This window comes from Cupressus sempervirens, chromosome 5 (assembly GCF_028749045.1).
Source record: "Cupressus sempervirens isolate cs-2001-9-10 chromosome 5, ASM2874904v1, whole genome shotgun sequence".
NCBI lineage: Eukaryota > Viridiplantae > Streptophyta > Pinopsida > Cupressales > Cupressaceae > Cupressus > Cupressus sempervirens.
In genome coordinates this window covers 1010018769-1010162947 of record NC_143122.1, presented here as the reverse complement: position 1 = coordinate 1010162947, position 144179 = coordinate 1010018769, and positions in this window count along the sequence as shown.

Sequence of the window (144179 nt, the reverse complement as noted above, 5' to 3'; positions counted from 1 at the left end):
ACATCCAAGCTTAGATTTCTCTTGAGAGGAGATAGCCCTCGGATTCCACGATCATTACTAGAATTGGTTAGACCCAAGGACCATGCAAAAGGGCTTTTGGTTTGCCATAACTAGGGGGATATAATCCCATATAATGTTTCAACAGTGATTAGAGTATATGGCTTTTTGGGGAAGCCTCATGTGCTACCATTCCATGTGTCTCTAAAGATAGGAATAGTAGAGTTGTTATGGTAAATTGGGACCATTGATGAAAGAGATCTTCCCAAGAAAGGTACTTTCTTCCCGGTTGTTATTGTAGTACATGTTTTTTTTTTGTGAGAAAGGGATGAAAACACCTCAATCTATTTTTGGATAAGTACAACATGGTAGAGCCCCATGCAAGATTTATTGATCCAGAAGGGTTGTATGATCATTTAAGAGAAAGGACAAAAGCTGCCCGCATGGTGCAATAGGTATATTTTTCTAAAGACATTATCAAAAACATTTTCTCTTTACAAGAATAGGAATTAAGGAAAGAAAAATGGATAGTTTTTAGTAAAACTTTGGAATTCATCAATGCTTTTGACTCTTCTTATGATCCCTTGAAAGATAAAAAGTAATGGGGAGCCAAAATGCAGGTGTTGATGAATAATTTTTCTATAATCCTGAAAACAATGAATGAGAAAAAAAATACATATGTTAAAACCTATCTAGATAGGGCTGCAAAAGTACAGAGAAGAATAAACAACAGAAACATAGTAGCTCCTAGTCAATATACTTTGTAGAAGAGGGCAGGATATGTGATGATGTAACATGTACAATAAGCTCCTCCTCAGGAAAGATCAATGCTAGATAGCCCATCTACGGCTAGTGCCCCAAAGAGATAGAAGTTAGAGCAAGGATCTTCCTCCCACGTAGAGCAATAATCCCCAAGCCAAACCCTAATTCAAATAGATGATGAAACATCTTTAAGTGAACAATAGAGATAGATTGGTGGAGAACGGGATGTTATTGTTACTACCATAGATTTGGAGAGTGGAGTACCTCAAGAGCCTCATGTACCCTCCTTGAACCTTATAGTTTCTAACTATCAAGGTAGGGAGATAGAACCAATTTTTTCTCAAGCTTCTAAGAAATTTGTTAATGATAAAAATTTTGTCAAATCTAGAGCTTTTGCATAATTTTTGTGGAGATTAAATATAGGAAATTTTGAAAAAAAATGTGTGAGAATAAAAGTGGAGCAACCTGATAAACTAGACTCTATTATCAAGGAGGAAGTAAAATCTAAGTTTTTGAGTGATTTTTCCCAATTTACACCTAAGGCTAGGAGGCAATTAGTTAAGCAATCAGGGGTTCTCATTCTGCCAGAGTGGGACATAGTCAATGCAATGATTTTTGATTCAATAAGAAAAGAAAAGGATGTACAGTATAAAATTGAGGAAGAGGTACTGCAGGTCCATAGGGGAGTCAAATTCAGTGATGACCACTAGGCCCTGGTGATTTGGTCAATTTAAAAAAGAGACAAAACCATAATGCAGGAAATCTCCACTATAGAGCATATTGGTGCACTAATAGTGTTCAGGGTTGGTGAGGTTGGTAGTAAATAGATTCTTTTAATGGCTTCATAAATGATGAAATTTGGCACTGTGGTATTAGGATAGGAAGATGATAGGTTTGTGAAACTCAATGCTAGGTTTGAGGAGGTTTTGAAAGCATACGAGGATAAGGGTAAATAGATACAATCACTGGAAAACCAAGTATCTCAAATGGAGAAGCAACTTGGGAAAAGAAAAGTAGGAAATTCTAGCAGACCTAGGATTGTATACCCCCCTAGGCCACGTATTGAACCATTCAAGTCAACCCCTATTATTGAGATACTAGACACCCTTGAGAGGCCATAATTCTACACAATAGAAGATTTTCAAGAAAAAAAGAATAAATTGTATGCATTACATGTAGAGTTAAATAATCAATATGAAGACAAAATAAGGCGGGGTGTAATGTACTTAGTAGATAGGATCTAATGGCCATCATTCTTTGATTAATTGGAAAGGATTGCAGAAATAAGAGATGAATTGAAAAGAGATGTGGTTAAATTCAGACCTCTTGTATAGAAATGGATAGAAATAAATAATGATATCACTACTATGTGCATATCTATCATGAAATAGAGAATTTTTTTGATTTTTTGACTAAAATAGAAGGTTTTGATGATAAATGGGATTCTTTTCAGAAAAGAGTGACAATTTTTTTTTCCAAGTACATAGTTGAAAATTTTGATTTATTTCCTAGTGCTCTAAAAACTGTTGATAAAGTAAAGGAAAAAGATGAGTGGAAAAAGGAGTTGAATGATATTTTTTGTTAAAGGATGAATAATTCCATAAATGAAATTTGGCACTTATTATGGGCTATGACCAATGAGGAGTTGGTTAAAGTGCAAACATTCTATAGCACCATCAGAAAAGATTTTGTTGATATAGAAGTAGTTGGAAATTCTTTGATAACTGTATAGAGAGAGGTCATAAATTTTGATTGGCCTGATGATACTACCTACAATGAATGGAAGGAAAAATTCATGTCTATAGAACATATGACAGAAGGTAACGGGGTAGAAGATGATGTTGATTTGACTGTTACCTTTATAGTCAGTGATGAAGACAAAGAGAATCCCGAGGTTAAAGTGAATTTGTATGTAACTGAAGATGACTCATCACTTTCAAGCCTAATAGCCACTTACTCCGAGGAATCAAAATGATAGAAGAATCAAATCATTGTGCTTTTTTCATTCCAAGAATTGAAATAGAAAAGGGGCCTCCCAAAGGAATGTTTTATGTATAAGTTTTTCTATTACACACATTTTTGTCTTTTTGTGATAGCTACTTGTAACTATCTTTTGTTTAGGATAGGTATCAATTCTCTATGCCTGAAGCTTGTTGTATCTCACATTATATAAGTGAGATTCTAGGGCTAGAGGGGGGTCTAATTTCTAATGCATTTTTAGTTTTATACTTAGGATTTTTTTGGTCTAGTCTTTGAGCAATCTTTATGATATATCTTCTCTACAAATTTTTTGAGAATACATTAATGTGGAGTGATCTTTGTGTCTCTTTCTAAGGTCATTCTGAGTATACAACAATTGTATACAATTTTCAAGGAAACCTAACATGAATTTTGAGCTATCCCCATACTAGTTCTTATTGAATTTTGTCTTTGTTATTATTACTTGGTTATTGTGAGATTGTATGAGTAAAGCTTGCTCAATTGAATGCAATTCATTTAGGTTGTATGTCAATTCATTACTGCTATTAATTCAATGAATTAAATAAAAGCTTTGATGAATTTGACGGGATTGATATGGTAATAGAAAGGATGTCTATAAGTATGAATTCCAATAAGAATTGCTGATAATATTTGTTGTAATGAAACAAATTAGATCTATAAATTGGTGTAGACTCTGAATCCCAATGAAATAGGAACTCATCAAATTAATTCGGTCTGTAGATAGGTATACCATGAAAAAGAATCAAATCTAAAATCAAAATCAGTTTTATTTTACTTTTCTTGAAGATTTTCAAAAGTGGTCAACACTTGTTTGCATGGAATGTTTTAGCCTTAGTTAGCCACTATTGCTGGGAATACTTGCAAACTTATAGAAGAATTATGACCAAATCTATTATATGGGATATATTTTATCTTAAAATGTCAAAATCATTTATATGCTTGAGGGTAGAAGATGAGAATTAGAATGAAACTAAAATAATTCTCATATAGTAGCATCCAGCCTAAATTATCTCCTGGGTATACCCACCCTAGTTTTGCAGAGCTTAAAGAGTAGAAAACCATCCTTGGTTTTGTTGAAGTTGGGTCCAAATGGTTTTCATATATAATTTTTAATATGAATTGACTAATCCTTAGGTTGTGTGAGTAATATCAATTTGGCATTGAGCATTTTGTTGTTCAGTAGTTTTTTAAACACCAACAAGCCCAAACATTGTCTAGGATAGCTCTAGGTGGTAGTTCACAATTTATTCTTATAGATTATTGTAATGAGGGTGCCCATGTGACTTAGCATATTGTACTTATGAATTCTATAATTCTACATTTGTGATAATAATAAGAATTCCATATTTTGTTCTCACATTTGCTGTTGTTTCTTTATTTTTGCAACAAGTTTATGGTATGAAAGGGAGTACTCTTCATCAGTTTTAACATGTATCCTCCTCCCATCTAAAGCTTGTTGCAATGCTTTATAAGGATTTCCAATATGTGGAATAGAGGGGGAAAGTCTATAGATTTTTTAGTTTTATGTCATTTTACAGTCCACCCAATTTTGTTAATTATATGAGTGTATTTAGTCTTGCATACTCAAAAGTTTAGTGAGTATGAATGATAGAGTTGCCAAGTTTTGAGTCATATTTTTGATTCTATATCAGTATTGTATTCATTTTTAGAAGAAATTAATATAAAAGAAAGTTATTCATATTTGTGTTTCTAAGTTTTGTCTCCTTTCTTGTATATCTATGATCTTGGGATTGAGGTGAACAATGTTCTTTCAGTTTAATGCAATTTGGATGAATTATATGTCTATTATTGATTTCTTTTGGTTCAAAGAATTAAGTAATTGTAGCTTTTAGTAAGTGATAGGGTTTTGGATATATGAGAGGGATATGATAAGAATGAGTTTTAGAGTTCACTATTGACAAATTTAATTGCAAGTCAATTAAATAGGTCTAAAGTTGCTAGTTTTGACTCTATATGAAAATGGATAAGGTATTGATCAATTAATTTTAATTTAAAGTTAATGGTTCTTATGGTTACAAAATACATATATCAGTGAAAAATCAATTTTCCATCTTATGTAATGAAGAACTAAAATTGTTGGTAAGAATTTATTTGTAATAGCTTTTCTTTTGATTATAACTAGCTATTGTAATTAGAAAGTTCATTGCAAATCTAAGAAAAAATTGTGACCATTATCTTCTATAAGGGATATTTTTGAGGGAGGAAATCTTAGTAAGTGCTTAAAGAGAAAATCAAAATAACCAGTCACATTCATATCCTTGAGGTACACCCGCCTTGGCCCTATAGTGTAGAGAGTATAGTGTACTCTATTGAAGTTGGTTCAGAGCTAAGATCAATCTTACTAAATATAGGACTTAGATAGTCATTAGGTTTATTTTCATCTTGTGCATCTTGATATTAAGTGCAAAACAACTTGGTAGTTCAAAAAACACCAAAAGGTACCAATTTAACAAGTGATCATTATATCTCAAAGAGACTCCCACTCATACAATCATATCATCAATCAAGTGGGTAAAATATACACAAAGATCCCAATCTTTGAACATGGGATTTGAAACTAGATTTAATGCCCCACCTCGAGATCCTTGGAACAAGGAAAAATAAAAACCAATACATTTAAAAAAAAGTAACAAGTATGGATTCTAACAACATCAACATGCAACCAATCAAAAGATTTCAAGGAGAGACTTAACCAAACTATGCTTGAGCAACTAACAATCTCCAAGAATCACTACTTACCAATGCATTAATCAACCAACTATGAAATTAAAATAAATAATGACATACTTAATATCTAAACTGTCAAGATCTAAGAAGGTGCATAGTCCAATAGGGTTCCAAGACACCCAAACTCACTTCCTGAAGGTGCACAAAAAGGCTATCTATCTTTCATGTGAGGAAGTACAAAAAGTCAGACTCGCATGAGTGAACACATGCTCATAGGGGAAAGTACCACTCTTTGTGTGAGGAAACTCTCTACCACACAAGTGAACACTTAGACACACAAGAGAACACCTAACTACGCAAGAGAGCACCCGAGCATGTGAGCTAGTATTATCTCACATGAAAAAATTATTAGTTTGTGGTGACTAATCAGGAAAGTACTATACATACTTCATAAATTCTTTGGAGCTCAGGGCATCGCCCCAAAAAAAAATTTAGGCCCTATTTTATTGAGATTTTGGGCCGACATGTAATTATTAGTTATAACCCTAAAGTGGTTTAGTACTTGTATAAAAGGGCTTACGGTTAGGGATTTTTTTATGGTTGTGATGCGAAAATTAGTTTTTGCAGAAATATTGAGTTGTAAGGGATTACAGATTGTAATCAAGTTGTAATTTCTGGATTGTAATAATATCAAACTTGTTGTTTGGTGGACATAGCCCAAGGATTGGGTGAACCATGTTAAATTTTGGTGTCTTGTGTTCTTTTTTGTGTGATCTTTTTTTTTTTTTTTTTCCTAATATTGGTTATGTTTGCATGTAATTGTTATTTTTGTCCATGGTTTAATCCTAACAATTGGTATCAGAGAAAGGTTATTTTTTTTAGTTATCTTCTATAGGAAAGTCTCATAGTTGAGTGGGAGTGATGGAAAATGAGGGTAAGTTGAGGGTTGATAAGTTTAATGGAAAAAACTTCTAGTTATGGAAGATGCAAATAGAAGACTATCTTTATCAGAAGGATTTATGGAAGTTGTTGGAAGGAAAAACAAAGAATCAAGGATCTATGTCAAATGATGAATGGGATATTTTGGATAGAAAGGAACTTGGAAGCATTCAATTATGCCTGGCACCATCAGTGGCATTTAATATTACAAAAGTGAGACAACAAAAGAATTGATGAAAACCCTAGCGATACTGTATGAAAAACCCTCTTCTTCAAAGAAGGTATTTCTCATGAAGCATTTATTTAATATAAAAATGGCAGAAGGTGGATTTGTTGCAAATCATTTAAATGAGTTTAATACTATTACTAGTTAGTTATCTTCTATGGGAATTAATTTTGATGAAGAAATTTGAGCTCTGTTGATTTTGAGTTCTTTTCCTAAAAGCTGGAATGACTTGGTAACGCCTGTGAGTAATTCTGTTCTTGGATCTAGTACCCTAAAATATGATGATGTGATTGATGTTATTTTAAGTGATGAAACTCATAGGAAAACCTTAGGTAGATCTACATTAGGAAGTTCTTTGAATGCAAAAAGTAGGGGTAGAATTACTAAGAGAGGAAGTAATTCTAAAAATTGTGGGAAATCAAGATGAAAGTCAAAGGGGAGGAGGTCTCAATTCAAAGGACCGAACAACTACTAGTACTGTGGGAAAATTGGTCATAAAAAAAAATATTGTTCAAATCATAAGAAAAATGGAGGAGATAAACTAGATGGAGACAAGGAGAAAAATGTGGTAAGTAACAAATTTGAAGAGGATGCTTTTCTTTTGTCTTTAGAAATTGTTGATGATTCATGGGTTTTAGATTTTGGTGCTTCATTTCATGTTGCACTTCATAGAGGTTATTTCATTGATTATGTCCAAGGGGATTTTGGACTTGTTTATTTGAGGGATAATGAACCCTATTAGATTTTTGGAAAAGGAAAAGTTAAGATTAAGTTATAGAATGGGAATCATTGGCTACTACATGAGGTAAGACATGTTCCAAGCCTGAGTAGGAATTTAATTTCAGTAGGGCAACTTGGTGATAAGGGTTGTGTAGTTACTTTTAATGATAAAAATTGAAAGGTTTCAAAAGGTTCCCTTGTAGTAGAAAAAGGTATGAAAGTAGGCACCTTATAACAAGTCATATTGTTCCTTCTACTTTAATTGTTTCAGAGAAAAATGAATGTTCGAGAATTATTATTGCTATTGAGTAGGGAGAACAAATAGTTTCTATAAATTCTGATACAATGTTGTGGCATAATAGACTTGGGCACATGAGTGAGAAAGGTATGAAAGTACTTCATTCAAAGAAAGTTTTACTAGGTCTAAAATGTGTTAATATGCATTTCTATGAAAGTTGTGTGTATGAAAAAAAAAAGAGAGTGAGTTTTGTAAAGATTGGGAAGGAAAACAAAAAGGAGAAATTAGACCTTGTGCATACCGATGTATGGGGACCAGCTTAGGTATCTTCCCTTGGAGGCTCTCATTATTATGTTACATTTATTGATGATGCAACTAGAAAGGTATGGATTTATTTTCTTAGACATAAATGTAATGTATTTCAAACTTTTAAGAAATGGTTTAAAATGAGATTAGAAAGAAATTAAAATGTCTTAGATCTAATAATGGTGGTGATTATTGCTGTCATGAATTTGAATATTATTGCTTCACTAATGGTATTCATAGACTGAAAACTATTCCAAGGACTCTACAAGAAAATGTAGTTAAACGCATGAACAAGACTATAATGGAGTGTGCAAGGAGCATGAGGTTGCATGCTATGTTGGTCTTACACATGTGTGTAGAGGCTATCAATAATTATATAAATTTGATTAATAGAGATCTCTCTACTCCTTTAGGTTGTGGTGTTCCAGAGGAAGCATGGACTGGTAAGAAGGTGAGTTATTCTTTTTTCAAAACCTTCAGTTGTGAAGCTTTTGCTCACATAGATTTTGAAAATAAAACCAAGTTGGAAGTAAGTGAAAGAAATGTGTATTTTTTGGATATGCAATTAATGAATTTGGTTATAGGCTTTGGGATTTTGAAAATCATAAAATTGTAAGAAGTAGGGATGTCATATTCAATGAGAAAGTGTTGTACAAAGATATATTGCAGCAACATGAGAAGAAAGAAGATGATTATGTAGTACTAGATGATAATTGAAAAGATGATGTTCCAACCATTCCTCATGATGTGCAACAACAACAACAACAACAAATACCACACACACTAGTGAACGCTAGATGGTCAACAAGAAAAATTAGACCTCCAAAAAGATTTTCTCCCTCTTTGTATTTTATTTTACTAACAGATGCTGGTGAACCTGAATGTTATGATGAAGCTGTGTAGGTGGATACTAAGATTCAATGGGAATCTACAATGAAAGATGAAATGGACTCTTTTCTAAAGAATAAGATATGGAATTTATGCAAATTACTTGCAAGTAAAAGAGCTTTATAGAATAAGTGTGTTTACAAGTTAAAAGAAGAGGATGGAGGTAAGAAAAGATTTAAAGCCAAGTTAGTTGTAAAAAGATTTGCACAAAAAAAGGGCATTGATTTTGGTGAGATATTTTATCCTGTTGTTAAAATGACTTCTATCCATATTTTTTTAAGTATTGTGGCTACTGAAGATTTGCATTTGGAGCAGCTTGATGTTAAAACAACCTTCATTCATGGTGATTTGGATGAATAGATATATATGGCTTAGCCATAGGGATTTGAGGTGAAAGGTAAGGAGAACTTAGTGTGCAAATTGAAGAAATTTTTATATGGCTTGAAGCAAGCACCTTGGCAATGGTATCTGAAATTTGACAATTTTATGCATGAGCATGGATATCGCAAGTGTCATTTAGATCATTGTGTTTATTTTAAGAGGTTGGATGATGATAGCTAAATTATTTTATGTTTATATGTTCATGATATGCTTGTAGTTGGGTCTAACATGGATCACATTAAGGGGATGAAATGAAAATTAGCACATGCATTTTCTATGAAGGATTTGGGGGCAGTAAAACATATATTTGGTATGAAGATTTGTAGAGATAGGAAGAACAAAAAATTGACGCTATCTCAGGCTGATTATGTTGAGAAGGTGTTGCAACATTTCTCTATGAAGAATGCTAAAGATGTCAGCACACCTTTACTTGGTCATTTGAAGTTGGCTAAGGACATGTATCCCAAAACACAAGAAGAGGAGGATAAGATGTCCAAGGTACCCTATGCTTTAGTTGTAGGAAGCTTGATGTATGCTATGGTATGTACCGAGCTAGATATTGCACATGCAGTGGGAATTATTAGCAGGTATATGAGTCATCAAAGAACTAAGCATTGAAATGCAATCAAATGGATTCTTAGATATCTGAGAGGAACATCCAATATGTGTTTACACTTTGGGGGCTCTACTATTGATTTACAGGGCTATGTTGACTCAGATTTGGCAGGGGATACTGATACCAAGCAGAGTACTATAGGTTATGTCTGTACTATTGGTGGGGCAGCCATGAGTTGGGTTTTTAGGTTACAAAAGGTTAATGGTTTATCCACTACATAGGTAGAGTATGTATCTACTACAGAGGCAACCAAGGAGATGATATGGATTTAGTTCTTCTTGGAAGAATTGGGACATCCACAGAAGGATAATTATTTGATTATAGATAGTCAAAGTGCCATTCATATTGTAAAGAATTCAGCTCTACATTCAAAGACCAAACACATACAGTTGTGGTACCATTTCATTTGGTCAGTTTTGGAGGATGTAAAGTTAAAGCTACACAAGATACATATAGATGAAAATCCAATAGATATGTTGAAAAAGGTAGTAACAAGGGAGAAGTTGAACTCCTCTTCAACTTTGATTGGTCTTCTAGACTGAATATGAATAAAAGAACAACAGAATCTAGGGTGGTTTGATCTGGTGGGAGGCTCATGGAGTAGCAACATAGCTATAGGATTAGTCTCCAAGTGGGAGATTTTTGTTTAGTGTGGAGCCTAATCAGTACCCAAGTGGGAGATTGTTAGTTTGTGGTGACTGATTATCATGTAATTATTAATTATAACCCTAAATTGGTTTAATACTTGTATTAAAGGGCTTAAGGTTAGGGATTGTTTTATAGTTGTGATGTGAAAGTTGGTTCTTGTAGTGGTATTGAGCTATAAACGATTACAGATTGTAATCAGGTTGTAATTACTAGATTGTAATAATATCATACTTGCATTTTCGTGGACGCAACCTAGGGATTGGGTGAACCACGTTAAATCTTTGTGTCTTGTGTTCTTTTCTATGTGATCTATTTTTTTTGATATTGGTTATATTTGTATGTAATTGTTATTTCTATCCATGGTTTAATCATAACAAAAATTCTAGGCCGTGCAAGAGAACACACTCTCATATGAGAATATACTATGGCTCTTGTGAGAATTCTTTCCTTGCATGAGGAAACACATTCTAACATGAAAAAGGATTACAACAAGATAAAACACATAAAAAGAAAGAAAAATAAGAATAAATCTTCCACATTGGGGAGTACCAGAAATATGAATGTTGAGGTGTTAGTACTTGAAAGCATAAAGGAGGTCAAATATCTCTAACATATAATCCACAACATCTAATGTAATCATGTGGAAAGAAGCATTGCAATGAACATACATGTACATAAATCAACTATCTCAAGAAGGAAAGCACAAACAAAGAGCCACCAAAGTAAAAATCACCACACACATTTCCTCCCATCCATAAGGGCATCATGAGATCTCAAAGGCCCTAACCATCCCTTGAGCATGAATCTCAAATTTCCAATGAGATAGTTAGTGTTATTTCATGAGATCATTCTTACCAGTAACCAACAAATAACATTATAAGAGCAAGTACATTCAACATGCCAAATTACTAATAGCATCACTAATCTAAAGTAGTGGTAAGAAAAATCATCTAGCAATATGATACAACATCATGATAAAGAAATTCATCAAGCAACATACTAATCATCATCTAAACATGATATCAGATGCATCCAAAGTAAAACATAAACCACTAGAGAACATAGTCTAGGTACACCAATGTACAAAGTGAATATCCAACATCTTCCTCCAATTGGAAATAGGCCATCTCTATACAAAAGTCCCCAATAGTGGTAGAGGTAGCTACCCCTTCCAACCATGTGGTACCCGTAGGCCCACTCCCACTGTGGTGATGGAGATAATGATCTAACCACAAACTCACACACCAACATCCATGACTAATACTCATGCCGGATAACATAGAGGATTGAAACCAAGATCATGAGATAATGCACTACAATAGGTCCTAGTCAGATGCTCTATGGGTATACTATGTAGGGACTATAGGGGAGAGTAGATCACTTAGCATCATAGAGCCCAAGCTAAACATCATGCAAAAACTCTCCCTCAGAAGGACATCACATCATGTCCTCGAATGAACTATACAAATAATTAAATTCCCTCTGATGAACAATACATTCACATACCATCAGATGAACCATATAGGTATGTCACATTTTATTATCTTAATTGTATTACTCATTAATTCATTTAGTTCTCACTTATTAGAAACTTCTTCACATCAACCTTGCCAGGAACATGACCTAGGGTTATGAGAAAAACCCCTCCACTAGTCTACCCTATATACCCATGCTAATTACACAATGCATGCCAGTGGGCAATGTAGTTTCCCAAGCCAACCCCAATGAAAATAACTCAACTAAAAGAAACTAAGAGTTTAGATCTCACAAGAGCCTAACAAGTGCATGCTCACATGCTTGTGTGTGGGCACACCAACTACACAAAGATCATAAACAACAAGGATTGGATGAGAAACAATAAAAATACCAAATATACCAAGATCACTCAATCGACCTATATCTAGGAGTATGGATTCTACTCTGATGGGGACACAACCCAAGAACAGAATGGAACCAACAAAAAGAGAAAATTATATTAACTGAGAAAATAAGCTAGTACAAATAGTACAGAGAAAATAAAATTCAGAACATGCCCTAAGGGCTTACAATAGCATAAATCTAGAGATAAATTCTCCTTATGGCACCTCCTCTCAAACTCCACTCCAAACTGCCTTTTACAATGCCAAAAATCTCCTTAAATAGACCCCGGAGGGTTAAGGACTAGGAGTACATTCTAGAAAGTGCTAGTAGACATCCACCGATGAAATAGAAGGTTCCGAAAGCTACGTTAGAAGTCGGTGCAAATCTAGAAGAATCTAGAAACGGTAATCGAACTTCCGGGAGGCATAACTTTTGAACTGTAGCTCCAATTGACGAACCGTTTACATTTTTGGAAAGCTCTCAAAGCGCTCTATAGACCTATGGAAAAGCTTCACTCATCCCCCATTTTTTTACCCTTTTTGAGGTCATTTAATGCCCCAAACCTAACTTTGAAGCATTCTTAGGAGGTCTCCAAAACTCGAAAAATTGTAATAACTTTCAAACCGTGGGGCCTATTGACCTGATTCTTTTTTTGGAATGCTCTAAATCATGATTACATTCATCTGGCCAATTCACACCTTCTAGTTTACCAAAATGATGGCCCAAATACATGCTCCTATTTTTTTGGGATTTTCAAACGCACTGATAGTTGAACTATGAGAGTTGGAACCTTTATTTGAGCCAAATGGGTATCCAAAAAAGTAAATACATGAAACAAAAACTAAGTCTAATTACATTTTTTTGGGTGACACAGGATTTCCCTTATACCTCTGGATGCTCCTGCATCAGATACCTAGGTTAGATTGAAAAGTGACCCTGTCACTTTATGGATGGTAGAGGAAATCCCAAATGGGAAACCTCAGCTGCTGAAATCCAAGTTGAGTCCTTGATTGGTCGTCCTTTCCATTTGACCAAATACTCTTCATACTGCCTGTTTTTGGTACTCCTACCCACACGATGATCTAGAATGTCTTCTATCTCCTCCTTCTTAGAAGTAGGAATTGGACATGGCTCTAACACCAGCTCCTCATCTGCACCATCATCATGATACTCTGTTAAATCTGCAATGTTGAAAATGGGAGAAACCTGAATACCATCTGGCAGCTCCACTTCATATGCATTTCCTGAGTCATGTTTCTTCAAAATTTTGCAGGGGCCAAATTTGTTCATTTTCAGCTTGTTGTAAGTATCGGCTAGAAATCTTTCTTTTCGTAAGTGTACCATGACTAAATCTCCTACTTGGAATTCCTTATGTCTTCTCCTTTGATCAGCCCTAGCTTTATACTCTTGATTCATCTTGGTTATGTGTGCCTGAACCTCCTCATGTAGACACTTGATATGTTCAGCAAATTCCTCAGCTTCAGCACTTGTCCTCTCCCCTTGTTCTATTTTCCTCAATTCTGGTGTAGTCCTTGGGCTATTCCCATATACAATTTGGAATGGTGATTTTCCAGTACTCCTATTTATAGATTTATTATAAGCAAACTCTGCCTGTGGTAGAATCAAATCCCATCCCTTGGGCTTATCCCCAACTAAACATCTCAAAAAATTTCCTAGACTTCTGTTTACCACTTCTATTTGGCCATCAGTCTGCGGGTGATGCATGGAACTGAATTTCAAGTCTATCCTCAACTTTTTCCACAATGTCCTCCAGAAATACCCCACAAATTTAGTGTCTCTATCAGAAACTATACTCCTTGGAAGACCATGTAGTCTTACCACCTCTTTGAAAAAAAAGTCTGCAATATGGACAGCATCATGAGTTTTGTGCCATGGAATGAAATGTGCCATTTTGGAGAACCTATCAACCACCACAAATATTGAGTCATTACCCCTTTGTGTCCTTGGCAATCCAAGAACAAAATCCATACTTATGTCCTCCCATGGCCTTGATGGAACAGGCAATGGCTGATATAGGCCAGTATTTTGACTAAACCCCTTGGCAACTTGACAAACCTGGCAACTCTGTACAAACTTCTTCACATCCTATGTAATTTGAGGCCAAAAATAATGCTCTCTAAGAATGGAAATGGTCTTATCTCAACCAAAATGTCTTGCAATCCCTCCACTATGTTTCTCCTTAATCAGATTTTCCCTCATGGAACTCCTTGGAATGCACAATTGACTACCTTCAAACAACATGCCATCCTGAATCAAATAATCTAACCACTTGGTTCTATCTACAGCAACAGGCTCTTTAAAAGCTTTCCATGCTTCAGCAAAATTAGGATCCTCGGGGTACAAATTCTTGAGTTCATCAAACCCAACTACTTCAACCTGCATTGTTGTAAGCAGTGACTGTCTCCTACCTAGTGAATCTGCAACCTTGTTAGATTTTCCACTTCTATGCTTCAACACAAATGTATAACTCTACAACAATTCTACCCACTTCATATGCCTCTGATTCAATTTACCTTGGCTATTTAGGTACTATAATGACTGATGATCAGTATACAAAACAAATTCCTTTGGTAATAAATAGTGCCTCCATTTCTTTAAGGCCTAAACTATTGCTTAGAACTCTTGATCATAAACATAATACTTCTTCTTTGCATCATTCAATTTTTCACTAAAATATGCAATAGGCTTACCTTCTTGGCTTAATACAGCCCCAATAGTGCTGCCACTAGCATCACAATCCACCTGAAACACTTTTCTAAAATCTAGAAGTGCCAACATAGGCTGTTCTATCACCTTCTTCTTCAGCAATTCAAAACTTCTCGCAGTTGCTGCAGTCCATTTGAACTCTTTTCTATCCCCTCTTATTGTATCAGTTAGGGGTGCACATATGCCACTAAAATTCTTAATAAACTTCCTGTAAAAACTAACCAGACCATGAAATGATCTTACCTCAGTAGCATACCTTGGAGTAGGCCATTCCAAGATGGCTTTTACCTTCTTTGGATCCATTTTAAGACCTTCAGGTGATATAAAAAACCCCAAATAGACTAACTCCCTTTTTGCAAAGATACACTTCTTTAGATTAATTAACAGTTTCTCTTCCCTTAGCCTTTCAAGGACACTATGAATATGTAGTAAATGTTCTTCCAAAGTCTTGCTGAAAATTAAAATATCATCCAAATAGACAATAACAAATTTTTCCAAGAACTTCTTAAGTACCTCATTCATGAGTCGCATGAAGGTGCTTGGGGCGTTCGTCAATCCAAAGGACATGACTAACCACTCATAAAGACCCTCCTTGGTCTTGAAGGCTATTTTCCACTCATCTCCTTCTTGAATTCATATCTAATGATAGCCACTCTTCAAATCTATCTTTGTGAAGTACTGAGCTCCACTCAAGCAGTCCATAAGATCATCCATCCTTGGTAAAGGAAATCGGTACTTTATGGTTATCCTATTTATAGCTCAAGAATCTGTACACATCCTCCACTCTCCATCCTTCTTTGGTGCAAGTACTGTAGGTACTGCACATGGACTCGGGCTCTCCTGAATCAAGCCCTTCCTCAATAGCTCCTGAACCTATCTATTTAGCTCCTTTGTTTCAATAGGAGTCATCCTGTGAGCAACCTTGTTAGGAAAACTAGATCCTAGAATTAGATCTATCTGATGACTGATTTGCCTTACTAGTGGCAATCCATCTGGAACATTATCAGAGATAATATCTCCAAATTCCCCTAGTAAATCTGAAACTTCAAATGGTATTTCACTACTACCTTCTTTTTCTTTCCTAGGAATCAAAGCATAGCACATATGCTGATGTTTCATGCCATCTAAAAACTTCCTTCCATCAACAAGACAAATCCTAGCACTGCTACATACCTTTTCACCTTCCTTTTTCATGGGCTTCAATTTGTGGTGAACTCCATCCTTTGTTAGAGAGTATGTGGTTGCATGTCCATCATGCATTGCATGTCTATCAAACTACCGTGGTCTACCCAACAATAGATGGCAAACATCCATCAAAATAACATCACAGAGAACTTCATCATGGTAACTACCAATTTTAAATTTCACTAAACATTGTTCACTTACCAGGACCTTATGATCATCTTTTACCCAAGAGATCTGATAGGGCTAGGGATGTTTCTCCCTCTTGAGCTTCAGCTTAGAGACCATCTCTTCTGATACCAAGTTATCAGTGCTACCACCATCAATGATCACGTCACAACATTTATCCTCACACTTGCATTTGGTACGAAACAAACTCCTTCATTGTCCTAGTTCATTCTCACCACTTAGTAGGACTCTTTCATTTACCAAGGTCTCTCCTCTTTCTGCATCCTCTGAATGTGATGATTGTGCATCCTCATCCACATGAGCAACCCTAGCTTGGCCCTCAGCTCTCCTATCTATCCTTCCTTCTCGTTGAGGGCATTCAAAGGCACGATGACCTTCTTCATTGCAATGGAAATAGGTTCCACGGAAGCCTCCTCTTCCTTGTCCACGTCCTCTACCTCTTCCTCTTTGATTTCTAAAGTCTTGATCATGGGAGCAGTTGAAACCCTCATTCCTCTGGTTTCTGCTAGTACCCACATCTTCATTTTTCTTTTAAGTTTCATTGCAGCCTCTAGATGATCTACCACATCCCCTTCCTCCTTGACCGTGCCCTCTTTTTCTTCCTTCAAACCTTTTATTCAACTTCTCTTCAACTCGTAGGGGAAATTGGTATGCCTCTTCAATGCTGGTCATTCTTACTAGACTTAATTCCTCCTGGATGCTAGGTCGCAACCCATTGATATAACAAGCAACCTTCTCCTTATTTGCTTTTGCATGACCTGCTCTAATCAAGAGTTGGTAAAACTCCTTTTTATATTCTTGGACAAATCTTCCTGCTTGCTTTAACCCATGCATCTTCTTAAATAGATAGAGCTCGTAGTCCATAGGAATGAACTACTTCTTCAATTTGTCCACCATGCGATCACATCTTGTGATCTTCTCCTTTCCTCTTATAAGTCTTTCTAGTTGAACCTCTTGCCACCAAATTTTGGCATGGACTTTCAGTTTGGCCTTTGCAAACTTAACCCTATCTGGGTCCCTTATATCCTCATACTCAAAGTATTCTTCCAGTTCATTGATCCAATCAATCAACTCATCTGGTTTCAGATTTCTTGAAAATATACCCACTTCAATTGTAGGTCTTTTCACAAACTTAGTAATGGCCCTAAAAAGCCTTTCCTCTACAGGATTCAGAACTTCCCTGTCAACTTCTTCTTCTAGTCCCATTACTTCCTCTTCATTGTCATCCTCACTGTTGTCACCTGCGGCAACATTTGTTCCTCTTGCAATGCTTGTACTTGCCTCTGGAGGGCTCTAACCTCCTCAAGATCAATAGCTCTGTCCCTTTCGCCATGCTCTCTTCATGGAGGCATCTTCTAACTCGAACCCACAACCACACAGTCCTGGTGCAAACTGCCTCACAGTCGGTGCTCTGTCTACACACTTAGGAAAACCCGCTCTGATACCACTTGATGGGGACACAAGCCAAGAATAGAATGGAACCAACAAAAAGGGAAAATTATATTAACTAAGAAAATAAGCTAGTACAAATAGTATAGAGAAAATAAACTTTAGAACATGCCCTAAGGGCTTACAATAGCATAAATCTGGAGATAAATTCTCCTTATGGCACCTCCTCTCAAACTCCACTCTGAACTGCCTTTTACAATGCCAGAAATCTCCTTAAATAGACCCCAAAGGGTTAAGGACTAGGATTACATTCTAGAAAGTGCTAGTAGGCATCCACTGATGAAATAGAAGGTTCCGAAAGCTGCATTAGAAGTCGGTGCAAATCTAGAAGAATCCAGAAATGGTAATCGAACTTCCAGGAGGCATAACTTTTGAACCATAGCTCCGATTGACGAACCGTTTACATTTTCAGAAAGATCTCAAAGCGCTCTATAGCCCTACGAAAAATCTTCACTCATCCCTCATTTTTTGACCCTTTTTGAGGTCATTTAATGCCCCAAACCTAACTTTGAAGCATTCTTAGGAGGTCTCCAAAACTCGGAAAACTACAATAACTTTCAAACCGTGGGGCCTATTGACCTGATTCTTTTTCTGAAATGCTCTAAATCATGATTACATTCATCTGGCCAATTCACACCTTCTCGTTTATCGAAATGATGGCCCAAATACATGCTCCTATTTTTTTGGGATTTTCAAATGCACTGATAGTTGAACTATGAGAGTTGGAACCTTTATTTGAGCCAAATGGGTATCCAAAAAAGTAAAGACATGAAACAGAAACTAAGTCTAAGTACATTTTTTTGGGTAACATAGGATTGCCCTTATACCTCTGGATGCTCCTGCATCATACTCCAATCCCAATTATGCAACAAAACCATACATCATGAACTCAGTCAACCAACCAAAATCTGGGAGTATGGATTCTACATGAATCCTAGTGTCCATGAAATAACAACATAACATGAAAGGGAACATGGAATACAATCCATTTCTACCATCCAAGGAGACAATGCCAAAATCCTTGCAAAATATGGGTGGCATACAAACCAAGGCAAGACTAGAAAGCCCAAAACTCAAAGTTCTTGAATAACAATAAAATTGAAACCTCAATTCAAGAATAGTTTCACAAGACCAAGGCTCCAATGAAATTCACCAAATAGGCTCAAAATCTCAATCTGAAAAAATTTGGTAAAAGACACAAGTCCACAATAGCCACTATGGAAACATGAGTTTGGATTGAGAAATAAAAGACTTTAGAATGTCCTATAACTATTTTTATTCCATGATCCTCATCGTTAAGGCACGGGGTACAAGATGAAATCTCTAAATAAGCCAAACAAAGAAATGGGTGAAAACCCATATGACACATAAAATGAGACAATGCCAAAACACCCAAAACTAAAACATCTTGGAATTTGAAAAAATTGAAAACCCTTTAATCAAATAGTCCCAAACTAAGGAATATCAAATAAAATTCACTTCCAAGCAACCATGTAAAAATTGGCAGCATAACAATGCCTAAACTTGCATTTCTAATTTCCTATGAAATAGAAATGCTCACCCCCATCCAACCAGGTGATATGAATGCTTACAAATGAAGGGGAACACTAGTTCTCCACTCCTTAACATTTAGCAACATGAAATAAAAGGTGAAATAGAGTAAAACCAATAAAACCCAAAGGCCCTAACTCATAGGCAAGAGGGAAAAAATAAAATACCACTGTAAAATAATGGATATGCTAAATTAGATGAAACCATCAAAATAGTGGAGAATTCTTGATACGAATCCAATGAGACTAACCTTACAATGATCCACCAAGGAAAACTCTTGCAATGAGAAAAACATTGATTTCTCACAAGAGGGTTTGGAGGAATTTTCTCCAAAACCCTCAAATAGCAAAGTGAGAAGTGAGAATAAACTCACTTTTAGCCAATAAATACAATTTTTCAAAGTGACATATAAATTAGATTATTTCAATTAATTAATCTAATTGGCTTCCTTAATCCAAATTAAATAAGGTGATTCCAATTGAATTGGAACCCAACTATGACAAATAAGCCATCAATAAAATAAAGATTAAATCAAATAATTAAACCCTTCAACCCATTAAACATTATTTAACTTAATCTTTTCCATGACTATTATAGAATCCTAAATGCATAGACAAGCTCATGGGTCTAATCACATAATGCATTATGAATCTAGATTTACCAATTATCAAAGGATTAAAATCATAATATAAATACATCATCCTTACTGGGATGATATCAAATCAACATTAAAGGTCTAATCGATAACTCCATGTGCCATTTTTGAGGATATAAATCCTACACACTAAACAAACACAATCAAGCATATATGTACAACAATAATAGTCGAAGTGACATTTATGTGAAATCGCGTAATTAAAGAATTTAATCAATTTTATTGAAATAGTCCATTTTGCATAAATTATTGAAATGAAAAAAGTAAATATTCATAGCACATAACTAATTAATGCAACATGGACAATTCATTTCTAATAATTTAAGCATTTAATAATGGAATTAATAATAATTGCTCAGCAACTTAAAAAACAATATGCACATTTAAGATGGAGATCAAAATTCGAAGTTCTTTCATCTAACCACTCTAAAGAATAGAGCTAATAACAGAATTGTTGGTATCATGAAAGGGAAAGATCTGCTAACTAAGGAGAATGAAATATTAGTTGAAGCTATTTTCTTCTTCTCCTCTCTCTTGTCTTGGGACCCTCTACTATCTAAGGTGAACTAGGAAGACATGGTTGCTTGCATTCCTCAGATCATGCAACCGAACTATAATTTAATGCTTTGAGCTATTTGTACATATTTTGAAGTTTGTAAAGCTCTCTTTTCTTTGCTCGTGAATAAATCTCCAAGTCCAGATGGGTTTCCTACCTTCTTTTTTTAGATGTATTGGTAGGTGGTGATGGAAGATGTAGTGAAGGCTATTCAGGAATTCTTTGGATCTAGGAGCATTCTTAAGGAGATTAACTCCACTTTTTTGGTTCTCATTCCTAAAGTTCCTAGGGCTAACTCGTTAAACAAGTTTAGACCTATTAGTTTATGCAATTCCTTTTACAAGATTATTTCAAAGGTGCTTACATCTAGGTTTCTCAAGCTCCTCCCTTTGATCATTTCATAGCAACAAATGGGTTTTGTCTTGGGTAGATAGATTTTAGACTCAATCATGATGGTGCATGAAGTGATCTACTCCATGGAAATTGGAAAATGAGAAGGGATCTTGCTTAAATTGGACCTCTCTAAAGCCTATGACTGAGTAGACTAGTCTTTTCTTGATATGGTGCTCAAGGCTTTTGGGTTTGATTTAAAAGTTTGTAAGTTGATATCTCAGCTTGTCTCTACTTCCTCTCTAGCTGTTTTGGTTAATGGAGTTCCTTCAATTTTTTTAAAACCCTCAAGAGTTCTTCATTAGGGGGATCCTCTCTCGCCTATTCTCTTCATTATCTTGGCTAAATGTATAGGAAGGCTTATTGAGAGAGAAGAAGGAAGGTAGAATCAAAGGGATACAACCTTCCTCTAAAAGTGAACCTTTCTCGCATCAGCATTTTGTGGATGATACTATCATGGGGGGGAGGCTTCTATAAAGGAGGCAAAAGCTATGAAGGATGTCCTAGATATCTACTCTAGAGGGTTAGGTTAGTTTATTATTTGGGATAAGAGCTCTTTATACTTTATTAATACCCCAGAGGATAGATAGAGAAAAATTTCTAGGATTCTCAGGTGTGGAGTGGGAAAGTTTCCCTCTACTTACCTTGGGCTTCCTCTAGAACCAATTCCTCTTGACTCCTTCTAGAATGGTATTATGGATAGGTTCAACAAAAAGTTAGTTGGCTGGAAAGGTGCTACTCTTAGCCAAGCAAGAAAATGCCAACTAGTTAAATCCACCCTTGAGAACTTGTTAGTGTATCCTTTGAGCCTTTTTGTGATTCTAGTCAAATTTGTTGAGATGATGGAGAAAATACAAAGGGATTTCTTATGGACTCGAGTTGAAGGGAAAAAAAGATATCCTCTAGTTACCTGGGACAAAGTTTGTCTCCCTATGAAATATGGAGGTCTTTGCATAAGGAAGCTTACACATCTAAATAAGGCTCTTTTGGAAAAGCAATTATGGTGTATCTTCAAAAACATTGGGGAATGGAGAGACATTTTAGTTAACAATTATATTAAGAGGCCTTCAATTTAGTTCACCCTTTTTAGTTAGGGTATTCCTAGAGGATTTTCTATTTGGAATGGTTTTCTAAAAGCCAGGGACCTGGCTAAGGAAAAAGTTTCTTGGAAATTAGGGAATGGGGAGGATATCTAGTTTTGGTCTGATAGTTGGCTTATTCAGGGTCCCCTTATGAACAATCTTGCCTATGAATTTTGGGTAAATCAATGTATTCAACATTTTGGGCTGAAAGTTAGCAACTATAGGAATGACCAGGGTTGGATAGATCAATCTATAATCTCTGATGATCTAAAGCCAATCATGTTAATGTTAAATTCCATGGCTCTCATCAACAAGAGGGATGAAATGATCTGGGGGGACAACTTCAATGGAAACTACTCTGTTGCTTCAAGTTATATGGCTCTTTGGAGCTTAAAAGAGAAGCATCCATGGTTGAGAGCTTGGCACCCTGGCCTCAAACCAAAAATCAATATATTTTATTGGCTAGCCATATAGAATAAAATCCTTACTCAAGATAACCTTATAGAAAGAGGACATATTTTGCCAAGTAGATGTATTTTATGTAAGAACCAGCTGGAAATAGGATACCACTTGTTCATTCACTATTTCTACTCAAGAGAGGTTTCAGATTTCCTTACCCAAGACTTAGGGATTAGCTAGTGTATGATAGATAATCTCCTGGATTTTTTCAGCCAATGGAAAAATTTGTTCAATCTGTCTATCTTGCAAGAATTAAGTACCTGGATCTTACCTCACTACTGCTAGAGCATATGGAAGGAGAGGAACAATAGAATCTTTAGAGACAGAGAGGAGCTAGCCATAGTGCTTGGGAAGAAGATTTATAAAAATATAACGAAAAACTAACTAGGAAGGAATAGGGGAGATATCAAAGTGGGTGGTAGAAAAACTGAGAAGGAAAAAGAAAGAATGTTAAAAAGACAGGAAGCCAAGTGGCTTCTCCCCCCAAAAAGGATGGCATAAAGCCAATTTTGATGGGGCCTCCAAGGGAAACCATGGCTCCTCAGGATGTGGAGGCATAATAAGGAATGAATTTGGGGAGGGGGAGTAGCAACCTTCTCTCTCTCGCTGGGCTTCCAAACTAATCACTTTGTGGAAGCAAGTGCAGCTTTCCATGTGGTGAAATTGGCTTTTGAAGTTGGAGTTACTAATCTTTGGCTTGAAGTGGACTCAAATAAAATTATTAATTGTATAAGTGGAAACTCTCATTATTCATGGATGATTGCAAATCTAATTGAAGAGACATGTGAGACTCTTGCTAAATTTAATAGAGCCCATGTCACTCATATTTTCTAGGAAGCAAACCCGGTGGTAGGTTGGTTCGCAAATAAAGGAGTCAAATCTAACCAAAAGATGACTTGATAATCAAGACAGAGTTTTTTGGTTAATGTTAAGAGCCTGATCAAGTTGGATAAGATCTAAGGGAGTATGGAGGAGATCAATTTGCAATTATGACTAGGAAAGGCTTTTGGGGAAAGGGTATGATTCATAAATGTTGTATTGGAAAGTGCAAGAGGTGGAATTTATTATAGTTTATTTGGCACACTTTATGGGTCATTTTTTGTATATGCAACCTATGCAATAGTAAGGTTAATTTCTTTTTCTTTTTTCTTAAACATAGAGATTTCCATCCGGTGGTGAAGTTACATAGGGCTATGCTTATGAGAATTGTGGGAGTACAAAGTGCTGAAATGGTGGGTGAAAGGTGAAAAAAAGAATTGGTGGGCAAGATGGAAAAATAGAGAAGTAGGGACAAAGTGTGAGAGAAGTTGGAATAGGGCAAGATTACAAGATATATCATGAAGCTACATGGTTTTGATCAAAATGTGATAGACAACATGGTTAGCTCATGGAAGGATGATAGAGTCAAGGTGAATGGGGTTTCATTTATGATAATGGAGGAGGTGATTTTGGCTATTACTGAGATTTTGATGGAGGGTTTTAAGTTTTTTAGGGACAAAAAGCTCTCGGCCAATGTAGTGAAGGACTTCATGAACAACATTAAGGAGCTAACTGTATATGAGCAATGTTAGTATGCTAATAGAAACCAAATTTAAATAAAGCTTCTACAAACTAAACAAAATTCATAAACTTCAAGATAGACTAAGATGAGCTCTCAATTGAAAATATGAGAAATTAATGGGCTCTCTCAATGAGAAGCTCTCTTGTTGAGTGGCTTTATCTAAATGGATAGGATGTATGCTCAATATGCTTCCAAAGGCTTCAATGGATGATTGTGGATTTTTGGTGTGGATAGATGGATTTAGTATGGATTTGACTCTCAAAATAGCATTATAACTTTACTTCATGGATTGTGTTATTTTGCAAAGGGGAAGGATCCAATTTATAGGCAAGAGGCTTGAGGGATTGAGGGCTAAGATGCAAGGATGGGAAAAAGCTTATGGAGGGCTCAGATTGCATGAGAAGAGAGCACATGGATTGTGTTTCCTTATAGCCAATCAAGGAGTGACACATGTCACATGGTGAGAGGATGGAGGAAAGGGGAAGGATGAGTCAACAAGGGAGGCTCAAGGGATAAAATCTTCATAAAGACCCTCATAATGACTTGTAAGAGCAATAAAAGGGCTTGTAAGAGTCATTTATGGCCTAGTAGACTTCATAAAGTTTTATGGTTGAGATATTTTGAGGGTGATGAGAGAAATTTCGACTTGGACTTGATTAGGAGGGTTTTAAGCTTGCTTAGGCTTGTGCAAATGATTAGAGGATGGATTAGGATGGTTTAGGATTAGCTTAGGGATAGGCAAGTGGATGGCATTTAATGAGGGTGGGTGAAGGAGGAGATATTTGTTAACTTTGGCTTGGGTTAGTAAGTCTTAACCCATGTTTAGGGAATGTGAAAAGGTTAGGAGGGGATTAGGATTAGGTTTAAAGACATCTTCTAGAAGAGTCTAGACTTTGGATGAGGATAAAGACTTTCTAGAATAGTCTAGAATTTCCTAGGATGAGGATGAAGACTTTCTAGAAGAGTCTAGAACTTCTTAGGATGAGGATAAATTAGATTTTTAAGAAATAAATAAAGTTTTATTTATTTCAAGGGTTTGGGTTGAGGAGATATTTATTAAAACTTTTTTAATAAACATGAGGATTAATATTTAATCTTAATTAAATATTTTGAGTTGGGATTAGGGGTAGGAAATGATGGGATTAGCCTTTAATAGAAATTAAAGAAGGATTAGAAGATTTTGGAAGAGGTTATTGGTCATAAAGAAATTGGCCAAGTTTTGGGCAAAAAATAAATATTTTATTTATTTTAGGATTTTTGGTCAATTTATTAAATAATTAATAAATAAGGAAATAATGTTTAAATAATATTTAAACATTTTTGGGAGGGATTCCTTAATTAAATATTTTTAATTAAGATAAAGGGATTTAATGGCATAAAAATTAATTAATTAATTAATTAAATAATTAATTAAATAATTAATTAATAAATGATGATATCATCAGTTATTTTTAAAAAAAATAAAAATGCTTTATTTTTTAAAAGATTTTTAGGTGTCTACATTTTTCCCCTCTTTGATGTGATGCCGCAAGTGGCATGGCATCAAAGATAAGAAAATAAGATGCCCAAGGCTAGAGCAGAAGAGGGGAGAATGGACTGTGAGATGCCCCCTCAAGAAGGCAGCGGGGAGAGAAAGCGAGGCTCGGTGGCTTCTTGAAAAATACAAGAATCTGGGATGAGCAAGGAAACTTAGATTGGCAAAGAGAAGGGGCTAAATTAGCTCAAACTCTCACTATGGGAGAATGATAAAGGAGAATCAGATGCACAAGAGGAAGCAAGCTTAAGACTTTAGGGAAGGTGGAGGATGAAGGAGCGGAGCGCTATAAAAAGGAATCTAGGATAGGGAGATGGATGAGGGGATTAAAAAGCTGATGCAACAGGATTTCAAAGAGTAAGATTGGTGGAAGATGGGTTTCGGAGATCCCTAGGACTAGGATTGTGGATCTCAAAAGATGAGGCTTGGTGGATTGATTTGGATTGGTGAATCCCTAAGACTAGGATTGTGGATCCCTAAAGCTAAGAGTGATGAGTGATTCAAAGAGATACTGATGCATAAGCTGGGGTAGGAGAGACAAATGTTGGATATGGATGGGGGATAATGGAGATGAAGGAAAACCATTGAAGCTTTTTGAGCAGGGGGATACTTCAAAGAGAAGCACCATCATGTAGTTGAGCACTAGATTTTCTATAGGACTATTGGTTAATTACCAGGGTTACCAAGAACATCAAGGCCTTTTTACCAACCGTCCAGAGGACTAACAAACTGACTCAAAAAAAACACACAAGGATTGCCCCAATATCACACATGAATCCCAGAGGAAGCAGCGTGGAAACGACACTGGGGAACCCACAAGCAGAGAAGAAAAACAAACGAAAGACCTGATCAAGACCTTACGCTCTAATTGCCCCATTCACAGCATACCATGATATGGAAGATCATGGCAACCTTGAGGAGGGAACAAGGAGATTGCTTGGAAAAGATACTTCAAGACCCAAAAAGGAAGATCCCAAATCAAAAGAAAGCAAAAATCCAAAAGAGAACTGTTTGCCAACAAGATGGGTAGGATGAGGTACTAACGGACCAAGATCAGACATGAGGAAAGCTATATCCTGCAAGGACCTATTAGAGAGCACCTAAGCTGGTGGATTTGGATGAGTGATGCATCTAGCAAGCTGAACTAAGAAAGATAACACTTTGGTGACAGGAAATCTAGCTAAAGGATACGTTGGAATAGCTAACCAAGATGTGCGATGGGTGCAAGATGTTGGATAGATGCAATGGTACTAAGCTAAAGAGGATGTACAAGCTGACAGACCAAGATATTTACAAGTGAGCTAATCAAGATATGGTACAAGCTAACGGACCAAGATAGTTACAAGCAGGCAAAAGCTTAGGATGATAGGATAGCGGGATGGTTCGATGTTGTGCAAGATGCAAAAGCTAAGGGTGGGGTGATAGCGAAAGATATGGATTTGGCAGGATGCATCCAATGATGATGAGAGATTTTGTGACCAAGGATAGCTAGAGGAGCAGGATGAGATGGCTGGATAGGATGGTAGATAGCTAGGATTATGATGGATATAAAGAGATGAAATTGGGTTTGCATGAGGATAGCCTAGAGCTAGATACCAATGACAAGGGATGATGGGGACACAACCCAACAACCAGAATAGACACAATAGAAAGGGGGAATTTCATTAACTAAGAAAATAAGCTGGTACAAACAGTGCAAAGAAAATAAACTCAAAACATGCCCTGCGGGCTTACAATAGCATAAATCTGGAGAATATTTCTCCTTTTAGCACCTCCTCTCAAGCTCCAATCCGAACTCCCTTTTACAATGCCAGAAATCTCCTTAAATAGACCCCGGAGGGTTAAGGACTAGGAGTACATTCTAGAAAGTGCTAGTAGGCATCCACCGACAAAATAGAAGGTTCCGGAAGCTGCGTTAGAAGTCGGTGCAATTCTAGAAGAATCCAGAAACGGTAGCCGAACTTCCGGGAGGCATAACTTTTGAACTGTAACTCCGATTGACGAACCGTTTACATTTTTGGAAAGCTCTCGAAGCGCTCTATAGCCCTATGGACAAGCTTTGCTCGTCCCCCATTTTTCGACCCTTTTCGAGGTCATTTAATGCCCCAAACCTGACTCTGAAGCATTCTTAGGGGCTCTCCAAAACCCGAAAAACTGCAATAACTTTCAAACCGTGGGGCCTTTTGACCTGATTCTTTTTCTAGAATGCTCTAAATCTCGATTACATTCATCTGGCCAAGTCACACCTTCTAGGTGACCAAAATGATGGTCAAATTGCATGCTCCTATTTTTTTGGGATTTTTAAATGAACTGATAGTTGAACTATGAGAGTTGGAACCTTTATTTGAGCAAAATGGGTATCCAAAAATGTAAAGACATAAAATAGAAACTAAGTCTAAGTACATTTTTTTTTGGGTGACACAGGATTGCCCTTATACCTCTGGATGCTCCTGCATCAAGGGAGGATGGACAAGACAAGATCTCCAAGGAATATAGTGCCCCCAATTAGAAGATAACATGCAGAAGGAGGTCTTATGATGGATGTGATAGGATTGAAGCTAGGATGGAAAAAGCTGAAGGGGCTAGGGAAATGGATGATAGCTGAGATGATTGGCTGAAGCTGCATAAGATTAGTGGATGGTGTGAGATGGAAGCTGGAGGATGGAGGATAGGTGGATAGATTGGAAGATGGAGGTGGATGTTAAGAGATGACCAAAAGCATGAGGGTGATAGGCTAAGCTGGGGATGGTAGGATTACGCATGACGCTTGTTTGCCAAGTTTTCATCATGGTACTTGTCCAAGGTGCTTGAATTGCCAAGTTTTCACCAATGGACGCTTTCTTTTTCTTTTCTTTTTTGACTTTTTGACTTTGGACTTAGCTGGAATGATTTTGGATTTCTTCAGCTATTTTGGCTTTTTTGGGATTTTTCACTGGCTGTTGGAATGTTAAATTTTGTTGCTAGCTGTTGGTACACCGGATGTGTAATTTATGCAATAGATCAGATTAGATGGGATTGATGGTAGGATATGGAGGGATGAAAATGCTGGAAAAGAGCATGAGATGGGGATGCTTGCAAGAGCAACATTGGCACATGTTGGAACGGGTGTGAAAAGAGCATATGGGGGAAAATGGTAGATGCGAGCGTGATGGAGGATTTGTGGAAGCGTGCTTGGGGATATAGGCACCCAAGATGGAGTTAGGAGATGGGGGACATGAGTCACTAGATGGGGGATTAGCAATGGTGGATGCCATTATGCATTGGGTTTCAACTTTTTTCTTGGGGATCCATATGGTTTTGGATTTTCTTTTCATAGGCTTTTGCATTGTTTTGCATTCTTTGATTGGATTTTGCCTTTTTGGAGTATGTCTTTTAGAATAGATATATGATTGCCTAGGATGTGGATTTTTAGCTTTGTGCATTTTGAAGTTGGCATTTGCATTGCTATGGTAAGCTTTGGGAAGATGGCTAGGAGAAGCTTTGTGAGATGGAGAGGATATGGAAGAGCGTGTAGGGGGATGATGATGGATGATGTGCCCTGATATGTGCCTTTGCTGATCTTGCATAGGAATGGAGGGAATAGGATTTGAATGATGGCTGATAAGAGGATGGTAGATTTTGGGACATAGGGACCCAAAATGGATTTAGCAGATGAAGGGGGGATATGGTAGGTTGTTTTAGGTTGCAAAGATGGTGGAGGGGGGATGACATAAGATTTCTTGAAGGAGTGACGGGAGGCTCGCATGGTGGGCTTGGAGATAGGCTTGGTTTGGGGGTGTGGTATACCAACACCTTTAGATGGTGAGCCTTTGGATACATATCCAAGACCATGAAATCCTATTTTTTTTCTGCAATAATAGGCTCTCTGATTCCTTGCTCTTGTGGTCCTAAACTTTGACCTTGATAATGCCATCGATTGAGCATTTGAACAAGCTGAGGAAACTTTTTGCTTGCAGAAAATGGTAGAAGTGATTTATTAGGTGTATTGCAATGGGGAGATTTTGTTCGTAATTCTTCTGCTGAAAGAGGGCCACTGTGGATGAATGTAAGTGAACCAAGAGGGTAGATTATAGATGGTGGAATAGCTTGGATAGGTGGTAAGATGGAAGCATGGAGCGGGGGAAATGGAAGGATAGGATCTTGATGTAGCTGGTGGGATGACAAGATATCTTGTAGTGGAGGAGATATGGTTCGAGGTTTTGGAGATGGAGGAGATGGTGACTGCACTATGGATGGAAGACATGGTACGATGATAACTTCATTTATGCTTTGGGGGATTGCAACATGCTTTTGGGTAGGATCTTAATAGGATTGGTTTGGAGTGGATGGTGCGATAGGAGGTGAAGGGATGGATTCTTCAAAGGCAGCGGATGGATAGATGGGAGATTCAGTAGTGGAGATGGGTGAGTAGAAGATGGATGCATAAGGGTCATTACAAGAGATTTGGGAAATGCTTGGAGGCGATGTGGATAGGATTTGGAGGGATTTGATAGGTGGTGGGATTTTGATGCTTGCGGGAAGTGGAAGGATTTTAAGCAATTTGATGGATGGTATGGGGATGATAGATATGGGAGATGGAGGTGATATTATAGATGGGGAAGCTTCATCACTGACTACTTCACATGGTTGGATTAGATGACATGGATTATCGATTGTTGGAGGTGACTTTTCTTGTATTTCCTCTAGGAGATTCCTTGGAGACTCATTTGTCAAAGGTGGAGGTGGATTGACAGGAATAGCTAGTGTGATGGGGGTGGAAGATTGGAAGCTTGGTTGATGAGGTGATGGAGGGGAAGCTGGAATATCGGATGGCATGGCTAGATAGTTTGGAATAACTCTTCGATTTTGGGGGATGCTTGGGGGAATGTTTCTAAGGCTTTCAATATACCCATCATAGTCAACAATATTTTCATCATCATTGGAATAGGAGGTGGCAGGAGCAAGGACAATGCGACCAAACACATCATGATAGGATTGGTACTTCATGCTTTGATGGTGAGTTTGATGGGGATGGGGTCTTGCATATGGATGAACACGGAAGCTCATGGTTGGATTTGGATTAAGCACAGATTTTGGATTGGCTGATGAAAGATTTCCTAGGGAGAGTCAAAGCTGCATGACAGACCTAAGGAGGATTGGCTGGAGATTTTTGGCTTTCCTGTGGATGGAAGACTTCAAGGCAATGCTGTCAAAAGGTGAGAGTTTTGCTTTCCTATGCGCTGGATTGGTGGAGATTGTGTTAACCTAAGAATAGACTAATGATCCTATGGGAATGACACGAGATTGATCACTTGTGGATCCCAACCTTTAGCTCAAGGTGATGAGGGATAACAGGTGACAAAGCTAGATTACCCTAGACAAAGCTCTGTCAAAAGGATAACCGTGGTGAGGCTGGTGGATTGGTCGGATTGATTGGATAACAAATTCTAGCAGAATGACAACAACTCTCTAAAGGCTTGGGTGTGATTTTGGATTGGGTTTCTAGCTAGCTAGGGGGGGATGATTTGGAGAGACTTTGGATTTGGAATTGTTCTAAAGCAAGGAACTAGATAAATTTGGTTGCAGCGGGGGAGCTTGGATGATTTTCTGATGAGGCAGTGACTACACTAAGTATGCCTTGAGCTGGGAGATTTTTGCTTTTTTTGGATTTTGACCAAAGTTGGAAAACATTCATTCAAAAGCTATGAACAAATAAGCAGACAAAATTTTTGAGCAAGCAAGTCAAACATACCAACATCCTAGGAAGCTTTCTACAAGGATGAAATTTGTTATAGCTAGGGAGTCCTCGATATATGTAAGGTACGTGAGGCCCAAATTCATAGATGAAACCAAAAAGATGTCACACAGCCGAGAGGAGCGGTAACTCACTTCTCCTCTTTCACTTCTCAAGGGTATAAAGTTCCTTGAGGCTTAGCCCGAGTGACAAAATTTTGATCCCAAGAGAGGTGTCTTTGGATTCACCTCCCGATCTTTATACTCCGCCGAAATGCTGGAGTTGAGGTCATCCCAAGGGGTGATGAAATCCCCAAGCAGGCCTCCTAAAAAGTGTAAAACAAGACCACATACATGATCTTGGGCTTTAAAAGACACGTGTTCATTCCAATTGATGATTTAAATTTTGTAAGCTATGATTGAAGACACTTGTGATTATGGCATACAATGTTCATTCCAATTTGACAGCATCGTCAGCATAATGAAAGTCGAGAGATCGTCAACATAAGAAATGCGAACATCATTGAAACTGCGTCAAAACCATGCGATGTTCATTGATTTTTAGGCATTCAAGACTGAGCGTGAGTTTATTTTAAGCCCAAAACAAAGATGTGTGAAACTCAATTGCCAAGCGCGCGCCCGGAGGCCCTCCACATCAATAGTTGTTTAATTTTAGTGCCCAAACTTGAAGTGTGATCGATTTAATCTAGAGTTTTGGTCATTTAAAATTTTTGATAAAGTTAAAGCAAACGTTCAAAGACCAAGTGAGTGAGTTAGATTGTGGAACATTTAACACCTTTTTCAAGTAGACCCATCCCCATAAATGGTGCTGAGATTGCAACCAATGGTTGAATTGATGGGTGATTAGAAAAGAAGTGAGTCCAAGGAACTACTCAAATTGATTTTTGCAAATTTGTATTTAACTTAACAAAGTCTCTTAAATATCCAAAAATCAAACTTTACCTAAATTGCATGTGGAAAAGAGATTTGTTTTGTTCAATTTTAGAAGCTCCAAATGAAGTGTTTGATATTGCAATGGTTAATTGATCCTTGGCATTCAAGATTGGATTTGTTGTTTTAATCATGCATTCAAAGAAAATTTGATTTTAATCCATGGCATTCAAGAATGTGTTTAGCAACATGCATTCAAAGACAAGTGATTAAACATTCAAGTTTTTTCCTTTGAGCATTCAAGATTGAGATTTTGTGTGTTGTTTTAAGAACTTTGAAGTGCTTTGTTTTAACCTTAGATCATTCAAGATTATTTTGGACTCAAAAGTGAAAATGACTCTTTGGAATTTTGTTTTCATTCAAGATTTTGTGTTCTAGTTTGCATGTTTTAAGCCCAAAAATGATATTCCTAGATTGTTTTGATGCATGAAAAACCTAAGAAACATTCAAGATTTTGCAACAAGACATTTTTTTGGAACAAATAAAAAAAGTTTTAGGACTCTTAGTTTTCATGAGATTTTTAAAAGAACTTTAAAATATTTTCAAATGAGGTTCATTTTATCCTTGATTGATGCTTTGAGTTTGATTTAGATTTTAGTGTGCACTTAGTGTTGATTTTGAACCTTTTGAAATGGAAACTTGAAGTTCTTTTTAAATTCCCAAAAATGAAGTGTTCCTAATTTTGCATGAATGCATATAAAACCTTGATGTTGCAAGGATGCAAATGATTAGATTGGTTTAGTTTCACTTGTTAAAAGTTTTTTTCTTTTTTGCAAATTTTTAATTTTTCAATGGATTTAAGTATGATTTGGGGGTTCATTTTAAGCACTAAAAAGAAGTGTGTATGATTTTTCTTCCTTAAAAAAAAAATGGCCAAGATCTCCCACAAGAAGAAGAAGAAGAAGTAGATGGAATAAGAAGAATATAGACAAGAAGAGGAAGACGAATTTCAAGTTTTTTGTCCACCTATAAGCTTGAAAAATCTGCAAACACTATGAGATAGATTATGAGTTCCTTTGTCTTCTTCATGCTCATGTGGACCTACAAAACCAATTTATACAATCCTACCAATCACAAAAATAAGTAAAATTAGCCAAAATCAGCAAATGACATACAAAACTTGACTAAAAAAGCTAGTGAAGATGACCCATGCGGGGTCCCACCGGGCGTGCCAAAATGCATATGAGCAATGTTAGTATGCTAATAGAAACCAAATTTAAATAAAGCTTCTACAAACTAAAAAAAATTCATAAACTTCAAGATAGACTAATATGAGCTCTCAATTGAAAATATGAGCCATTAATGGGCTCTCTCAATGAGAAGCTCTCTTGTTGAGTGGCTTTATCTAAATGGATAGGATGTATGCTCAATATGCTTCCAAAGGCTTCAATGGATGATTGTGGATTTTTGGTGTGGATAGATGGCTTTAGTATGGATTTGGCTCTCAAAATAGCATTATAATTTTATTTCATGGATTGTGTTATTTTGCAAAGGGGAAGGATCCAATTTATAGGCAAGAGACTTGAGGGATTGAGGGCTAAGATGCAAGGATGGGAAAAAGCTTATGGAGGGCTCAGATTGCATGAGAAGAGAGCACATGGATTGTGCTTCCTTATAGCCAATCAAGGAGTGACACATGTCACATGGTGAGAGGATGGAGGAAAGAGGAAGGATGAGTCAACAAGGGAGGCTCAAGGGATAAAATCTTCATAAAGACCCTCATAATGACTTGTAAGAGCAATAAAAGGGCTTGTAAGAGTCATTTATGGCCTAGTGGACTTCATAAAGTTTTATGGTTGAGATATTTTGAGGGTGATGAGAGAAATTTCGACTTGGACTTGATTAGGATGGTTTTAAGCTTGCTTAGGCTTGTGCAAATGATTAGAGGATGGATTAGGATGGTTTAGGATTAGCTTAGGGATAGGCAAGTGGATGGCATTTAATGAGGGTGGGTGAAGGAGGAGATATTTGTTAACTTTGGCTTGGGTTAGTAAGTCTTAACCCATGTTTAGGGAATGTGACAAGGTTAGGAGGGGATTAGGATTAGGTTTAAAGACATCTTCTAGAAGAGTCTAGACTTTGGATGAGGATAAAGACTTTCTAGAATAGTCTAGAATTTCCTAGGATGAGGATGAAGACTTTCTAGAAGAGTCTAGAACTTCTTAGGATGAGGATAAATTAGATTTTTAAGAAATAAATAAAGTTTTATTTATTTCAAGGGTTTGGGTTGAGGAGATATTTATTAAAACTTTTTTAATAAACATGAGGATTAATATTTAATCTTAATTAAATATTTTGAGTTGGGATTAGGGGTAGGAAATGATGGGATTAGCCTTTAATCAAAATTAAAGAAGGATTAGAAGATTTTGGAAGAGGTTATTGGTCATAAGGAAATTGGCCAAGTTTTGGGCAAAAAATAAATATTTTATTTATTTTAGGATTTTTGGTCAATTTATTAAATAATTAATAAATAAGGAAATAATGTTTAAATAAGATTTAAATATTTTTGGGAGGGATTCCTTAATTAAATATTTTTAATTAAGATAAAGGGATTTAATGGCATAAAAATTAATTAATTAATTAATTAAATAATTAATTAAATAATTAATTAATAAATGATGATATCATCAGTTATTTAAAAATAAAAATAAATGCTTTATTTTTTAAAGGATTTTTAGGTGTCTACACTAACTACCTTGAAAAAGAGTGATGCGTTCTATGATTTGGATTCCAAAATGAAACTATGGAGGTATGTTTTGTGTGCCATCATTGAGTACATTACTCTTGACCCTAGGTTTGTTCATGTTTGCACCCACCATTTCATTCTTTTGAATCATTTTTGGCATGATAGTAAAGTTTCTTTTCCTTTTTATTTATTGACTTCCATGAGCAAGGTGGTGTCTAGCTTCAAAAAGAAGCCCATTACTAACCACGCCCTACATGAGGGGATATTATTGCTTATCTATGAGAACTTTAAGGCTCAGATGATAAGTAACATCCCCTCATAGGCTAGGAAAGAGGAAAATGGAAGCTCAAGCTACTCCTCTAACTCGGATGATATTCAGAGCATTAGCTCTAAGGAAGGGGGGTTAACTTTCTCTGGTAAAAATGTTACGCTTCATGATAAGAAGTCGTCTCCCATTACCCCTAGCAGAAAAAGCCCTAGGGGTCATGGTCAAAAGATGCTTGGGAATGAGGATAAGGACTATACTAATGAAGAGGAGGACATGGAGACTGAAGATGAGGATAAGGAGAAGCAAGAGGAAAAAAAGGAAAACCAGGGTGGGAAGAAATGCAAGTGGGTGGGAATGGAGGATGATAGGTCGCAGTGAAAACTGGATATATCTTCGTTGCCTCTCTCCCCTATCCATCCTCAAGCCCATCTAGATGAGTAGATAAAGGATAGTATTGGAGATGAGGGGGGAAGTGCTAGCCAAAGACAAGAGGAAAGCCTAGAGGAATTTTAATGTGAGGATAACGAAAATGGGTATACTTAGAGAAGTGATGAATTCCCAGATTCTGGTGCACAACCAGGAGGAGTTGTAGCTTAAAGAGCTAATTAACCTTATGATTGTGGAAATCTCTAATAATGCTAGGGAAATTGGGATGAACCTTTTGAACAATTCCTACAACAACATGATTAACAATTTTAGGTCAATCAAGTGGCTTTTTCATGAGCTAGAGGAGGTCAAGGAGAAGGTGGGTCAAATGCAAGAAGCCAAGAATTTAACAGGTATAGAGAAGGGGACAAACTAGGATGATAGAATTAGCCTAGAAAAAAAGGAGGATCCACAACCTAGAAAATTAAAATTACAATCTATTGAGCCAGATGATCTCACTACTCAACTCGATTAATGACAACATTCCATCATTAACTAATTGGCTTAAAGATAGAGGTATGCAGGGGGATGAGGAAGGACAAGATAGGGGAAAAACTAGATTTGATGATAAAACTGCCATAGGTATCACTTACACTAGTCTGGACCAGGATGTACATAGGACTCATCAGTAGGAGACCAAGGAGAACCAGATGGCCTACGAGGCTACGTAGGTTATGCAGGAGCTCAAAAGAAAGAATGAGGATTAGCTCTTGCCTTTTTTTTTTTTTAATATAACTATTTGGCCTTTCCTTTGGCCTTTATGGATTTAGCTAGGCCTAGTGCTTATTTTCAACCTTTAGACTTGTTCCTTTTTAGCTGAGCTTTTAACACTTATTATTAGCCTTGTTTATGTTTTAACTCTTGGGTTTTAGGGTCCCTGTAAAACTTGTTTATCTAATAAAAAAAATGCATATTTAAGTCAACATGGTCGAAAAAATGGGTGAAACACTACTGTAAGAACCTAGTCAAATATAGTAGGACAAAAAAATACAGTGAAACCACCATTCACATCTCAAAACAATCACATAACAACATCATGATACCAAATCAATCAAGGTAACCACTGTCACAAACCTTAGTGAACTCATCTAGTACATCCTAATCTCATAAATCAACCATAAGCATAATCAATCCAACATATATAATAACATAAATCCAATTACCCCAAGGGTGCTAACCACTCACAAGTTCACAAAGGAAGAATTTCAAGGTTGTACCCATTAGGATGACTTACAAAAATTGAATGGGAGAGGCACTAGATCATCCTTCCCAAAGACCAAGTTTAGTCCTAGAAGTTTGCGATCCAAGAATAGAGACCAAACATAACAAGTGCAAAATCAAAACTGAAAAAACTTAGTGAAATCTCATCAACTTCTTCATAAGTCCAACCAAATCACCCCAACACTCAAAAATCATCTTGTCAATCACAAACTAGGTCAACCATGGAGAAAAAGTGTGTTGCATAGACACAAAGTCCTTCAACAGGGACTTCTTATGCACTAGGAAAATCCATCTAGCCACAAACTTAACACTATAAGGCAAGGAAAAAAATAAACTCTTCCTCATCAATACGTGCCCAATGAAAACATGCAACTACAAAGTGACTACAAAACAAGGTCAAAATACTACACACTTCCAACAAGAGTTAGAATCATCAGGAATAGCCATCCCAAAATTCTCAAGAACACTATCATGCAACACAAAGGATAATGGGTCACTTAGAAAAATTGCACACTCCAGAAGGATATGTAACCTTAGAAATAAAGATACTTAGCTTTTGGTACTTAGAAAATTGTCCAAGTATGAATTTGGTTTGCAACAGTGTATTGTCTTGTATGTAACTTGGTACTGACATCATATTATTATTAGAAAAGTTAGATGGAGATTGTATACATATTTATGATGATGTGCATAAACTCAAAAGTTATTACAAAGTATATATAAAATAGATATTTTCATTTTACTAGTGAAACAAAACAACGAAATTAAAGGTAAAGGATTGATTTTGTTTACAAAATAATTACTTGACCAATTAGGGCCAACATCCTAGATGTTTACTCTAAGTTGGAAAAGTATATTATGGTATTTTTAGACCTAGAAAAAATTTGTGAAAATACATGGTATTTATGTAAAGGACATCTTGAAAATTCAAATGTAGAAGTGTAAGTGAAAGTTGTGATATGTTATATTGAGAAATTGTATGTGAAATTTTGTGAAGCAATGTATGCAAAGTTTTAAGAAGCTATTTTTGTGATATGAGATTGAGCTAAAGATAAGAGATTAGTCAAGAAATAAGTTACAACACCTATATACTAGAAGACTAACTACTTGTTTGGGTAGTGAGCTCTTCTTGTAATTGGAAGTGCATGTTTGGGCAGTGGGCTCATCTTGCATCTACTATACTACAAGTCCTAACATGGATTCAAAGTCTCCTAATAGGGACTCTATATACCTAATTTATTCATTGACTCCTAACATGGTCCATCCTCTAACAAGAAACATATATATTAGTATATTATCTAGTGGTATCATTTGTTGGAAATGTTCTAGACTATGCTAAGTTATTGAGAGGGGAGGGGTGAATTAGTAACTTCTAAAACTTCAACAATTCAACACTTAATCCAATAGTCCAATTAGCATTAATTCTTCACATATAATTTGATTTTATTGCATGCATAAGAAATTGAAACATGAAAGCATTCATAACATTTTGAGACAAAGATTTGATGACCCAAAAACCTTACAAATAGAAAGTAAAGCTAGGGTGGGGATGATGCCCAAAAGCTTTAGTACTACAGTATAAAGTTGGCTTGTTAAGGCTTACATTGACCACTTCTGATGATTTTCCTTGTGAGGAGCAATAAGGACTACTAGGTCCACCTTGTGAAAGGATTTACAAACATACAATGAAGTATGCACTTGGTAAAGAGATTTAAAAAAGACTGTTCGGTCTACCTTGTTAAAGGATTTGACTAATACATATGTTAGGATGAAGTAGTAGCTGATCTCTAATCTATAACTAGGTTAGCTGAATGAGATTCCTTTATGTACTAATCACCTTGCTGTGATAGATATGTCTTTTCTGCTCCTTATACTACTGTAGCCTTTGTAATTCACTCTTTCTACTCTTTTCTTAAGATTACATTCGATTGCATTGCATTCACATTCGTGCTCTTACACTTGCACATTTGGATATGATACAATTCACTACATATATACCAATCCAATTATATAAATTAAAAAGTTAGCCACAATACAAGTTTACACAAATATTGCAAAGTTGGCTCAAGTGTAGACACTCAGGCTCTGAAGATTGACTCGATGAAGTTCCAATAGATGACATCCACTGTTAATGCTTGACATCATCATGCACTTGGTAGACATAGAATCTCAATCCATAGTGATCACTTCTAATTAGTCTTGAACTCAGTCTACATTGGTGACTCAATAGATACTATGAAACTTTTCATATAAACTGAGTCTCTTGGTTTACATTGAATGACTCAATAAACACTATCTCCTCGAGCTCAGTATAAATTGAGTCACTTGGTTAACACTAAGTATCTCAATTAACACTATACTCACATCACTTAAACTATGAACTCAGTAAGCACTAAATAGCTTAGTTTGCACTGGTAAACATGACATACACTGAGATTCATGATTACACTATTGATCTTCACTATAACTATAACTACTTGGTAACCACTGGGATTTGTCCAAAGGACTCAGTAGCAACTATAGAACTTGGTGACAACTGAAATGCTTGGCAAAAATTGTTCATTATATAATGAGATTGGTAGCTATTTACAATCTAAATAAGTGTATATCACTAATAAAAAACTTGACTGATATGTCAAAAATCATCCCCACTAGAGTTTTCCCTTGGCCAGGGTTTCCCTAGTTAACAAAATATGGTGTTATGAGTTATCTTTGTGCATGGTTACTGTTACTGTTCAACATTACTTGTTTACTTTGTTATGTATGGTTCAAAATAATAAATAATATTTAGTTGGTGACTAAATTTTGTAAATTCCTAATTAACCCCCCCCCCCCCCCCCACTAGAAATTCCTATTTTTAACAATTGGTATTAGAGCTCAGTTACTCAAAAGAGGCTTAACAACTTGAGTAAGATCTCTATGGATATGGAATAATTAATGAAGAACCTTGACGAGACACTTGAAAAAATTGATCTCCTTACTAAAGAAAGAGATAAGTTGAAGGATAGATATGAAGTCTCCAAAGTATACATTAAACAACTGAAGGATAAGATTGAACATTTCAAAACCAAGCCTAAATCTACTAAATCTAAAACTAGTGATGATGATTATTCAAAGATGAAGACAAAGTACAAGATCTTGAAGCATGAATTGAAGATTACAAATGTAAAATTGCCTTTGAAAAGTGATCCTAGTAAAGTTGAATCTAATTTGAAGACTCAGAATACAGCTCTTAGAGCAAGTCTAGCAAAGAAGACATCTGAATTTGAAATATTGGAAGAAGATCATGAAGAACTTCATAAGTACAACACTATTATGAAAGGTGAACTAACTTAGTGCAAGAAACAACTTGAGAAGATTTATTCTAGTAGAGAAAAGCTTGATGGTTCAATATCAATACAAAGACCTACTAATGATAATACTGGTCTTGGTTATCTATTTAACATGTTTGCAAAGAAACCTAAAAATAGATAAGATCCAAAAGAAATAGATAAATTTGATGATTAGATTGAATCTAGTTAGTCTTCTGATAAAACTAAAGAAGTTGGACAAGAAAAGGAAGTTGAGATATTGGATGAACCAAAGCAAGTGGAATCTCCTAAAGAAACTAGGTATGAATTTAGAGGTAAGTGTTTTTCATGTAATGAAATAGGTCGTATGAAAAGAGATTGTACAAATAGGTCATTTAATCATGTTAAGGATTTTATTGTCATAATTTTCATGGTATGGGTCATAAAGTAATTGATTGTAGGAAACCTAAATATGATAATGATAGAAGAAATAGTAGAATGTCTAGAAATACTAACCCTATAGATAGAAGAAGATCTAATGAGAGGACACTGAGAGAAGGAAGACCTTATTAAGGAAGAAGTTAGATCATGTGTTATAAGTGTAACAAATTTGGACACAAAGCTCAGAATTCTCATGCACTAATTGATCAATAGAATCATAGAAGTAGAACTCCAGTATGTCAGTTATGTAACAACTTTAGACATACAAACAAGTATTGTAGAATGGAAAAAAACTTCAAAGATAGAAGGAACATTTGAAAAAACTTCATAAATAGAAGGAATGATGGAAGAAACATCAAAAATGATAGAAGGAACCATGAAAGGAACTCCAGAACTAAGAAAAATAATGAGGAACAAAAAAATACAATTAGTGAACTTCAAAAAGAACTTAATGAGGCATTTGTAAAAGGATTAGACATCTCAAAAGAAAAGTTAGAAGATGATGAGATAGGAAGATCAAAGTTAGTAATTGAGTTTGATTCAATTAAGTTGAATTAAGCTTGTTCACAACACCAGAATTTGAAACTTCATCTAGAGATTGAGTGAGAGGTAGCAAAGTTGGGAAAAGGTGTATCAAGATTAGTATAGATAGTATCTAAACTTTCTTGAAATTTGGAGCTTATCAAAACTAGTTACAAAGGAATTAAGAGTTATTGTTATTATAGAGAAAGTTAATTCTATAGAAGAAGATGGACAAGATGTTTATATGAAGAATTTCATGGAGCAAAGATTCTTGAAGCATTGTTATGATACATGGAAACTATGGTAAATTTTGGGTAGCATTTGAAGATCAAAGAAAGATTATCAAATAGATATTTGATTTCATAATGTAATTGACAACTTTTTCATGTTTGGAAAGTATGAAATTAATGCAAGTTCAAATTGAATGAATAAAATGGAGTACAAACTTGATTACTACTTCATTGTGATTACATTAGAAGCATAGAGCACTCAGAAGTGACTTCACAAGGTGATTTCAAAGTAAACTGATAGAGCACTCAGAAGTGACATGACAAGCCAATTGAATGAAAAAAATGGAGTACAAACTAGATTACCACTTTATTGAGATTACATTAGAACCATAGAGCACTCAGAAGCAACTTGACTATTAGTGTAGTTTTTTATTTTTCCTATATTGCTAGGTTTTTCCTACACTTTTAATAATCTTTCTTAGGTTAATAAAGCATGTCTTATTAGGTGAATGGTTGTGAGGTGTTAGCTTCCTACATGTGAGCATCCATTAGCTATCTTGGGAAGATACTTTGCTATCTTTAGTCCGATAGATGGTTGCTCCTCATTGGTTGGTGTTGTCACCTCCTCCCTCTTCCTAGCCTATATAAGCATGCTACCTAACTTGTATTTGCATCTCTCTTTTTTTGCAACCTCTTAATGCTATTTTGCTTCTAGAATTTTCATTACTCTCTTGGAGACTAACTTTGTGTTGCTATTTTAATTTTGTATCATTTGCATTCATAGTTTAGAAATTTATTCTTTGCACTAGTTTTTTGGGTTATTAATCTTTTCAGACTCTAACATGGTATCGAAACTTTTCTATGTGCAAGAGTAGATTTTAGTTTCCTTATTTGAGAGATTCGAGGGGGTTCTTTGATTGAGTAAAAGGGGGGGGGAGTGGCATTTTCATGGCTAGGTTCTCTTCTTTTTAGCATTTCTTCTCTGCATTTTTTCATCATGGATCACACAAATATTCCCATCCTAACTCCATACAATTACTTTGAGTGGAAATCACACATGAGAATTCACTTAAGGAAAGCTGGATTAAATAGCATAACTATGGTACTTGAAATTGAACCTGATAAAGATGAAGATAAGCCTAAGTGGTTTAACAAATGTGATGAGGCATATGGAACATTGTGTTTGTCTATTTCTCTTGACTTGCTATTTCACATTGAGTCTTTGGATACACCAAATGAAATATGGACAAAGCTAGAAACACTATTTGGCACACAAGATTCAATGAGTGGTGATATGTTGGAAAATCAATTAATTAGTTTAAGTCAAGGAAATTTCAACACAATCCAAGATTTCTTCACCAAATTAAAATCACTAAGGCTATAGTTAAAACAATGTGGAATTGAAAAGAAAGATGAATAACTAATTCTTAGTATTCTCTCTAAGCTAAGTTTAGAATATTCTGTATTTGTCTCTACCTTCTATGCTACTAAGGGTGCACTTGGTACTCAATTCACCATGCCATCTCTAGATGATTTTTCTATCAATCTCACTCGAGAATAGGACAAGCTAATCCAGATGGGCACTCTTAAGTCCTCTAAGTCACATGCCTTAGCTACCAACCAAGGCACAAAAGAACAAAAAGGAAAAAGTAGTAACAACAATAGTATGGATGAGAAACAAAATAATAGTGAGGAAAAGAAGGATTAGATACCAATTTCTTCAAAAGAAACTATTGATACCTCATCCTCTAAGGGTCACAAGCCTAAGAAAGAAAAGGTTAAATGTGCCTATTGTAAAAGACCTGGTCATGATGAACATAAATGTTTGAAGAAACAAATTGGTCACTTGACATACATTCTTGAGAAGAATAATATTAGTGTTCTTGAGTCTATCAAACAAAGTTCTAATGAAGGGTCTAATAAGGCAAAAGAAAACAACAAGGGGAAAGGAAAGGGCAAGGCTCTTTTTGTAGTTTCTTTGCCACCATCCACTTGGGTTCTTGATTCAGGTGCTTGGCACCACATGGCTTCATCTAAGGAAGAACTTGCATCCTTGGAGCCATGTACTATGCCTTCTATTTTGATGGGTGATGACACTCCTGTTGAGGTGTGTGGGAGAGGTTCTGTTGATGTGGGGGATGGCACATTCCATGATGTTCTTTGTGTACCCTCATTATCAACTAATATCCTATCAATATACCAGATCACTCACACGGGTTCAAGCAAGCGGGTTGAGTTCACTCCTAATTTAGTGGAGATATGTGAGTTGCATAGTGATTCTATAGTTGTAGTTGGGAAAGTAGATCATCAGTCATGACTTTATCTATTTTCTCACTTTTTTCTTGATACTCCTTCATCTATTTTGCTTACTCACTCTAATGATGTAAGAAATTATGGCATGAGCGATTTGGCCATCCTAACTTTCGCTATTTTCATTAGCTCAACTAGTAGAGCATGGTCATAGGCTTGCCTTCAGTTCAATTCTTAGGAGGTGTTTTCCAAGGTTGCATTCTTGGTAAGCATCCTAAGGAAAAGTTTGACAAAAGTAAGGCATGGAGACCTTCACAGATACTAGAGTTAGTTCATAGTGATTTGGCTAGTCCATTTCAACATCCTTCTTTCAGTAGGGCCAGATATGTCCTCACATTCATTTATGACCTTTCTTGATATACATGGGTTTACTTTCTCAAACAGAAGTCAGAGGTATTTGATCATTTTCAAGACTTCAAATATTTTGTAGAAAAGCAATCTAGGAAAGCCATCAAATTTTTGCACACAGACAATGGTGGTGAGTATGTCAACCATCGGTTTGAAAGATTTTGCAATTTAGAGGTGATTGATTTACAAATTTTAGTTCCATACAATCCTCAGCAAAATGGTGTTGCAGAATGGAAGAATAGATCCTTGAAGGAAATGGCAAACTGTATGATTCACTCTAGATCTCTTGCACCACAGTATTGGGTAGAAGCCATTAACTATGCTTGTTAGATCTAGAATTGTGGTCCTAACCAAGCCTTGAACGGAGTTAATCCTTTTGAAGCTTGGAGTGGTCAAAACCCATCAGTTAAGCACTTTCAAGTTTTTGGCTCCCTTGCATGAGCCCACATTCCTAAAGAGAAATGTAAGGCCTTAGATCTGCAAAGCAGACCTTGCATATTTGTAGGTTATCCTAATGGTGTGAAGGGTTATCAGTTGCTCCACCCTACTACACATGAGTTATTCATTGAGAGGAGTGTTTAGTTTGAGGGGGGATCTTCAAGCTCGCTTTCTATCACTTCTCCAACTCCTTCTACCTTGACATTAGAGTCACTTGGAATACATGATAGATCTTCTGATGAGTTAGATTCACTTGAACAATATTCTACCTTTACTTCTGATGTAGAGAGTGATTCAAAGGACTCACCTCCTTCCTCTCCTAGTCATCATTCATAGGTTAATGATTCCCCTCTAGATTCTCTATCTTCCTATCCACTTTGGGCTAGATAGACCTTGCAATCTATAGGTGATTGGGTTGGGGATCCATCAGACACCAGGCAAACTTCTTCACAATTCCAGGATGCTCCACATGTCTTCATTGCTACTACCTTAGATACACAATCCTTTCATGAGGCTTCTGGTATTCTTGAGTGGGATACAACTATGCAGGAAGACTATAGTTCCTTGATGAGGAACCACACTTGGGATCTTCTCCCTCTTCCTAAAGGAAGAAAACTTGTTCGATGTAAGTGGATCTATTAGAAAAAAATTTTAGTAGATGGGTCAATTGACAAAAAAAAGGCTTGCTTAGTCACCAAAGGATTCTTGCAAGTTCTTGAGATTGACTACTCTGAGACTTTTGCACCAGTTGTTCGAATGAATTCCATTTGAATTGTTCTTGCCATTGTTGCAACTAATCATTGGGAAGTACATTAGATGGATGTGAAGAGTGCTTTTCTTCATGGTGACCTTCATGGGGAGATCTACATGGAGCAACCATAGGGCTTCCTTCAGGATTCTTCACTTGTGTGTCATCTTTGAAAGTCTCTCTATGGCCTCAAATAGGTTCCTTGGGCCTAGTATGCGAAGATGGACTCCTTTCTATCAATTGGGTTCACTCGGTGCCATTTCGATCCTAATGTCTACATTTTGCAATAGGGTGATTCACTTCTATTTTTGGTTTTGTATGTTGATGACTTGTTGATCATAGGAAGTTCTTCACCCACCATTAAGGTTGTCAAAGTGACCCTTCAGGACAGTTTTTTGATGACTGACTTGGGATCATTGCATTACTTTCTCGAGATTGAGATCCTTTGATCTCCTTCTGGGATCACCATCACACAGTCCAAGTATACTCTAGATTTACTCTCAAGGTTTCATATGGCTGATTGTAAGCCTTCTTTGACTCCCTTCCTTTCTGGAGTCAAACTTGAGGCTCAACGTTCTTCTCCACTTGTTGATGGAACTTTATGCTACCAACTTGTTGGGAGTCTCATTTATCTAACTCATACAAGACTTGACATCTCCTATGCTATAGGCATGGTCTCTTGATTCATGTAAGAGCCCCATGAGCTGCACTAGAAAGTAGCCAAGTGGATCCTTCACTACATTCAAGGTTCTCATGGTTGTGGGATTCACTATGCAACAGGTATTGATCTTGATTTGGTGAGCTACACAGGTTCATATTGGGTAGGTGATTTTGATGATCACAAGTCTACTTCAGGGTATACCTTCTCACTTGGGTCAGGTCTTGTACGTTGGTGAAGCAAAAAGTAGTCTGCTATTGCTCTATGTTCTACTGAGGCTGAGTATTGGGGGGCTATAAATGCCGCTACTAAGGCCATTTGGCTTCAACATCTTCTCACTAAGTTTGGTATCCATATTAGATAGCCATCAGTCATATTTTGTGATAACCAAAGTGCCATTTAGATCTCACAAAATCTGATTCATCATCAATAGACCAAACACATAGAGGTCCACATTCACTACATCTAGGTGCTCATCCATGGTCATGTCATTGACCTTCGCTATTGTCTGAATTTTGAGCAAGTTGCTAATATCTTCACTAAACCCTTCACTGAGAGCAAGTTCCTTCATTTGTAAGCTTTTCTGGGGGTGGGGGATGCTTCATCTTTTTGGGGGGCCTCTTCCTCTCACTCAAAGTCCTAATTTTTTTTTGGGGGTCTCTTTTCTCTCTCTTTTGGGAAATCTTATGTACATGGGTACCTCATTAGGCTTGACTTGCTGGGACCCATTTCTACATCCACCTAAGCTTCGCTAATGGGGGGTGTTAGTGTAGTTTTTTATTTTTCCTATATTGCTAGGCTTTTCCTACACTTTTAATAATCTTTCTTAGGTTAATAAAGCATGTCTTAGTAGGTGAATTGTTGTGAGGTGTCACCTTCCTACATGTGAGCATCCATTAGCTATCTTGGGAAGATACTTTGCTATCTTTAGTTCGATAGATGGTTGCTCCTCATTGGTTGGTGTTGCCACCTCCTCCCTCTTCCTAGCCTATATAAGGATGCTACCTGGCTTGTATTTGCATCTCTTGTTTTTGCATCCTCTTAATGCTATTTTGCTTCTAGCATTTGCATTACACTCTCGGAGACTAACTCTGTGTTGCTATTTTGATTTTGTATCATTTGCATTCATAGTTTAGAAATTTATTCTTTTCACTAGTTTTTTGGGTTATTAATCTTTTCAGACTCTAACATTGACAAGGTGATTTCAAAGTAAATCTTATTTTTAGAAAGAGGTATTTTATCATATATCCACATAATTTATTTGATAAAGTTTATATTTGACAGAATCATGGATATGTCAGTAGTTCATAATATTGAGAATGAGGAGAGACCAAAATAAAAGATTATTTCCATGAAACCCATAGAAGGAAACCCTAATTCAACATTATCTATTACTCCAAACAATGTAGTTTATTTGGAAGGCATAGGAAGTTATCTTTAAAAAAAGTTTGAATCTATTGGGAGTGAGTATATGAAAAAAGAAATAAAATTAGTCTTTAACCATGATATGACTATAAAGCCCAAATTTGAACATTTGAAAGAACTATACCTTTTCAAATATCATTTCTACTAAGAATTGGACACCAATGAATGGACTCAGATATACTAACTAGAATTCATGATGGAAAACTATGGATGGAAGATAATGTAGTTGATATTTTAGCTGACCTTATTCATGAGGTAACTGGTCTTAGCAAACAAGATATTATACCTATAGGTGAGAAACTAGTTAAGAAGAAGGTTGAGAGCTGCACAAAAGCAATTTATAATAGGAAGGCCATGGTGATCAGCACCATTAAACTTGGAGAAAATCAAAAGGACTAAGAATGGTTTGTTTAGAATTCAATCATTGATCAATCATATATTATTTCATGTACTTAACAAATTTCCATACTTATCAGTTACAAAGATTATGAGTAGTGAGATGTGTACTATGGAGAAGATTACAAATGTATGTAGAAGACATCTAGTAGATAAAATTTTGGATAGTAGAAATTTGATAATGAAAACATTTTAGAATGAGATGAGACAAATATTCAAAATTTCACCTGCAATTGCAGAAAGATTCAAAGAAGATATATGTGTTATGTTTGATACAAATTTTACTCATATTAAAGTAGTAGAACCTTGGGAAACATTCCTTGATCCCTTAGGTTATTAATTAAGTAATGATGTAGCAATTGGATATATTGATCTATTGATGAACTTTGAGAAGGACCAAGCTAAGTATAGATTTGGAACTTATGAAGAGATTATCTAATCAGCCCATCAAGCATTTTTAGAGGAAGCATCTTACAAGAAGATTAAGACAATAATGAAGAAAGCTTTAACAGAGGTCAGTATGATAGAAAGTGAGTCACAGGTAGTTAGGTAGACCATGAAACAAGGTACAATGAATGTGCAACCTTTATCAATGTTTATTATAGAGACATCTTCAGGACATAACATTCCATATGCTGCAGTGTTAGATGTATAGCCAAGTGAGCCAAAGAGGAAATCAGAGAGATTATTAGGAGCTATGAATACAAAGACAAAAAGACTCAAGCAACAGGCCACTAGACTAGGAAAGAGACCAAAGACATTATTGATAATTGTTGAATCCAATGAAGAAGAAGAATAAGAAGAAGAACCAAAATAGGTAGAGAGAGTTACCATTTCTAAATGGACAATAGGTAAAGCAAGGCAACTGTGGAAGCTGAAGATTGAGAAGATGTACTATGCTCAGATGTACAAATTTTATGATTTGTATAATGGTATTGAGAAATATCATATTGATATCTCTACTATGAGATATATAATAGCCAACAATCTGAAACTTAAGGATATTGAAGGCACGATAAATTAGAAGGTCAAGAATTTGTTAAGCAGTCTGGCAGCTTACTTAAGAAACTAAGTAAGACCATTTCTATTTATGGTGGTTGAAAAGGACAAAATAAGAAGTGAAATAGTGGTAGCTATAAGTCAAATGATGATAGAATCTAAGGCAACACCTTCACTAACACCTAGAACCTTGGAAGTGTTAGTAAATGGTGACAAAATGCAAATTGATCAAACTAATGTTACTATTAACATTGATGATACTAACCCTTTTAAGAGTTCCAAACAACCTGAATCTCATCCCAATGTTACTAAAAATCAACTGAAAGAAATTGAAGAGGAGAAGAGACTATTAGAAGAAGAAAAGAGAAAAATAGAAGAAGCCAAGTAGAAATTTTTTGAAGAAGAAATAAGAAGAGTTGAGGAAGAAAAGAAAAAGAAAATAGAGGAAGAGAGGAAGAAGAGAATAGAGGAGGAAGAAAAGAAAGAGAAAGAAAGAAAAGAAAAAGAAGAGAGAAGGAAAGAAGAGGGAAGAGTCAAAGAGGCAACAAAGAAGAAGTAAAGGGAAGATGAATCTAAACCTTCTAGTTCATCTACTCCACTTTCACTTGCTTTCCTGATAAGTGATGATGATGATTAGACTAACTTGATCTCATCTCTAACAAAACTGATTGAGAAGAATACGAAAGTGAAGAGCCTGCAAAGAACCTTAATTGAGGTTACTAATAGATTACACAGTACTTTGGCAGTCAAGCATATAGATGAAAATCCTAAATAGAAGGCACAAGTAGTGTTAAAATATTCTGATGAAGAATTTACAAATTTTCTAAAAGTTGCAGAGAAAAGGCACATATTTCACATGATTCTAGTTTATTTAGCACCATTTTTTAGAACGTCAAGAATGACTTACTAAGTCTTGATACTTGTATCAAGGAACTTTGAAAATTTCAACAAGATGGAAAGGTATTGTACATTAAGTGTACCTTATCTCATAAGTTGACCAAGGATTTTGACAAAAAAATTAAAGGAAAGATGAGTGAGCTAGAGGCTCTATCAAACTAGATACAACAACCTTCTAACAAAGTTGATGACTTTGAAGGACAAGTGGAAAAAATTCATAATGATATTAGGAGACTAGAACTTTAGAAAGAATAAATTTTGAAGAGAGTATTAGAATTTAGAGAGTCTATTGCTCTGAGGATATCTAGTTGAGAAATAGTTGGAGGAGTGTGTCAAAGCAAAGAACACTTATTCAAATTTTTTATACTCTAATCTTAATGTAGTTGGGATTGCATCGTATGACCTATGTAAAATTCTCACCTCTACTAAAACAAGCAATGATACATGGAAAAAATGTTTAAATAGTCTTAAGGCAACTTTTGATGATTTCATGAAGATACTATTAGATTAAGGCAGATGAATACAATTTTTGACAACAGATGGACAAATTTTGACAATTTTTTTTTGAGATACCTTTGTCATTTATGTCAAAGGGGGAGAAGATGCACAAGAAAATTGTAAATAAGGTAAAGGAGAGAAGATAATTGAAAGTGGGATCATATGTAAGATGGATAAATTGTAAAAGATAATTATTGTATTGTTACTGTAATGTTTCAGACAATTTTTTGATACTTAGACAATTTTTCCTATTTTGTTGCCATCAATGCCAAAGGAGGAGATTATTGAGAACTAGATAATGATTATATGTAATTTTTGTTATTTATACCAAAACATGATGTACATGCTCATAGGAAACCTTAGAAATAAATATACTTAGCTTTTGGCAGTCAGAAAATTGTCCAAGTATGAATATGGTTTACATTAGTGTATAATTTTGTGTGTAACTTGTTATTGACATCATATTATGATTAGTGAAGTTAGATGGAGATTTTGTATATGTTTATGATGACATATATAACCTGAGAAGTCAGTACAAACTATATAGAAAAGAGATATTCACATTTTACTAGCAAAACAAAACAACAAAATTAAAGGTAAAGAAATCATTTTGTTTACAAAATAATTACTTGATCAATTAGGGCTGACATCCTAGATTTTTACTATAAGTTGGAAAATTATATTATGGTCCTAGCTGACATAGAAACAATTTGTGAAAAGGCATGGTATTTATGTAAAAGACATCTTGTGAATTAAAATGTAGAAGTGTAAGTGAAAGTTGTGATATGTTATATTGAGCAATTGTATGTGAACTTTTGTGAAGTGATATATGTTAATTTTTCAGCAATTCCTATTTCTAATAGGATACTCTCCAAAAACAACCACCAAGCATAGGAGCACTTAGTCTCTATGGTAGAGAAAGCTTGACTTTCACTAGGAACTAGGGTTACTTAACCCAAGCAGACAAGGCATCACTTGTCAACAAGATTGGAAGGAATTCCATTAATGGGAAAAATCATTTGTTTAACTTTTTACTAGTGCAAATAATGGTAAGATGTGTCCAAAGATATCATGTCTCTCTAGCTACATGCTAGGAATGCTACACCCAACCTATTGCTAAATTGAATCTCTTGCTTCAAGTCAATCGTAAGTGAGAAACTTGATTGAGATAACTATTGTCACAAAATTTTGCACCCTTGTCCAATCTTTTACCTAAGGAAAACTTTGTGAAACATGGAAACAACCTCAAAGCTATGGGACTTGAATTGTGAGGTTTAGTCTCTGGAGAAGGCTAGCTTCCTTTACTATTAGGATGCACCTAACTACTCTTGGAGAAGAAAAGGGAGAAGGAATGCATAGAATCAAACTACCTAATCTATTCTAAGGAGGTTATGAACCAAAAAAGAGTGATTGATCTTACCTATACCCATAAATACATAGTTAACCAGTTATAATCTCAAAGAATATAGATTTGAACTTTATTTAATCAAACAATCACATATAAATCAAACAAAAAAAGAATGCTATAGGAAGAAACTTCACTCAATATGATTCAAATTTCAAATAGATACAATCATGCAAATTATAGAATATAAACAAGAAACATAAACCAAAGGAAAAATAATCTTGCAAAGTGTGTTAATGGCTAAAAGAGATACAATAAAGAATTACAATAGCTAGAGGCACAAGGAAATTATGCATGGAAACACAATACTAGAGAATAAGAGAAAGATCAAACAACCCTTTGAAAGGTTACAAAACTTTCTTTTATAGTTCAAGCATAGCTAAGAAAATTCTCTTGGAAGCCAGAAGCACAACTACCACCATTTAGATTTACAAGGGATAATCATAAAGATCAAGAAAATATGATCTTGGAACAAACCTAGATGCAAGAAAATCCAATATTTTTCAAAAAGAATGACCCTAAGAAGACAAGAATGATAGTAATCAATGCACAATTAGGTAGATGGATAACTAGGTGATGAGTGCATGCTTCCTTTGTATTTACTAGGCATGGGAAATGTTGAAAGCAATCTATAGATGGTCAAAAGATTTGATCCATAATTTAAAGAGCTGTTTATTCTTTGCTATTAGCATGCCAAGTCAAATGTATCAGCAAGTCAATAATATTCAACATTCATCATATACTTTTCCTACAATTCCATTGGTCAGAGACCCTTTTCTTTTCTAGCTCAAACAAGTGAAACATCTCATCATGGTCAACTTAAAGTCTTATGATCTTATGATCATCAACTTATCTTAACATCAGGTCATCCTTGAAGTCCCTTTATGATCTTACGATCACCATGAAGATATTACAAACCTTTAGTCTTTGTGTCTTTGGCAAACTCTTCAACTACACCTACAATCTTATGAAAACCACATATTGTAAGATCATTACCCTTCTTACCATCTCCTACAACCATACACTTTTATGATTTTATGATAACTAAATATCATAACATTGGTTTCTTTGTTAATTAACTTTATGATCTTATACTAGATCGTAATATTGTAACATGGGAACATAGTCATATTATCGTAGCCCTAACCTTCCACCTTTCATGATCTAAAGAAATGGGGGCCCACTAGGAACACATGTCAAGACCTCGCTATGTCACTAGAACTAAAGATTAATCAATTTTCCATAGTGACATAATGAGAAACATTGATCTACCTTCATTTGATGGCCCAGAAGCATGCAACCAATTTACTGACCATGCCAGGATTTGAACCAATGAGAACCTATCTATATGCCAACCTGTCTAACAAAATTTTACTTTTGTGGCCTACCAAGGGAATGACATCACTAGATCCATGAGACAAGTCCTCTCTATGTCACATGAATTAAAATACTCACAACTTTCTATAACAACAGAGCAAGGACCGTTGATCCTGGGAAGATCGATGGTTGGGAAGATGTATGATGCACTCTGTCAAAACTAAGGAAGAGGGTCCACCTTGCTACATGTCCATTTGTCACTTTGTCACATTCCATAAAACCTTTGTAACTCCACAAGGTGAAAAGGCAATGGCCATAGATCTAGGAAGATCTGACGGTGGGGAAAGTTGCAGCCCTGCAGAAATATTAAAACATGAACTAACCTTGGGACTTATGATATAGCTCATATAAAAAAGTATTCTATGTGCCCTAATATTTAAATTTTCAAATAAATGAACATTAGGGTATGTTGAGACCTTTGTATCAAATTTTGGTAGGAAGGCATTTTTAGTTAACAATTTTGGCAACTCAGGGGGGATGCAAGCCCGCTATGCATAAGACTAGTGACCTAAAGCATCCATTGGGCTATAGAGTCAAAAAATATGAAAATTTTCCCTACTATAAACCATGATACTGAAAATGTGACATTTTGTGATCTCAAAATTCTCTGCAACAAAGCATGTGCTTGACACTTCTTGGAAAGTAGTAACAAAATTGAAAGCAAACTACTCTAACTATGTATAGGAAACATCAATTTTTTTTGAGAAAGAGGGTTTGAGATATATCCCATTAACTGGAATGGGAAAAAATTCCACCATTAGGCTTGCTTAACTAGAAAGCATTGGCCTACTTGCAACTAACAACCACATAGGGACCACTGCACAATGTATCAAATTTTGAGTGCCTCCCTAATTTTTCCCTATCTACATCCCATTTTAGCATAAGATCACCCTCTCTAAAATTTCTAGCCTTAGCCTTCCTATAAAAGGACTATTTGACTTGTTGTTGATGTGCTTTTAGGGTCTATATGACCTAATTTCTTTTTTCTTCCAAATCCATCAGTTTTGTCACTCTTATAGACATAGCATCATTTTTAATTAGCTCTAATTGATGAGCCAACTCAAGAGCAGGGGATTCTAGTGAGATAGGGAGTCTAGCTTCTGTTCCATATACTAACACGAAGGAAGAATTTCCTATGGATCTCTTAGGTGTTATTCTATCAGCCTATAGTGTTGTTTTCAACTTTTGATGCCAACACCTCTAGTTATCCTCCATAGTCCTTTTCATAATCCTGATTAGGTTTGGATTAGATGACTCAACCAATCCATTTCCTTGAGGATAGTAGGTTGAGGATGTGCTTAAGTAGATATTGTGATCAACTTCCCATGCACAAATCTAAGCTCCTACAAAATATTTTACATTATCTAAAATGATGGTTGAAGGGGCACCAAACCTAATTATAATTCCATCAAGGAATTCAACAACTAAAGATTCTATGGCATCCTTCAATGTTATTGCCTCTATCCATCTAGTAAAGTAATCCATAGTAGCTAAGATCCATTTGTGACTAGAGCTAGAAGATGGATTGATAGGGCCTATGAAATCCAATCCCAATTGAGAAAAAGGTTGACCAACTTGATTGGGATGAAGAGGAAGGGTTGCAAGTCTTTGCTTCCTAGAGAAGAAAGCACATTTTTCACACCTTCTCACATGTTTATGAAAATCATGGAATAGGGATGACTAATAGTAAATTACTCTCATAATCTTCATTGTAGTTGTCCTTGCTAAAAAGTGGCCACCATCAAGACCATCATGAAGCTCCTTGATCAACCTATTAATTTGATCTGTATCAATCCATCTTAGCAAAGTTCCATTGAAGTCTCTCCTAAACAAGGTACCATCAACTATAACATAGGGGATTGACTATAATCTGAACTATCTCCTTTTAGCCTTATCCAACCCTTGAGGATATCCATTTCCTACTAAGAAGGCCTTCATGTCATCTATCGAACTCTTTAGATCATCATTTCTTGCTTCTTGCTACTCTGTCAATACCATAGTGACTTCTTCATCTGATTCCTGAGATGAGATCATCTGTGTGCACAATCCTTTTCCTCTTACCAACTTGGCAATATAAATGTCCACATCATATTCCATCACCTTAGTGATCCATCCCACTCTCTTCTCACTAATATCTTTTCTTGAAAGAAAGTCCTTCACACTGGCATGGGGTACTAATAAATGGATCTTGTTATGAGACAAAAGATGTCTAAACTTCTTCAAAGCTCTTATGACTACAAGGGCTCTTTTTCTACATAATTGTATTTGTCTTCATATTCCTTAAGGCCTTCACTAAAGAAGGAAATGACATGTTCTTCATTCTAATCATTTGTCTAAGTTAAGATAACAAAAATTCTTGATTCACCACCTAAGGTATAAAGAATGAAATCCTTTCAAAATTCAGATTGATGAGAGTAGGGGCTAAGACTATGGCTACTTTGATCTCTTCAAAACTCACCTTCCCTTCCTTGGTCCATGAAAAGACCATATTCTTCTTAAACATAGCTGTAAGGGATTTTACCATGGTAGATAAGTTAGGGATAAATCTCCTCACAAAATTTATCCTACTAAGAAAATATTGCAGCCCTTTTTTGTGGCTAGGAAGGGAGAGAGCAAGTATTTCCCTTGTTCTCTCTTGATCAATGGTTAAACCATCCTTAGATACAATGTTTCCTAACAATTTCCCTTGATTAGTAGCAAAGACACATTTACTTAAATTCAACGATACTCCAAACTCTCTACATCTTATGAACACCTATCTGAGATGACTCAAATGATCTGCTATATTCTTTGAATACACTGTGATATCATCAAGGTAAACCAATACAACCTTTCAATCATGTTCCTAAAGGCCATCTCTATTGTCTTTTAAAATATAGAACCTATATTTGTTAGCCTAAAAGACATTTTACTATAAGCATAGGTGCCCCACTTCATTGTGAATGCAGTTTATATCTATTTTCCTCTTTGACTAGCACTTGATTATAACCAAACAATCCATTAAGAAATGAGAACCTCTCTAAACCATTGATCTTAGATAGTATTTGTTCCATGGAAGGGAGGGGATGATGATCTTTAAGGGAATCTTGGTTAAGATCCCTAATATCCACACATAATCTAATTTCTCCATTCTTCTTCCTAATAGGTACAAATATTTCTACCCATGATGAGTGCTTGATAGGGAAAATTATATTAGCCTAAATCATCTTGGATAACTCTTTTCTCAATAATATCTCAATCTTGGGATTCAAGGCTGACTCAAGGAATTATTTTGAAGGCATAGTTTAAAGGAAATATATTTTCCTTATCTATAATGTGTTGTGATCATTATATGAAGTGTGAAGTGCAAAAAGGAGCAGAATATTTATTGAATGTGAGTAAGAGATCTAATGGATTATTGGATGTGAGTTAGAGAAAGAGGAAGGAATTACTATTCATTTCTATTATTCTACAAGGAATAATACAAAGATCATTTAGATAGTGGGTTCATTGGTCTTTTCCTTGAAACTATTTGGGCAGTGGGTCTAGCTATCTTCCACAACTCCTAACAGGGATTGATATCCACTGAATGTATGTATAGACTCCTAATAGGGTCTATCCTCTAATAAGGAAATTTTATATTAGTAGATCATCTTGTGGGTACCATCCCCATAGGTTTTTTCCCTCTGATCAATAGTTTCCCTAGCTAACATATTTGGTGTTATTGTGCATGAGTGTCTTGTTGTGGTATCTAATTATATTACTCATATGGTTAAGTTTGTTTCAAGTTGATATTTGTGACAATAGTTGGATAATTAATTCACCCCACCCCTCTCACATATATTGGTGGACTATATATTCTAACAATTGGTATCTAAGCATCAAGTCCTTGAAGGATAAGGTTAACAACTTTGGGAGATTGACAAAAAAAAATTTAGAAAGTATAAGGTTAACATCTAGAGAAGCTTTACTATTAGCTCTTCTGAGAATGAATACAATTAGGTAAAATCAATTGAAACATCTCATAAAATTTGGAAAGCATTAGAATATATTTTTTGAAGGAGATATACATACAAAATGATTAAGATCATACAACTGGATATGTGCATTTCAAGATGCTAACATGGTGGAAGATGAATTTGTAAGAAGTTATGTTGGTAGGATATTAGAGATTGTTGCAAGAATCAAGACATATTGTGGGAAAAAGGAAGAAGATGAGGTTGTATGGAAGTTCTTAAAAACCTTGATACCTCTATTCAAACAAGTAGCTTAGATGATTCAACTACTTATACCCTATACTATAGAGTTTACTAGGGAAAAATTGCTTGGAATATTGGAAGCAACATAAGTAGGATTGAGATAATTAGGAGAAATGACAAGAGTAGAGACAACTTTCAATGCTTTGAATGTTTGGCCAAGTCTGTCTAGAAGTGCAAGTACACATGAAGATTTTATTGGTAGCAACAGATTTAGGTTTGTTGAAGACAAGAAGATTAAAGAAGGTATAATACTTCTTGTGAGAAGAGAGAAAGATGTTAAAAATATTTTTAAATGTTGGACATGTAATGAGTTTGGTCATTATGCATCTAAATCTCCTAAAAGAGAGAAAAAGTATAAAGGAAAATTCAATCCTAGGAGACCTAGGAATTGTTTGTGTACTAATGAAGAAGAGGAATCCAATAAAAAAAATCAGAGTGAAAGTGATGATTAGATAGGATCTATAGCTATTAAGGAAGATAATATTGATAGAGAAATTAGAGAAGAAAAGGCTCTAGTTTCCCAAGTTGAAAATAAATCTGACCAGATAATAGATAGTGGTTGTTCAAATCACATGATTGGTGATATGAGTAAGTTTGTTAAATTTAGAAACTATGATGGAGGTATTGTTAGACTTGGTAACAATGAAACCTATCATATTGTAGGGATTAGATGTATTGCTTTAGATGGAAGAACTAACATTGATTATGTTTTTTTTTTGATGGATTAAAGCACATTTTGTTGAGTATTAGACAATTGGTGGACAAAGGGTATCAATTGCAATTCACAGAAAAGACTTGTACTATCAATGATAAGGATGGTAAGATGATAGTAACTGGAACTAGGTCCAGAGGTAATATATTTTAGTTGAATCCCATTGAAATAAATTTTTTGGTCCCTAAATTGGATAATAGTTGGATATGGCATAGGAGATTCTATCATATAAGCTTTGATAATATTGTAAAAGTTAGTAGCACATTTGTAGTTAGAGATTTGCCTAAAATAATAAAGCCTACTAATTTGGTTTGCAAAGAATGTATTTTGGCTAAGAAGTTCACAACCATAAAGAACCTAGAGATTGTTCACATAGATCTAAGTGGTCCCTCTAGAACAAAAGGATTCTATGGTGAAAGTTATTTCATGATTTTTGTTGATGATCTTACTAGAATGATGTGGGTAACATTTCTTAAAGAGAAGTCTGAAGCTTTTGAGAAGTTTCAAATACTTAAGAATATAGTTGAGAATTAATCTAGTGTTAAAAGCTTTTTTTTTGAGATCAGATAGAGGAGGGAAATTCAACTCTAGAGAGTTTAACATGTTTTGTGAAGAAAATAATATCAAAAGACAATTATCTTCACCTAGGGCACTTGAACAGAATGGGATTGTAGAAATAAAAAATAGATTAGTAGTAGAGGCAACAAGAGAAAAGTTGTTTGAGAATGATGTATCCAAGACATTTTGGAAAGAAGCGGTCAATACTATAGTGTACACTATGAATAAATTATAGATCAAAAAAGGTATGAGAAAGAAATCTTATGAACTATGGTTTGGTCATTCACCATTAGTTAAGTATTTTATAATAGTTGGAAGCAAGTATTATATTAAGAGAGGTGATGATGTTGGTAAGTTTGATCCAAGAAGTGATGAAGGTATGCTTCTTGAGTATTCATTGAAAAGAAAAGCATACAGATGTTTTAATCATAGAACTAAGACAATAGTTGAGTGTGAAAATGTAAAGATTGATGAAAAGTTTGGAACTAAGGAAAAGATAGTAGATTAAAATTCATATGAAGAAGAAGATAATTCTATATTTTTTTGACAAAATAAGCAAGTCTTCTTTGAGACTAACAATGATCTGCATAATGATGTGTTAACTATTCATAAAAGAGGAGACTAGAGGTCTAAATCTAGAGATGAGATAAGAGTTGAGATGTTAACTCCTACCCCTAATAGTAATCTAACAAAGAATCACCCTCCAAAGAAGTTAATTGGAAGAAAAGACAAAGGTGTGATGACAAGATATAGAGTTAATGAAGAGATAAGTTTAATTTCTCAAGTTGAACCTAAAAGTGTAGATGAAACATGTAAAGATGATCATTGGATTCAAGCAATGAAGGAATTATTATATTAGATTATGAATAATGAAACATGGGAGCTAGTTCCAAGACATAAAGACAAGGATATGATAGGAACCAAATGTGTATTCAGAAACAAGATGAATGAGCAAAGTGAAGTTTTAAGAAACAAGGATAGACTTGTATGAAAAGGTTACTCGCAACAAGAAGGCATAGACTATTATTGAGCTATCATTTTGCATGATGCTAAATGGCAAGAATCCTTTCAAACTCCTCTCTTGAAAAGGTAATTTAGGATTGACTCCAAGGTTTTGGGCAATTTTGTGACCTACTAGATTTCACTCAATTGAAGATAAATGTGTTTTTTCACAAGGAGGCCTTTTCTAGTTCAAATCAATTTTAGATAAGATGTTTGATTTACTATTTGAAAAGTGACCACAAAAGAAATATATTTTTGGTATTTTCTAATTTATAATGAATGCAATTTATCAATGCAACTATATGAATTCCTATTATAACCAAGTGTTAGAAAAGAAAATAAAAAAGATATGGTAATGAGAGAGTTAAGAAAATAACTTGAAAGACAAATTTCTAATGGACACAAACCATGATAACATGTCTACGAGATAAATCATCAAAAAGATCAGGTAGAAAACTAATGAAAATAAGATTAGCACTTACTTAATTCTAGTGATGCAATTTTTTATGGGAACTTAATAATAAATGAAAGATGTTTCACTTCTCATTAAATCACAAGGCCATGGAAAGTGTGCTCATGTGAGACAAGAAGCTATGTAGGAACAATAGGTGATCTTTTCTCCAACTTGGTACATCAATAGAATTCATTGACATGAGGCAAACACAAAAAATAAAAGGCCACACAATAATAACAACACAATAAAACCATTAGCTCTGTTATTATTCATGGATATGCATTCACAAAAATAACACACTCTAACATGAATAACTACACTCAGCACCAATAGCATCTATTATTGCATCAAAATAATAGTTTGGAGTACATATTATATCCATGTATTTATAAGAAAACATCTCCTACCTTTACGTTAGGAGAGAGAGTTCTTAAAATGCAACTCATGCTAAAAATTAATAAAACAAATCTAATTATATAAAAAAAATAACTCTCTAAAATGGTGCTAAGTAAGTCTTCACCCTTGTTTATATCAATTAATGGATGCATGAGCCTTTAAATTACTTAAAGTAATGAAAGAAGAAGAAGATAAGAAGAAGGAAGTTGAAAGAGGATCTAAGAGTCATTAGAAGCTCTAAAAATGGAAGCTTGACCTTCTTTGAATGTTTCTTGGAGATGGACTACCTTCAAAATACACTTCTAGTGCATGGAATTCTCTTAAAATATAAACTAATAGTTAACTATTGGCACACTATTGATTCTTCAAAATTATCAGTGCACCTCTAAGAATAGTGCATGTGCACACCTTGATGGCAGGTTCTAAAAATGAAAAAAAATTTCTAGTGTCAAAATTAAATTTCCAACATCTGGGTTTTCTTCCCCTTTATACTCAAATGATGTCTGGGTATTTCCCCTTGAATTTATTGATTATCTCCATTACTTAGGTAGCCTCTAGTAAATCCAAAGATCCATATTTATCCTTTACAACCTGTCAATAATTGCTGACTTCTATTTGGGTTGCCCCAAAATCCTCAAGTTTAGTGTCTAGCTCCAACAATACCTCTTTAGTCTTGAATGCATGCCTGATATCTTCATCTAAAAAACCATCTTCAAAGGTTCCTTGGAATTATTAGGTTATTGATTGCACCGTATTGAGCTTAGTTGTTGAGTCATCTTTAAAAATCTCAAGGCAAGCAACATTGTAGTGTAGAGACACCTAAATTTCAAGAGAATGAGGAGGTTTAGAGTCCTTAAGTTATATGTTGAATTAATGTGTTCTATTTATGATATATTTGAGTCTTTTGAGTCAACATGTAAAAGGCTAGAGAAGCCATTTGTAATAAGTTGTCAAAATTGTAAGAGAAGGTCTTAATATGATAAATAATTTCAAAATGTTTATTAAATAGGTGAATGGATTTATTTGTATCCATATAAAGTCATTTGAGTCATAATTTTGGTCTAGGTTGGGTTTATATGAAAGTTGAAATGCAAAAATGCATAAAGTGCATAAAATGTTGTAATAGTTGCATAATTATTAAAAGAATGTAAGGAGATGGTTTAAAGGGTGGTTTGAAAGTTATAAACAACCAAAAAATATATAAAAATGGGTGTATGGTCGAACCAAATAATTAATGAAAGGAAGAGATACATTTTGAAACAAATTTAATAATATTTTGAGTTCTTATTTTGATTGGTTTTCAGTTTTAGTGTTGGTTCTAGGTCTTGTATAGTCATGTACAACCTAGAAACCATGTAAAATTTCTATGTGTGGATAGAGTAGTGAATAAATTTTTTTTTTGATTTGGTTTCTATTTATTTCATGTGGAAATGAAGAAGTTATGCAAGTTTTGGCAAAGCTTGTAAATCGTAGATTTGAGGAGGCCCAACTATAGTCAGATTGCAATGTTTGATATGGATACATTTGGATGAAAAAGGAACTTTATTTATATTCATTGGAAAGATATGTGAACTAGGATGTGTTTCCAGTTGGTTGGAGTCATTTTCATTTAGATTTGTGTAAGTTATGTGTAATTGAGTAAAGACTAGTTTTTAAGGATCTCCATTAAAGGTACAAATAAAGATTTGATCTTATAAAATGATTTATGTATTGGATATATTAATGGCTTATAGATATGGAAACTAGACTCAAAAATTGATAATGTTGAAATACTTTTACGTCATTTGGAATTTTTTTTGTGAAAGATATTTGATGCCCTAGACAAGGTAACATGTTTTACTTTTGGTTTTTGAGAGATGAAATGGGTATCAGTGTAGGAGTAAAAGCACAAATCTATGTCACCTTTTATAAAGAAATGGGATATCCAAATGTGATAGTTCAACATTAATGACAAAAAAAATGGTATTTGTGTTTAAAATATGAAGATGATGTAAACTAATGAAATGTGTAGAATTGGTTGAATTTTATGCCTATAATTTTTATAATTTTTTTGAGTAAGAATTTATTCATTTTATTTTATTTTGAAGTCCCTTTTTTAACTGTAAAAAATATAGGGTGTAGTTCTTGTCAAACAAGTATATGAAAATCATATTTTTTTGTTCTAATTTGAAAATATCTTATAGATAACATGTATAGCTAGTGAAGAAAATAATTATTATTATTTTTGATATATATTTTCTTTGTTAAAAGTACTCAAGTTCGACCTTATCAAAATCCAACATTTTTTTCCTCCTGTCAAAACTTACCTATCATATCTAAACCTTCTTGAAAAAAAATTACATATTCATGAATAGGATTCTCTCCTCTAGAGATAAATATAATTTTTAAATTTTTTTGATATGATTTACTTTTTTTTTCCTTTTTTGAGGGAGCATCTTCTGAAATGTTGAAATATCAACTTATAATATTTTGAGATTATAACATATTATAACTAATCAAAATACTCAAAAATTTATATAATGATGATATTGAATCTGAGATTTATAAAAGGGTATTTTTAGTTTATGAAAAAAATTGAGTTTTGATAGAGAAATGAGATTTGACCAAAACAGGTTTTGGTATCATAAACAATGACATAGATTTGTGCTTTTACCCATAGACAATATAACTTGTAATGTATTTATTTTCTTGGGATAAGATTTGGATATGTTTTAATAGGTCTAATATGGAACAATTACACTGGAGGGTTTTGCAAGAAGACTTTTATAACAAAAGTTATAAATAACATAATCAAATATGGAATTTAGGATATGCAAATAGAGAAGGATTGATGTTTTTATGTTGGAAAATACTTTTTTTTACCTTATGAGATGCCTCTAATTAATGAAATTATTGAATTTATGATTAATGGATCAGAAAGATCCTATTGTTTGTTTGGTTTGTAGGATGCTCTGCATCACATTGTAATACCTTTCTACTTCTAAAATCTTCTCTTGAGTTTGGCCTTTTAACCTCTGAATATTATCATGTAGTCTTTGCATGACTTTATTACCAATAAATATCTTCTTGATCCAATCATTGAGCTTATCAAGCTCCTCAGCTATATATAATTCCATGAGTGTACAATACCTTTGACCTTTTATTGATATTGAGGCCTATAAGTCTTTTGGCCAAGTATGTACCTCATCCATAAATCCAAAATCCTAGTTCACTATCAACACCACCTTATCCAATCTCAAATGAATATAATGCAATAGGTTCAAATTCTAAAATATTATTTTAACATCTTTTTCCTCAAAATTGTCTTGCCATTGCTGACATGCTCCTAGAAATGAATCTAACTGTACACTTCCCATATCCTTTCTCTCTAATGCTACAACAAGAGTGATCTCTAGATTATCTAGGTCTATTGAGCCAAAAACTCCATGCAAATAGCCTCTCAAAAGCTTGTTTTGTTTCTGCAACATTAGCAACTCAGACTCATCTTAGTCCATATGTCAAATAACTCTTTCATTCCCATAGTGATCATCACTTTTGTGGTATCTACCATGGGCCTTCCCAACATGACCTTCTTGATATAGTAATCCTTAGGAGTTACTTCCTTAGTATTATCATGTGGAGGAGGAATTTCTATATGTGCAAGCAAGTCATAATATTGGTTCTTCATTATGAAGGTCAGTGCTCATGTATCACCTATAGGTGGCTCAAGCTTCTTGATGGCATTAATAATATCTTCCATTCCCTCATCAATAGTTAAATCTAGCTACTTCTTTTGTCAAAATATAACCTCCCTCTTTAGCCATGTCAATGTAGTTCCCATTGTAGACATGTACTTGACTGAAGAGGTGGTTTCCACTATATGACATTTTCCCTTATTTTTCCTCTCTAGAGTCTTTACCCATTGAGAAAGATCACTAGTTTGAGTCTCTATATTTGGTTGGGCTATTGTTGTAGCCTCTATATCATGAGGAGTTTTCTGAGGTTCTTCAAGTATTTTTCATTCCTCCAATACTTCATTAGCTTGCAGTTGCTAGGGCTTGACTTCCTCCATTGCTTGTTCTTCTATTTTTGTAGCCAAAGGAAGTGGTGTTGTTGAGCCTTTGTCTAGGAATATTAAGTCTTGAGATGGTGGTGGTGCTATTCCTAGAGGTCCTTAAGGTAGTGACAATATTTGATTCTAGTCCTCTCCTAAGGATTCACTACTAGGGGTATCGCTTATCTTTTCTCCTACCATCTCAGTACCTATTAGCATGAAGTCAAAATTGGAGAGGTTGAACATATCTTTTTCTTGCCCCTCCATGTCATCTATCTACTACTACTACTCATCCTCTAATGTTGAAATGTGAATAGGGTCTTTTTGAGCAAATGGAGGGGTCAAGCTTGTACTTCTTCTCTATTAGAAATAGATAATATTGGGGGGGGGGGGTGAATCAATATTTTCAATCTTTTTACCCACAACTAGATATTATTAATTACTTTACCACATACATAAGAAAGTAAACCAATAATACCAAATAGTATAAAAAACCATACATAAAGAGAGATCATAACACCATATTTTGTTAACTAGGGAAACCTTGGTGGGGATGAAACACATGAGATGATTCAATATATAAAGGATCTAGTTAAGGATATTGATCTTGTTAGGAGTCTATGAAGAATTTATAGTGTCTTCAGTCCCTGTTAGGAGACTAGGCCTTGTTAGAAGCCTTAACCCTATTAGGAGTTGGTAAATCATATACAAATGTGTGCAAGAAGAGCCCACTGCCCTAACATGCAACTATATAATAAGATCTTCAAGAAATAAGTATACATACAATACTAAGATACTTGTTGTGCTTTATAAATCTTCTAAATGAAAATTCTTCATACAAGAGTGACTGCACACATATCAATCTACATCATATCTTGCATAACAATGCTTCACATCATATGTCAGAATATCACATTCACTTGTTACTCTCACTTCACAAGATCATATCAAGTTCACAATTACTGATTATATCTTTTTCGCACTTCTCACTAACTTCACAAATGAACTCCTTTACTTATACCAAAAATATTAGTAAATTATTCCTTAGTTAGCTTCACATAACATCCTTAGAGTTAGCTCATTAAGAAATGGTAATTCAAAACAATAAATCAAGTTGTTTAACACATTCTATTGATATGCTTTGTTTTGTGCTATATCATTATTGCATTACTAATTCCTTCATAGCTTGGACTCAGTTGATTGTAAAAACATGCACACTGATATACATCATTAGTATGATGTCATGCATCTTTGGTTAACTACACAAGAGAATATTCTAAGGGAATATTTTTCTATCATCAAATTTGTAATGTTGTTGTGATGTTGTTTGATACTTAGACAATTTTCCTTCACCAATGAACATGACTAATCTGCAAAACAAATATGTTTCCATAAATTAAAACCATGTTACTTACCTTATTTGATTGATTTTACATATTTCCAAAATTCTCCTTTCTTCTTCTATTGTTCATGCTGAGTGAGTCCTTTGACTTAAAGGGACATATTTAGTTTTCTCACCCTCTTCTTCTTCAACTTCAGCTTCTAGGTTATTCTTCTTCATTCTTCTCCTTCATGTCTCCACCATAGCTAATTCAATCCTTGCCCTTTTTGGAGTGACAAAGGAGGCTTCTTCCTAGTGTAGTTGTTGGAGGCACCCTATACTCTTCTAGCTGCCCCTCTTCTACTTGTGCATCCCACACCTATTCTTGTTGAGGTACTTGATATTGATCCATTTTCTTCTTTTCCTTTGCCAGAGCTCTCCTTTTGACACCTGTGTCTACTCCAAAATATTCAACCTCTTGCTCATGTTGATGAACCATTTCCAACCTCACTTTGGATTGAGATGGGAAGGTTGGTACTTTAAATTTTGCACCTTTACCATTCATAGGTCATGTTGTGGCTTGAAGAGTAATTCCTTGAGGAAAAGGATCAGGTTTGAAAGGTTTCTTGATCCAGTCCTTTGTTAATTAAACTATGTATCTGGCCCTATGATTGATGTCTATGTTTTCATCTCTTCCAATCTTTGCAATCATTATAGGCCTGTAATAAATCTCATCCCTATTGTATAGAGGATTCAAGATGTTTTCTATATCTTTCTCAACAACCTTTAATGGTATCTTCATTTTGAGCACCTTTTTTACCAAATATAGAGTCATCCCACAATGATCCCCTATGTGAATATCATAGTCATCTACTGCATTCATCCAATGATCTTATAATGCATCTTTGTGCACAAAATGCTTCCCTACCAGATGTTGTACCATCCCTATGTTGTCAAAGTAGGGGTGAGGGGACTTGTACTCTTCTAGTGGATATTGGCCCCACTTAGAATCAAAGGTTGCAATATCTTTCTTTTTCTTGACCTCAAAAGAACTAATCATAATAGGCTATACCCATGTCTTTTTGTGCTATTTTCTCACTTTGTCATATGTAGATGTGAGTTGTCAAGCAATCTCCAAAAAAAATGAGCCTATTCGGTGGATATCTTGAGAGCTTCTTTGGGTTCTCTAATGTACCAACTACCCTTAGGTAGTTGAATATTTTGAATTGGATTTAGTATGCACCAATCTTTGTAATCCTAACCATTGCTATTGACATCTATTTAGCATAATCACCTTCAATAAATCAAATTATTGCAAATATGAAACTATCATTCACCACCCTATATTCCATGCTCTTCTCTAAGAGTTTCTTCTTTACCAGTTGAGGGTACACCACATAAGGCCAAGCATTAGCATCTTGGATACTCCCCTTTCTATAAATTCCTAGGTAGTCTATGGTCCTCACCCCTAGTAAGTACACCATGTATGATGTCTTATAGAATATTTGATCATCTTTCAAGACTATGAGTTACTCATGCTAATTATCATTGAGGATAGTATCCTAGTCTATCAAAAAAATTCCATCCTAATGGTATAAATAAAATAGACCATTCATGTGTGAAGATGTCCTGCTACTAGTAGTTCCATAACCATTCTCAAAAGGAAAATTGCATACCCAATATCATCTTTCATATATCCTTAGGTAATGCCCACTTTGTGGACTTTGCGGCCTACTGGTGTATTATCTATTAGGAAGGAAGATTGAATTGTTTCTTTGGCTTCCTTTTCATTCTCTTGATACCATCTTTCTGCCTAGTCATAGGTTATCTTCACATATTAATCAACTTTTGGGAGATGGAACACTTTCTCAATATTTCTAGGATTGAGGTCCAGGACTATCTCCGCTATGGCACTCTTGATGACCTTTTCTTTGGTCACGTAGTTATTTGCAAGAGCCATTATGAGTTCCAAAGATTGAACAGATATAAGATGTGAAGCTATGTTGACTAGACTTGATCTAATCATAGCTAATACTGTTGTAGATTATTATTTTGATTTGTTGAAAATGATGAGGAATACATTCTAGTAAATGTGGCCAATTTTAGTATCTCTGATCTTGGTATGTCCATCTTGAAAATGGAATTTTTTTAGTGCACCTTGGTATTTAAAAATAATGGGATTGGGAGCTACCTTTTTAGCCATTGAATAGGATGATGACACCATTTTGTCTACATAAGAGAGGAGACATTAGTCTAAAAAGCTATAACCAAACCCTAATAGATTAAAACCTAGCACAAATCTACCAAAAATAGTCAGAAATAGTCAATCCCCCCAAAAGCCATGCAATGAAGATTAGCACACCTAGTGCACCCTTATAGGTGTGCTAAATGGTCCCTTATTGACCACTTGTGTGTAGTTGTGCACATGTGCATGTGTACACCTTGGAAAGTTGCACACATGCACATGTGCATACCTTGGTAAGGTGTGCACATGTGCATGTGCACAACTACACACATGTGTAGTGACGAGTGCTCATAGTGGGGGGACACTTAATTTTTGTATGCTTTCTTAAGTTTTGTGCACAAGGGTACACACATACAAGCCTTGATAGGGTGTGCATGTGCACACTTGAATATGTACTTAAGTGTTGGAAAGCACAAAAAAGGTGTGCATGTGCACATCTTGAGGAGGTGCACACATGCACACCTTTTACCTTAGGTGTATCAATTTTAGCAAAGAAGCTGTGCACATGTGAATCTTGAGGAGGTGCACAAGTGTACACCTCTTGGTGACCTAGGTCTTGTTCTTAGGTTTTAAATAGTTAGGGTTTTAGGGGTGAAACAGGGTGTGCACATGCACACCATAAGGAGGTGCACATGCACACCATAAGGAGGTGCACATGTGTGCACCTTTTGGTGTTTTATATAACCTTAGTGTTTGGTTGAATTCAAGAGGAGAGAAGCACATGTTCTAAGGTGTGAGGGTATGGGTGTAAAGTGTGCATAGGATAAAAATGAAGTGAAAAAGGGGGGAGGGGTCTGAGTTTATATAGACCTAGGTCTAGGTGTGCACTTCTATAGGTGCACACTTTCGTAGGTGCACACCTTTGCTAGTGTGCACATGCACAAGTGTGCATGTGCACATCCTCAGAAGGAGATGAGTGCACAATCACACACTAAGCATGCTTATGCACATTGAAAAGGTGCACATGTGGTCTAATGCACACTTTTAGCACTTTGACACTAAAACTTCATTTTTCTCCTACATTAGGCCCTCTAGAATTCCCTAGTTAGAGACTAAGGTTTGATCTGGACTCTTGGGGGAGTCCAAAAATGGCCCAAGTGCTAAACTAAGAGTTTGGGAGACAAATTTTTACTAGGGGGCCTCCATTTCTAGGAGAAATGGGGCATGTATTATAAGACTACAAAAAATAGCCCTAACAAAAAAGAAGAAATGATAAAGGCATTTCTTCATCAAAAAGCATTCTTCTAACATGTGTCAAATGATAATTGAATCCCAAATATTTCAAACAGCTTTCAAGTTCTTTGATAGTCAAAACTTTATAATCTCAAATCTTTAAGCTCAATATGTACATCACTTATTCATTTCCTTTGACATTTCAAAGTGTATTCTATCATGAGCTTCTAGTGACTTGGAGACAATCTTTCACTCCAACAATCCATTCATCAGGAATCCTCATAAAACTTGTGTATCAATCACTATCTAACAAGATGAAAGAATCCATTTTGAGGGCTCTTGAAAATTATCACTTTTGTATTTTAAGTCCTTAGTAATCCTTTTTTATTTTGCTTCATAGAGCTCACATGTTTCCATTTGATTCTTCCATGAAGCAATCTGTATAGATAGTGGATAGCCATTTTGCAGTGCATATCCCTATTGTTTGATTATGCTTTTTTGAATCCTTTGGAATCTTATTTCTAAACACCATCTTTTTTTTTGTGTACCTTGACCACACTTAGACTATATGGTGAAGACATTGGTTTTTGTTTCTTAAATTCCTTAACCTCTATGTTCCTCTTCTATGAATCTTTGAAAATTTTCATGCCAAATAGTGACTTTAGTAGTTCTTTGAAAAGACCTTTTTTTTGAATTGGTAATTTTGAACTATCCTTTACTACTTCAACCTTGATTTGTAAACACTAAGATAGTTAGTATTTAATTGTTTAAAGTGTTGAGAACCATTGATTTTCAATTCTAATTTCAAGACTCAAAGTCTTTTACCACTACAAGTAGCATCCATTTTCATTTGGTAGCAGAAAAAAAATCATCCAAATTCTTTGACAAAGAAATATCTCTTCCCAAAAGTTAGGACCACAAGAGTGATCTATGAAAAGTATCAAGAAAAATTCTTGATTGCACCTAGCCCACGGGTTGATAGGAAAAGACATACATGACTTTGAAAGCAAACACACTTGCATAAATAAACACACTAGAATTTTATTTTATTTTTGTAATGTTTTTCCACTTTTAGGCATCAAAGTAATGTTTTAGGAACTATCCATTTACTATAAATGGGACCAATACCCCTTTTAAGAAACTCAATCTAAAAGTATTTTCTCCTAGAATCTTAGCATTTTGATAAGGGTCAATCCACAAGCATTGAAACTTAGTGTGACTATCCAACTTTTCTTTTGCCTTCTCCCATAGAAGAACAACATTGGATATTCTGAATTTTTTTTATTGTGGCCCACTTTTTGAACCACTATTTGATTAAAACTTGATGTTTCATCATATGCTCCAAATTTATTATTCTTTTCTCATCCAATTCCAAGAGATTCATTAATATGAATTGAACTCTATTAGTATCCTTAGCGTATCCTATTAGAATATATAGTCTATTGATACAACTAGGGGGGTGAATTAGTTATCCAACTATTATCAAAATTATCAACCTTAAAAAAATTAACCATATGAGTAATATAAACTGAAATTACAACAAGATACTCATACACAATAACACCAGATATGTTAACTAGGAAAATCCTTGATCAGAGTGAAAACCCTAGTGGGGATGGTACCCACAAGATGATGTACTAATATAAATGTTCCTTGTTAGAGGATGAACCCTATTAGGATTCTATGGATACATTTAGTACATATGAGTTCTTTTTAGGAGACTTTAAATCCTTCTTAGGAGATTCCAACCCTATTAGAATTTGTGGAAGATAGTTGGACCCACTACCCAAACAACTTCAAGGGAAAGACCAATGAACCCACTATCCAAATGATCTCTATATTTTTCCTTGCAAAATAATAGAATGGTACTATATTTTTCCTTCCTCTTTCTCTTTCATGTCAACTGGATTTCTACTCCTTCTAATCTTGTCACTAGATCACAAATATCACATCCAATAATCCCTTAGATTTCTTACATGCATTTAGTAAGAACTCTACTTCTTTTTGCACTTCCCACTTTATACAATGATCACAAAACTCATGCTCATGTTAAAAAAAAGGAAAAAATCATTCCTTTATACCGCGTATTCATAATAATTCCTTGAGTTAACCTTGAGGCTTTCCCAATTAATTATGATAAGATAATTAATTAATTACAATTACAATAGCACTCTCGGCTCATAGTTTATACAAAATTTCACACATGTGATACTAGAACTTGTGCACTCATTGACATCACCACCTCACTATCCTCTGCCACTGCCTAATTGTGCATCTCTTCATTACATCTCAAATGTAAGATAACCAACAAACATTAGGAGCTACTTTCCCAATACGCTATCTTTGAACTACTCTCTATATATTAGGTACAACTTTTGTACATCTTTGACTCAAACTCTGTGCACTTGAAAAAGTCATGAGAACACTATTCTAAACATGTCCATAACTATGCATCACCAGACAATTAAACCATTATCTGTACCATCAAAATCTTTGTCTGCTACTCAACTATTCTTTATAGAAACCATGCCACATTGACATCAATGACAAACATAGTCATGAATGGAACATGTCAATACTCTCCAATTCTTAGGATACTCTCCCAATGTAGTATCATTAGCATTCATGCTAACATATCCCTTTGTAAATTTCAATATTGGAATCCTAAGGTTAAGTGGGAATGCTAGTTCTTGTTCGTAAATGAGTAAATAGGGAGATGTCCCCAAAGCATTTTTTATCCTAACTCTGTCTATCCCTAATGCATATTTCAGTTGAGTACGCCAATATTTTTGGTTTTCTTATTGAAATTTCTTTATCACTATAATCAAGTGTTAGAAATAGATAATACTAGGGCGAGGGGGGGGGGGGGGGGGGGTTTGAATCAGTATTATACAAACTTTTGCCCACAACTAAATATTGTTAATTACTGTATATGAAAGTAAACCAATAGTTTTGAACAATAAATATAACCATACACATGGAGAACTCATAGAACCATTATTTTTTAACTAGGGAATCCTTGGAGAAGGGAAAAACCTAGTGGGGATGATACCTACTAGATGATTCACTAAACTATAAGATCCAATTAAGGATATTGACCCAGTTAGGAGTCTATGAAGAACATATAGTATCTTGAGTCCTTGTTAGAGGACTAGGCTTTGTTAGAAGCCTCAACCATAGTAGGAGTTGGTAGATCAATTACAATGTATGCAAGAAGAGCCCATTGCCTTAACATGCAATTTATACAATTCAATTCATTCACAAAATAGATATACATACAATACTTGCTTGCTACTATAATTTGCACTTTCTTTAACCTTTACATTAGATTTCACATCACTTGAGCCTTGAAAATGGTTCTCACAATAGTTCACATTTCACTACTAATCATGCAACTTCCATAGTATCTATACATCACATTTATTTGCTACAAAACACAATTACACACTATTTGCGCAACATAAGATCTTTACTTATAGCTTGTGCATTTACAAATTGTTACTCAGTTAACTTCCATGTCTTCAAATGCTTGATATAATATAAAATAATATCCACATAGTTGGCTTAACATGACTTATTAATTGTTTTGTAATCAAGATAATTCTTAAAGTCATACAACTCTATTTTTTGTTATGCTCTGTTCTGCACTGTTAACTACTAACACAATTAAACTTACTATGACTTGCACCATACAAACCATACACACATGTGCACTGGTACACATCATCATGAAAAAGTTATGAACTTTCCTCAACTACACATAAGCTTAATTATGTATATTGTTAAGATCTATACACTATACTCTTGCAAACTCTCTAATACTTAGATAATTTTCTATCTCTAAATGCATAAATATAATGCTAAGTATATTTTTCCATAAATAACAACCATCAATACATCTAACTAACTATATTTCCAACAATTCCCCCCTTAGGAATTAATGGAAACATTTGGGAAAATTGGTTGTGTCCCAAAATGATATCATATACAACAAAAACAAAGTAAACAACTATACTCATTTGCCTTCAAAATATAACAATTTTATTCATGTCTTGATGTATCATTACATTCCTTATCACTCCTTTACATTGATAGATACATAAGCATCTCCTTATATATATATATATATATATATATATATATATATATATATATATATACATACATTTTTTACAAATTTCTCTAAGTAATACTCCTCTTCTGACATCAATTTAAAAGGTGTCAAAACAAAAACTGTATCTCAAAATCTTGTTGTCTACTATTGATCAGTTTGTCATTCTGGATATGCAATTTGAAAAATAAATTTTTAGCCTATCAAAGTCCTTCTTCTAGTTTCCTTTGACTATATCTAAATACTGATGAGTGCGCAAAGTGCATAAATTGCTACTTCAACTGCACTCAAATTAGTAGAGGCAAATTTGTCATAGGAATTCTTTGCTAAAAGACATTACTCCAATTGCCTTTACAAAATTACAATCTTGGGTGCTATATATTCTCTAAGAATAGATAATCTTTTTATTACCTTCTTCTTGTCAAATTCAATACATTTTATAGAATTTTGGATCTTCTCAATTTCATTCTTATAATCTTCAATTTTGGTCTCAATTTTTTGCAATCTTGTAGTGAGTGACTAAATCTCACTTATATGGCCTTTGACCTCTACATCAAAATCAGATAAGTAAGTATAAGACATTGCACATTGTCCATATAAATTCTTACCTTCAGCAATACACTATCTCAATTCCTTTATGTTTCCTTCAAGTGCCTTTAAATCATTGCACACATTGGTGCACACTATGTTGAATAGTACTGAATCATGATTGCTCTGTGATTGTGTTGCTACTACTTCTGTTAAGGTTGTGAATTCCCCATCAAATGTATTCACCAAATCTTTTTCCTTAGCTTTCAAGTCTAGATTGACTATAGTTGTAGAAACTATCTTTTCTAAGTACTCCAAGACTTTAGCAAGAGTCTTCTCCAAAGACTTTATAGATTTTTTTTTCTCAAATAATTAGCTCAAAGTACCCTATAGCATTTTCTAGGCTTCATCATTGAATGGAATGGGTACTATTTCTAATGTTCCAACTGCTAACACTACTTAAGATACAATAGTCTTTCTCAGCTATTCCTCTACACTCTTTTTTCCCTTAGCCTCTTTCTTCTTCTTCTCTTCTTCCTTTAATATTTTCACTTCTCTTTGCTTCTCTTGTTCTTCTTTCCTCCTTTTTCTAATTTCATTTTCTTTTCTTCATCTTCCTTTCTTTTCTTTTCTTCAAGTTCCTTTCTCTCATTTTTTTCTTCTTCCTTCTTCTTTTTCTCTTCCTCTTTATCATCAAAACTAGTATAGGCAGTGATATTGCCAACAATATTTTCCCCACATGCTACAAATGGATTCTCCTTTGTGTTCATAGTTGTATGTGTACTATCTACTTGCATGGATTTAGTACCAATAACAATGAGGGGAGGAGATAGTCCTTGATATGTCCCTTCTACCTCTTCCTCTTTACTAGAAGGTGTGTTTTCCTAAATATACACTAGACTATTAGCTTTTTCTTGAGTACTCTCCTTGGGTACTGAGGACATATATTTCAATATAGCCTCCTCTATTTCTTGTCTAGCTTCCTCATAATTGTCTCCCATCAGAAGAATTTCTCTTCTTTTGGTCCTCATCAAGCGCTCAATGCCCTTTAAAATTGTCTTAGATTCCTCTTTTGATCCAACATCACATAACTTGTTTATGGATGAGATCCTCATATTTAGATCTTCTTCTACTACCCTTCTCCTCCTATTGATCTACCTATCGTATAGGTCTTCTAGAATCTTATTCTAAATGTTGTCAAATCTTTTAGTTCTCAAAATCATATTTCTAATTAAGGTATCTCTAATTACCTCCTATCCATATTGAAGTACATACTATAAAATTTATTCAACTAAACAAAATTGTCATCATTTATAATCTGAATATTCAAATTCTCTACCTTAGGTTTTCATGCTTTCTTGATTGTGGTTGTCTTGGCTTCCTACACATCTTGCTCAACATGTTTATCTTCATCATCATTATCTTTTAAGCTTTCATAACTGCTCAGTTGCATGGTTTTTATCCTTTTTCTAGGCCCTTGTTTCTTTTCTTGGGGTGTAGGTTCTTGCTTAACCTTCACCAATCTTCCTGACTTCCTTTATGCAATAGATGCTTCCACCTCTAACTGCCTTCTAGGTTTCTTATAGCTTGCTCTTATAGGTTGTACTTGTGCAACTACTACATATGGTGCAATGGAAGCTTGCATGCATGGTTGTGCCATTGTTACACCTTCTGAAGGTCCTATCACTATGATAGGTGTTGCTTCCAACACTCCTATTTGTCCATTGGCTTTCATCTCCATTGCAAGTCCCATTATCTCATTGAATTCTTATCTAGTCATGTCAGATTCCTTGAGTATGGAATCTATCTCCTTCTCTACTTTCTTTTTACTTTCCTTGCTATGGACCTCAAACTTTACAATTCTTGACCTTTCATCATATGACCCCATCTAGGACATTTTGTATCTTGCTCAAACTTGAGTATGATCTATAGATACCCTTCAATAAGTTTTGTGCTCATATCATAGCCCATAGGATCAATGAACTTCACTCTAGGTATCACTACTTCCATGCATGTGTTATCAATTTCCACCATGAAGTAAAAATCATCCTTGCATTTTTCTACCATAGAAGGAGGTATCCTATACCTCAATTTCATCTCAAATTGGAAATGCTTCAGCATTGTGTCAATATCAATGTCTTTGACATATTCAAGTTTAGATCTATAGCTTTGTGTTACAATAGTCATTGTGCAATCACTGCTGTCCCAACTGATAACTATAGGAAACTTCTTACTAACATAAAAGAATAAATGAGCCAATAGGGACTCAAATCTAAATACTAAACTCTTAGTTTTCTTTATCTTCACAATATTGTCCAAAAGCTACACTCTGACAAGGTCACAAAAGTTAACTTTTCTCCTTTCAATGATCATCACATAGGTTGTATAAATGAATTCATCTAGTATAGAGTTTACCCTTGATACATGGTTCAACTTGTACCCTAAGATTTTAGTGAACAACTTGACTGCTTTATCCTGAATAGGATCAACCTTCATATTTCTTTCATCAAACTTGGCTTTTAAGTTTTTCTTCACTAATTTCATGACACTTTTCTCATTATTAGGATTACAATCATCATTTCTAAATCCCATGACCTTGTAGGTTAGGTTATTTTCAATAACAATCTACACATCACCTAGCTAGAATATATCATCATGAAGTCTACTTAGTATAATTTGGGTTCACTCTTGACTATCAAATTTTGTGTAGAATATATACTTCACCAAATTCAAATCTTCAAGGTGTGTATACTCAGACTTTAGGGATAAGTCATTATTACACATGACTCCTAAGTCCTTATGAATATCCTCATCACCTATACTCTCAATTTTTCAATGTATATAATTTTTTATATCCTTTACGTGTAACACATTTTCTAGAACTTGCAAAAATATGCCTATAGGATCATCAAGTAAAGAAAAAAATGGATGTTTCCTGAAATCATACCTTGGTCTATCACTAACATCATGTACTCTTTTACTAGCCATTATTCAATAACTATAAATACTTCAAAAATGTAAAATACCTCAAATTTGTGATTTTAGGGCTTCTATAATTTTCAACTTCACAAACTTGCTTCACACTTCAATTAGTGTCAAGTCACTCTTCAATTTGCTCAGGACTCTTTGGATGAACAAATGGTACATCAAATCTTTTTTATGATCCTCAAATCATTTCAAATCATACTACACAATAAATTCATATCTACCACAAACTCAAAATATTGTCTCTATTTACTAGTGACCTTGATCTTACAATTCTCACTTACTGTGATCACATCAAGACTTGCACACTGAACCATAGCTTTCTTTCTATGTCATCTACCTTTTATTAAATTTGTAAACTCTATCTCACTCTCTAACATTAGTTCTGACCACTGATGCTATACAACTTACTGCAATATCTTAATTCAGGTAGGTTGAGTCACAAAAAATCAGTTACTTCATATTTATATCAAGTGCATCAAAGAATTGTTCTTCCATACTTTTTGTGAAATTTCTAGATTACAAGATTTCACAAATGCTTCTTTGAATTCCTCAACATGTTCCTTACCTGCTTGTTTCTGACTATTGTTGCCTCCATTTTTATTCCTCCTATCATTCCTATTGTTCCTGCAATGATTAAGGTTTCTATTAAAGTTCCCTCTATCAATTCTATAAAATATTGTTATGTGTCCAAAGTTATTGCATAATTGACATATAGGTTCATTTCTCCTCTGATTGTTTCCATTCAGACTCTTAGGTTCTCTACAATTCCTTGCAATATGTCTAGGATTGTTACATTTTTAACAAACAAACTACTTCTTCTCACCAGTAGGTTTCTCTCCATCATTAGATCTACTCTGTGATCTACTTCTTCCATTACGTGTAGGATTAGTATTCCTAAACATTCTACTATTCTTATTATCATCAAGAAACTTAGGTTTCTTACATTCTACTGCCTTATGTCCATAACCATGACAATTATAACAATAGAAATTAGTAATGGATTTAAAATACTAACCTATACAATCTCTCTTCATATGTCCAATTTAATTGCATGTGAAACATCTACCTTTGAATTCATGTCTTATCTCTTTGGTTGAATCATCTTGCTTAGGTTCTTCAACTTTCCCTATTGTTCAAAGTTCATTAAATTTCTTTATCAATTTAGTTTCCTCAACTTCATCAGACCACTTGAGCTTTTCTTTAGGGATTTCTACTATAGAATCTAGTTCTATCCTAATCTCATCTTTCTTTGCTGACTTCTCTCCAAGAAGATATCCAAGGCTTGTCTTATCATAAGAAGGTCTTTGATGAAATATTTGTTCATCAATTTTCCTAGAACTTTTGTAAAGTTTCTCTAATTGTTGTTTAATTTGTGTCAACTCTCCTTTCATAATGATGTTGTATTTTCCCAACTTTGCATGCTCTATCTTAATAGAATATAATTTAGAATCCACTTGACCTAATTGGAATCTACAATCTGCATTCTTAGATTTTAGATTAGATTCACTCTTATTGCCACCAATCTTAAGACTCAACTTAAATTCAACAATTTTCAACTCATGTTTCAAGATCTTTTTCTTTTTCTTGAGATTTTCTGTATCATCATTAACACTAGTCTATGCAAATGATTCCTTGCTAGATTTTAGATCATCAATATCATCTTTCGATTTGGCAATGTAAATTTTTGCATCTTTGTATCTATCTTTCAAGTTGTCTCTCTCTTTAGTAAGAAGGTAAATCTATTCAAGAGATCTTCAAGATTCTTCTTCAACTGTTCCATATTCACTGGGATCTTACTTAAGCCATTAAGCCCTTTCAAAGTAACTATTCTCTACTACCAATTGTTAGAAATAGATAATACTGAGGGGGGGTGAATCAATATTATACAAACCTTTGCCCATAATTGGATATTGTTAATCACTACATATGAAAGTAAACCAACAATGCTAAACAATAAATATAAAAATACACATGGATAAACCATAAAACCATTTTTTTAAATCTAGGAAAACCTTGGTCAAGGGAAAATCGTAGTGGGGATGATACCCACTAGATGATTCACTAAACAATAGGATCCAGTTAAGGATATTGACCCTGTTAGGAGTCTATGAAGTACATATAGTGTCTTTAGTCCTTGTTAGATGATTAGGCCTTGTTAGAAGCCTCAGACCTATCAGGAGTTGGTAGATCAATTACAACGCATGCAAGAAGAGCCCACTTTCTTAACATGCAATTTATACAATTCAGTTCCTTTATAGAATAGATATGCATACAATACTTGCTTGTTGCTGTATTCACATTTGCTCTGACCTTTACATCAGATTTTGTATCAAATGAGCCTTGCAAATGGTTCTCACAATATTTTGCATGTCACCTCTAATCATGCAACCTCCATAGTATCTGGGCATCACATCTATTCGCTGCTGAACACACTTACACACTATTTGCACAACATAAGATCTTTACATATAACTTACACATTCACAAATCCTTGTTCAATTGGCTTCCATGTCTTCACATGCTTAGTATAATATAAAATAATACCCACATAGCTAGCTTAACATGACTTAGTATTTATTTTGCAATCAAAATAATTCCTAAAGTTGTACAACTTTGTTTTTTGTTATTTTCTATTAACTACCAACATGATTAACCTTATTGTAACTTACACTATATTGACCGTACACACATGTGCACAGGTACATGCCATCATAAAAAAGTTATGAACCTTCCTTAGTGCACATAAGCTTAACTCTCTTCACATCACCTATACTATTAAGATCTATACACCATACTCTTGCAAACTATCTAATACTTAGACAATTTTCTATCTCTAAATGCATAAATGAAATGATGAGTATATGGTGCCATAAATGAAAACTATCAATACATCTAACTTACTATATTGCCAACATCAAGTTCTTACTAGTGGAATCAACCACACCATTCCCTTGAGGATAGTAATTAGAGGAGAACTTGATTATGAACTAATTGTCTAATGCCCACTGAGTAAGGAAGATTGATGAAAAATATGACCCATTATCACATATAAGGAAGAACAACATAACAAACCTTGTGACAATGTGTTCTCTTGAGAAATCTGTAACCACCTTTGCTATGTAATTTCAAAAAGTTTCATGTTCTATCCAACTCATGTAATAGTCTACAACTATGAGGACAAACATATGTCCTATAGATGATGGTGGATTTACTAGACCAATAAAGTCCAACCCCCACTTAGCAAAAGGACATACCTCAAACACTAGTTGTAGTAGCATAGCTGGATGTCTTTCCCTATTGGAACTTATTTGATAAATATGGTAAGAACGTAGATGTTCAAATATATCCCTAAATATGGTAGGCCAAAAGTAACCTGATCTCAAAATCATGTGAGTTGTAGCTTTTTCTAATCTGTGTCCTGTGTTATTCCTATCATGAAACTGTTCTAAAACTTCTTTCACTTCTTTGCACCCCCGAGCATTTCAAATAAATTCCCTCATAGTTTCTTTTTTAAAGTTTTCTATCTTGCAACATATAAGATTTTTTGGTGTTTTAAAACTACTAGGTTGATCTAAAACCCAATACCATGATGTAGAAGACAAGACTCAGTCTAAGGGTTAGCTATTTCCTATATTCAACTAAATTTTCTTTAAATTTGGACCAAATTAAATAGAATCAAAAAGGACTATCTACACTTTAGGCTTTGTAGGTCTAAGGTGGGTGCACCTTAGGGATGTAAATGACTAAATAGTTTAATCTTCTTCTTCACAATTCACTCATTCACACTCTTTTCTTTAGATCTACCCCCTATAGTAGATAATGGTTAACAATTTTTCTTAGATATGCAGTGAATTCCATGATTACAATAACTAGCTATAATTCAAAGGAAAACTATGCAAATAAGTGATGACCATCAATTTGGTTCTTCATTAGAGAGAGGTAAAATTGATTTGATTTATATGTGCTTTGTGTAACCAAATAATTGCATCAATTTGCATCACAACTTATGATCAATGCCTTATGCATTTGCTATACAAATTCACACTAGTAAATTCTTGACCTATATAATTGCCTTGCAATTAAAATTATTAGCTATTAACCCTAAACCTCATTCTTATGATATCCCTCTCAAATGCTTAGAAACCCTATCAATTTATGGAAGCAATTACTTAATTCCTTGAATTAAAAGCAACAACAAATTGACATACAACATATCCAAGTTGCATTAAATTGCATGACATTTTATTACTCAATCCAAAAATAACAACATATGAAAATGGAGACATAATTTAGAGACACAGATATTTAGAACTCTGTCATTGCATTAATATTCTTTGAAAATAATACATTACTCATATAAACTCAAGAATAACTCAAGATATGATAGGAATTTCATTCAACATCCATTTGTATTCTTAGACTTGCAAAAGTGAATACATCATATAATTGACACAAAGAAAACTAGATTGATTGCAAACAATAGAATAAACACTAAAAATTATACAAACTTTGGACCCTTCCTCTAGCCTTGGGAACTCACTTATATAGTGTGAGATGCAACAAGCTATGAACATAGAAGGAAAAGGATAGCTATCCTTAGAAAAAAAGAAAGACAAAAGGATAAAATATGTTACTATTACAAAAAGACAAAATTGGGTGCTTGCTTGAATCTTTGCAACATAATGTCTTTATCACTATTCTTCTTGTGGTGGGGCCAATTTTTTTGTAAAAAAATCTTGTTGATTTGCTTCATTTGATGATTGGCCCATTTGTATTTGTTGCTCTTCCAACTGTGGGACTACTTGGATTGCACGTGGTATATCAAGTTCAATAATCTAGATATTAATGACAATTGGTTGATCCTTTGTTAAAGGTATACGAGGATTAGCTGAAACAAGTAATTCATTTGATCAATGGGAAATTGATGGATTCCCAAATGGAATAGGTTTTTTAGGCCTTTTTGTAGGAGAGGAAATAAGATGCTTAGGGGGATGACGTATATCTTCCTGTATATTCTTTTTTATATTTTGTATATTAATATCTATATTAATATATTTATTTATTTTCATAATATAAATAATGAAAATTCTAACAATAGAAAACTAGAATGTTATATTGAAGTTGTGCTCTTTATTAGCATTGATGTTGAACGATTCTTTCTTTATTTTTTGGTCGAATTAAAGAAAATCAAAGAAGTTGGTAGGTAGAATCATCATTCTTATTGATCATCTATTTGAATAGCCATGTCCATAGTTGCAATTGGTTGTTCCTTATTTATTCCTTCTATTTGAACTAATACATCAACTAACTACAACTTTTCTATATCCATTTCTTTTTCTACACTCTCTGCTTCAACTATCATTTGCAATAATTGTGTTTCTAGTGACTAATCTCTTATCCACTTGTTGAAGAGTGCATCATTAGGCTAGTTGAAACTTAACACTTCTTTTTCTTTCTTCGAGACCTCTCTTCCTATTCTTCTTATCTCAAAAAAATATTTCTTGAAATAATCAAAAAAGATTTGTACCTATACAACTTCCTCTATAGTTCTAGCAAACCAAATATACTTTTCATCATTTACAACTGTATTAAGCATGATGCTCATTAATTCATTCAATTCTATATCCCATTCCTCCTTTTCTCTTATCTAACATACACCTTTGAGAACATGTAGAAAGAGGTCAAAACTTTTACTAAGGTATTATGAAATAATTAATTATCTTTCTCTGTAATAAATTTCTCTTAGGGTCAAAATCTAAGCAATCAGTAACTTGGTGAAAAGTTCATTCCACCTATTCATCAAAAAAATCAATAAAATGATAATAGAGGGTTGTAATGACATCCCTTGCTAATCCATTTGTCCAAGATTTTCATTAAGGTTTCCTCATTATTTATTAACTCATTCTATATCTCTACTAATTTTGATAATTCTAAATAAAATAAGGGCCAACCTACCCTGTCTATTAGATACAAAATTGTATCTCTTATCTTGTTTCCTTGTTTGATACCCAACTTAACATGTAATGACCATATTTTTTTCCTTCTCCTCATCAAGCTTCTCATCTATGTAGAGTTTTTTAGAAACAATAGTCCACTAAGATAATTGAGAGGGGGGGGGTGTGAATCAGTTATCCAAAAATTAAAACATTTATTATCCTTAAAAAATCTTACCCATTCAACCAAAATAAACCAAAACCATAACAAGATGTACATATACAATTACACTAGATATATTAACTATGGAAACCCTTGATCATAGGGAAAACCCTGGTGGGAATGATGCCCACAAGATGATGTACTAATATAAATATTCCTTAATCAAGGATTGACCCTATTAGGAGCCTATTACAAAATGTAGTACATAGAGTCCCTATTAGGAGATTCCAACCTTGTTAGGAGTTGTGCCGACCCTGATAGGAGTTGTAGTACAATTTATGTAGGAAGAGCCCGCTACCGAAACATACAATTTTGACTACAAGAAGAGCTCACTGCCAAAACATGTAATTTACTATTGTGTTCCTCTTTCCTCTATTTTGTCAAATGAAACAATCATTGTTAGACTATAGAATAGGTCACAAACCTTGGATCCAAATATTAAACCTTGGATCACACAATAGAACCTCGACAATGAAGTTCCCTTCACTTTCTCTCTGCTCTACTCAACTTTGCATTCTACTCTCTTTGCTACTTACAATCACTTCTCCATATCATATCCATACACTTTACGATAAAGAAAAATGTAAAAATAAAATAATTCCCCAAGTTAGGTGTTAGAACTTCTCAATTAATCATTATAGGACCACATTAAGAACACATTATACTTAGCGATAACATTAATCTTCTACCTTAAAACTTGAATATCTTTCTACACATGTAATATTATGACAAGAGAACTTATCCATGTCATCATCAAAATGTCTTCTTCACATCCTCAACCTCAATTCTTAGAATAAAAATTTTGCTAAGAGATATAACAAGTTTACTAGAACATGCCTCTATAAACTCTATCTCACAACAATCACCAAAACTTTCATAACTTCTTCTAGACTTAACATTGCTTCATCCAAAATTAACTACATATACTAGATACTTAGGAGTATCTCCCATAACCTTAAGTAGTGAGAATACTCAACTAGCCATTCGTACTAACTTGATCTTTCCACTGCTCTTCTATCAGATACCACAGAAAACTTTTATGTTGACATCAATGATAAACTCAATCATGAACGTAACATATCATCATAGTAACATATCTACAATACTCCCCCATAGGAATATCATTAACATTCATGTTTCTAACAATCTCCCCCTTTTGACATTGATGGCAACATAGATGAAAAACATCTAATTCCAAGAATACCAAAAAAAGACTATTAATCTTTCTTTTCAAATCTTCTTCATCAATCATTCTCCGCCATGATGTTTTTCCTCATGATTTTTTTCATGTAGTACTTCTCCCCCATTGACATCAATGTTAAAGGTTTCAACAACCATCAAACTCTACAACAACTAATTCTTACTAGTTCAAGTGTCCAAAGATATTGTTCCAAAGCAACATCCAACAAGAGTCCTAGATGACTCTATCCATCATAGATACTCCCCCATATAGGAAGTATCAACATTTAGTCTAGAAAAATGGTGCTACTCTATTTCACTAGACTGATGCACTCTTGCATCTTCTACTCTAATGTAGGAAGGAGCATAACCCCTAGCATACCTCACAAATACTCAAAAGTCTCTTTGGGAAGAGGCTTTGTGAATAAATCTACAATTTTATCTTTAGTGCTCACATACTCCAATCTAATTTTCTTTTCTAAAAATTTTTCTCTCAACATGTGATACTTGATAGAAATGTGCTTGGTCTTCAAATGCAACACTAGATTCTTAGACATATTTATTGTGCTTGTGTTGTCACAATGTATGACAATAGGTTCATTGATTTCTATCCTTATATCCTTCAATATATACTTCACCCAAACAACTTGATTGCAATTATTTTCTACTGCAACATATTCTACTTCTACTATACTTTGTGAGGTATAATCTAACTTCTTACATTGCCAAGAAATCAATCTTCATCCAAGAAAGAAGGCTCCATCACTAGTGCCCTTTCTTTCATCCATATTTCCTGTACAGTCAACATTAGTATAAGCACTTAAAGTAAAATCATTAGATATGTCATACCACAATCCAAACTCTAGTGTTCCTTTCAAATATCTAAATATCCTTTTGATTGCTATATAATGTGCTTCTCTGGGATCAACTTGGAATCTTGCAACAATTCCAACAACATTTTCTATATCCAACCTTGTGTGAGTTAGATATTGCAAACCTCCAATCATAGATCTTCACTTTTTTTGCTCAATATTAGGAGTCTTAGCCTATGTAGATAAATTGTGTCTAGTTATAATCAGTGTTCCAATAGGTTTATATGTTTCCAAACCAAACCTTTTTAGTAAATCCTTCAAGTACTTAGTCTAAGAAATAAAGATTCCTTCTTTATTCTGTACAATCTTTAATCTTAGAAAATATTTCATTTCTCCTATCATACTCACTTCAAATTCCTTCTTCATTTCTTCTACAAACTTTTCACTTTCCTCATAATTTCCTCCAAATATGATACCATCAACAAATATTACCAAGATCATTAATCCATTATCAATTTCTTTCCAATGCAGATTACTATCTGTCATACCTTGGCTATATACAAGCTTTGTCAAATGCTTGTCTACCCTTACATACCAGGTTCTGGGTGCTTTCTGTAAGCCATACAATACTTTCTTCAATCTACATACTATGTCCTTATCATCAATTAAAGGACAACCTTCAGGCTAATCAATGGATACCTCTTCTTCAAGTTCTCCATTTAGAAATGTTGACTTGACATCCATCTAATACACTTTGAATTTCTTGTATGTTGCATATGCTAAGAATAACCTTACTACTTCTATTCTAGCAACATGAGCAAAGGTCTCATCATAGTCTATTCCTTCTTTCTATGAGTAACCTTTACATACCAATCTTGCCTTGTTCCTTAAAAATTTTCCTTGTTCATTCATCTTGTTTCTAAATACCCATTTACTTTCTATCACATTCTTGTTTGCTGGCCTAGGGACTGATTCCCATGTCTCATTCTTTACCATCTGATCCAATTGCTCTTTCATAGCTTGCTTCCAATAGTCATATTTATGTGCTTATCTATATTCTCAGGTTACACTTGAGATATCAAACATATTTATTCATTGACTCTGTTTCTTGTCATCACACCTTTGTCTTTGCTTCTGTTGATCTCAAATTTTGACTCTATTGAAGGTTTTGAGCTTTGTTCCCATCTTAACTCTCCTTCATTCTAAAAATCATTATTAGTCTAGAGAAATACTTTAACATTCCTTAGTTTAGTAACATCATCATCATTTGAATTGTAATCAACTATTCTTTCTTGTATCCTAAATTTTTCATCAATTCTCACATTTGCACTTTCCATAATAGTCTTAGTTCTTAGATTATTACATCTATAAGCCTTTATTTTCAATGAATAACTAAGAAACATACCTTCATCACTTGTAGCATCAAACTTACCAACACCATCATCTCTTTTGATATAACACTTACTACAAAAAATTCTGAAATACTTAACTATAGGTGAGTAACCAAACCATAGTTCATAGGGGGTCTTGTTTGTGTCTTTCTTGACTTGCACTCTATTCATAGTGTAGACTGTTATATTCACAACTTCTCTATGAAACATCTTGGATACATTATTTTTAGATAGCATAGCTCTTGATGCTTTAGTAACTAACCTATTCCTTCTCTTTGAAATTCCATTTTTTTTAGAGGTTCTCGAAGATGATAACTATCTTTTGATTCCATTTTTTTCACAAAACATGTTAAACTCATTTGTAGTAAATTCTCCTCCTCTATCTAATCTTAAATGTTTAATCTTCATGCGTGATTCATTCTCAACTCTATTCTTGAATATTTTGAAATTATCAAATGCCTCATATTTGTCTTTAAGAAATGCAACCCAAATCATTCTAGAAAAGTCATCAACTAGAATTGTAAAATACCTTTCACCATAGAATCCTTTAGTCTTTGTAGGACCACTAAGATCTGTGTGTACACCAATTTTTATATAGTAGCAAACTTCTTGCTGGGAAAAGAAGTTTCTTTTATGCTTTTCCAAAACACACTCCTTGTAAATTGTGTTAGAAGGTTTTATAATCTTTGGCAAATCTCTAACTGCAAACATACTATTAGTCTTCACAATGATGTCAAAGTTTATATGAAAAAATCTCTTATGCCATAACCAACTGTCATCTACCTTTGTGACCAAACATGTCATTTTAGTAGGATTCAACTAAAATACATTACTTCTAGATCTTCTTCCTTTTCCAATTACCAAAGCTACTTTCTCTGGACTTTCTTCTTTAATAGCTACAAATCCTATTTCATCATCACTAGCACTTACTACTTGTTCATTAGAATCATTTTCTTCATTTGCATATAGAAACTCTATCTCTTCTAGGTTTTTAATTTCCTTTATAGTTTTTCTCTCTTTTAAGACACTTAGATGCATAATTACCAAATTCATTAAAAGTCCAACATTTAAAGATTTTTTAACCATATTTTTCTCTTCTTACCAGAAGGGCTACTCCAATTTTCTGTTCTCATCAGATCTACTACTGCTAGTAAAATCTTCTCTAGTACTTGTGCTCCTTGATAAACTTAGACAAATATTCAAGGAATTGAAAGCTGGTTAATTCTCCATATTATCTAAACTCATTCTCAACTACTTCAAGTCTTCCAAGCAATGCCTCCTTTGGGAAATCTTTGGTACAAGCTCTCAACAACTGTATCATTTGAACTGTTGCCTTAAATGATGGTATTAAAGTCTTCAATATCTTCCATATAACCTCATCATCTTCTTTGGTTCCTCCTTGAGATTTAATACTTGTAGTGATTTTTGATATCCTACCTACATATGTTCTTATAGATTCATGTTCCATCATTTTAGCATCTTGAAATGCACAAATCCAATTTTGTAGCCTCAACTTCTTAGAATGTGTATCACCTTCAAAACTAGTTTCCAAAGCTTTCCAAATCAAATATGAAGTAACAAGTGACTTTACTTGATTGTATTCAATTTTAGTAGGTGCAGTCAATAGTGCTTCTCTAGCTCTCATGTTACACATAAAAAGATCTCTTTCTTCCTCAGTACAAGTTTCCAAATCCTTTTCAACAATGATTGTCTTTGCTGATTTTATCCAAATCCAATATCTTAGACCCATACACAATAGATGTGTCTTCATCTTTTCCTTCCAGCTATCATAATTTGTTCCATTGAACTTTAGACTATCTTTCTTGAACATGCTTAGCATGGATCTCCCAAAGTTGTTAAACTTTATCTTCAAGGACTTGATACTTTGATACCAGTTGTTAGAAACAATAGTCCACCAAGATAACTTGGGGGGGGGGGGGGGGGTGTTGTTGAATTAGTTATCCAACAATTAAAATATTTATTAACCTTAAAAAATCTTATCCATTTAACTAAAGTAAACAACAACCATAACAAGATGCACATAGATGATTACACCATATATGTTAACTAGGGAAACCCTTGATTAGAGGGAAAACCTTGGTGGGAATGATGCCCACAAGATGATGTACTAATATAAATATTCTTTGTTAGAGGATGGACCATGTTATGAGTCTATTACAACATTTAGTATATAGAGTCCCTATTAGGAGACTTTGAATCCCTGTTAGAAGATCCCAACCCTATTACGAGTTGTAGTACAATGTATGCAAGAAGACCCCACTACCCAAACATGCAATTTCAACTACAAGAAGAGATCACTGCCCAAGCATGTAATTTACTATTATGTTCCTCTTTCTTCTATTCTATCAATTGAACCAATCACTATCAAACCTTGTAGACTAGGTCACAAACCTCATATCTAAATGTCAAACCTTAGATCACACAATAGAACCTCGGTAATGAAGTTTCCTTCACTTCTGCTTTGCTCTGCTCAACTTCACATTCTACTCTCTCTACTACTTAAAATCACTTCTCCATATCATATCCACACACTTTATGAAAAGGGAAAATGTCCTTTCTTTATACTAAGTCCATAAAATAATTCCTTGAATCATATTTTAGACCTTCTCAATTAATCATTATAGGACAACATTAAGAATACATTACACTTGGCAATAATATTAATCTTCCACCTTGTAACTTGAATATCTTTTCATACATTTAATATTATGACAAGAAAAATTAGCCACATCATCACCAACATGTTTTCTTCACATCGTCAACCTTGATATTAGAATAAAAATTCTTCTACGAGATATAACAAGTTTACCAGAACATGCCTCTGTAAACTCAATCTCAAAATAGACATCACCAAAACTTACATAACTTCTTCTAGAATTAAAATTTCTTCATCCATCATTAACTAAATTTACTAGATACTTAAGAGTATCTCCCATAACCTCAGGTAGTGAGAATACTCAACTAGTCATCCATACCAACTTGATCTTTTCGCTATCCTTTTGTTGGATACCACAAAAAATTGCTATGTTGACATCAATGACAAAATTAGTCATGAATGTAACATATTATCATAGTAACATATCTACAATACTCCCCCATAGGAATATCATCAACATTCATGTTTCCAACAAAGTTGGGGTTGTTGGGGTTCTTGTGGATTACTTGGGATTTCTCCAATCAGGAAAATATTAAAAGGTTGCATAGGTAGAGGAGGAGAAATTCTGAGTAGGCTAGATTGTGTGACTACCTTTATTTTCCCAAGTTGTTTCTCCAATTATGAAATCTTGCCCTCTAATTGGTAGACCTTCCTCCCTATTTCTTCATAGGTATCCAAAACCTTTTCAAATGTATCACTTAATTCCAATCATTTTTTTTTTTTTTTGGTAGCAACCACAACTCTAAAATCAACCATTTCTTTGGTCATTCAGGCCACTTTGTGACTATCTACCTCTTCAGCTCTATAGACCATGAGACTACCTATGTGCTCAGAGTTCAAGACCTCTTGAATCCTGGCCTTGTCTCTCTTTTGGATGAACCATATGACCAAGACTTGATGGTCATTAATATATTTCACCCCTTTATTGGCTTGCAAAACTTCCTCCTTAATTTTAAACTAGGCATCTTTTGCCTTTCTAACTGCATCAAAGATCATTGCATTAGCAATGTCCCATTCATGAATTATCATGATCCCTAATTCCTTTAGCAATTTCCTTCTCCCCTCAGTGTTTATTTCCTCAAACTCTTCTACAAGGCTAGCCTTGACCTCCTCTTCAATTTTAGAGTCTTGTCTATTAGGTTGCTATATTTTAATTTTCTTACACCTTGCCTCAATTTCTTTTATGTTTCTCCACAAAAATTAAATGAATGCTCTAGATTTTACAAATATTTCATCATCCAAAATTCTCTTAGATGCTTGTTCCACCATAGGGTCAATTTCTCTGCCTTAAAAATATCCTACAATAAGAGCTAATGATGGTATGAGAGGCTCTTCAAGTGCTCCTTCCTCTATCTCCCTTAAGGAGTCTTCATCATCTATTTGGATAGGGCTCTATGAAGGAGAATATTTTTCAACCCTGGAAGAAGAACCCTATTCCAATTTTTGCTTCTTTACAATAGGTTTAGTAGGTGGACTTTCAAAAATTTGTCTCTTGTATGGAGGCACTAGTTGTATGCTTCTTGCCACAACATACCCAACCCTTTTCGGTAGTGTATACTAGCCTAGATTTATGATTTCTCTGCTAGGCAATCCTTTTTCTATGTCAATAGCCTTGTCTAGATATGTTTGAGACAAAATTTATTTCTTCTCATTTAGAGTTTGCATTAACCCTATTGGAAATATAAATGGAGTAACTAAGGGCGGGTGGGCGGGGGGGTGTGAATCAATTACCACAAAAACAAACCCATAGATCCCTTAGATGTCTTATAAACTTAGTTACTATTGTCACTCAGTAGACACACAGAAAAATGCTATAACTCAATAGATGTATGTTAACTTATCAAGCATTCACAAAGATTTAACATGCATGCATAAAATAAATAACATCAACACAAGAGACACCAGATTTAATGTGGAAACCCAATATGGGAAAAACCACCAAGTAACTAGCTACCAATTTTCACTCTTATGAAATCAGCCCTATTAGGAGCCAACCTTGTTAAAGGTTACAAAACACATTGTGAGGTGTGACCTTGTTAAAGCATTTAATCACCTTGCTAGGAATGGCCTTGCTAGAGGACTTAAGAACAATTCAATAGAACTATTCACCTTGTTAGAGGATTTACAAAAATGGTTGTTAAACCAACTTTGTTAATAGATTTAGGAATCATTGCTATAATGATGAAAAAGTAACAATGAAGTGACCTGAATGAGATGCAATTGATCTTTGCTATTACAAATCCTTGTTCTGCTTCACTAGATCCTCACTGATCAAATACACCTTTGCCACTCCTCAAGGATATCTAATCCTTCTTCTAAATTCGCTCACACTTTTCTCTTCACACAATTAACTCACTTGCATGCTCGCTCATTACAATTTAGGTTTCACAACTAAACCTTTGATTTATACCTTACAAATTGTCCAGTTGGCTCATATACAAGTTACAATTACCAATAATCATTACATCAGTTGGCTACAAACTTTACATAAAATAATTAAACTTTTTTTCCCAAAAAAATAAAATCCTTAATCGGCCAACCTTGTTCGATAAACACTGCTTCAAAAATGATTTCCAATGTTAACTAACTGAAGCTCTATAAACACTGAGGATTTAAAAAAATCCTTTGGAGACTAAGTGAACTCGATAAACACTAACTTTCCTTTGTTAACCTTGTGAGCTTGGTAGAAATTGACTTTTTCCATAAAATCCTTCAACACCCAAATGAGCTTCATAGAAACTATTTCCACAGTGTAACTTTTAGAAAGACTCAGTAGACTCTGTAAATTGCTTTGTTGATCATATGAGCTCGGTAGACTCTGTCTGATAACTAATATGACATTTGTGTAACATCAAAGACAACACACAATTGAAAATTTTTATCCGACAATCTCCCTCTTTGGCATTAATGGCAACCCAACATGTCATAGCAAATGAAATTTGAGAACAAGTTTTTTTCTAACAGAATATTTCTCCCTCTTAGATTTTATTTTAAAAACTTCTCAAATACAGTAATCTCCCTCTATGAAGGAATTACATAGCTTATTTTCAAATAGCAGATTCACAAAATCAATTCAAATTTCACAAGGATATGACAGTATAATCTCCCTCTTTGACAACACATGCCAAAGACAACACAAACCAAATAAGTAGAAATGTACCTTAAGTACTGATTCATATGTAATTTTCTCATGATTATATTGCATCAACTGATAGATCTTCAACTTGGTACCTATTGATGCATCACTAAAACTTTGTTTTAGTGAGCCTCAGATAGGGGAATGACCCGTAACTTACCTCTTAGATAGAAGAATGCATCCTTAGGTAATGGTTTGGTGAATATGTCAGAAATTTGCTCTTTTGTGGACATATTCCAAGCTGATCTCCTTATCCTACACCAATTCTTTGACAAAGTGATACTTTATTGCAATGTGCTTAGTTTTTGAATGTATCACTACATTTTTAGATATGTTGATTGCACTTGTATTACCACAAAACATGACAATAGGTTCTTTGATTTCCACCTTCGTGCTTTCCAATAGTTGTTTGAACCAAACAATATTTGAATAGTTCACTGCTGCTACAACATACTCTACTTTTTCTATAGATTGGGATGCACAATTTTGCTTTTTAATTGTCCAAGAAACCAACCTCTTTCCAAGGAAGAAAGCTTCTCCACTTGTGCTCTTTTTGTCATCAATGTTTCCTACCCAATCATCATTAGTAAACACTTTCAAATCCAAATTACTTCCAAATTTGTACCATAATCTATAATCTTTAGTGCCTTTCAAGTATCTCATGATCATTTTGATTGCCATCATGTGATTTTCTCTTGGTTTTGCTAAACATCTTGCAACAATACTAACTGTAAGAGCAATATCTGGCCTTGTCTGAACTACATACTGCAATTTTCAAATCATTGATCTATATAATGTCTGATCTACCTCCTTGATTTGTCATCCTTGGTAAGCTTTAGTCCAGTGCAAATAGGAGTCCTAATTGGTTTACAATCTTCCATACCAAACCTTTTGAGTATCTCTTTGATTTATTTAGACTGAGTGATGTAGATGCCATTCTTACTCTACTAAATTTGAAGACAAACAAAGAATTTAATCTCACCAAACATTGACATCTCAAATTCGTTGTTCATTTGCTTTGAAAATTCTTTGCATAGATAATCATTTCTTGTAAACAAAGTATCATCCACAAATATTTTTGCCAAAACAATCTTGTTATCTAGTCCTTCCTTGATATACAAGCTACTGTTATCATTAGTTCTTTGAAAACTAGTCTGAATGATATAGTTATGTAATCTTTCATACCATGCTCTAGGAGCTTGTTTTAGACCATACAATGCTTTATGTAATTTGAAGACCATGTCCTTCTTGTTTGGATCAACAAAACCTTTAGGCTGTTCAATGTAGACTTCTTCATCTAGTATACCATTGAAAAATGTTGATTTGACATCCATTTGATATACCTTAAATCATTTGAATGCAGCATATGCAAGTAAGGTCTTAGCACCTTATAATCTTGCAACAGGAGCAAAAGTCTCTCCATAATCTATTCCTTCTTCTTGAGAGTATCCTTTACATACTAGTCTAGCTTTGTTACTTGACACCTTACCATCTTCATTTAGCTTATTTCTAAATAACTACTTAGTTCCAATCACATTCTTATCTTTAGGCTTGGGTACAAGAGTCCATATTTTGTTCTTCTCTATTTGCTCTATCTCGTCATTCATATCCTCAATCCAACTTTCATTTTTTAATGCATCTTTGACATTTCTAGGTTCAAAATTAGCAAGTAAACAAGTACCTTTTAGCTTACTTCTTGTCATAGTACCTTCAAATTTGTCTCCAATGATCTGATCTAGTGCATGATGTCTCCTAACGTACTTGGCTAATACAGGTTCCTTGCCTTTTGAACAAATTGCATTGTCATCCTCTTGCACTTCAACCTTAGGTTCTAGCTACTTTGACTATTGCTCAGGTCCTTTAGACTCGGTAGGAATTGGCTTGGTAGCATCTAAATGTGACTCAAGTTCCTATAGCTTGGTTTGAACTTCTTGCAACTTAGTTATTGAATACTCAAGAGTAGAAGATTCTTGATTGATAGGTGTATCTGGCACTATATCAGGTTCAACGAAAACAAATCTCCTATGATCTTCTGGTTCCCTTTTTCTTTCTTCTTTAGTCCTTTTTGCAAACTCATCTATTTTCAAATGTGCACTTTCTATGACTTTGTGAGTAGACAAATTCAAATATCTATATGCTTTAAGCTTGCAAGAATATCCCAAAAATATTCCTTCATCACCCTTTACATCAAATTTACCTTTTCTAGATTCTTTCAGAATATAACATTTACTTCCAGATACTTTTAGGTAACTTATATTAGGTTTATAGCCATACCATAACTCATAGGGGGTTTTGAATGAGTCCTTTAGCTATACTTGGCTCAAGGTATGAACTAGAGTGTTAATAGCTTCCTTCCAATATTTGAGAGCAATGTTCTTTTCAATCATTAAAGTTTTTGCACACTCCATGATAGATCTATTCCTCCTTTTAGCTATTCCATCTTGCTTGAGAGTTCTAGGTTTTGATACCTATCTTTTGATTCCTATTTCAATGAAAAATTTATTGAACTCATGGGACATGAATTCACCACCTCTATCTGACCTCAAACATTTTAGTCTTTTCCCTAATTCCTTCTTTACTTTGGCCAAATACCATTTGAACTTTTCAAGTGCTTTTTATTTCTCTCTTAAATACATGATAGTCATCATTCTAGAGTAATCATCAACAAAAAAATGAAGAATTTTTCTCTAGTATAGCTTTCAATTCCAATAGGTCCACACAAATCAGTATGTAAAATTTTCAAAACTTCCTCTAACTAATAGTTCTTACTTTTAAAGTTAGTCTTTTCCAACTTACCAATCTGACAATTCTGGCATAGACCAATATCAAGTTTCTTTAATATAGGAATGCCTCTTACTTTCCTAAATTTGCTTATTTTCACTAGATTATCAAAGTTCATATGATATAACCTTTTGTTCCATAACCAACTTTCTTCAACTTGAGAAATTAAACATGAACATTCACCAAGTTTAAGATAGAACAAGTTACCTTTAGTTTGTATGCCTGATCCAATCAACTTTCCCTTGTCATCCAACAATATTTCTTTTTCATGCATAATTCCACTTTGAATCTAATATTGAGTAGCTATGGCACACTCAAAAAATTATGTTTTAGACCTTCAACCCAATAGGCATTATCACATACAAGTTATTTGGTTAGAGAAATTCTTCCTTTTCCTTTTATGCAACAAGGTTCATTGTTACCAAATCTCACACTACCACCATCCTAGTCTTCAAAATGTTCAAACTTAATTTTTTCACTAGTTATATGATGAGAACAACCACTATCTATGATCCATGTATCATTTTTTCTCACATGAGAGATAAGTGCCATTTTATCTTCCTCATAATTATCATATTCATCTTTCATAGCAATGTAAACAATTTCATCTTCACCATCATCAGAATCATTAGAATCCTTAGCCATGAAACATGTTTTCTTACCTTTGTCCTTAAATGATTTGAAATATTTCTTGCCATTTCAATTGTGACCTTTCTTCTCATCCTTATTTTGCTTGTTTGGGCACCTAGCAGCAATATGTCCAATTTCTTCACATGAAAAATAGATCAAAATAACCTTACCTTTGTATTTTCCTTTGCCTCTAGAATATTTCCTTGCTAGTAGAGCTTCAACCCTATCAAGATCACTGTCATAACTCTGTTATGATTCTTCTTCACTTTCTAATTGAGATTCATTTATCTTTTTACCCTTCTCTTTGAGTGAAAGCTTGGCTTCAAATGCTGATTCAATGTTCTTGGAAGTTGGAACATAGTTGTCATAGTTATCTAGCTCAAATCTAGTCAATCTTCCTACTATAGCTTCTAAATTTATCTTATGATTTGCTTCACATCTTCTTTCTTGAATTGTAGAAAGTCTAATTGCATAAATGGGAAGTAATGTTCTAAGAACTTTACTTACAACTATTTCCTCCTCAATGTCTCCTCTAGAAGCCTTGATTGCATAGACAACTACTTTGACTCTTTCAACATATTTGGCAATGTTTTCATCCTCTCTCATCCTCATCTGATCAAATTGTCCTCATACTCTTTCTACTTTGGCTCTTATCACATTATCATCACCTCCATAGATATCTTTCAGGTTATTCCACATCTCAAAGGTAGATTTGCAACCCTTGACATCATCAAATTCTTCATAGCTTGGGGCAGATGCAATGTCTATCATCATGGTGTTATGAGTCTTCTTCTCAGTAATTTCATTGACAGATAGTGTACCAGAAGGAGTCACATATTCTTCATCAAGATATTTCAATCCTGTATATCTAATGGAAGCCGGATGGAGTCTCATGAGACCTTGTCATGCTAAAAATTTATCCTTGCTAAACCTTGGAATTTCCCTCTTGTAAGACATCTTGATCTTTAGCTTAGATCCTTGAAATCCTTCTTGTAAGCACCAAAATCTCTGATACCAATTGTTGGAAATGCAGATGGAGTAACTGAGAGGGGGGTGAATTAGTTACCACAAAAACAAATCCATAGATCCCTTAGATATCTTATAAACTTAGTTACTATTGTCACTTGGTAGCCACATAGAAAAATGTTGTAACTCAGTAAATGTATGTTAACTTATTAAGCATTCACAAAGATTTAACATACATGCATAAAATAAATAACATCAACACAAGAGACTCCAGATTTAATGTGGAAACCCTATATGGAAAAAACCACCAAGTAACTAACTACCAATTGTCAATCTTTTAAAGTGAGCCTTGTTAGGAGCCAACCCTATTAAAGGTTACAAAACACACTATGAGATGTGACCTTGTTAAAGGATTTAATCACCCTGCTAGGAGTGGCCTTGCTAGAGGACTTAAGAACAATTCAATAGAACTATCCACCTTGTTAGAGTATTTACAAAAATGGTTGTTAAACCAACTCTATTTAGAGATTTAGGAATCACTACTACAATGATGAAAAATTAAAAATGAAGTGACCTAAATGAGATGCAACTAATCTTTGATGTTGCAAATCTCTATTCTACTTCACTAGATCATCACTAGTCAAATACACCTTTGCTGCTCCTCAAGGATATCTGATCCTTATTCTAAATTTTCTCACACTTTCCTCTTCACAGAATTAACTCACTTGCATGCTCGCTCATTACAATTTAGGTTTCATAACTAGACCTTTTATTTATACCTTACAAATTGTCTATTCAGCTCATTTATAAGTTACAATTACCAATAATCATTCTTTATTGGTCTTCATATTCAATAGAGAAAGAATGGTATCTACATCACTCAATCTAAATATATCAAGGAGATACTCAAGAAATTTGGTATGGAAGATTGTAAACTAGTTGGGACCCCCATGTGTATTGGATTAAAGCTTACCAAGGATGATGAATCAAAAGAGGTAGATCAGACCTTATATAGATCAATGATTGGAAAACTACAATATGTAGTTCATACAAGGCCTGATATTGCTCTTGCAGTTGGTATTTTGGCAAGATTTTCAGCAAAACCAAGAGAAAATCACATGATGGCAATCAGGAGGATCTTGAGATACTTGAAAGGCACTGGAGATTATGGATTGTGGTACAAATTTGGAGGTAATTTGGACTTGAAGTGGAGCATTCTTTATTGGAAAGAGGTTGGTTTCTTGGACAAGTAAAAAGAAAAATTGTACAACCCAATCTATAGCAGAGGCAAAGTCTGTTGTAGTAGCAGTAAATTGTTCTAACATTGTTTGGTTTAAATAGTTATTGGAAGGCATGAAGGTGGATATCAAAGAACTAGTTGTTATGTTTTGTGATAATACAAGTGCAATCAACATATCCAAGAACCTAGTAATGCATTCCAAAACTAAGTACATTGCAATAAAGTATCACTTTGTTAGAGAATTGGTGCAGGATAGGTGATCAGATTGGAATATGTCCATACAAAGGAATAAATTGCTGACATATTCACCAAACCATTACCTAAGGATGCATTCTAGTATCTAAGAGGTAAGGTAGGGGTCATTCCCCTATCTGAAGCTCACTAAAATGAATTTTTAGTGATGCATCAATAGGAACCAAGTTAAAGATCTATCAGTTGATGCAACATAGTCATCGAAACATTGTTACTCATTTGGTATGTGTTGTCTTTGGAATGTGTTGTCAAAGAGGGAGAGTGTCCTGTCATATCTTTCTAAAATTTGAATTTGTTTGTGAAGATTTTTCTATTTAGAAAAGAAGCTATGTAATTCCTTCACAGAGGGAGATTACTACATTAGAGAAGTCTATGGCATAAAATTTAAGAGGGAGAAATGTTCTATCATAAAAAGACTTGTTTTCAAATTTCATCTACTATGAGATGTTGTGTTGCCATCAATGCCAAAGAGGGAGATTTTTGGATACAATTGTTCAATTGTGTGTTATCTTTGATGTTACAAAAATGTTATATCAATTATCAGATAGAGTCTACCGAGCTCAATTGGTCAATAAAGAAAATTTCAGAGTCTACCAAGTGTGGGGCCCATTTTTCATTGCACCAAAAGCCATGACTGTTAGTGAACCTAGTACACCACATAATTAACCACATATGGGTAGGGGAGCACATTTCATCACCCAACAATCTAACCCTTGATGCACATAACAAGTGCTTACGTGGGTTGAGAAGGCACCGAGAAGATTTGAACCCATGACCAAGCCAAAACCAAGCTCTGATACCAATTGTGGAGCCCATTTTTCGTTGCACCAAAAGCCATGACTATTAGTGAACATGGAACACCACATAATTAACCACCTGTGGGCAGGGGAGCATGTTGCATCACCCAACACCAAGCATTCCTAAAACTTACTCTATGGAAATAGTTTCTACCGAGCTCACTCAAGCATTGAAGGTTTTTGTGGTAGAAGTTAGTGGTAATCGAGCTCACAAGGTTATCAAAGGAAAGTCAATATTTACTGAGTTCACTCGATCTCCAAAAGATTTTGCAGAGTTCACCATGTTCACCAAGTTTTAGTTGGTTAACACTAGAAATAATTTCTAGAGCAGTGTTTACCAAGCAGGGTTGGCCAATGAAGGATTTCATTTTTTTGAGAAATAGAGCTTAATTATTTTATGTAATGATTGTAGCATACTGATGTAATGATTATTGGTAATTGTAACTTGTAAATGAGACAACTTGATAATTTGTAAGGTATAAATAAAAGGTCAAGTTGTGAATTCTAAATTCTAATGAGCGAGCATGCAAGTGTGTTTATTGTGTAAAGAGGAAGGTGTGAGAAATTTTTGAAGAAGGATCAAATATCCTTGAGGAGTAGCAAAGTTGTATTAAATTAGAGAGGATCTAGTGAAGAAGAATAGAGATTTGTATCAAAAATTTAGTTGCATCTCATTCAGGTCAACTCATTGTTACTTTCTCACCATTGTAGTAGTGATTTCTAAATCTCTTAATAGAGTTGGTTTAGCAGCCATTTTGTAAATCCTCTAACAAGGTGATAGTTCTATTAAATTGTTCTAAAGTTCTCTAGCAAGGCCACTCCTAGCAGGGTGATTAAATCCTTTAACAAGGTCACACCTAATAATGTGTTTTGTAACCTTTAACAGAGTTGGCTCCTAATAGGGCTCACTTCAAAAGAGTGAAAATTATAGCTAATTACTTAGTGGTTTTTCCCATATTGGGCTTCCATGTTAAATTTAGTGTCTCTTGTGTTCATGTTACTTCTTATATGCATGCATGTTAATCACTATGAATGTTTAAGTTCTGTTAAAGATAACATACACTGCATCTACCGAGTTACAACATTTTTTTGAGTGGCTACCGAGTAATAACAATAACTAGTTTTATAAGACATCTAAGGGATTTGTGGATTTTTTTTTGTAGTAATTGATTCATCCCCCCTCTCAGTTACTCCATCAATATTTCCAATAGGTCATACCTCTTCACTATCATTGCCAATAAATTATCATCAAAGAAAACACTTGGGACAACTAGCTTACCAATTTCAAACTCCCATACATTGTTTAGATGAGTATCAAGTTTTCTCTCTAAAAACCATTTTTGGAATATCTCTAAACCCCTAATGGATGTTTCAACATCTTTTAACCAATGGGCATTGTCATAAAAACTTTCACTTACCAATAAGCTAGGATTTTTTTGGACTAGTTCTTTTCCTTTGGAAGACTCATTTGTAGATTATGGTAATTGTTCCAAAAAATCATCATGCACAACTCTCAAATGGTAATCTACCTTTCCTAAAAAATCCCTTCATGGAGGCATTTTATCTATATTATCTCAACTACAACTACAAATTCTTGACTAACCAGAGATTTTCAATACTCAGCTGGACAGATTTGTTTTCTCCACTAAGAATTCCATTTGCAATAATTTGTAGCTTGAGGAAACACAATTTGAAACTATGAATATTTCTACACTCTAAAATCTTTGTTTCTTGATACTTAAAAATGAGAGGAATTACAAATTTTATGGCAATTGGCTTCACATGAACTCACATTGATCAAAATTAATGTTTTGATAGTCATATTTCAAGCCACACCACAAAATGTGAAACCTATCAGTCAATTTATGAAAAAAATAATGATTCCTTTTAAAACTTTTAAAATTGCATTACCTTTTTTAGAAGTTGGATATGTGTCAATGTGTCACTTCCTTTCTTTTTTTAAAGTTTGATCATCTTCAAAATCTAGGGAAGTTATGATTTTTGATCATTATTTTATCAATGATCTTGAGTGCTCCAATTTATTACTACATTTACTTTTAAAAAATAAGCCCATTGACCCAACTCAGTGTCCATCTTAGTTTATGCATTGCATCTCTAGAAAATGACGACAAAACATTTGGCACATTATCCAACTTAGCATTATCTAGCAACTTATGGCACAAATAACCCCACCAAGTCCATGTGTCACCATCTTGCTTCCTTTCTTTGGTTAAACTTTCCGTATTTTCAAAATGTGGGGAAGTGACATCAGTCAATCATCATTTGATTGACGATCCTACAAAAATGACCTTCCACTATCCTAGTCAGAAAATTTAACCAATCAAAACATGCCAATATGTCACTTTCTTTGACAATTTATTTTTGTGGCCCACCAAATGAATCTGGTCCCACTTTATCCACATGGAAGCTCATCGCTTCCCCACTTTAGTTAAACTTTGCACATCTTTAGAATCTAGGGAAGTGACAATCATTGATCATCATTTGATTGATAGTTAGGAACTTGCATGATATACATGCTAAAAATATAAGAGTAACTAAGAGAGGAGGGGTGAATCAGTTATCACAAAAATAAATCCTAGATCCCTTAGATCTCAACACAAATCAGAACATAAACTCTGATTAAACTGAATCCTGTTGTTACTCGACAAACACATAGACCTTTCGTTTATACTAGTAAATGTTGTAACTTGGAAAACATTGAAATACCTCAGCAACTACTTAACATGAAAATCATAAGATATTATCTATGATTAATCTTACTTAACTTAGTTTTATAAGAGAAATAAAATGAACACAAGTGACACCAAGATTTAACATAGAAACCCAATTCTGGAAAAACCACCAATTGCAACTAGTTACTGATTTTCACTCTTTTGAAGTGAACCCTATTAGGAGCCAACAATATTAAAGGATCAAACTATTAGGTGTGATCCTATTAGAGTATTTGATCACCCTATTAGGAGTGGCCTTGTTAGAGGTCTTTAGACACTTCAATCTAGAAATGTCACCTTGTTAGAGGATTTACACATAGTAGTTTAAGCCAATTCTGTTAAGAGATTTAGATCACTACTACAATGGTTAGAAATTAACAATGAGATGACCTAATTTTTTATGCAACTAAATTTTTTACTATAGATCTCAATTCTAGCTTGTATATTTGATCCTTCCTAATTGAATGTATCTTTAAAACTTGTAAGAATTTGTCTTAGGGAAAAATCACCCAAGACTAAGGACCTCAAGTACAAGTACAATAGTAGACCAAAAGAGTATGATTAGAATGATGATATTATATTTATTCAATGTTTGATGTGAAAGTACACTAGGAGTGCATGTATATAAAGGCCTCTAGAATGCTTCTAGAATGCATAGGAATTAGCTACATGATAAGTCATACAACCAGGCACATGTCCATCAGATATGGGCTATTCTCCATTAAGCACAGGAGTATGTGTGATGATGAGAGAATAAGCCTACAAAGGTGTAGCATGAAAAATAATGTTATAGATAATATGTGCTAAAATGAAAGTGCATATAACTATGTTTTATACATGACAACTTAGTTAATTATGCAAACTCTAGTATTGTAGACACCATGTGCTCAATTAGAGTTTCTTACTCCAGTATTGTCAACATGACAACTTATAAGAATATGCAAAATCTTAAGTGTCTCACCAAATGAGTAATAAAATAATTCATTAACCTAAGTAAACTTAAGTAAAGTGTAATAAGTAAATACTTATTTATACCAACACAGCTCAACAAGGATATTCTACTCATCCTTCTAATTCACTTCCTCTAAGCATCTTCAAATCTTTAGTTATGCTCCACACCTTCACTCCTCAACTTGACCTTATATTTATATCTTACACATTGTCAAGTCAACTTTAATACAACTTAGAATACTTAGTATTCATCTCCTTAGTTGGCTAGAACCAACAAACAAATCAATTGAACTCAATATGCCAAAACAAGAAAATCCTTTGTTAGTTGACCTTGCTTGGTAGACACTAGCTCAAAATGATTTTCCTATGTTAACCAAATGAACTTGTTAACACTATATATTCAAAAAGTTCCTTTGGTAACTAAGTGAGGTTAGTTAACACTAGTTTCATCCAAATTTTCTTTCATTAACTAAGTGAGCTCGGTTAACAATCAACCTTTGTGAACTTCTCTTTGTCACCTAAGTGAACTTGGTAGACATTTTCTTCTAAACTTGGAAAAATTTGGAATGCTTGGTATGCACCTGAAACTATCTTCAATGCTTGAATGAGCTAGACACACATTGACTGGAAATGAAATGAATTTTTTTGTAATATCAAAGACAATACAAAATTAATCAATTGTTTTCAACAATCTCCCTCTTTGGTATTGATGGCAACACAACATGTCATAATACAATGAAATTTTAGAGAAAAAATAAAGTAAGGAACATATCCTTAGTTTCATTATATTTTTCATCTATGAGAACTCCTTATATCAATGTGAAACCCTTCTGCCTTTAGTTTCTCCCTCTGTCAGCAAAATTTTGTCTTCAATGTCTTCCTCTGATAGCAAACTTTCTTTGATATTTTTGTGAAATAATAATTTTTTTATGAAATATGTACTCTCCCTCTTTATAAAATTTTCTATTATATGACAATAAACTCTCCCTCTTTGACATCCTATACCAAAGACAATATTCAAAGAATATTAGTGTACCTTTGACTATACTGATTCATTTGCAATGTGCCTACATCAATACTACATCAACTATGTGATCTTCAACATGCTCTGGTTGATGCATCACTAAACTTTATTTAGTGAGCTTCAAATAGGGGAATAACCCCTAACTTACCTCTTAGATACAAAAATGCATCCTTAGGTAATGGCTTAGTGAGTATGTCTGCAATTTATTCTTTAGTATTCACATATTCCAATCTTACCTCTTTATCTTGTACCAATTCTATCAAAAAATGATATTTTATAGAAATGTGCTTGATTTTGGTATGCATCACATGATTCTTTGATCTATTAATTGCACTAGTGTTATCACATAATATAACCACTAGATCCTTGATTTCTATCTTCATACCTACCAGTAGTTTCTTGGATGAAACAACATTTGAAAAAATAACTGCTACTAACACATATTATACCTTTGTTGTTTATTGAGAAATACAATTCTACTTCTTGCTTGTCCAAGGCACTAGTCTTTTACCAAGAAAGAATGCTTCACCACTGGTGCTCTTTCTATCATCAACACTTCTTGCCCAATCAACATCTGTGAATGCTTTCAAATCTAAATTGCCTCCTTTTTTGTACCATAATCCATAGTCTTCAGTACCTTTTAGATACCTCATGATTGTCATGTCCCCTTTTCAAATAATTAAAAATAATAATCTTTACTAAGGCAGGCAGGCCCAAAAAAGGTGAAGTTTCAAAAAAAAGGGATAATATTTGGAAGCTAATGGACTAATAAATGAAAATTATTATTTAAATATGTTTTATTAACCCCTCTTGGACATGAGTTAGGGTTATGCCCTCTTTTAAGGGGTTTGGAGGCATTTGGGGCTCATTCCAGAACTTGATTTTTGCGCATTGCTTTGTTGTTCTTCAAAGGCTGCCAAACCTATGGAGAAGGAGACCCAAGAATGTGATTTTTCAGGTTTCTAGGAAGGCTAAGGATGGGATTTTGAAGCCATTCCATGTGCATGCTCATGCAAAGTTTGCCTTTGTGCTGAACAGTGCAGATTTGTGGGTTTTCGGGTGTGTTTTTTGTAAGAGTTTGGTGTTTTTGGTTGAGTATTTCATATTAGTTTGGGTTGCTGCTGTATATCAAACATTTAGATGTTAAAATAAAGCTTAATATATGTATTTGGTTGTTATTATACTTCTATGATAAATTATTAGTGTTTTTGTGGTGTTTTCGGGCTATTTTATGTTGTTTTTGGGAGCCCGATGAGCATTGTTTTTATCCTCCATTTGGGAGCTGTTGTGTAAATGTTATACAGATCTGAAAATGTCATTTTGTAGGCTGTTATGCTTCTGAAATTTCTATAAAAAATTTCACTTTCAGATTTACTAATAATATGTGAAGCTGTGAAGTTTTTGGCACTATTTCCAGCATACCCGATTTGGGGTTTATTGAGAAATTGGTGGATCTTTGAAAGATTGGTTGTTTGATCTTAAAGATCTGATTAGAGGCTTGAACTATCATATAAAATAAGTAAAGGAACATTTTAGTGGTATCAAAGCTATGATCTTGCCAGCCTGAGGGTTTGTAGAAGTTTGCATGTCAGTTTTGACAACTACCCAAATCTTGCATGTCATAATTTTTGGTTGCATGTTGCTTCTAATCAGTTGCATGTAAAAATTTATGGTTACATGCTACTTCTAATCATTTGCATGTTAGTTCTTGGTGAATTTGGTGGTTGCATGTTTCTTCTAATCAGTTGCATGTCAAAATCTATGGTTGCATGCTACTTCTAATCATTTGCATGTTAGTTCTTGGTGAATTTGGTGGTTGCATGTTGCTTCTAATCAGCTGCATGTCAAAATCTATGGTTGCATGATACTTCTAATCAATTGCATGTTAGTCCTTGGTGTTTGAAGAAGTTATAACCTATTGGGGTTACACTCTACTTTATCCAAAAATGGACAGGTATAGTACAGAGTCTCAGAGGACACGATCTTGGACAATTGATATCCAGAGTCAGAACAATAGAAAGGATGGTTATTTAGACATTCGAGATAAACTTAGAAAAATAAGCCATGACATGTCTGAACAGTTGGTTGAGCACCACCATATAATGAATGATATGTTGTCCGACCCAGCTAAGGTGGATAAGTTGACTAGATTTCTATTTGGCAGATTTTCTCACAGGGCAAATGACACAATTAACAAGAACTTGCATGAGGAGTTTGAGAAACTAGCTTATAGCCAGGCTAAAGTCTCAGATTCTACTCTGCCACAGGAGGTAGTGAGAAAGGATATTATGCAGATTGATAGTAATGGTCAACTTGATACTCAAATTGAGACAATTGTATACAGGTCATTAAAGGGTGATATCACAGGTATTCAGGATGGTATAGTTACAACAGGCAGTGACTACAACGTAGTGGGTTCAGATGATGATTATGAGGATGTTGTTGTGCATGATGGTGAGATACTTGGTAGAGATGAGCAGACATTGAGCATTCATGACTTTGCTGAGAAAGAGTACCAGGCACAGTTAGATGCTTCATCACATGAGGTTGAGGCTGGTAGTACTTCACACGATTTGTCCAGCTAGCTGAAAGTGAACAAAGACAGTATTGTGACTTCATTATCTCATCATGATAGGTATGTGGAGTTAGTTGGTATTGGTCATATTACTCAAGTGAGGATTTTGCTTAAGTTACCAGCTAATTCTAGTTTACAAATATGGACTCAAGATTGTTATATTGGCATTTGGGATTCAGTTGACTGCAGATCTTTAACACTTTTTGGTAGCAGTGTTTGTTTGGGTGCTATCATGGATTTGATTAGCAGATTGCACAGTGTTATCTTTTCTTGTGCTAGTAGCTTGTCCGATGTTGGTATTAGTTTTTATACACTGGTGTTGGGCTTTGTTCATATATCCAGTCGACCATACTTGCTAGAATGTGTTGATGATCTTTCATATTTGGCAGTGTGTACAGATGAGTCCCAGGATCATATTGGCAATGATGACATCTAGGAGGATGCAGTGGGTAGTTTTGAAGACTTAGTTTCCTTGGGTACAAAGGAGTTGGACAGAAATGCTACAATTTTTGATACTCCGTATGTTGATATGAGCTTTAGAGTTGATTCACAAGATATGGATGGTAATACTCTAGAGACTAGTAACTTTGAGGATACTCCTTTAGATAGTGCATTAGAGGAGGTTTGTAGGAGACACTCAAGCCAGTACCATCATGTGTCTAATCAGTTGAGAGTTAGTGAGCGAGACATTGCTATTTCTTGCCAAAATTTTGATGTTGCTCGTCAATTGTTAGCAATTTATGGATGGGGTTCTCCTACTAGTGATGAGCAGGGAGGCAGTTATCTTTCCTTGACAGAGTTCCACTCTTTATGGGAGGCTATCCAGATTCTAAGACAAGATTATATGCAGTTGGTAGCTGATAGAGATTATCTTATGGAGTGGGTCAGTATAGCATATTATGCATTGTTGGCCAAAGAAGATGAGGTGAGTGAGCTTACTAAGAAGCTTGAGGTGACCTCTGAGATTCTTGAGAGTACATAGTTGGCTTTCAAGGAGTCACAGTTTCATTTGGCTAAGGCAACCATGGAGTTAGAGCAACTATAATCTTTACTAGATCTTGTACAGTCACAAGCTGTGGTGTCTGATGATCCGAGGATGTCCATGGTTGAGATTGTCAAAGATAGTGGAGATGGTGATGCATCCATCCTTGATACTAACATTGGCATATTGGGTTCATCCCCGCTAGAGTCAGGTTCAGTTGAGTTGGGTGCTATAGTAGATTGTTGTGGTATGCCTGACATGGTGGTGACCTCTAGCACTAATGGCACGAAGACTAGAGATGTTGTATCAAAGACCATGTGTGATGTTGGTGAGCCAACAGTTGGCATGGTTCCTGCTAGTAATACTACTCCCTTGGTGATGTATTTAGAGGTAGTAGTCAGTTCCAACTTGGTTAGTGATTGATTGCAATTAGTTACATCTGGATTGTAGTCTGAGCCATTGACTGAGATTTGCGCATTCTATCAGCATTACATTGTGAGGTATGCTCATCAATTTACCTTTGATGACCGTGTTGATGAGATGATGATACAAAGATGTACTTTGGTTCCTAGTGCTTATCATCAGTTATGGGATAGTTTAACACCTCAGGATGAGAGTTGTGATAGGCACGACATGGCTATAGGTTCTACAGTTGACAACTTGATAATATGTGAGTTAGAGCAGGAGTTTTAGAGTGATGCTTCAGCGGGTGTTGTTATTGATTCTACTCCTTTGGCTATGACATCTCCTAAATTAGCTAGTGATCAATCATAGTGGGTTGTATCACTTGTTCATGGTGAGTTGTTGACTGAGGTTGGTTTTTTTTATCAACATTATATTGCAAGGTATGTACATCGATTAGCATTTGATCCTTGTGTTGAGGAGTTTATGGCAGGCAAATTTGGTTTGGGTTCCAATTCTTGCTATTTATCTTGTGATGGCTTTTCACCATCAGGAGTGCATGGGAGTTATGGTTATGAGATAGTGGTCAATGATCTAAAGAGTTGTGTTGACTGCAGGAGTTGTATAGTGTGTGAATTCTCCATACTTGGTACAGTTTCATTCGGGAGCATTCACCATTGTTGCAGAGTTGGATTGTACATTCCGTATAGGCCAGTGGAATGCATTGATGGTATTTACTGTGTTGGTAGTTTGATTTTTGCACTTTACTTGGGTTTTGATGTTCTAAGAGTTTGTGTCTTGTGGGTTTCTGACTGTGGAAGTTTTGACTTTGGAGTTTGGTTGAGCAGTAATTGTTAGTTTGATTATGGATTCCTCTTGGTTATATTGCAGAGGATATTGCAGGAGCCTATGTTAATTGACAATAGTATAGTTCATGACTACATTTGGGATCTAGGTGGATTGATTGGTTTATTGTTTAGCCATTTCTTGAGTACAAGCAATATTTGGGAGGGGAGGACTTGTCATGTCCCCTTTTCAAATAATTAAAAATAATAATCTTTACTAAGGCAGGCAAGCCCAAAAAAGGTGAAGTTTCAGAAAAAGGGGATAATCTTTAGAAGCTAATGGACTAATAAATGAAAATTATTATTGAAATATATTTTATTAACCCCTCTTGGACGTGAGTTAGGGTTATGCCCTCTTTTAAGGGGTTTGGAGGCATTTTGGGCTCATTCCAAAACTTGATTTTTGCACATTGCTTTGTTGTTCTTTAGAGGTTGCCAAACCTGTGGAGAAGAAGACCCAAGAATAGGAGTTTTCAAGTTTCTAGGAAGGCTAAGGATGGTATTTTGAATCCATTCCATGTGCATGCTCATGAAGAGTTTGCCTTTGTGCTGAACAGTGCAGATTTGTGGGTTTTCGGGTGTGTTTTCTGTAAGAGTTTGGTGTTTTTGGTTGAGTATTTCATATCAGTTTGGATTGCTGCTGTATATTATACATTTAGATGTTAAAATAAATCTGAATATATTTATTTGGTCATGATTATACTTTTTTGATATATTATTAGTGTTTTTGTGGTGTTTTCAGGCTATTCTATGTTGTTTTCGGGAGCCCGATGAGCATTATTTTTATCCTCCGTTTGGGAGCTGTTGTGTAAATGTTATATAGATATAAAAATGTCATTTTTTAGGCTGTTATACTGCTTAAATTTCTATAAAAATTTCCACTTTCATATTTACTAATAATATGTGAAGCTGTGAAGTTTTTGGCACTATTTTCGACATACCCGATTTGGGGTTTATTGAGAAATTGGTGGATCTTTGAAAGATTGGTTGTTTGATCTTAAAGATCTGATTAGAGGCTTGAACTATCATATAAAATCAGTAAAAGGACATTTCAATGATTTTTTTGACTTCCATCATATGATTTTCTTTGGGGTTTGCTGAGAATCTTACCACCATACCAACTGCTAATGCAATATCATGTCTTGTGTACACTACATATTGTGGTTTTCCAATCATTGATCAGTATGTGGTTTGATCTACCTTTTTGGAATCATCATTTTTGGAAAACTTATGTCTAGTGAACATAACTAGTCTTGAATCTTCCATTCCAAACTTCTTTAGTATCTCCCTGATATATTTGGATTGATTAATGTTGATACCATCTTTCTTCTACAAAATTTGCAATCCAACAAAGAATTCTATCTCTCCAAATATGGACATCTCAAATTCTTTACTCATTTATTTTCAAAATGGCTTGCATAAGTCATCATTTCCTATAAATAAAGTATCATCCACAAAGATTTCAGCCAACAAAAGTTCCTTGTTTGGTCCTTCTTTGATATACAAGCTATTGTTATCATTTGTTCTTTGAAAATGAATCCTTATCAAGTAGTTATTAAGTCTTTCATACCAAACTCTAAGAGCTTTCTTGAGGCTATACAATTTGATGCAGGAGCATCCAGAGGTATAAGGGCAATCCTGTGTCACCCAAAAAAATGTACTTAGACTTAGTTTCTGTTTCATGTGTTTTCATTTCTGGATACCCATTTGGGTCAAATAAAGGTTCCAACTCTCACAGTTCCACTATTAGTGTTCTAGGATAGAGTATTTGAACACCTTGGGATACATGTAAATGTCAAAAAAATAGGAGTATGTAATTGAGCCATCTTTTTGGTGAACTGGAAAGTGTAAATTGGTCAGATGATTGTAAGAATTAGGTCAAAAGGCCCCACGGTTTGAAAGTTATTACAGTTTTTCAATTTCTAGAGACATCCTAAGAATTCTTCAAAGTCAAGTTAGGGGCATTAAATGACCTTAAACAGGGCCAAAAAATGGAAGATGAGTAGAGCTTGACAATAGGGCTATAGAGTTCTTTGAGAGCTTTTCAGAAATGTAAACGGTTCATCAATCAGAGCTACGGTTCAAAAGTTATGCCTCCTGGAAATTCGGTTACCATTTTTGGGTTCTTCTACTTTTGTGCCAACTTCTAATGCAACTTCTAGAGCCTTCTATTTGGTCGATGGATGCCTACTAGGACTTTCTAGAATGTATTCCTAATCCTTAACCCTTCGGGGTCTATTTAAGTACATTTCTGGCATTGTAAAAGGCAGTTTGGAGTGGAGTTTGAGAGAAGGTACTGAAAGGAGAAATTATCTCCATATTTATGCTATTGTAAGCCCATAGGACATGTTTTGAAGTCTATTTTCTCTGTACTAAATGTATTAGCTTATCTACAAAGTTAATAAAATTTCCCTTTCCTATTTTGTCCATTCTATGCTTGAGTTGTGTCCCCATCACAATTCTTTGTGTAATTTACAGACCATATTCTTTTTGCTAGGATCCATAAAAACCTTCAAGTTGTTCTATGTAAACTTCCTCTTTTAGAATTCCATTCAAGAATACATATTTTACATCCATTTGAAAAACTTTAAATCCTTTATGTGCTACATATGCTAGTAAAGTTCTAATACCTTCTAATATTGTAATAGGAGCAAAAGCTTCACTATAATCAATACCTTCTTTGAGAATAACCTTTACACACTAACCTTGCTTTATTTATGGAAACTTTTCCATCTTTATTTAGCTTATTTCTGAAAACTCATTTTTTACCAATTACATTTTTATCCTTGGGTCTAGGAACAAGAGTCCAAGTCTTATTCCTCTATATCCTATTCTATTTTTTCATTCATAGCCTCAATCCAACTTTCGTTATCCAAAGCATTTTTAACATTTCTAGGTTCAAATTCAACATTGAGTAAACATGTACCTTCAATTTGTTTCTTGTCATTGTTCCATCTGATTTATCTTTAATAATCTAATCAAGTGCATGATTCCTTCTAACATATCTTGCTAACATAGGTAGTTTGGATTTGGAATTTGCTCCACTAACCTCTTCATGATCTTCTACATTAAGCTTGAGCCCCACTATCTATGACTTGGGTCCATTAGAATTGGTTTTCTCTAGCAATCACTTAGTAGCTTTTGATTGTGACTGGAGTCCTTTAGATTATGACTCAAGTTGTATTGGTTACAACTCGATAACTTTTTGAGATTTTTGGGACTCAGGAGGTAAGGCCTCCTAACTTCCAAATAGCTTTGGCAATATATCAAGTTCATAGTAAACAAACCTAACTATCAAGTTCTTTGTTGCTTTCCTCTTCACTCTTTTCAACAAACTAATTAATTCTCACATGTGCATTTTTTATGATTTTATGAGTTGATAAATTCAAACATTTGTATGCTTTACCTCTGTAGGAGTATCCTAGGAATATGCCTTCATCACCTTTGACATCAAATTTACCTTTCCTAGATTCCTTCAAGATATAAAATTTTCTACCAAATACTTTCAAGTAACTTATATTAGGTTTGTAGCCATACCATAGTTCATAAGAAGTTTGATTCGAGTCTCTCTTCAAGTGTACTCTTCTCAAGGTATGTGCTCTAGTACTGATTGATTCCTTCCAGTATTTGATTGCAATATTCTTTTCTATCATCAATGTTCTTGCACAATCCATGATGGATTTGTTCCTTCTTTTAGCTATACCATTTTGCTGTGGTGTACTAGGGGTTGATACTTGTCTCTTAATTCCTCTTTAAATGTAGAATTCATTGAAATCATTTGAAATGAATTCAATAGCTCTGTTAGATCTAGAACACTTTAGCTTCTTTCTAGTTTCTTTCTCTGCTCTTGTGATACCACTTAAATTTTTTAAATGCTTTAGACTTTTCTTTTATATACATTACAGTCATCATTCTAGAATAATCATAAACAAAAAGAATAAAGTTCTTATCTCCATTGTAACTATCAATTCCAATAGGTCCACATAAGTCTATATGAACTAGCTCCAACACTTCTTTAGAATGATAGTCCTTGCTTCTAAAACTTGTCTTTCCCATCTTACCAATTTGAAAATTTTCGCATAGGCCCATATCAGGTTTCCTCAAGCTAGGAATAACTCTTACTGTTTTCTTCTTTCTTATCTTGATTATATTATCAAAGTCCATATGACATAATATTTTGTGCCATAACAATTTTTCTTTTACTTGAGCAACAAAATATAAACTTTCACTAAGATCTAGGTAGAATAGGTTACCTTTTGTTTGTTTGCCAGACCCAATCAGATTTCTATTTTCATCCAGTAGTTTGGCCTTCCCATTCTTGAATTCTACCTTGAAACCAATGTTTTTCAACTATGCCACACTTAGTATATTATGCTTTGGTCCTTCAACCCAATAAGAATTATCACATCTAAGCTCATTGGTTAGTGAGATACAACCTTTTCCCTTTATGCAACAAGGTTCATTGTTTCCAAATCTCACACTATCACCATCATAATGTTCCATTTGTTCAAACTTTGTTTTATCACCAACCATATGATGTGAGTAGCCACTATCAATAATCCATGTATCATTTTTGCTAACACAAGAGATAAGTGCCATTTTATCTCCTTCATCATCAGATTCATCTTTTACAACAATATATACCATTTCACCATCTTCACTAATATCTTAATCTTTAGCCATAAAACAAGATTTCATACCTTTGTCCTTGCAGTCCTTGAAATTCTTGAAATCCTTCTTGCCTTTGTACTTGTGCTTCTTTTTTTCTTTGTCTTCTCTATTTGGGCACCTTGAAACAATGTGTCCAACTTCTTCATAAGAGAAACATATTAAAGGAATTTTATCTTTATACTTTCCTTTTCCTTTAGGAAACCTTCTTGCAAGAAATGCTTCAATGGCTTCAAGATCACTATCAAAACTATCTTCCTCTTCACTTTTAGATTATTTTCCTTTAAATCTCTTAGCTTTCTTCTTGAGTGATACCTTGGTTTCAAATGTAGACTCAAGATTGCTAGAACTAGGAGTATAATTATCGTAGTTATCTAGCTCAAATGTTGTCAATCTTCCAACTAGGGCATTCAAAGTTATCTTGTTATTTGGATCACATCTCATCTCTTGAATAGAAGACCTTCTAATTGCATATATAGGAAGAAGGTTTCTAAGTACCTTGCTTACCACTATTACATCTTTGATTGTTCCTCTAGAGGTTTTGATAGCATTGATATTGGCTTTGATTCTCTCAACATATTTTGCAACATTTTCATCCTCTCTCATTTCCATTTGATTAAACTAGCCTCTCAAACTTTCTCCCTTGGCTATTTTTACCTTATCATCACCTACATAGATATCCTTCAATTTGGTCCACATTTCATGAATAGTAGCACATCCTTTGACCTCATCAAATTCAACATAGTTAAGAGTTGATGCTATGTCAATCATCATGATATTATGATTTTTCTTTTCAGCAATTTCTTCTATAGACATTGCACCAGTAGGAGCTTTATAAGTAGTATTTAAGTATTTCAAAGTTGAATCACTAATGGTTTCTAAATGCAACTTCATAAGGTCTTTCCATAATATAAATTTTTCTCTATTCAACTTGAGAATCTCTTTTTTGTAAGACATCCTAATCTTTAGCTTAAGTCCTTGAAACCATTTCTGCAAGCACCAAGAAGCTCTGATACCAATTGTTGGAATATAAGAGGAGTAACTAAGAGGGAAGGGGTGAATAATTTACCACTAAAATAAATCCCATATCCATTAGATATCAATAAAAATCAAAACATAAACATTGATTAAACTAAATTTTGCTATTAGTTGGCAAACACATAGACACTCAGTTTATACTAGTAAATGTTGTAACTTGGCAAACACTGAAATAACTTAGTAACTATTTAACATGAAAATCTTAAGATATTATCTAAGAGAAGTAGAATGAACACAAGTGACACTAATATTTAATGTGGAAACCCAATTTGAAAAAAATCATCAATTTCAACTAGTTATTGATTTTCAGTCTTTTGAAGTGAGCCTCGTTAGGAGCCCAACCTATTCAACATTAAAAAACACATGGTTAGTTGTGATCTTGTTAGAGGATTTGATCATCTTGTTAGGAGTGGTCTTTTTAGAGGTCTTTAGACACTTCAATATAGAAATGCCACCTTGTTAGAGGATTTACAAATAGCTTTTAAGCCAACTCTATTAAGAGATTTAGATCACTGCTACAATGGTTAGAAAGTAATAATGCAATGACTTGATTTCTAATGCAACTCAATTTTTTATTATAGATCTCAAGTCTATCTTGTATACTTGATTGTTCCTGATCGAATGTATCTTTTTAGATCAAAAAGGATATTCTTCTTATCCTTCAAATTCCCTTCCTCTAAGCATCTCCAAATCTTCTATTATGTTCCACACCTTTAATCCTCAAGTTGACCTTATATTTATATCTTACACATTATCAAGTTGACTTGAATACAACTTAGAATACTTAAAATTAATCTCCTTAGTTGGCTAGAAGCAACAAACAAATCAATTGAACTCAATATGCCAAAACACAAAAAATCTTCATTAGCTAACCCTACTCAATAGACACTAACTCAAAATGATTTTTTTTTTATTAACCAAGTGAACTCAGCTAACACAACATATTCACAAAGTTTCTTTGGTAATTGAGTGAGCTTAGTTAGCACTAGTTCCATCCAACCTTTCCTTCATTAACTGAGTGATCTTGGTTAACACTCAACTTCTGTGAACTTCTCTTTGTTGCCTGATTGAACTTGATAGACACTATCTTCTGAACATGAAAAACTCTAGAATGTTTGGAAAACACAGGAAACTATCTTCAATGCTTGAGTGAGATTGATATACACTAACTGGAAATGATATGACATTTTTTGAAACATCAAAGACGATAAAAAATTAATCAATTTTTTTCAATAATACACTTCTTTAAAACCAAAGAAAAGGGGGCTCACAGGGACAGGTGTCACAAAGTTGCATCCTCACTTTGTTTAAGATTTGTGCAACTTTACAATATGGGGATAAACCCATCACCAATCTTCTCATGATTGACGGTCAATACAATAAATCTCTAAGGGTTAATTATTTTAAAAGGACACTACATGAACTAACCCAAGTCAAACCTAGGATAAGAAGAAAATATGTGCTAGGTTAATTATTTTCATAGGAAAAATTTAAAATATTGTGCAAAAAATTATGATACAATGTTTTTAAAGGTTTTGAGGATGTTATAAAATTTCTTGCCCATATTTTTGAAAAGTATGAAAAACGTAAACCCATTTTCTAGAAACCTAAGGCATAAAAGACATTAGGGGAACAAAATTTTGGGGCATTTTTCTAGGGTAAAATCAATCAAAAGACACACAACCCCTAATTTCAAATGGATAACTAGATTTTTCACTGTAATTTTGCAAAATTTTAAATATGTGAAAAACTAGGCCACCAGGATTCACATTTCATCATGAGTCCTCTGCTCTAGGCACTATTCATCTAGTTGGGGTATTGGTTCTACAAAATATAGTAAAAAAATCTTGATTCGAAACATCAATGATTATTCCTTGATCAATATCCACTTGATACATTATGATCTTTTGTTGATTATCAGTGCTAATTTTATCACCAAATCTATTTTCATTATCATTATCGATCTCATTATCAGCTATCATCTTGGTCGATCCTTGTCCTCTTACCAACTTCATTAATTGAATCTCCAAATTGAACTCTTGCACTATAGACATCCATTTTCCTCATTGCTCACCTAATTCATTCTGCATCAACAATGTTTTAACTGTAGGATTAGGCACAATTTCATATACCTTGCTCCTAAGTATATAATAGAAAAAATTTTGAACTACCTTTATCAATGCAAAAGACTGTTTGTCAAGATTAGAATAGTTCAACTCATAATTCTTTAGTGGGAAACTCATGAATGTGATGGGTCTCTCATTCTCTTTTTCTTTCTTTTGAGTAAGAATCTTAGCACATGAATTTTTTGAAGTAAATGAATAGATTTTGAATGGTAAATAATAATCTAGCCTTACAAGAACCGGGGTTGTAGGGTAAAAGAATAGATCTGTGTCACCATTTATGATGTCAAAACTTGTTTTGGTCAAATCTCATTTCTCTATCAAAGCTCAATTGTTTTCAAAAACTAAAAATATCCTTTTATAGATCTTAGATTCAATATCATCATTATATAAATTTTTGAGTGTTTTGATTAGTTATAATATGTTATAATCTCAAAATATTATAAGTCAATATTTCAACATTTCAGAAGATGCTCCCTCAAAAAAGGAAAAAAATAGTAAATCATATCAAAAAAAAAAAAAAATTATATTTATCTCTAGAGGAGAGAATCCTCTACATGAATATGTAATTTTTTTCAAGAAGGTATATATTTGATAGGGAATTTTTGACAAGAGGGAAAAACTGTTGGATTTTGATAAGGTCAAACTTGAGTACTTATAACAAAGAAAATATACATCAAAAATAATTATTTCTTTTTTTGTTCACTAGCTATACATGTCATCTATAAGATATTTTCAAATCAGAACAAAAGAAGATGATTTGCATATACTTGTTTGACAATAACTACACCCTATATTTTTTATAGTTAAAAAAGGGACTTCAAAATAAAATAAAATGAATAAATTCTTACTCAAAAAAATTATAAAAATTATAGGCATAAAATTCATCCAATTCTACACATTTCATCAGTTTACATCATCTTCACATTTTAAACACAAATACCATTTTTTTGTCATTAATGTTGAACTATCACATTTTGATATCCCATTTCTTTATAAAAGGTGACACAAGCTTGTGCTTTTACCCTATAGAGATTGCTACTTTGATTTCTTCAAAATATTTCTTTATTTCAAGAACCCATTCAATCTTTGCTCTTTTCTTGAGTTGGTAATTAAGAGGACATACTATCTCATCAAATCCACTAATGAACTTAGGTAGAAAATTGATTTTGCCAAAGAAAGATTTACACTCTTTATGATTATCATGAGGTGATAGATTAATAATTTCTTCTATCCTTTTAGAATCATTGGATATCCCAACTTCAAAAATAATATGACCAAGAAGAATTTTTTTTATGACCTAAAATGAACTCTTTTTAGGATTTAGTGATATGCCATACCTTCAACATTGGTTGAAAACTTGTTTCAAGTCTGCAATATGAGTAATCCTATCTTTAGAAAAGATAGTGAGGTCATCCATGTAGATAACTATGCACTTGTTTATCAGTGCTTTGAATGCTTTTTCCAATTCTCTTTGGAATGTGGCTCCCACATTGATCAATCTAAAAGGCATCCTTTGGTATGAAAAGGTTCCCCATTTTTTTGTAAATGTAGTTTTCAACCTATCTTCTTCATCTATCATTACTTGGTTGTATTTCAAAATATTCATCTAGAAAAGACATCATTTTAGACCCATTCAAAATTTGCAATACTTCATCAAGTGAGTCCAAAGGGTAATTATCCTTTTGGGAAGCCAAGATCAAATTTTGAAAATCCACACAAAGGAAAATTTCTCTAGTCTTTTTCCTTACTAGAACCAAGTTAGCAACCCATGTATAATGTCAGATTGGGAAGACAATTTTTTAGCATCAAGGAACTTTTGTACTTCTTTCATTATCAAAGGCTCAATTATGGGATTCACTAGTCTTTGTCTTTGATGAAAGGGTTTGGCATCAAGTTTCAATTAAATTTCATGAGTGATAATCTTAGGATCATACATCTTAAGTTCTTCATAACTCCATGCTATGACATCTTTCTATTATGTAAGCAATTGAAGAAAACTTTCTCGTTCTTGAGGGTTACATGCCTTTCCAATTCTCACCATCTTTGGATCTTCTTCTATACCTAGATTATATGAATCACATTCTTTAATCCCTTTTTCTTTAGCATTTCTTTTACTACATGTTGATTCATCTTGATCAAAGATGCATTCCTACTCTACCATCTCCTTACGAATAGTATTGACCTTCAAATTTATAATCCCATATTCATCCTCTAGCTTATCATCTTTAGGTTTTTCATCAATCTCTTGTCATTTTAAAAGGCCATTGCACATAATAAACTCTAGAATATGTTGGTCATCTTGGAAGAATTGGAAGTTTTTAATATTGTTTGGAATAGATAGGGCAATAAAAAATTCAACTAAAAATCTATTTAGCTTTTTTCTTCCAATGAGATGCAACACACTTGTTGGAATGGCTAAGGGAATTGGATACCATGTTCTTCTTCCTTGGAATGTACCTTATGTTCAATGCCTCAAAATATTCCAACAAGTCCCAAACTTTTTTCTGGTATGGAAGTAGTCTCCTATCATTACAAGAGTAGATTGATTTCACCTATCTAATGACCAACTAATACTCTCCTTCAATTATGTGAGCTTTGATGTCTTTCTGTAATGCGAAGAGAAGTTTGTGAATCAAGGATTCATACTCAGAAACATTATTAGTACATCTAAATTTTAAGAAATATGCTACATAAAAAGACTTACTTTTGGGATTAATTTATTCAATACTTTCCCCAACTCCTAATCTTCATTTAGAGCTATCAAACCCAAGTGTCCAAATTGGTTTTTCTTTGGGTTTTCTAGACTTTTGTTTATTTGTATGTAGCTTTTCCTTCACTTGAGTTTTAAAAGATTGTTTCTTTGGGATCCATTATAATTTTTCACATAGTGGACTTGTTGAGTTTCCATAGCTTATCTTTGATACAGGGGTCATTTGTTTCCCTTTTTGACTTTGAATATTTTAATTAATTCAATGATCTTATCAATTTGTGGTTTTAGATGAACAACCATCAAGGTCAAACCTTTTACTTTTTCAAAATGTCTTCTCCACTGGTCTTTGATTATCCCAAGTGAAGGATTAGATAAACCCCCACCATCTAAAGAAGTGTCACTATATGATTTATTAGAATCTTTTTCTTCTTCTTCATCAATCCCCACAAATTCAAATGTGCGTGTAGAAATTAAACTTTCCTTTTGTACCTCATTTGGAAACTAACCATTTTTAGATTGCATTATTTGAGTGAGTACCCTAGCAACTACTTCCTATAAATATGAGCATTCAAATTTTGAATGATTGACTTTGTGTATCCTATAGAATCTCTGAAGAAAAAAAATATTTAGGTCTTCTTCCTTGCTTAAGCATTGTAAATTTGCAACCAAATTGTCTAAAAACTGAGTGGCAAGTTTTTCTTTTGGGGTAGGGATCCCAGATTCTTTATTCAGATGGTCGGGTCTCTTAACTAAAGTTATGTCAAGTGACATTACTTTGTAGGAGCCTACCTCAACTTGAAAAAATGCTACCTCATTTGGTGCATTATATTCTATGATCATTGTCTTCAACTTTGGCTCAGTATAAATCTTGATCTATTTATTTAATCCCTTTCATAGTAGCCATAATAGAGTAAAATTAGTTGAGAACCATGCTCTTAAGCACTTTTTCCATTATCTACTTAGCAATAATCCGTAAGTTTCAGGGATTTCAACCACATGTATATTTATAATGTCCTAAATTTGGGGGTCTATAATTAACTATATTCTAACATCTTTCAATACCCTGATAAATTTTACTTCTGTCTTGTCGAGTTTTATCACTATCCAATTTGAGGGTTGAGGAGTGACTCCCAAATTTTGAGCTATCAAAAGTGGCATGATGTTGCAAGAAGCTCCTAAATAGTATAAGAAAATTGTGTAGGTTCTTTCGAAAAAAATTGAGACTTAGCAAAAAAGGAGGCACTTCAACCTTGTGTTTATGCATGGTTGGCATTTCCTTAGAAGTATTGACTTGTTGCGTTGCTATCTTTTGAGGGATTGTGTTTTCATTATGAGTTTCCTTTTCATGATCAAGAGTCCTTAGCATCACTTCCCTTTCATTAGGAGAATTTGTTAGCATATCAAGCATGAACATATTAGCCCTGGTTCTCTTTAGATCTTCCATTGCACTATACTTTTCAATTTCCCGTATAGGATTCTTTAGGATTGTAGGCATGTTCCCTTGATTTTGATTTTATTTCCCAACGTAGGGTACTCTAGTAGCTACTGGGTTATTATTATCTCTTGGATCAAGTCATGTTGGATGCAAGACATGAGGAATCCCATCGGTCATAGGTTCCCTTCAGTTATGTAAATTGTAGGTATTTTGATTGTCTCTTTGAAAAGATATCATATCTTCTAGTTGAGGATCTAATTCTTGAATAAATAGAAAAAGTGAATTGTTTACTAGCTAGTTTTTCTATTTTAGGATTTTGTGGAGTATCATAAGATTCTAATATCATAGCATTTTATTACATAGAAGACTCAACATTATTGCCTTGTGAATTCTGGTTCACTTCTTGATTTCCATTGAAATGTGAGCCACCATTGTTGGGTACATTTTGATTACTGTCATACTATCTGATGTCCACAAACTAAGTCTTGTTGTCATTATGAGTAGGGATACTTACATTGTTTGGATGAGTATTCCATTGTCGATTCTACCTTTGCACACAGTTGTTACAATCTAGAGGATTTCAATTGTTCCCTGCATTTTTATTCCCTACATTTTTATTTCTATTGAAATTCTTGTTGTACTTTTTTACATAGTTGTTGTAAGGGGGTGCATTCATTCTCTAAAAGTTTTTTTTTTTCCTTGCAACAACCTCAAATGGGTTAGTTCACTGGTAATTTGAGACATAGTCTTCTTCATTTGACCAATCTTAAATATGACATTATTTTATGCTTCAATGAACATTGCTTCCTTTTTCTCAAAGAACATAGCTTTTGGAGGTTCATATCTTGGGTAAGTTATGGTTGGAACTAGTCTAGTTGGTGCCTATTATAGTGGGACTAGATTCATTGGAATGAATTGACTAGGAATCACTAGTGTTCCATCAGGATATGTTGGTATCATTGTAGTTGCTTGAGCTAGAACCATCAATCCTCCTCCATTAGGATTGGCTTGCTTGGTAAAGGTAATTTCTTCATTCAAGACTTTTTCTATTGTGTCGATGTTTGCAATAGGTAGCCTTTGTAGAAAGATAGTAGTGACATGCTCCATAGCATTAAGATAAATCTGGATTGCAGCTTCAACTACTATAGCATAGGGTGTTTCCAACTTGTAGAAAGCCATATGAAAGTAATGATTGAAACATGAAATGGTCTTTGTTGGATCCCTTTTGGTTGATATGAATTGATGATGTATCACAACTGGGTTGATGAATGTTTTAAAATTTTCAAAGAACAACTTTTCAAAGGTGGCCCAATTTTGGATACATCTTGGTGGAAAATTCATGTACCAAGTAAATGCAACTTTTCAGAATGAGAATGGGAATAAAAAAAGGACCACATTCTCCTATTGAAATTTATTTTGATTGAATATTTCTTTAAAGACTTTGATATGGTCCTCAAATATTCATGTTTCTCCATAGATGAACCTTGGGAAAAATTTCTTAGGATTCTTGGGAAGGTCATTAAGTGCACCTTGCAAGTTATTTGGTGAATCTATTGTGTTTTCAAAAAAGGAAATCAGTGGAAGATTTGGTGGAATGATGGGTGGGGGTTGGTTCGGAGGTGGAACTAAAGATTATGAAATTTGGAATGGAAGTGGTATAATTTTTGGGAGTCCTTTATCACTATGAGGCTTATGAAAATAACTAAGCTCTTAGAACTGTAGTTCAGTATCTAAAAATCTAATAGGTCATTGAAATGAAGATGGTGGATTAGGATCTCCCATCTTGTGTCAATTATAGAAAAAGTGCACCTCTGTAGAAGTGCACTCTCTCAAAATAATGCACCTGCACACCTTTTGACACTTTTAGACATAAAATTTTCTAAACTTTCAAAAACTATAGAATTTCAAAATAGCAAGTTGTTTTTCTCTATCAAATGGTTTGGCCCCTCCTTCTAGTGCCACTTTTATTTAGCTATCATTTTGCATGATTCTTAACAACATAAATCATTTCAAACTCCTCTCTTGAAAAGCTAATCTAGGATCAAGTCCAAGGTTTGGGGTGATCTTGCAACCCACTAGAGTTTTCTCAATTGAAGATAAATGTGTTTATTTACAAGGAATTTTCTAATTTGAACCAGTTTTAATAAGATGTTTGATCTACTATTTGAAAAGTAACCACAAAAGAGATATATTATTGGTATTTTCTATTTTATTATGAATGCAATTCATCAGTGCAACTATGTGAATTCCTAATTTAACCAAGTTTTATCAAAGAAAATAACAAAGATAAGGTAATGGGACATTCCTAATAGACATAAACCATGGTAATAAAATGTCTACGAGTTAAATTGTTGAAAAGATTGGGTAAGAAACTAATAAAAATAGGAGCAATGTCCTCAATTCCATTGATGAAATCATCAATGTGAATTTAATAATAACCAAAATATGTTTCACTTCTCATCAAATCACAAGGCCATGGAAAGTGCACTCATGTGAGACAAGAAGCTATATAGGAATAATAGGTGATCTTTTCTCCAACTTGGTGCATCAATAGAATTTATTAACACAAGGAAAAATAACAAAACTAAAAGGTCACAGAATCATAACAACATAATAAAATAATTGGCTCCATTATTATTCATGAAGATGCATTCACAAAAATAACACACTCTGACAAGAATAACTACAATCAGATTGAGAGCACCAATATCATATATTATTACATCAAAATAATAGCTTGGAGTACATATTACATCCATGTATTTATAATAAAACATCTCCTCCCTTTCTATTAGGAGAGAGAGATCTTAAAATGTAACTCATGCTAGAAACAAATAAAAAAAATCTAATTATATAAAAACTAACTCTCTAAATGGTGCTAAGTAGGTCTTCACCCTTGTTTATATCAATTAATGTGTGCATGAACATTTACATGACTTAAAGAAATGAAAGAAAAAGGAAATAAGAATAAGGGAGCTGCAAGAGGATCTAAGAGTCATTGGAAGCTCTAAAAATAGAAGCTTGACCTTCTTTGAATATTTATGGGAGTTGAACTACCATCAAAATGTGCTTCCAGTGTATCGAATTCTCTTAAAATAGTAATCTATAGTTAACTATTAGCACTTTACTACTTCTTCAAAATTATTGACTAACCTCTGAGAATAGTGCACCTACACATCTTGATGGAAGGTTCCAAAAATGCAAAAATTTCCCCAAGTGTCAAAACTAAATTTCTAACATCTAGGTTTTCTTCCCCTTTACACCAAAATGATGTCTAGTTTTCTCCCCTTGAATTTCTCAATTATCTCCGTTACTTGGGTAGCCTCTGGTAAATCAAAAGATCCATATTTGTCCTTTACAACTTGTCAATAATTGCTGACTTCTATTTAGGTTTCAACAAAATCCTCAAGTTTAGTGTCCAACTCCAATAATACCTCTTCAGTCTTGAATGCTTGCTAGATATCTTCATTTGACAAAGAATGTCATGTCCCTTTTTCAAATAATAAAAAAATAATAATCTTTGCTAAGACAGGCAGGCCCAAGAAAGTGAAGTTTCGGAAAAAGGGGGGGTTTAATCTTTGGAAACCGTTGGACTAATAAATGAAATTATTATTAAAATATGTTTCATTAACCTCTCTTGGACGTGAGTTATGGTTATGGCATCTTTTAAGGGGTTTGGAGGCATTTTGGGAGGGACGAGAACTTGATTTGTGTTGATTCTTTGTTATTCTTCAGAGGCTGCCAAACCTGTGGAGAAGGAGACCCAAGAACGGGAGTTTGCAGGTTTCCAGGGAGACCCAAGAACGGGAGTTTGTAGGTTTCCAGGAAGGCTAAGGATGGGATTTTGAAGCCATTCCATGTGCATGCTCATACAGAGTTTGCCTTTGTGCTGAACAGTGCAGATTTGTGGGTTTTCGAGTGTGTTTTTTGTATGAGTTTGGTGTTTTCAGTTGAGTATTTCATATCAGTTTGGTTTGTTGCTGTATTTCAGAATTTAAGGTGTTAAAATAGAGCTGAATATATGTATTGGGATGTGATTAAACTTCTGAGATAGATTATTAGTATTTTTGTGGTGTTTTCGGGCATTTTTGTGTTAATTTCGGGAGCCCGATGAGCATAGTTTTTGTCCTACATTTGTGAAATGTTGTGTAAAGGCTATACAGATCTGGAAATGTCATTTTTCAGGCTGTTATGATGCTGAAATTTCTTTAAAAATTTCCATTTTCATATTTATTAATAATCTATGAAGTTGTGAAGCTTTTGGCACTATTTTCAACATACCCGATTTGGGGTTTCTTGAGAAATTTGGTGGATCTTTGTGATATTAGTTGTTTGATCTTGAAAATCTGATTAGAGGCATGAAATACCATATCAAATCAGAAAAGGGGACATTTTAGTGGTATCAGAGCCATGATCTTGCCAGCCTGAGGGTTTGTAGAAGTTGCAGGTCAGTTTTGACAACTACCCAGATCTTGCATGTCAGTTTTGACAACTACCCAGATTTTGCATGTCATAATTCATGGTTGCATGTTTCTTCTAATCAGATGCATGTTAAAATTTATGGTTACATTCTACTTCTAATCATTTTCATGTTAGTTCTTGGTGAATTTGGTGGTTGTAGAAGTTTGCATGTCAGTTTTGACAACTACCCAGATCTTGCATGTCAGTTTTGACAACTACCCAGATCTTGCATGCTAGTTTTGACAACTACCCAGATCTTGCATGTCAGTTTTGATAACTACCCAAATCTTTCATGTCAAAATTTATGGTTTCATTCTACTTCTAATCATATGCATGTTAGTTCTTGGTGAATTTGGTGGTTGCATGTTGCTTCTAATCAGTTGCATGTCAAAATTTATGGTTGCATGCAACTAAGTGAAAGAGAAAAAAGATATTTGCAGCGAGAAAAGAATAAAAAAAATTTGATCAAACCTCTAGTTGAAAGTAAAAGTACAAAATCCAAGGAAGGGAAAATTATGGCTGATCTAGATGAGATGGCAAAGAAATTCTTCGAAGACATCCAAAATACTCAGAAGCAAACAGTGGATAGTTTGGCAGAAACTAGAGAGGCTTTGCGAATATTGACAGAAAAACTACAAGGAGTTGCATCTATTAATGAGAAAGGGAGCACTTCAGAGGAGCCAAGAAATCTGAAATCCACACCATCTAAATCAACCAAAACTATTTTCTTTCCTGCAGATGAGCCACCAGTACCAAATCCATCCATTAATCCTATGGAAGAGGTTACAGGTAACTTGATTACATTAAGAGCTACTTATAATGGCTTAGATGATGACTTTCATAGTTTAGTTCCTTTTAGAGAATATGTGGATATGATGAACACTTTGATGCCCAAGAAAGAGTACAGAAGGGAGCATGACATAAGTGGAAGAGAGCTCAAAAATAAAATAAGCAAGTTTATAGCACCTACTTTTGATGGAACAAATAAAATTTCAGCTAGAGCATGGCTACAAAAATTACAGACCTTCTTCACACTTAACCCCATGAAGGAGAGTGATGTTGTTCAAATTGCAAGTCTACACTTGGAAGATGCAGCCTATGATTGGTGGTATCATGGAATGACTACTCAAGGTCATGATCAGGTAACTACATTTGATGATTCTAGTCAAAGAGTGATAGATAGATTTGACCTCAAGGATGATGATTATGAGGATGTTGTTGTGCATGATGGTGAGATACCTGGTGTAGATGAGCAGCCATTGAGCATTCATGACTTTTCTGAGAGAGAGTACCAGGCACAATTAGATGCTTCGTCACATGAGGTTGAGGCTAGTAGTACTTCACATGATTTATCCCGCCAGCTGAAGGTGTGTGAAGACAGTATTGTCACTACATTATCTCATCATGACAAGTATGTGGAGTTAGTTGATATTGGTCATATTACTCAAGTCAGGATTTTGCTTGAGTTACCAGCTAATTCTAGTTTACAGATATGGACTCGAGATTCTTATATTGGTATTTGGGGTTCAGATGACTATAAATCATTAACACTTTTTGGTAGCAGTGATCGTTTGGGTGCTACCATGGATTTGATTAGCAGATTGCACGGTGTTGTCTTTTCTTGTGCTAGGAGCTTATCCGATGTTTGTATTAGTTTTTATACACCGGTGTTGGGCTTTGTTCATATATCTAGTCGACCATACTTGCTGGAATGTGTTGATGATATTTCATATTTGGCAGTGTGTACAAATGAGTCCCAGGATCATATTGGCATTGATGACATCCAGGACGATGTAGTGGGCAGTTTTGGAGACTTAGTTTCCTTGGGTATAGAGGATTTGGACAGTAGTGCTAATGTTTTTGATACTCCGTATGTTGATATGAGCTTTAGATTTAATTCACAAGGTATGGATTGTAATACTCTAGAGACTAGTGACTTTGAGAATACTCCTTTAGACAGTGCATCAGAGGAGGTTTTTAGGAGACAGTCAAGCCAGTGCCATTATGTGCCTAATCAGTTAAGAGTTAGTGATCGAGACATTGCTATCACTTGCTAGCATTTTGATGCTGCTCGTCAGTTGTTAGCAGTTTATGGATGGGGTTCTCCTACTAGTGATGAGCAGGAAGGTAGTTATCTTTCCTTGACAGAGATCCACTCTTTATGGGAGGCTATTCAAATTTTGAGACAGAATTATATGCAGTTGGTAGCTGACAGAGATTATCTTATGGAGTGGGGCAGTACAGCATATGATGCATTGTTGGCCAAGGAAGATGAGGTGAGTGAGCTTACTGAGCAACTTGAGGTGACTTCTGAGATTCTTGAGAGTACATAGTTAGCTTTCAAGGAGTCACAATTTCATTTGGCTAAGGCGACCATAGAGTTAGAGTGGCTACAGTCTTTACCTGATTCTATAAAGTCATAAGCTATGGTGTTTGGTGATCCGAGGATGTCCATGGCCAAGATTTTCAGAGACAGTGGAGATGGGGATGCATCCATCCTTGATACTAACATTGGCATATCAGGTTCATTCCCACTAGAGTCAGGTTTAGTTGAGTTGGGTTTTGTAGCAGATTGTTGTATGCCTAACATGGTGGTGGCCTCTAGTATTGATGGCACAGAGACTAGAGATGTATCAAAGAGCATGTGTGATGTTGGTGAGTCGACAGTTGGCATGGTTCCTACTAGTAATACTACTCCCTTGGTGATATCTTCAGAGATAGTAGTCAATTCCAACATGGTTAATGATCAATTGCAGTTAGTTTCATTTGGATTACAGTCTGAGCCACTGACTAAGATTGGTGCATTCTATCGGCATTACTCTGTGAGGTATGCTCATAAATTTACCTTTGATGACCATGTTAATGAGATTATGATACAGAGATGTACTTTGGTTCCTAGTGCTTATCATCAGCTATGGAATAGTTTGATGCCTCGGGATGAGAGTTGTGATGGGCACGACATGGTGATAGGTCCTACAGTTGAAAGCTTGATAATACATGACTTAGAGCTGGAGTTTTGGAGTGATGCTTCAGTAGGGTATGTACATCAATTAGCAATTGATCCTTGTGTTGAGGAGTTGATGGTAGGAAAATTTAGTTTGGGTTCCATTTCTTGTTGTTCATCTTGTGATGGCTTTTCACCATCAGGGGTGCATGGGAGTTATGGTTATGAGACAGTGGCCGATGATCTACAGAGTTGTGTTGATTGCAGGAGTTGTACAATGTGTGGATTCTCCATACTTGGTATAGTTTCATATGAGAGCATTCACCATTGTTGCAGAGTTGGATTGTACATTTCGTATAGGCCAGTGGGATGCGTTGATGGTATTTATTGTGTTGGCAGTTTGATTTTTCCACTTTACTTGGACTTTGATGTTCTAAGAGTTTGTGTCTCATGGGTTTCTGACTGTGCAAGTTGTGATGTTGGAGTTTGGTTGAGCTATAATTGTCAGTTTGATTATGGATTCCTCTTGGTCATATTGCAGAGGATATTGCAGGAGCCTGTGTTAATTGGTAGTAGTATAGCTCATGACTACATTTGGGACCCAGGTGGATTGATTGTTTTATTGTTTAGCCATTGCTTGAGGACAAGAAATGTTTGGGAGGGGAGGACTTGTCATGTCCCTTTTTCAAATAATAAAAAAATAATAATCTTTGCTAAGACAGGCAGGCCCAAGAAAGTGAAGTTTCGAAAAAAGGGGGGGTTTAATCTTTGGAAACCGTTGGACTAATAAATGAAATTATTATTAAAATATGTTTCATTAACCTCTCTTGGATGTGAGTTATGTTTATGGCCTCTTTTAAGGGGTTTGGAGGCATTTTGGGAGGGACGAGAACTTGATTTTTACTGATTCTTTGTTATTCTTTAGAGGCTGCCAAACCTGTGGAGAAGGAGACCCAAGAACGGGAGTTTGCAGGTTTCCAGGGAGACCCAAGAATGGGATTTTGCAAGTTTCTAGGAAGGCTAAGGATGTGAGTTTGAATCCATTCCATGTGCATGCTCATACAGAGTTTGCCTTTGTGCTGAACAGTGCAGATTTGTGGGTTTTCGAGTGTGTTTTTTGTATGAGTTTGGTGTTTTCAGTTGAGTATTTCATATTAGTTTGGTTTTCTGCTGTATTTAAGACTTTAAGGTGTTAAAATAGAGCTGAATATATGTATTGGGACGTGATTAAACTTCTAAGATAGATTATTAGTGTTTTTGTGGTGTTTTTGGGCATTTTTGTGTTAATTTCGGGAGCCCGATGAGCATAGTTTTTGTCCTACATTTGTGAAATTTTGTGTAAAGGCTATACGGATCTGGAAATGTCATTTTGCAGTCTGTTATGCTGCTGAAATTTCTTTAAAAATGTCCATTTTCAGATTTATTAATAATCTGTGAAGTTGTGAAGCTTTTGGCACTATTTTCAGCATACCCGATTTGGGGTTTCTTGAGAAATTTGGTGGATCTTTGTGATATTAGTTGTTTGATGTTAAAAATATGATTAGAGGCATGAAATACCATATCAAATCAGAAAAGGGGACATTTCAAAGAATCTTCAAAGCTTCCTCAAAATTGTTGGACTACTGATTGTACCATATTGAGCTTAGGATTTGAATCATCTTCAAAAATCTAAAGGCAAGAAACATTGTAATACCTTTGTGCTCTCAAAATATGCCATTAAGTTTGGTCTTTTAACCTCTAAACATCCCCATGTAGTCCTTGCATGACTTTATTACTGATAGATATCTTCTCAATCCAATCTTTGAGATTAATAAGCTCCTCAGCTATATATACCTCCATAAGTGTATGATACCTTTGAAATTTTATTGATGTCAAGGCCTGTAAGTCTTTTGCCTAAGTATGTACCTCATCCATTAATCCAAAATCTTGATTCACCATCAACAATAGCTTATCCACACTTGAATTAATATGGTGTAAATGGTTCAAATTCCCATCTATTATTTGAACACCTTTAATTTCTCCTCATAATTGTCACACCATTCCTAACATGCTCCAAAAAATGAATCTAACTATACACTCTCCTTCTCCATTCTCTCTAATGCCACATCAAGAGTGATCTCTAGATTATCTAGGTCTATCAAGCCCATAAATCTATGCAAATAGCCTCTCAAAAGCTCATTTTGTTTCCCAAGCATTAGCAACTCAGACTCGTCTTAGTTCATATGTCTAAACACCTCTTTCATACCTGTAGTGATCATCACTTTTGTGGTATCTACCATGGGCCTTTCAAACATGACCTCCTTGATCTAGCAATCCTTAGGAGTTAGTTCCTTAGTGTTAGCATTTGAAGGGGGAATAGCTATATGCACAAGCAAGTCCTGATCTTGGTTCTTCATTATGAAGGCTAGTGCTCATGCATCATTTATAGATGGCTTAGGCTTCTTGATAGATTTAATCAACTCTCTTAATCCATAATCAATAGTTAAATCTAGCTACTTCTTTTTGTGAAACATAACCTCCCTCTTTAGCAATGCCGGTGTAGTGCCCATTGGAGACATGTACTTGACTAAAGAGGTAGTTTCCACTGTAGGACCTTTTCCCTTATGCTTACTTTCTAGAGTCTTTTTCTATTAAGAAAGATCATCAGTTGGAGTCTCTATTTTTTCTTGGGCTAAGGTTGTATCCTTTGTATCATGAGGAGTTTGTTGAGGCTTTTTAGGTATTTCCCCTTCCTCCAATACTTCATTGTCTTGTAGTTATTGGGGCTTAGCTTCCTCTATTGCTTATTCTTATATTTCTATAGCTTGAGGAAGTGGTATTGTTGAACCTTTGTCTAGGAATATTAAGTCCTAAGATGGTGGTGGTGGTATGCCCAAGGGTCCTTAACGTAGATGTGGCATCTAACTCAAGTCCTCTCCTAAGGATTCAATCATAGGGGTATTTCTTATATTTTCTCCCACCATCTCAATACCTACTAGCATGAAGTCAAAATTAAAGAGGTTGAATACATATATTTCTTGCCCCTCCATATCATCTATCCACACTGCTGCTCAACCTCTGATGTTGAAACATGAATAAGATCCTTCTGAGCAGATGGAGGGGTCAAGGTTGAGTTTCTTCCCCTTTCTTCTTCTATTTCCTATGCTAAGCAAGTCCTTTGACTTAAGGAGACATATTTGATTTTCTCAACCTCTTCTTCATCTTTATCTTCTAGGATTATTTTAAAGACCTATGGGGGTGTAGTGTTCTTCTTCTTTAGTTTTTTGCTCTGTGTCCCCACAATAGTCAATTTAATCCTTTCCATTTTTGGGGTCATGGGGGAGGTTTCTTCCTCTAATATAGCTGCTAGAGGCACCCTCTACTCTTCTAGCTACCCTTCTTCTACCTACACTTCCTGCACCTATTCTTTATGTGGAGGTGCTTATGGTTCTTGGCTAGGCTCTTTTTTGGGCTCTTGATCTTCAGGCTCATCTTGTGGCTCTTCTTCTTATATAGGCTATACTTGTTCTTGTTGAGGTACTTGATCATAAGCCTTTTGCTTCTTTTCCTTTATCAGAGCTCTCCTCCTTTTAACATACATGTTTACTCCAAAATACTCAACTTCCCATGCATATTGATGTACCATTTCTAGCCTCACTAGGATTGAGTTAGGAAGATTGGTACTGTAACTTTTGCACCTTTACCCTTTATAGGGCATGCTATGGATTATAGAGGAATAGCTTGATAAACATGATCAAGTGTGAAATTTTTCTTGATCTAGTCCTTTGTTAACTAAACTATGTGTTTGGCCCTATGATTGATGTCTATATTTTCATCTCTTCTAATCTCTATGTTCATTATAGTCTTGTCGCAAATGTCGTCCCTATTATATAAAGGACCCAAGATGACTTCTATGTCTTTCTCAAAAGTTGTTAATGAAGATATTCATTTTGAGTAATCTTTCTATCAAATATAGAGTCATCCTAAAATAATCCCTTATCCTCATATCATACTCATCTACTATGTTCATCCAATGATCTTCTAACACATCTTCATGTACAAATTATTTCCCTGCAAGATTTTGTACCATCTCTATGTTGTTGAGGTAGGGTGAAGGGAATTTTACTCTTCCAATGGATATAATGTTGAGAGATTGTTGGAAGCACAAATGTTGATGATGTTCCTATGGGGGAGTATTTTAGATATGTTACTATGATGACATGTTACATTCATGACTAAGTTTTTCATTGCTCTCAACATAGCAATTTTTTGTGGTATTTGACAGAAGAATAGCAAAAAGATCAAGTTGATATAGATGACTAGTTGAGTATTATAAGTATTTGAGGTCATGGGAGATATTTTTGACTATATAGTATATGTAGTTAATGTTGGATGAGGAAATGATAAGTTTGGAAGAAGTAATGTAAGTTTTGGAGATGTCTATTCTAAGATAGAATTTACAGAGGCATGTTCTGGTAAACTTGTTATATCTCTTACTAAAATTATTATTCCAAGAATCAAGTTTGAGGATATGGAGAATAAATGTTGGTGATGGTGTGGCTAAGTTCACTCACCATAATATTATGTGTATAAAAAGATATTCAAGTTGCAAGGTGGAGGATTGACATTATCGCTAAGTGTAATATGCTCTAATATGGTCCTATAATGATTAATTGAGATGGTCTAATAGCCAAATTAGGGAATTTTTTTATGGAATCAGTATAAAGAAAGAACATTTTCCTTTATCATGGAGTATGGTATTGTATGGAATTTTAAGCAATAGAGAGAGGAAAATGCGAGGTTGAGTAGAGTAGAGTGGAAGTGAAGGAAACTTCATTACCAAGGTTTGATATTTGGATATGAGGTCCATGACCTACTCTAAAAGGTCTAACAATGATTGGTTTGGTTGATAGAAAAAAGGAAAGAATAACATAATAGTAAATTTGATGTTTGAGTATTGAGCTTTTCTTGTAGTTGAAATTGCGTGTTTGGGTAGTGGTCTCTTCTTGCATAAATTGTACTATGACTCCTAACAAGGTTGGCACAACTCCTAATAGGGTTGAATCTCCTAATAGGGATTCAAAGTCTCCTAACAAGGACTCTATGTACTAAATATTGTAATAGACTCCTAACAAGTTCCATCTCTAACAAGGAATATTTATATCAGTACATCATTTTGTGGACATCATTCCCATCAGGGTTTTCTCTTTGATCAAGCATTTCTCTAGTTAAAGTATTTGGTGTAATTATCTATGTGCATCTTATTATGGTTTCTCCTTGCTTTGGTTGAATGGTTAAGTTTGTGTAAAGAAGATAAATGTTTTAATTGTTGGATAATTGATTGACCCCCCCCTAGTTATCTAGGTGGACTATTGTTTCTAACAATTGGTATAAGAGCATTAGGTCCTTGAGGATAAAGTATAACAGCTTTGGGAGATCCATGTCGAGCATGTTCAAAAAAGATAGTTTTAAGTTTGATGGAATACATTATGATAGTTGGAAGGAAAAGATGAAGACACATCTATTGTGTATAGGTCCAGGATATTGGATCTTGACAAAATCAGCAAAGACAATCATTGCTAAAAAGGATTTAGAAACTTGTTAGAAAGAAATATTTTTATGTGTGACATGAGAGATAGAGAAGCATCATTGATTGCACATCCTGAAATTGAATACAATCAGGTAAAGTCACTTGCTACTTCGAATTTTATTTGGAAAGCTTTAGAAAATAGTTTCGAAGGTGATGATCATTCTAAGAAATTGAGGCTACAGAATTGGATTTGTGCATTTCAAGATGCCAAAATGATAGAAGATGAATCTATAAGAATGTTTGTAGGTAGAATATCAGAGATTACTGCAGGTATTAGATCTCAAGGAGGAACCAAAGAAAATGATGAGGTTATATGGAAGATATTGAAGAGCTTAACATCACCATTTAATCCATTAGTTCAAATGATACAGTTATTGATATCTTATACCAAATATTTCACAAAGGATACATTTCTTGGAAGACTTGACGTAGTTGAGAATGAGCTTATGCAATCAAGAGGATTGACTAGAATAGAGACAACTTTTAGTGCCTTGAATATTTGACCTAGTTTACCAAGAAGCACAAGTACTAGAGGAGATTTTTCTAGTAGCAACAGATCTGACGAAGATAGGAAGATTGAATGAGTAACCCTTTTGGTAAGAAGAGAAAAAGGAGGTAAAAAAATATTTAAATGTTGGACTTGTGATGAATATGGTCATTATGAATCTCACTATCCTAAAAGAGAGAAAAGGTATAAAGGAAATTACAAACCTAGAAAAGATAGAGAGTGTTTGTATTCAAATGAAGAAAATGATTTTGAAGCAAGTAGTGAGTTCTAGTGATGATGAAATAGGATTTTGTGGCAATTAAAGAAGAAAGTCCAGAAAAGTAGCATTGGTGTCATAGGTCGAGAAAAAATCTAATTGGATAATTAATAGTGGTTACTCACATCATATTATTGGTCATATGAACAAGTTTGTTGACATAAAAAGTCAGGATGGAGGCATTGTCAAAGTTGGAAACAATGCAACATGACAAGTTAAAGGTATTGGATCTATAACTCTTGATGGTAAAACTAACACTGAGAATGTATATTTTGTTGATGGTTTGAAGTAAAAAAATTTTGAGGGTTGGACAACTAGTAGAAAAAGGTTATCAATTGCAATTCATAAAGAAGACATGCATGATCAAAGAGAAAGATGGAAAGGTAATTGGAACTATTGGCTTGGTTGTTCACCCTTTGAAATTTTGTTATATCCTATAGTGAAAAACCTCTAGTCTCATGTGTAAGATTGTGAAGTGTTCTAAACCATAGGTGAAATTGTCAAAATTTTATCAAACCCTTGTTAGTGTGCCCTAAATTTTCAATTTTTTTGGAATTAAGTTTTTATGAATTTTTTGAGGAAGTTTGTAACCCTAAGGTTTTATTTTTACCCTTTTTCCCAAAGTTTATTTTAAGTTACTTTTCTAGAATTTGGAAACCTTTCAATTTAAACCTAGCCTTAACCATGGTTTCACCTTTGATATTGCCTAAAAAATTTTGATTGTTGTAGTTAACCTTTTTCAACCATTGATCTTTGGAAGATCAACGATGAACACATGCTTGCATTCAAAATTTTCTTAACTTTTACTGAATTTGGGTAAGCACCTTTGTGCCATGTATCATTTCATGATGTTGAGTATTTTAATGTGTTGCAAAGGACCAAATTGTCATAACTTTTTATGGCTATCAATGATTGTTAGAGCACATTTAAATTGCAAGCTATCCCATTGGTCAAGCTAAGTAGTGGGGTCTCTTTTGGTGTTATATTTGTGAACCATTGATCCTTCAAAGATCGTCAATGGGTGTATTGCCACTTCATGAAGATGTGTAGAGTTTAAGAAAAGTGGTAAAGTGCCCTCGCAACACGTGTCTTTAGTAATGTCAGGAAGGATGTTAATATAGTTCAAAAGATATAAGATATGTACACCATTGATCTTGATAAGATCAATTGGTAGTGCTTACTTGCAATGTGAACATTCTCAGAGTTTAGTTGAAGTAGGGAAGCACCTACATGCCATGTGTACTAGGATGAGGTCATACACCTCCAACTAAATAGAGCTAATAATACAACCATGCTAACTAGGTTGTAAGAAAGTTATAGTGTATAATGCCATTGATCTTCGGAAGATCAATGGAGGAAACTTCACCACAATATAAAAGTGAAGGAACTTTAGTCAAAGTGGCAAAGCACCTGCTTGCCATGTGGACAAGTGGGGCTAGCCACTCAAAAGGTTGTTGAGTCATGCTAGGGTGGAAAAGCATGGTGATATGGAGTGAAATAATTGGTAATATAGTCCATGTGTGGGCCTGTATTTTTAAAGATAGAGTTATGAAGATCTAAGGTTTTTTCTTGGTCGTCAATCTTTGGAAGATTGACAATCGACACTTCACCACTTTTTGAAAGTGCTCAAACTTTATGAAATTTGGGAATGCACTTGCTTAACATATGGAAAATATTCAAAAGTGTTCATGCAACTTTTTTTAATTTCAAATCAAGCCATCTAATGCTTCATGATCAATGGTGGAAATTTAAAATTCATTGCACAATATGAAATTTGACTATTGAAGCATTAAACCTTATCATTGTTGTCTCATGTGAGACTTAATGCTATAATAAGATCTTGAATTCTCCATAATTGAGTAAAAAAACTTAGAATTCCTATAGTGTGAAAAGTTCCAAAGCTAGGGAAAGAATTTTCAAGGTTATCAACAATCTGTAAAGTGATTCACAGTTGTAGAAAAGCAAGAAAGGGTGGACCAAGTCATCTAAATTTTTGAGAATTAGGAAATTGTGATCATATTAGGATAAATACAAAAATGCCTCCGAGCAAGGATTTTTTTTGGCAAATTAGATTACTTGAAAAGAGTAGTTCATGATGACTTTCTAGAATAAATGCCACTATCAATGAATGAATTAGCTAGGGGTAGAGACTTGATTCCAAAAAGCCCTAGGTTACTAGCTAGCAAGGGTTTTTATGACAAATCAAATTGGTTGAGGGATGCAAAAGTGTTTATGGGAGGTTTAGAAATTTTTAAGAAGTGGTTTGCAAAACAAAAATTGGATACTTTAATAAGCAATGTCTAGGAATTTGACATAGGTAAACTGATTGTCCCAAGAGTCTTCTTTGATGATGACTTACTGGTAGATATGGCCAAGAAATATAATCCAATTACTAGGGTTGTAAAGAACCATGTAGGGGATAACCTTTTTAGGGTTTCACCTGAATTGGTTAGAGAGGTATTCAAGTTAGACCCCAATCATGTTGTTCATGAAAAGATTGACATGGAAGACCTCCAATCCATATATGATGCACAAAGGGTATATCTAAGGGGAGGGCCATTATAGCAACACTTTTTTAAGATTGGATCATTTCCTTTAGTCACACAAAATACCCTTGAGCCCTTGTTGAAAAAGTATTTTAATCCTAGGGCATAGACCTTATATTTCTCTATTTTCAAAATCTTTGGTATGGATGAGGAAGATAACATCCCAGGCTCTATTATCTTTATTATTGCTCAAACTCTTTAGTATGGAATGAGCTGATCAATTTTGGCTTCGCTACCTTTTTGGCTAAAGAAATTGACAATGGTCTGATTGGAATAGCGTAGGCTAAAGTTAACAATCCTTTTTGTTGGTATTAAATGTTAATGTATATCTATTTATATAAAGGAGTTACCTTCTTCTCTAAAGAGATGAAAATGGAATTTGAAAGAGATGGAGAAAGACTCCCAGTTCAGTTATGGAGTGCAGACATGACATGGGAGGTCATGAATGCCATCTTTGTCAAATTTGACAAGTATTTTGCTTCAAGGCTCAGATTGTTGTTGAGAGGAGATAGCCCTAGAATACCACAGTCCCTATTAGAAATAATAAGACCTAAAGATCATGCCAAAAGGCTATTGGTGTGTAATAACTGGGGAGATATCATCCCAAATCTATCTCTACTGTCTTTAGAGTTTATGTTTTTTTGGGGAAGCCCCATGTATTTCCATACTAGGTGTCTTTGAAGGTAGGAATTTCTGAATTATTATGGAAAATAATATTAGTTGAAGAGAGATATTTGCTAGGAAAATCAAAAGGTACTTTATTTCCAGTGATTACTGTCATTCATTATTTTGTGTTTGTTAAAAAGGGATGGAGAAACCTAGGGAAGTTTTTAGACAAATATCAGATGGCCCAATCCCATGCTCATTTTGTTGATTCAAAGGGATTCTATGACCTCCCAAGGGAGAGGAGTAAGGCTAAGATTCAAATACAAATCATATATTTTCTTGAGGACATAATTAGAAATAAGTTCTCATTGCAAGAACAAGAGGTTAGAAAAGAAAAGTGGATAGTTTATAGTAAAGTCTTAGATTTTATAAATTCTTTTGAGCCAAAATATGATCCCTTGGTAGATAAAAAATATTGGGTGTGAAAATAGATATTTTAATGAATAATTTTGCTAGGATCATGCAAACCTTGAATGAGAAAAAGGAGATCATAACAAAAGCACACCCTAGTAAGGCTATTGAGGTGGAAAGGAGGTTAACCAATAGGATGATTATGACCCTAGGCCAATATACATTACAAAGAAAGGTTGGGTGTGTAGTGGCACAAAACATACAATATGTTCCTCCATATAAGAGGCCAAGATTTGAAAGCCCTCTTGACACACATGCCCCTAAGAAGTAGAGAACATACTGGGGTTCATCTTCTCATGTAGAAGAATATTCACCATCCCAGACTCCACTTAGAATAGATGATGAAGAATCTATGAGAGAATAGTTGAGGTAAATTGGAGTGGAAAGGGATATTGTGATTATGATTGCTAATATTGAAGGAGGAGTACTTGAAGAGCCTCTCGTACCATCTTTTGATCTTACTGTTGTAGACTATAGAGGTAAGGAAATAGACCTTGTGATTGCAGAGGCTTCCAAAAAATTCATTGACGATGAAAACTTTGTAAAGTCTAGAGCCTTTGCACATTTTTTGTGGAGAAGAAACATTGGTAATTTTGAGACTAAGTGTAAATCAATAAAAGAAAAGAAACTAGATAAGTTGGACTCTAAAATTGAAGATGAAGTTAAAGCTAACTTCATCAAAGAGTTTTCACAACTAACTCTTGAAGGGGGAAGGAAACTTTTGAGAGACTTAGGAGTTCTAATTTTACTTGAGTAGGACATAACCAATGCTATGATTTTTGGTTCTGTTAGGAAGGAAAAGGATATTCATTTTAAAATTTAGGAGGAAATCATATAGGTGCATAAAGGTTTAAAGTAAAACAATGATCACCAAGCATTGGTGATATGGTCTATTGAGAAGAGAGACAAAACTAGGCTACAAGAAGTTTGAAGTGCTAAGCATATCGGTAGTCTCATTGTTTATAGAGTAGATGTTGTAGACTATGATGAGGTATCTAAAATGCCTAGGAAGATGATTGATTTTGGGGTGGTAGTTTCTGAAAAGGATAAAGGTAAATTCTTGGAATTAAATGCCAAGTTTGAAGAAATATTAAAGGCATATGAGGAGAGAGGGAATAGGATACATCAGCTAGAAACTCGGGTATCCCAAATGGATAGATAATTAGGAAAGAGAAAAGTGGGAGAATCTAGAAGGCCCCAAATTACTTATCCTTATCCACCAATGGAGCCTTTTAAATCCACTCCTCATGTTGAAATTCCAGATACTCACCAAAGGCCCAAATTTTATACTACAGAAGACTTTAAAAAAGAAAAGAGTAAACTATGGGTGTTACATGTGGAGATAAATGTGCAATATGAGGATAAGTTGAGGCAAGCTCTCATGTATTTAGTTAATAAAATTGATTAGCCATCATTTTATGATAAATTAACAAAGACAATAAATATATGGAATGAGATAAAGGCAAATGATGAAGCCTTGAAGCCAATTGTCAACAAATGGAGTAAAAGGAGCAAAGGTGTTACTCTTTTATGTTTCTCTATCATCAATTTATCCTCTAAATATATAGAAAAGACTTATGATATGATCAATGATCTCTCAGAATTTGATGATAAAAGAGTTGAGTTACAAAAGAGGATCATTAATTATCTTGACAAATACAAGAGTATTAATTTTGAACTCTTCCCACATGCCATTTATAAAAGGGATAAGCTGAAAAATAAAGAGGAATGGGCTCAGAAATTGAATGAAATATTTTTCCTTCGAATGAGTAAGGCCATAAATGAGAAAGGAAATGCATGGTGGGTAGTTACAACCGAAGAAATTGTAAAGGTGATGTTATTTTATGATTCTTTAACAAGAGATTTTGCTGAAATTGAGAGAATTGGGGAATATGTAATTAAAAAGTAGTAGTATATTCTAAGCTTTAATTGGCCAGATGACATACTTTTCAACAAGTGGATGGAAGACATTTTCCATGCTAAATAGTTAGAACTTGATGAATGTGATGATGATCAAGACAATATTTAAATAATTGATACATTAGTACAAATAGAAGAGGACAACAATAGACAACCAACTTTAACTACTAGAATCGAGGTTCAAAGTGATAATATAACAACAAAAGAATCATATGTAACTATAATTTTTGTAGTATGTGATGACATGGATGGAAACTCTTGAGTTGAAGTAACTCTGCAGACATCTAAGCCAGATCCATCATGTGCAGTTCCATTGGCTACATCTTTTGAGGAGCTACAACAACATCAAAGCAAATTATGAAATCCTCAACAGTAAAAAGATGTAGTAGAAGGTGGTCCCACCAAAGAATATTCATGATGAAAACATTCTATTGTACCAAAAAAAAAATTTTGTGATAGTAACAATGTAAATTGTTTTTTTTTCTTAAGGGCAACTATCAATATCTTCTATGCCTGAAGCTTGTTGCATCTCACACTATTTAAGTGAGATTCAAGGGCTAGAAGAGGGGTCTGAGTCATTGTAAAACTTTAGTTTTAACTAAGCTTTGTTCAATCGAGTCCTTGATGCAAATTTTATGATGTATTTTCTCTACAAAATCTAAGAATACATTAGTATTACAGGATCATAGTGTTTTATCTTGAGTTTTTTTGAGTTCTACTTCAATTGTTATACAATTTTCAAAGAGAATTAATAAAAAGATGAACTTTCCACATATCTTTTCTTTTTGAATCTTGTCTCCATTTTTTTACTTGGTTATCTTGAGATTACATGAGAAAAGCTTGTTCAATTGAATGCAATTAGAATAAGTTATATATCATCTCATTATTACTTTTAATTTAATGAATTAGGTAAATAATTTAGTGAATATGATAGGATCTCCAAGTAGTAGGGAGGATATGTGTAAGAATGAGTTTCAGTGAGAATTGCTAATAATATTGATTGTAATGCAATTAATTAGGTAAAGAATTTGGATAGACTATAAATCCCAATGGATGAGGCACTAATCAACTAGTTCACTCTATAGATAGATAAAACATGGCTAATCATCAAAGATTAAAAGAAAATAAATTTTACTTTAATGTTTGAAGAATGTCAAAGTTGGTTAGCACTTGTTTACATTTAACTTCTAAGTCTTAGTAAGTTGCTATTTCTTAGAAATATTTTGTAGATTTGAGAAGAATTATGACCAATCTACTATAAGGGATGAATATTTTTGTAAAATGTTATAGAACAAATGGAATATGAGTGTAATACCAAGTTTTGAATTTTTATCCCTTAGGTGCACCCGCCTTGGTTTTGCAAAGCCAAAAGAGTAGAAAATCTTTCATGATTTTGCTGAAGTTGGGTCTAGATCTGAAGAACATATAGCTATTTATAGGAAGTAGCTAGTCCTTAGGGTATTGTGATCTTCATCATCTTAGTTCTAAGTATTTTTTTGGTTAGTAATGTAAAAAAACCAATGGGAATAGGAACTGGATCTAGAGGTAATGTATTTCAATTGAATCCTACTCAATGACATGTTTGGTTGCAAAGGTAGATGATAGTTGGTTATGGCATAAGAGATTTTTTCATATAAACTTTGACAGTATTGTGAAGACTAGTAGTATGTTTGTAGGTAGAGATTTGGCTAAGATTGTAAAGACTACTAACACAATTTGCAAGGAATGTATGTTGGTAAAGCATAACAAAACCTCTTTTCCTTGCAAGAAGTTTACTACTATAGAAAAATTAGAGATTGTACACATATATCTTAGTGGTCCTACAAAGACTAAAGTATTCTATGGTGAAAGGTATTTTATGATTCTAGTTGATGACTTTTCTAGAATGATGTGGGTTGCATTTCTTAAAGAGAAATCTAAGGCATTTGACAAGTTTAAGATATTCAAGAATAGAGTTGAGAATGAATTTGGTATAAAGATTAAATGTTTAAGATTAGATAGAGGAGGAGAATTTACTTCAAATGAGTTTAATATGTTTTGTGAAGAAAATGGAATCAAAAGATAGTTATTAGCTCCAAGAACCCCTAAACAAAATGACATTGTAGAAAGAAGGAACAAGTCAGTTACAAGAGCATCAAGAGCTATGTTAGCTGAGAATGATGTATCCAAGATTTTTTGGAGAGAATTTTTGAATACAATAATCTACACTATGAACAAAGTGTATGTCAGGAAAGACACAAACAAGACCCCTTATTAACTGTGGCTTGGTCATTCACCTATAGTCAAGTATTTTAGAATTTTTGGTAGTAAGTGTTATATCAAAAGAGATGATGATATTGCTAATTTTGATGCTAGAAGTGATAAAGGTATGTCTCATGGTTATTCATTGAAAAGAAAGGCTTATAGATGCCACAATCTCAAAACTAAGACTATTATGGAAAGTGAAAATGTGAGAATTGATGAGAAATTTAGGATACAAGAGAGAATAGTTGATTATAATTTAGATGATGATGTTGTTACTAAGCCAAGGAATGATGAAGTATTTCTTAAGACTAACAACAATTTGTAAAATGAAGGAGAGCCAAGGTAGGAAAAAAGCTCGAAACCTTTAGTATAGCCAAGAGTTGAGATATAAGTTCCTACTTTGGGAAAGAATATGATAAAGAATCACCCATCTAAGTAGATCATCAGAAGATGAGATAAAGGTGTGATGACAAGAAGAAAATTCAATGAAGAACTATGTTTGATATCTTAAGCTGAACCTAAGAATGTAGATGAAGCATGTAAAGATGATTATTGGAGACAAGCTATGAAAGAGGAATTGGATCAAATAGTAAAGAATGAGATGTCGAAAATTATTCCTAGACCAACAACCAAGAATGTGATAGGAACTAAATGGGTATTCAAGAAAAAGATGAATGAACAAGGTGAAGTTGTAAGGAACAAAGCAAGATTGGTATGTAAAGGTTACTCACAACAAGAATGAATAGGCTATGATGAGATCTATGCTCCAGTGGATAGAATAGAAGTAGTAAGACTATTCTTAGCTTATGCAAAACAAAATAAATTCAAAGTATAATAGATGGATGTCAAGTCACCATTTTTGAATGGAGAAGTTGAAGCAAAGCTATACATTGAAAAAATTGAAGGTTTTCCTTTGACAAATGATAAGGACATAGTATATAGACTGAAGAAAAAATTGTATGGCTTGAAGCAAGCATCGAGAACCTAGTATGCAAGGTTGGAAAAGAATTTGACAAAGCTTAGATGTAGCAAAGATATGAAAAACAATAATCTATACTGGAAAGAAATTGATGATAGTTTGATGATTTTGGTAATATTTTTTGATGATATCATATTTGGAGGAAATGATGAGGAAAGTGAGAAGTTTGTAGAAGAGATGAAGAAAGAATTTGAGATGAGTATGATAGGAGAAATGAAATATTTTATAGGATTGTAGATTGTACAAAATAAAGAAGGAATATTTATTTCTTATTCTAAGTACTTTAAGGATTTAGTGAAAAGGTTTGGTTTAGAAACATGTAAACACATTGGAACACCTATAGTAATTGGACATAAATTATCTACAAAGGATGAGACATCTATAGTTGAGAAAAAGAAGTACAGATCTATGATTGGAGGTTTGAAATATTTGACTCACATAAGGTCAAATATAGAAAATGTAGTTGGAGTTGTTGGAAGATCTCAAGATGATCCCAAAGAAGTGCGTTATGTAGTAGTCAAAAGGATATTTAGATATCTAAAAGGAACATCAAAGTTTGGATTGTGGTATTATAGATCTAACAATTTTACTCTAAGTGCTTATACTAATGCTGATTAGGTAGGTAGTATATATGATAGAAAGAGCACTAGTGGTGGAGCCTTCTTTTTTGGAGGAAGATTGGTTTCTTGTCTAAGAAAGAAGCAATATTGTACATCACAAAGTAAAATAGAAGTAGAATATGTTGCAGTAGCAAATAATTGTAATCAAATTGTTTGGATGAAGAAAATGATGAAGGATATAATGATATAAATCAATGAACCTATTGTCATACATTGTGACAACACAAGCACAATAAATATGTCTAAGAATCTAGTATTGGATTTGAAGAATAAGAAATTTTTTATTAAGTATCACATGTTGAGAGAGAAAGTTGCAAACAAGGAAATTAGATTGGAGTATGTGAGCACTAAAGAGTAGATTGTAGATATATTCACTAAGCCTCTTCCCAAAGAGTCTTTGAGTATTTGCATTTCATGCTAAGGATTATGCCCTTTCCTACATTAGAGTAGAAGATGTAAGAGTGAATTATTCAAGTGTAATAGAGCACCATTGTTTTTCTAGATTGAATGTTGATGCTTCCTATATGGGGGGAGATCTATGATAGACAGAGTCATCTAGGAGTCTTGTTGGATGATGTTTTTGAATAGTGTCTTTTGATAGTTGAGCTAGCAAGAAATAGTTGTTGCAGAGTTTGATGCAATAAAGTTGGTTACTAAAACCTTTGACATTGATGTCAATGGGGGAGAAGTTTAGCATGAAAAACATGTTGGGGAGAAGTGCTACTTCATGAGAAGATCATGAGGAGAAGTACAACATGGAATGACAGTTTGATGGAGATAATGGGAGATACATTTGAGTATCTAGTATATGCAATTAACATCAGATGAAGAAATGATGAGTCTAGAAGAACTTATGAAAGTTTTGGAGATTTTTATTTTGAGATAGAGTTTAGAGAGGCATTTTCTAGTAAACTTGTTATATCTCTTAGTAGAATGATTA